General features: G+C 44.8%; 4 protein-coding genes and 1 long non-coding RNA gene across 7 annotated transcripts; 2 read left to right on the top strand and 3 right to left on the bottom strand.

Moving 5' to 3' along the window:
• Positions 1-9480: 9480 nt before the first annotated feature.
• Positions 9481-17304, top strand: PRR36 (proline rich 36). Its single transcript, XM_044454091.1, has 5 exons — positions 9481-9874; positions 10510-10564; positions 11173-11327; positions 12474-15047; positions 16895-17304. Exons 1-5 carry the CDS (start codon positions 9481-9483, stop codon positions 17302-17304), a joined length of 3588 nt encoding a protein of 1195 aa, XP_044310026.1.
• A 6917-nt stretch (positions 17305-24221) lies between these two features.
• Positions 24222-31570, bottom strand: SAMD1 (sterile alpha motif domain containing 1). Its single transcript, XM_044454090.1, has 6 exons — positions 31193-31570; positions 30738-31021; positions 28843-29221; positions 28256-28346; positions 27736-27844; positions 24222-26243 (listed from the first exon to the last, which is right to left on the bottom strand). Exons 1-6 carry the CDS (start codon positions 31458-31460, stop codon positions 26085-26087), a joined length of 1290 nt encoding a protein of 429 aa, XP_044310025.1. The 5' UTR covers positions 31461-31570; the 3' UTR covers positions 24222-26084.
• A 5249-nt stretch (positions 31571-36819) lies between these two features.
• Positions 36820-103310, bottom strand: PRKACA (protein kinase cAMP-activated catalytic subunit alpha). 3 transcript variants are annotated; one of them, XM_044453587.1, is made up of 10 exons: positions 103158-103310; positions 50908-50969; positions 47605-47733; positions 47410-47508; positions 44986-45068; positions 44101-44227; positions 43462-43557; positions 43164-43286; positions 40277-40441; positions 36820-39004 (listed from the first exon to the last, which is right to left on the bottom strand). In XM_044453587.1, exons 1-10 carry the CDS (start codon positions 103201-103203, stop codon positions 38879-38881), a joined length of 1056 nt encoding a protein of 351 aa, XP_044309522.1. In that variant the 5' UTR covers positions 103204-103310; the 3' UTR covers positions 36820-38878. The 3 variants fall into 3 exon arrangements, with proteins under 3 accessions (XP_044309522.1, XP_044309521.1, XP_044309523.1); XM_044453586.1 differs by lacking the exon at positions 103158-103310 and adding an exon at positions 83393-83780; XM_044453588.1 differs by lacking the exon at positions 103158-103310 and adding an exon at positions 65978-65999.
• LOC123035428 lies at positions 66135-98893 on the top strand. Its single transcript, XR_006416940.1, has 4 exons — positions 66135-66527; positions 74338-74475; positions 94612-94681; positions 98835-98893. It is a non-coding gene; the product is annotated as an uncharacterized LOC123035428 (long non-coding RNA).
• An 18585-nt stretch (positions 103311-121895) lies between the features above and the next one.
• ASF1B (anti-silencing function 1B histone chaperone) lies at positions 121896-132556 on the bottom strand. The gene is made up of 4 exons (XM_044454032.1): positions 132416-132556; positions 127746-127861; positions 124635-124811; positions 121896-123199 (listed from the first exon to the last, which is right to left on the bottom strand). Exons 1-4 carry the CDS (start codon positions 132522-132524, stop codon positions 123002-123004), a joined length of 600 nt encoding a protein of 199 aa, XP_044309967.1. The 5' UTR covers positions 132525-132556; the 3' UTR covers positions 121896-123001.
• Between the last annotated feature and the right edge of the window lie 11111 nt (positions 132557-143667).

The following is a 143667-nucleotide window of genomic DNA, read 5'->3' as shown; positions in this document are numbered from 1 at the left end:
AACTGTACTCTATCTTCCCCAGCCTGGTGCCTTCTAGATACTTTGGACTGTAACTTCCAGTATGCCTGAACACTGGCCCTACTGGCTGTGGCTGTTAGGCACTGAGGCCCAAACCATATGGAGGGCATCTGGTTGGTGAAGGCAATTGCCACTCAACCCATCTGGACAGCATCTGATTGAAGACGCCTAGATAATGAATGATCCACTGGCCTGGCCTAGGTGATAAAAAGTGATGCCTGTCACTTTTCTTCCAGGCCTGTTCTGCGTAACAGTTTGGCCATGTCAACCCATTTCTTCACCTCACTCAACAGATACAGTTTTAAGCATACCTGATGTAGCACCTTGAATGGTGAATCCCTGAGAAGCAGAGGCAAATGCAGTCATTAGCATCATTAGCAGCCATGAGCACATGGCTTGGCAACAGAAGAGTGGATTCAGCGGCAGGCTATGACTAGCAGCTGGAAGTGTCCTTGTCTGTGGCTTGCTGGCTGAAGGCCTCTGTCACGCAGTTGGACCTCCTCAGCCAAGGACAGATACAATTCACTTTCCTCCCACCTCAGAACGTGTTCATGCAGCGCGTGCTACCAGGTGACTGGCCTGCACCTTTTGCACGTCCCAGTTCTGCTGCCACCACTGGTTGCAAGAGCCGCTTGGCTGGTGCTCCGTTGGCATGGCAAAGCTGTGTGCTGCTGTCGCTGCCCGACCCATCCACCACTGCCTGGTAAGCCCTTTGGGAGGGCGCAACCCAGCCCACCGGGCCTCACTGAGGATACTTTGCCAGGCCTCTCCCCGCTCCCCTTCTAAATTCAGAGCCAGCCCCTCTCAAGCATCATTCCTTACGGAGGAGCCCACCGACACCTTCCGGCTCAGATCGTCGAGCGATGCCTGCGCATGGGTGAACCAGCCATGTGCTGTCTTTTGTGTGTGACGCGAAGAGAGCGGCTTTCAACGCTCCGGTGCGGGAAGAGTTAACAGCTCCCTCTGCACTCCCCCTTTTCCCCGCTGAATTGATCTATTAACCAGCTGCTACTTTCGCTGGGGAGGGGGTCGCTTTGGTACAGTATCTGCCGCCGCCGCCGCCGCCGCCGCCGCCGCGGGCAGTCCGAGACAGTCGACCCGCCCAGCCCGTCGCTTCGCGGGAGTGACATCATCCCTTCCAAATCCCAACCGGCGCCGCCATTGGCTGGCCAGGTAATTGAGATGGGCATTTCTGCTTCCCCCCGCCCCATCCCCTTTCCCCAATGCCGACTTTGTGTCTGTGGCGCTGCGCTTGCTCCACGCACACACACCCAGTGCAAACGCCGGCAGTGGCAGCGCCCCGCAGGCCTCTGGCACCGACGAAGCTCGCTCGCCGCTCGCTCGCTCGCAGGAGGAGAGGCGGCGCGGCGGCGGAAGAACGGTTGGCTCAGCGTGGCGGGAGCGAGGTAACAGCCGCCGCCGGTCTAGGGGGCGCCCGGAGTTCCTGTGGCAGCCGGGCAGGCGGCCCCTGGCCGGAGCCCTTGGAGCTGCACGCGGAGCTGGGCGAGGTGGCCGCGTTTCTCCGCGGTTCTTCCCTCGGCGAGGGTCGCGACGGCAGCGGGGAGATGCGTCGTCGCTCTGCTGCAAAAGGCGCCGGCCCGCCCGGCAGGTGCAGAGGGCGGGGAGAGAGACTCAGCAGAGCCTGCGATGTGTCTGGTCGGGGTGGGGTGCTGGCTTTGTTAGGCTGGGCAGCCTCCGAGGGGATCCTCCCGGCCGAAGGGAAGATGAGGAGCCGGATCTGGAGCCTGCCCGGCCGGGGATGAAAGCCCCCCGTGTTTCTCCCCACACTTGCACCCTCCGGCTCGCGTTCTTTCCGACTTGCCTGACGTCCCCCTCTGGCTGCAGAAGATTCCTGTCCCTTCGCAAGCGCCGTTGGTGACTATTTGCCTCGCTGCGCGGCTGGCGGCTGGGCGCGGGATGGGCGGGTCAGCTGTGGGGCGATTTTTCCAAGGGCTGCGCAGGTTTCCTCGCTCGCCTAATGGAGCGGGAGAAGCCCTCGGGCGCATTCAGAGGCCGGCATTGGGCGAGGGGAGCGGAGGGCCGGCAGGGTGAACGCCGCACTCCTTCAAGACGGGGGGCGAGTGGAGCGGCTCCCGTCGCTCTGCGGACTCGGCCGGGAGCTTGCAAGAGCGGAGCGTTCCTCACGCGCGACGCAGGCCCTTTGTTGAGAGGGGGCTGCAGCGGTGACGGCCGACCGGCTCGTGTGAACACAGAGCCCCACCCAGGGCGGCTTTGTGAGGAGCAGTAGCCTTCGCTCTCACCCTCGCTCTGGGGTTGCTGCGTGGACCCTCTTAAAATAAAAATGAGGCAAAGTCAAAGCAAGCAGAACTAAACCTTTAACCAGTTGTTCAAGAGAAAACATTTTTTAAGTTTTGCTGTGCGTAGGGACCTATATTGGTGTCAATGGACAGACAAAGGGGTTGCTTTTCTCTCTCCCCCTCCCCTGCAAGGTACATGCAAAGGGATGTAGAGGTCTAGTCTTAAAAGTCGGGGGGGGGGGGGAACCCAAGGCAGGTGTGCCTGGGGAGGTGGCCCATGTGAACGCTTGCAACTCAGCAGAAATGGCCCCCCTGCTTTTGATTTACCTGCCTCAGAACAAGAGGCAGCCTCTAGTTGAAAAAAAAATCCATGCAGGCAGAATGTAACTAACATGTTGGAACCAGGAACATCTCAGCAGTGGTCTATTCCATTGGGAAGATGATGCTTCTGAAGGGTAGGGTGGGGTTGGGTTAAGTAGAGGGATGGAAAGATAAAAATAACTAAATGCCATGAAGAACCTGTGCTGCGGAAGTGCATGAAGGCATAGAGTGAGTACTGAAGGATGTTGAAAGCTGCCACTGAGATCAAGTGACCAAGAATCTTTCAGTTGCTTCCAGATAATGTCAAAAGAACTTTGGGTGCTACTGATCATGTAAGGTGAGCTTTTCAAATGGGAGAGGACAATATTAAACTTAGTGACTTCCTAAATTTTAAGCATAATTAATACATTTATGAAAGGCAGAAGGCAGAGGGTTGCATCTAGTCTTAAGCCTATTTAAAGTGGACTCATTGGAACGACTGAGGTGTGATTTAGACCAGCATTTGATAGAGCCTCTACCACTGCAGTGCCTTTTCCTTGAATCAAGTGAGATGGTTGAAATCCCAGTAAGGAGGAGATTGTGTCCCTCTTTGCAGTGGAATAGAAATCAGTCAATCACAGACCTGTTAGCAAACAAAATTCTTCTTCCTGGAATGAAGACTTCGCGCAGTGGGAAGGCAAAACAGAATTGAAAAGATCTTTTTTGCTCCATTGACTTCCATTTCATGGATGGACTGAAGGCAGAGAAAGTTACAAGTAATTTTAGCTCAATTTCACTTGGTGGCATCAAATAAAGAAGAGAAGAAATAGAGAAAAGGAGACTGTTGTGAGGAGATATAATGAGTTGCATCCAGTGTACATGGAATAGACACTCTTGAGATGAACAGAACTTAAGTGAAAACTAACGTTAGATGAATAGATGGCTTAAGAGGCTTGTAATGTTCAGTATCAAACAGCTAGAAAAGCAACAGGTGTTCCCATGGGTCTCCCTTGTGCTCAGGTGTGGACTGCACAGTATTCTTTGTAGCTTCAGATGATGCAGAATTGTAAACATGCCAGAATGTTTTGCTTGCTTTTAAAGAAGGAAACAAATTATCTGAGACAAGTGCAACCTATTTATATGGGAGAATTGTGCATGGGGTGTGCATATAGGAAGAAGATTTTTCTATTGAAATTGCAGAGTAGTGCTCAATAAAAGAAATATATAGAAAATATTGACTGCATATTATTGGAAGTAGGTTAGCTTTTGTGATGATAGTTGAAGGATTTATATGCCTGCATATTGCAAGGGTTTGGAAGAGAAAGGAAGAATTTAAAACACATGAACAAAAGTCTAGAGAACAGACAACTTTAAGAAAGAAGAAAGTTACACTGAAACTTTATAGCAGCTCTCTAATTCCTAAAGAGGGGCCCACAGAGGAGAAACAAAGTGTTCAGAACCTTATCTTAAGATAATGGTGGGAAGGGGAAATGTCATTCCACTGAACTGTATGATTGTAGTAATTGAAATTGCATAAGAAAGCTGCAAAAGGCGGTGGTTGTGTTTTGGTTTTTATTTTGTTGGTTACAAAGGAATGGAAGGGGTTCTTTTTGCAGGGTAAGGAGTGTCTTCTCACCTTAGGAATCAGGGTGTTCTGAGAGGTGATCCCCTCAAGTTCCTTCTGATTGCATTGCGAATAAGGGTTCAGTCTGCAGCTGCCTAGCCCTCCTCAAACAATGGGCTAAAGCTCAGCCTTCCTTTATTGTACTGCTCTGTTGGTTTCTGTCAGCCAAGTGTGGTGGGTTAAATCTCTGGCTGGCTGAACAGTGCTCTTTTCAGTTCGCATCCGTGGAGGCTGTGGGCCTGGCTTGTTTTAAATGAGAGACCTGTGACAGCTTTCAGATTAAAATGGGGCTTCTGCATGGTGGCTTTAAACCTGTAGGGCGGTTTGGAGGTCTGAAGCCCGTGTTGTGCAGGATGAATGAGCAGCTTCTGTGAATTTCTTGAAGTATGTGTCTCTCACCGTTTCATACCTTTCATCTGATCTCCCCCTACGAAATGAATGTGCAAAATAAAATCACAGCTGGCCTATGATAGCTAAGATTAGGTGGATGGGCTTCTAGGTCAGTGGAGACTTAGAAGGACATCAGACCTGACAGTTCCTAGAAATTCTGCACGGAAGTGCCTTGTAACTCTTCCCCAAGCTGGATGCTGCAGACTTTCCGGGGCCTGCGAAGGTGTTCGCTTCCTCCTGGGCCACCAAAGGAGAACAGGTGCAGTCAGCATTGGGCAGATGGTCTGGTGAATCCCCTTTCCCCAAAGAGCAGCGCTGTCATGACGGTATCGCCGCCCTTCTGCCCAGGTGCAGCACTGCCACTGAGAACATGTGGCCTCACAGCTGCTGAGCCACAGTCTGCAGCAGGCACACTCAGGCTCTTCTTCGTGATCGCTCTGCATCTCACACAAGGGCTCCATGCCTGCACAGAGCCCATTGCTGGGAAGCTTCTGCCGCTGAGCGTTCATTTAGGTGGAGCCCCTTTGTGTTCCCAGGAAGCATGAGGAGGGACTCCCACCCATCTGCTCAGTTCCTTTTCAGCCACCATTGCACTTAGATCCACTTAAGTACTCTGCATTCTTCTCTATCTCTTTTCTTCCCCAGAAAAACCTCTCCTTTCCTCCCTCTTCAACAAACCCATTTTTTCACTCCTTAGTTGGAAAGAAATCTCTAGAAAAATGTATTTTCCACCTGCTTTCCTATCCACCACTCCTCATGTCCTCTCCTGAGTTGCCATGCCCTTTTCTATTTCCTCTCTTCCCACCTTTCCCTTCTCTTGCAATGGCATCCTTGGCAGTGTTTAGGAACTGTGCTGCCTGTGATGGCAGGCAGGCAGGCAGCCACCATCCAGTGACTATTCCCTCTGCCTCCTTTGCTTGGGCAAGGGACACCCTGTGGAGGTCTGTGCTCAATGCCAGACCTTGACAAAGCAGAAACACAAGACCCATCAGATCAAGGCCAAACTTTGGAAGAAGGCCCTGCAAGTTGTGGACGCTTCCAGGAATGGACAAAACTGTCCTTCTATTTCTGCACTAAGAGACCCTCCCAGCTGAGCCACAACAACTACAGCGGGGTAATTCACCAGGTGATCGTGCAGCCAGGAAGCCTACAAAATGTGCCAAAAAGATGGCTGCCTCTGCTGTGTCAGAAAAAAAGAAAAGGAGCTCCGTGAACCTCAGTTGACCAGCAACCCTGGCTGTTGGGTCCCATCAACTGCTGACCTCCTGCAGTCCCTGGGGCTGAGAGAGCTGCTGCTGCCATGCCAGGAGGCAAACCAGGAGCCCAGTCTGCTGCGCAGTGGCCCACCCATAACCTGGACCGCCATGCCCAGCAGATCATGCTCCTGGGAGCTGACCCTGATGCCACTTGCCTCTGCGACGCTCCCCAGGTGCTCCCCTGGGGCTGATGATCCCATCGCCGGAGAGCAGTTTGGCGCCAGGGCGTCCCAGCCCACCAGCTGCAGTGCTGTGCTCAGAGGCCGGGGATGCCAGGACGGATTCCGCCCTCCCCTTACCAATTGGGACTGGGCCTTCAAGTGGTCCCCAGCATCCTCCTCCTCTGGGGACTGGTCCGATCCTCCAGCAACAGAGGCCACAAGCCACAGTACTGGACCGATGCCACATCCTGGCACTGAGACGACAGGTGCTGTGACACGGATGCCAAGCGCCGCCAACATCGACCCTCAGTGCTGGACCAACACGGAAGCCGGCCGCCTACCAGTCCCCACCCTCAAAGTCCAGCCAGTGCCACCCTTTGGCAGCTGCTCAACACCAGCCCTGGCTCTCGGCCAACACCAGGATTCCTTCCCACACCGCCTTTGATTGGTGTCTCGCCTGATTTCTTGCTTGCTTGGGAAGTGATAGCATCAGACTCATGGGTCTTGTCCATCATGGAAGCTGGCTGCAGGATTTAATTCAACACCCTCCTGCCTCTCAGTGCAGTTAGAGGCAGCAGCACTGCCATGGGAGGTCAGTGCGTTACTCTCCAAGGGGCCTATTGTGAGAGTGCTCCAACTGCCGCAGGGGTTGTTGCTCTCGATGGTTTACGGTGCTCACATGGGGCAGGGGACTCAGGCTGATCCTAGACCTCAGAGGTGTCAACTGCTTCCTCACACCCAGGAAGTTCAGAATAGTCTCCCAGCAGAGCAGCCCCCCACCCTTATTGCAGCAGGTACCCTAGTTCGCCTCCACTGACCTCAAAGAGGCCTATTTCTCTGTCAGCATCGACTGTGATTACAGACATTTCCTATGCTTCCTAATTGGGGAGGAGGCATTCCCATTTTCATTTCTCCCATTCTGCCTCTCCATTGTCCCCAGGGGCGTCACAAAATGCATGGTGGTGATCTGGCACACCTCCGACCCCAGGGATTGCAGGTCCTGCCCTACCTGGATGACGCACTCTTGGTGGCCCCATCTAGGACAGAATGTCGATGCTCGGTCTGCAGCACCTGCTCGCTCCTGCAGTGCTTAGATCAGGATAAATCCCTTCCTGCTCCTTCCCAGCCCATTCTCTTCACAGGGGCCGCCTTGCCTTGATCTCGGTGCAAGCTCTCCTCCCAGAGCCCAGAGCAGCAGCCCCGTGCAACTGGGCAGCTGACCTCAGTACCAGAGGCTGCCATGACTCGCGAGAGGCAGGCGCCCCTGGGCCTCATGGCCACCACAGTGGTGGTGGTCCGCTTTGCCAGACTGCAGGTGAGACCTCTGCAGTTGTGGTTCGCCCCCACCTGCCATGTAGAGGATGACCCTCGCAGCACCTTTCGGAATGGCTGTTTGGAACCACCTGCCGTGGTGGAGCACCTTATGCAGTCTAGCAGCAGGCATCAGCTTCCTTTGCCCAGAGCCTACAGTCACCCTCGCCACAGACCAGGGGCGCGTCTGGGTTACTATGCTCTGGCACCTGCTTGACCGTCACCCACACTGCCCATGTGATGCGCAAGAGCCTCCGCCTGGCTGCAACAGACCTGCACCTCCTGCCCTGGAAGGTGGCCTTCCCAGAGGCCATCCCATCCGCTCACCGTGCCAGCAGGCTTTGGGCCCTCTGGGTAGACCCTCCCCATGCTGCCTGGGAACAGGAAGTGGGAGGGCCCCTGCCAAATGAGCATTTCGTTATAGAAGCTTCCTGACAGCAGGCACAAAGCCCATATGTGTGAATGCATAGGTGGCCACTCAAAGGCCAACAGCTACAGGGAAGCAACCCGTCTTTCTCTAACTGGCATTAGGGATAACTGCCATCATTTAATCCATAGCCTTATAGAAGATCTTCAGCCCCTCTTGATTCTGAATCCTTCAACTTGGATATCAGACCTTCTGAGTACATCAAATAGATGCCAAGTAGTTGTGTTTAAGAGGATGCATTTAGCTGAATTGTTTCCCTCTTCTCATCACGCACCACAGACCTCCCTGTACATTTTTGAGTCTCTCTTCACGTTTCAGCGAAGGTGTTGAGCAAACTTCAGCCAATCAAAAACAAAACCCAAAGCTAAGAAGACAGATCCCACACTTTGCTTGTGCCAAGCAGGTTTTAAATGGAAGACCTTGTCCATCTTGGTTCCAATACCAAAGGGTATGGTAATATGAATGACTTCAGGTTTGCGGTACAGCATTTTCTCCGGGATCAAATGGGAACCTTGCATGTTTCTGTACTGTGACCTCTTAAATGCCTCTTAGTAGTTCATAGGAATTGGCACCTCGGAGACCCTTGCCTCAACCTGTCATTGGCCATGCAGGCTGAGGCGATGGAAGTTGCCGTCGAGAACGTCTGGATTGGTGAAGGCTGCCCTGTCCTTATTTAGGAGTCCTATCAAGGTATGCTTGATAGGAGCTTGACCAGCTCCTGCCACCTTACCTTCCTCAAAGAAGCCAGGTGAGAAGCGAGACCAGAGCGTGCTGGTGGAGCATTTCTTCTCTGATGGTGCATGTGGCTTCACTCTTCCCACTTCCCCATCTGGAGTGTTCCATGGTGAGTGGAAAGGGCGGTCTGCAGCTACCTTTGCAAGCCAAAGAAGCTTTATTTACAGAATTGGTAAACAAATTCTGTAAATAAAGTATCTTTATATTGCAAAGCTGTTTATAGAGCAGCCTTTCCCAGCCCGGTGCTCCCTAGAGGTTTTGGACTGTAACTCCCATCCACCTCAGCCAGCATGGCCAACAGTCAGTAATGGGAGTTGTAGTCCAAAGCCTCTGGAAGGTGCCAGGGCAAGGACGGTTTATGTAGAGTTGCATTTAGGCTTGGTGGCATCCTGGTTAGGGTGGAAGGTTTGGGCCCTTAGCCGGAAGAGTGGTATGATCCACAGAGCAGTGTTCATGAGAATGGTGGAACCGAACAAGAAGTTGCTCTTCCGTGTTTTACTGATAGGCTGGTGATGCAATACCACGGGAAGTTGAATCAGGCTCCCAACGAAGCCAGCTGAGCCGTGATCTGGGCTTTCTTAGGAGATGAGCTTTGTAATACATTGATTTTCAAGGAGTTTTGCTGCTACATATACTATGATACAAGATATAATTGGTAATTCCCCCTTTAAACACACATGACAAGCTGAAGGTAGTCTGATGCAATGGCTGGATGTGCTTGTTTCGTTGTGCGTATCTTCCACGCTGTTTGCATTGTTCTTGCATTGCATTGCATTGCATCTAGGTTTAGTGAAGATGATAGTGTGTGTGGGGGGGGGGGGGGGGGCGTTGCTAAGGGCTGATCAGTCTCTGCAGCGTCTGACTGGGGGATCCCTGCAAAGGGTGGGTTGCATCATGGCAGTGTTCCTCTCTTGCAGGTCAGAGTGAACACGGAGCACTGTAACTTGCCAAGCCGCTGAAGGGGAGGCGGCTGGTTTATGCAGCCTCTGTGGGTGTGAAGATGGCGGACAAAGCCGCTGCTAGTGGAGACCCAGCATCCCAGGCAAACGGCGTGGCAATGGCCAGCGCAGCACCAGCGGCTGCAAAGCAGAAACCCAGCAAGAACCCTCAGCCGGGTGCCCCCAGCCGGAAGCAGCCAGCAGCCTCCCGCCCTCTGTCGGGTCCTTGCAGCACTCCCAAAATGCTCAGCAACGGAACAGCCCGGAAGGCCGGTGCGTTGCAGCTGAGGCAGCAAGTGCCCAAGGCTGGCGGGGCCACCAACACATCTGCTGGCGTGAGCACAAAAAAGGTGGCCGGGGACAGGGCCGGTGGGCAGAAGACTTCAGAAAAGATTGGCCTGGACAAGGTGGGGCAGCAAAACCCCACGAAGGGGCTGTCAGTGCAGTCAGCTTCAGGTACGCCTGCTCCATGTCATCATTCAGCACAGACCTAATGGCACGATCCTGGCCCGCTTGCGCGTTCTGTGAGCATTCTGCGTTCCTGGTGCCACTCAGTTAGGGAAGCCTTAGGGATCGAGGCAAATTAATGCAGCAGCTTTACTAACAGTGCCTTTTGCACATCCATGTTGTGCACAGAAAGGAAGATTTTGCACTATGGACTGCATTTGCTCTTTCCACATATTATTTGGAAGCGCACAGGGCAATGAAGATAACTGGCAGATCTGCTTTCCCCAAATCATTAGTCTATTTGGGCGTCTTTCTAGATCTCAGAAGTGTCATTAGGCAGTACTTCTAAGCTTTAACTCCCACAGCAGTAGGGATGGGAATCTCTACTTTCTGCAAAACAAAAGCTCGGTTTCCTGCTGTGATAAATTCTGCCCTTCCCTTCCCATTGTGGACATGCAAATCGTGTGCCCAGGCCTCCCTCTCACTGCCAGGCCAAGCTTGCATCTTCAGAGGCAGATGAGGTTTCAGGAGCCTCTGCTGCAGCTAGATAGCTCTTTTGTTCAGCCTTATCCCTTTTGACAGTTTGTTCAGAGCTCCGTTAATGCTGTTGATTAAGCCAAGTCTCTTGTTTGGTTTTTTCCCAGCACCAAAGACAACTGCCACAAAGCCCAAGAGAGCTGAACAGACAAAACCATCCAGGTATGTTAGTGGCTCTTTTTCTTACTACTTACTGATGCACCAGCCAAGGCTTGGTATTTTATTTCATTTGCAAATCCTGACCTGTTAGCGGTCTTCGTTAGTCTTCTGAGGTGCAGAGTGGTGCCTTGTTAGAGGGTCTAGCTAGGGGGTGACAAAGTACACTGCCTTTTATGTTTTATCACATTTGCATCCTGGTTTCCTCTCAACTAGCATACTTGTTCTCCCCAGTTACACACACACTCAGCCCTTTCACCCAATGAAAGTCTACACTACCCGGCATTGGCTGACCATTGGCTCAGCAACAGGATCAGACTCTGCTTGCTTTGGAGGCTGCCCGTAGCAAAAGCCAAGCGACACTTCAAGACCAAGACACTGGCCATAACTTTTTCCCCCATCGCAGACTGAGCACATGCTGCGCCTAATGAGATACATGGAAACTGGCATCAGATAGAAGGGGAGGGTGCTGCCATTTCAGTGCATTTGCTGAAAAGGGAATGTATTTGGTGGTGCGCGTGTGGTTGTCCGGTGACTGCAGCATTGCATTCATTCTGCTAAATAAGGCAGGCATCTCTCGTCCCACTTGCATAAGTCTTTTTTCTCTGTTTCAGGACTTGGTTACCAGGGTCAAAGAATGCCACTTCCTCAGCACTAAACAGAACACCAGCAAGTGACAAAAGTGTGAGCAAAGCTAAGCAGACAGCACCACCTGCTGGTCAAGCTGTAGCAGTGCAGCATCAGAAAAATGCTCTGGTTACCCAAAGAGGTATTCAGTTATTATATTTGTTTACTTCCCAATAGTTTAAGCTCAGTTTACAATGATTAAAAACATGAAAATGCATTATACATGGTGTAAAAACATTTACTACTAACCATTTACTTCCAGACATCAATCACAGAAGGAAGCATATAACTAAACAATTTAAAACATTTATCTAAACAAACAGCATTCAAGAAGAATCCGGGACCTGATTTGTGCCTCATTCTATACTGCCAAATCCCTGAGCAAAGGGAAAGGTCTTAACCTGGCACCAAAAAGATAACCAAGTTGGTGCCAGGTAGAGTTTGTTGGGGAGATTGTTTGATGTCTGGATGTAACATAACATAGTCATGTGTACCACATGTAGCTTGTGAAAACATTGAACTTTGTAAAGCATTAACGGGAAAATTCAGTTTTCCGAGGAAGCTTAGAAATATATAGTTGGGAGTAAGAATGATTTAATCAGGTATGCATACAAATAAATTGCTTAAGATGCAATCCTATGGCCTCTTAATGTTGTCTGAGGAGATATAGGAATATTCAGGGCCCCAGTCCGAGGTCCTGGAGCCTCAGAGTTGTAGCATAGAAGGCAGAGCCCTTGCCCCACACAGCTTGTGTAGGAAGGACCGCAGTGGAAGTTGGAGAGGTGGAACAGAGGTATGCCCAGAGCCAGGGGCGGAAGGAGGCTGGGGCGAATGGCTTGCACCAGGTGCCCCATCCTGCCCCTCTCCCTCTGGCAATTCAGCCAGCCAGCCAGAAGTGGCCATCTAGATGTAACGGATAGTGCAAGATGTGGCAGCAGAGCTTGCCACTGCTGTGCCTCGCTCCCTTGCAGGATGCAAGCATGCCTCCAGGTTCAGAGCCTTATGTGCATCTCAGGCGTGGGACATTGTGGTGTGCCCTTGAAGAATGATACGGAGAGCTTAGAGAGTGCTTCCCGCACAGGTTTAGGCAGGCACAAGGCGTGCTATCATACCAGTGAGCAGGTCTGATAAGGAGAACATTGTGTCGGAATGTTAGGGAATATGACCAATATTAGGGCCTTGAAGTTGCATTGCAGCTGCTTGAGGATCCCCGTGTGTCAGAGATGCTGCATGAAGCTTGGCTTTTCTAGTCCGTGCACACAACTGAAGATGTTATTTGTCGTTCCAGATGCTTCCAAGGGAGCCACCATCACTAAGGCCAAGACTGCAGGCTCATCCCCCATTGTGAAGGTGCCATCTGTCCCAAAGCAACCCAAAGTCTTAGGCAGCAAATCACAGTCTGACCAAAACCTTGGACAGAGGAATGTTGCTCCCTCTGGGAATACCAAGCTTTCATCCAAGAGGTTTTCAGAGCCCACAAAGCCTCGAATTCCTGCCAAGACAGCAGGTGGGAATGTCCATCCTGCCACTTCACAAAGGCCTTTAGCCCACAAGGTCCCCACTGCAGGGGGCAGCCCAGGCAAAAAACTTCTGAAGAAAGATGCCCTTCCAAGCCAAGAGGTGGCCTCCATTCAGATTAAACTTCAGAAGGAAGCTTCCAAAGATGGGAACACCAAGGTAACCACCAGGGAAGCAGAAAGTATTTCTATAGAGGCTCCAAGGCCTCTGGACAAAATGGAGCTTACAACAAAGTTAGAGACTGACCAGCCACTCTCCAAGGAGGCAGAGTCTGAGACCGCCAGGGGGGCAGCCCTGGAGACTGAGCAAACGGAAGCGAGCCTCTTGGAAGGGGAAGAAGTGGCTGAGCAGATCAGCTTGACAGAACCTGAAGTGCTGTCTCCAGCAAAGCATGAAGCATCCTTGAGCTCTCCAGGCTGCCTAGTTGCAGAGGTCTCCTCTCCTAATTGGATGTCTCCCATTGCTGCCACTCCTCAGGTCCAAGAACCCCCTGGTGGTGGCAGTGGTGGTGCTGATGAAACAGAGCATTTGGAGATGGCTCGCCCTTGTAAAGTGGCCTCCCCAATTTGTCTGGAGCTCTTTCCCCAGGCTCCTGTACCAGAATGCCTGTGGTCTGGTGGGGATGGCACAGGGGCCGATTGCTCGGGAGAACAAGCGCTGCCACACCTTGATGTTCCAGTGGTGGTGGAGCAGCCAGGCCTGCTGCCTGCCGCTGACAGACCGTGCACAGACCTTCACCATCTGCCTGCCTCCCCGTCAGCTGAGCACTCCCCAAGGCCAAATATGGAAAATGGCCTCATGCTAAGCTGTGCAGAGGGGCTTCCCTCTCCCGGCTCCTCGGTCTCAAAGGCTGCATTGCTTGAGGAGGCCCAGGCTATTAAGCTCCCAGCACTGCCTGCAGAGGCACCGCAGGAGCCCCCGCTCCAAGCAGAGCTACCTCCATCAGCCAGGCAGGTAGCACCTCCCCTGGAAGCAGCAGCTGGGCCTCTGGCAGGGGCACATGCTGGCAGGGATAGCATTGAGAATGAAAAGGCAGCAGACCTGTCTTGGAGCTCAAGGGAGGACACGGCATCTCTGGAGACAGAGGATGAAGGACTGAGGAGCCCCCTAGACCTCGCAGCTGAAGGTGGCCAGGTTACACAGGAGGCGGCTGCTCCCGCGGCTGGCAAAGAGCTGGTGGAGGACCTGCAGGAGGCAGAGAGTTCTGCAGTTGAGCAGCTAATTCAGGACCAGGCTTCCCCCTCCATCCCTATAGCTGCAGCCTCGCTCCCTGCAGAGGGGGATGGAGAGCCCTTCGTAGGCCATGTTGAGCACCAGTCCAGCTCTCCTGGTGAACACCCCAGCTCGGAAGGCCCCGATGCTGAGGCACTGACCCCAGAGGTGTGTGGGAGCCACCCAGAGCACCTGGAGGCGGCTCCTGGATGTCATGTTCCAGCTCTCCTGCTCCCTTCCTCAGAGGAGATCACCCCTGGGGACAGTGGTGGCTTTGCTCCAGGGTCTGTATCTAAACCGCAGAGCCTGCCCCTAAGGACCCTGCCGTTGTTACAGGAGCAGCCCCCTCAGCTGGCCGAAGAGCTGGGGCCGGAGCTCAGCAGTGCAGTGCTGCAGAACCGCTCCCCTGAGAGGGGGAGCTCCTCTTCCAGATCCAGCACCCTGAGTGGCCCCGATCTGGCTGGCAAGAGCAGCAGTGAGACCAGCACCCCGGAGGAGCTGCGGGAGTACGACAGCAGCTCAGGCGTGGAGTCCAAGTCAGACGAGAAGCTGGAGGAGCCCTGCCACCAGCCCCTGAGTCCCCTGGAGGACCTTCCTGGTGAGCTGGACCTGGGCATCCACATGGAGAAGGGTGACGATGAGGCAGAGACCCTGCCGGCGGATGAAGTTCTTGGAGACCCACCCACAGAGCCGACCGTGTCCTCAGAGGAGGAGACAGAATTGGACGTAGACCTCCTGAAGGACGCCAACTTCTCTGCGGCGGTGTGCCTGTCGGCATCCCCGCCCAGCCAGCCCCCCTTGCCCCATTCAGTGGAGGGATCGGATGAGCCTGGTTCTGGCGATGCCGGCACCGAGACACCTGCCTCCACCAACTCCGCTGCCTCGTGCGACGTGTTTGGTGCCTTCCACCTCCATTCGACCGACAGCTGTGCCAAGAGCCCCGGCCTCTCTTCCCTGGAGAGTGAGGAGCACTCCACGGAGGGCAGCAAGGACCAGCTCCCCAGAGAGACCAGCAGCAAGATCCCCGTGGATTGGGACCACCCCCTGCAAGTCCCCCCTGCTCCCCAGAAGATTGGAAGGCAGGATGAAGATTCCCCCCAGCCTCTCCTGGCCCCTCATAGCCTGGCTGCAGGTAATGTATAGAGGACCCTGCCTTGTCTCTGTCCAAGTGCCAAACTACAGCCTCTCCCCATGTGCAATAGTGTCCTGCAGGGAAGGGAGAAGGGCCCCTCCCTCCCTCCTTCCCTCCCTCCCTCCCTCCATCTGTATCTGTCCCATCTGTGTCTCTCGCCAAACAGGCCTACTCCTGTCTCTGTGTGTTTGAGATCTTTCCCCTCGACCCTTTACAGACTTCCTCAGGGGGGAGCTGTGTGTATTTTAGCGTGTTTCTGAGAAGGGTAAACTTCCTAGCCTTTCGACATGTCAAATAAAGCATCACTTTTGTCTATCTGATCTGGCCTGTCTTGTTTTTCCAGGAGACCTGGGTAGGTCCCTAATCAATTCTGGCTGTAATGAGCAGCTTCCTGAGATCTCACCGTGCACTGCCCACAGACTTCTCAAGCATTTGGGTGATAGGAACAGAACGTAACTTCCTGTTGTCAGGAAGTGGCTTCTGTGCTGTGTTGCTCAATAACCCAGAAGAATCGTAACATGCACTCTTGACGGGAGGGGTGGTTGAGGCATCTGAAGTGGGCCATTGGCAGAAGCAAAATGGGAAAATATTTGCAGATTTGCGTGACATGTAGAATGTGGATCCCTCCGCAGAATATACACACTCCCCATCCTTGAATCTTGTAGTTGCCTCTCATAGGTTTACAACTTTCCCTTTCCTTGAGATTCCTCCTTTGGCAAAGTTGTCTCTAGGTAGATCCCCGCGTGCCATTATACTTTCACTTCTTCCTTGTGTGTGGGATCCTGTCGTGCCTTCAGGAGAGAGACGTGCTGCTGCTGGTGGTGAAGGTGAAGAAATAGCAGGGTACAATCCACCCAAAAGCTCAGGCTGGCTTTGCAGACGGCTCCCCTAAACTTGCTCACCTCTTAACAAGGACAAGAAGCATTGTGGTCTGAACCAGCCTCTCTCAGTGCAGCTGGTAAACAGGAGGTGGGGGCACAGTTTTGTTCCCAGCTGGTGTAAGGGGCAGGACAAGGCCTTCATCATGGGAGGGGAGATTTTTTTTGTTTGAATATCAGGAGACACACATTAGAAGAGAGAGCCGTCTGACAGGGCCACTAATTTCCTGGACGGATGCTGGCAGCGGCATCTCGCTTGCTGGAGCTCCTCAAGCAGAGGCGGGGCAGCCAGCCGTTGGGCTGCTTTGGGTTCCCTGGACTGAACCAGGGGTTGGACTAGCTGGCCAACAGCTTCCACTTAGCAGAGGCTGATTCGATGAAGCTGACTGTTGCTGATCTGGGCAGACATGCTGCAATGATGTTTCGCCTGTGGAATGTGACACGTGATTGCATTGAATCAGAGACCTGCATGGGGGCAGTGCTTCAGCAGTGGTTGTAGGGCTGTAGGGTCCCCTTTAGTGACCAGTGCAGGCTCAACACAGAGAAGGCGGTAGACCTACTGGGCCGGGGGGAACAGGGTTCACATCCTGCTGCCCCAGCGAGTTTCACATGTGGATCTGGCTCCTGGCGACAGCAAAGGTGGGGTTTTGCATGGACCTGGCTGGGGAAGGTCCGTGCACGCCAGAACCAGCCATCGCTGGGGAAGAAGGCCTGAGGAGAGCTGAACCCACTTCAGAATCCATTATTTGAATGCGCCACATCAGTCAGTCGGGCATGAAAACTTGCTTCTGTGGAGCGACCCCAACACCAGAATGCAGTTCTTTGTAGTCTGAGAAGCATCTTGAAACCTCCTTAACGAACCCGGCCTCTCCCCCCGTTCTTGTCTGTCACTTCCTCTCTCTGTCTGCCCCACCCCCACCCCCTCTGAGGGCTGCTCTTTCCAACCCAAGCTCCTTGCCCTGTTTGTAGGTGTCAATGGGGCCGGCATGCCTTTCCCCTGGGGACCATGCCCAACAGAGATCCTCTCCACTATCTATGAAGTGGAAAGTGGTGCTGAGACGCCTGGCCCAGACGAAGAGGATGGGAGTCACTGTGTGCGTGCCACCTCCCGAGAGCAGGCTCTTCACCTAGGGAACATCCAGGCCACAGTCGTGCAGCAGCTCATCAGCCGGACGCTGCTCTTCTCAGCGGAGGCGCCTGGGGCTGTCGGTGGGAAGGGGGCAGTCAGCAGTGACGCGGAGATCAGCAAATGGACAGAACTGATCTCCCCGTTGGATGAGTCGCGGGCCAGCATCACTTCTGTGACGAGCTTCTCCCCGGAGGACGTGTCATCCCCTCATGGGGACTGGACTGTGGTGGAAGTAGAGACCTTCCACTGAATGCTCCACGAAGTTAATCCTCCTGGTGGCCCTTCTGGATCTTCTCTCTGGCTTGAGCCAGTTGCCTCGTTGATGCCTTAGTCATCAGTCCTTAGCCGACTAGGGATGTCTCCCTCATCCCCTACCTCTCGGGCAGCTAATGACACGACCTGCAGTGATTGGTCTGTTGGTTTTTACGTAGTCTAGTGGTTGAGCACTTGTGAGCTCTATTTTTGCCCCTTGCGAGGAAGGACACGCTCCCTCTTGAGTGCTTGTTGCATTAGTAGAGCTCTTGGCCCTCTACATTTCAGCCACATCGGAATTTCTTTCTAACAGCAGAAGGCCACACATAATCAATCCGGTTGCTTATTCAAGCAAATTCCAAATATTATTGCCTGTTAAACTTGGCAAAAGCCAAAAGCCTTCCATGCTCTTTCTGGTAAACAGAATGTTGCTTTTTCTTTTGTGTACTGGAGGCTTCCCCGCAGCAGTAAGTGAACAATCAATCTGACAGAGCTGCTATCAGCCTCGGAGGGCTGCATGGATTTATTGCTGATTCCTGTTACAGAAGGCCGCCCAGGCTGGCAGAAGCTGCTCAAATTGCCCCTTGCCCATATTCTCGAAGTAAACGGCTTGCTCTTGGGGAAAGTTGTTTCTCTTTCTTTGAAAGGAGAGGGAGTAGCATGTGAAACTACTCTGTCAGTGGCAGAAGGGCCATCTGCAAGCAAAGAGGAAATGCCTATTATCTTTTAAATGCATGTCGCCCTCTCTTTTTCAAGAGCTGGTTGATCCACGTCTCCTGCCCATTGCCAAGACAGTTCGTCTGTTGGGAGACACAGTGTACACTGGCATGACCTGTTCAGGGGCTGGACGAGCCCTTGAGCCCCAAAGCAGGGGGAAATGGACATCCTGCAAAGTGGAAAGGGGAAGGGTAAACAGGCAGCCTGGGGGTTCTCGTGTAGAGAACAGTTTTCTGGGAGGCCAAGCTGCCGAGGCTGCCAAAATACAGCAACCTGGAAAGGAAAGTCCTGCTGCTGATGCAGCCGGCCTCTCTCACACCTGTGTCAGAGCCAGCCACCCTTCGCCCACGTACAGGCATGGCAGCTGCCTTTTGGGCCTTTGCACCAGCTCTTTCAACTGAGGGTACAGGTGTGCCATTCCCTGCTTTTGTTATGGGCAAATGCAGCTTAGCATTTTAGATAGACTTCTATTGGAGCAGCTCTTGAGATACAAAGCTGAATCCTTTTGTTCTCAGAAGGGAGCTGTGGAGTTTGCTCATGTGTGTTGGATGAAGGATTCACATGCCAGCCATGGGATGCTGTGCTCATCAGTGATGTTTCTTTTTTAGGCTGCCCCTTTCCTCTCACCACAGCTGTGTGGAAATTACAATTGCTGTAGCCTTTGCTGCTCCACCTGAAAGCTGAGGCTGGATCCTGGAACGTAGGTTTATCCCCAAAGGGTTTCATCTGTCCTTACCACACCTGCATTGCACAGAGGGGCTGGGAAGTGTCTTCCTTAATTACTGGGAAGATCCATGCCTTGTGCAGTAAAATAATTGGAAACGGAGCTTGTGTAACAAAGTCTCAATCTGGGTGTACGACTGCTTTTGTAATTAGCACATTGTTAGTGATATGGTAGATTTTTCTTAGTTTTTTAAATAAAGATCTTGAGTTCCTTCTCTTGTCCATCTTTTAAAACAAGAAAGCACTGGGTTTGGGGGCTGTTGTAGCAGTATGTTCTCTACGGATTCTGTTGGAAGTTGGGAATAGATTCAGTCTTCATCTTGCTTGTTATGGGTTAGGCTCCCTTGACCTTAACTGAAGTTGGGCAGGATAATCATCTCTGGCAGATTCACTTAAGTATTAAATGCCAAGTTACTGCATTTTCAGACAACATACTGCAGTATGTAGTACTACTGTTGGATGAGAAACCTGTCAGAGAATTGAAACATGCACAGGTTCTACAACAGTGCATGTATCTCTGTGTGTACCTGTTTCTTGCCCACTTTTAGCTAGTCTCTCTCAACTCCAACAAAATAGGAAAAAGCTTATCACTTGAAGACAAAGTTGGAGTATGTGGCACGGGTTTTATTCTTTGCAGGGGCTCCTTCTGTGATCAAGATGAGGAGTTTCAAAGAGCAGCCTTCTCCAACTGGTGCTCTGTGGATATGATGGATTTCAATGCCCATCTAGCATGGCCAATGCTGACCGGGGAAATGGGGGCTGTAATCCGACATGTTTGGAGGCCAGCAGGCTGGAGAAGGCTGCCATTTGCACCTTCAATGAGTGCGAAAGTGTCTTCCTGTGACTCTCTCTACCTCACCCCAGTTGGGGCAAACATGGCTGCCATTTGTGTACTCAAGTGTGGTGGGCAGTGTCAAAGGGTCCTTGCTGCGCAACACACCAGCTCCACCTTTCTTAACTAAATGGTACTGCAGCAATCGCTGTGCCTGTGAACCAAGAGTGGACTGTTGCCTTCTGTGAGAGGGGATGCAGTGAACTCTGCAGAATCCCAAGAACCAAATTTTATTTGTGTAGTAGTGTCTGTATAGGGGTAGGACTGCTGGATAGCTCCTGCTGTACTGCTATCACAGGATGAGGATGTTGCCAGAGCAAACCATTAAATGAGATCTACTGACTTTGAAAGTCATTCAAACGTGAACATTTCGACTGTCTTCAAGCTGGTCCGGTTTTGGTTGAAGTATATTTAAAAGTTTCCAAATTGTGTCTAAAACTTAGCACCAATTATCTTGTGAATCACCTGGAGGCAGGCCCTACAGACTCTGGTTTTTACGCTTGAGAATAAAATCAGGCTCCCACAACAAGCAAGTACTGTGGTATAGCAGCTTATCAAATGAATTACTTCATGGAGGCCAAGAGTTACTCATTATCATCTATACAAAACCCTCAGCCATTCCATGCAGCCCTCCCCAGTATGTTGGAATAGGTTACTAAAGGCAAGTATCATTTGCGCATAAAGAGCAATTGACAATCGCTTCTCAAACCGAAGGGACGAGAGATGGTTTGCACATCACAAGCTGCAATGGGTTAATTGTTCTCTAGGTCGCCCACATTACTCCGGGCAGATGATTGAGTGCTCTGTGGCTTGTTTCCTCCTCAGTTCTCCTCCACTCCCAGAAGGTATCCAATGGGCATTTGTGCCACATCCCCCACTTCCATCCTTCCCCACGGATGGGATCTTGTGACTTCCAGCTCTATTCCAATAACTATTATCTTTGCATTTTTTTTCCTATTTGCAACTTTTAAAATCTATTTTTCAGTGCCTTGGAAGTACGCAAATATATTTTGATTCTGTCATTTGCAAGTGCACAGTTGCACACACGTGTTTGCTGCTACTTACTTTCTTCGGCAGAATCAATCAATATCCCTTCTGTGCTGAAATCTCACTTGTATTTTTTTCTTGGTGTATTAGGTCTTGAGCTGTTGGGCTAAACAGGTGCAATCACGGCAGGAGTTTAAGTGTAATTACACCTGAAAGCCACAAAGGCTTTATCCCATTCATCCAGCAACTTCAGAATTTGGGGAGAGAAGCACCAGAGCTGGAGAGAAAACCAGCAAGGGTCAGCTGAAGATGCGAGTGTCATCCTTCATTACAAGTGGGAATTTACTGCCTTCCCTGACTTCCTGATTATGACCTCTTCTCATTTGAAACCGCCCCCCCCACTTTTTGGGTCCTTCTCAAGTGTGCAAATGAATTTATAATTTTTAATTGGATTCCCTAGTCCTTCACAGGTATGTAGATTCACTTGTCCCCTTTGTACAGTCTGCTTTGTACAGTATTTTTGTCAATTACTCTGCTTCTGGACTTCCTTTCACATAAACTGACAGCTGTTGCAGGAAGTGCCAAAATGAAGTAGGTAATTCATGTGGAAATTGACAAGACTGTACTAATACTGACTATGCATAGGGGACATGCAGATCTGCAGAGGACCATGCAAAATAAGAATTAAACATTATGAAGTGCTTCACATACCTGTGAAGTACCCCATCAAAAATTATGATGGAAGTACAGACATTTCCCAGTGCCAGTTTTTGGTACTGGTGAAAGGGCACAGCACTGAGGAGAGATTAGCAAGATTCCAAGGCAAGGCTGGGCTTTTTGCTGCTCTTGCCAAGCTGCTTTGTTGCCTGATTTGAGAACCTGCGAACAGTCATGCTGCCATGTTCACATGCCGTACTAAGAGGAAGTCACTCTCGGCAACGGTGTAACAAGCCATAGATTTTTGGAGTGGCTTGCGGCTGGTTAACAACCCATACAGGGCTGGGACTGGCACAAACAAGGCACACATCCCACCATGGCATATTGTGGCATGTCAACCTAGCCCAACTGTAAACTTGAAGCTCATCTAGAAATGTCGTATGCGGAATGGATCATCATGACGACATTAATATTACTGATAAGTCAGTTGGAACCAGAACCCATCTCATGCACTATTAAAGACTACAGCACTGCTTCATTTCATTGTAGGTTTTCTTAGAGAAGGAATTAGTCCTCTTACTGTAATTTTTAAAGTCACTGAGAGATGACTGTGAGCGTTCTGCTGACTCAAAGATCAATCCATTTTAGCTTTTTATTTTCCTCAGGGGCAAGTCTGAGGCCTCCAGTTGTTCCCTAGACCTTCCCCATTGCACTTTTCAGCCCCAAGCACCTGGGATTCTGCCTCAAAATCAGAAGGTTCAGTTTAGTTGTTAAGGATTACTAGGATAACCTAGGCTTCATGAAACCTGTGCCTATCACCATATCTTCCATATATCATGAGTTATGTAGTATATGACAAAGTACTTCTCTTTTACACATCCTTAATCTATTGCCAGTCAATATAATTGGCTCACTCTAAGAAGTACTTTGGGATGCTGGGGAAGTAATCTGTCCCCATACCATGTTGTATTCATCCCCCCTCCCCCCCAATTAAAAGCACTTTCCAATTGCTTTAACCTTTCCTCATAGGATATTTAAACCCCTCACCCAACGGGGTTGCCTCTTGTGTGTATGCATATGGCTGCCGAACAACACATCAGTTCTTCCCATCAAGCACAAGTCGTGAACATGAGTACTTGCTCTGATACATAAATGACCTGCTGTCTGCTGGGACAACTGGCCACAGGCATTATCACAGTACCACTGGTGTGCCACTAGCTGAATGAGTTTCCCTGTATCTGTAGTTTCCCTGTCAAATTCCAAGTACTCCACTGTTCATTTCTTTCTAAATTGTACTAGCAATCAAAGTAGTGAAGGTAAGTGCCTCAGCTGAGTAGCCAAAGACAGCACACCTAACAACAGAGGATATTCAGCAGTGCACATAGTTAAGGTCAAGCTACTGATAGGCTGAGCTCTCATGCACACTTGCATGGGAGTAAGCGCTCTTAAACTGAAAGAAAATTAATTCTGAGCTCACATGTGCAAGATGGAACCTTCTGTCCTAAAGGCAAGGCAAGTTCATCCCATGTTGTTCCCTAGCAAGGGAAGTATCTTATTCCACAAGAAATATAAAACAGAGCTGGATGGTTACACTAAGTAAGTTAGAAGGGCACTCCTTTCTAAATATCCCCAATCCCTTCTCTTTTTCATAGGAATATGGGTTTGGGTTGCATCTTTATTTCCAGGGGAAAGCTCATGGAATATCACACATTTCACTGTAATGTCTCATCATACACCCAGGCTATGACTGAACAGTACCTGGAAGAGTACCTTAGCTACAGACTCAACTGGTTGGCTAGCTGTAGATGTCCTCCTACACGGCATCTCACTTCCACCACCTAAGTGTACATTACACTCTGCAGATATCTAATCTTGCTTTAGAAGCAGATCTTCTCCCTAGTCAATATTATGTTTTCAAAATGAGTTCAGTGATTTGCCTCTGATTCAACTGAACCAGGGTAAGTTACTTCCAGCCCAAGTAGAGGGGTGTACGTGCTCACATACCCATGCATATTCATAGGTAAGAGGGTGTCCATGGTCCTACAGCTCCATCCCCAAATCCTAGTTTCAGTATCACATCCAAACTAAGCTTCAAATAGTTTGAATTAAACTCTAGAGTGTGATGCTATCAAGTGGCTTCCAAACAAATTCAATAAATAAATAAATAACCTATGTTGAACTGAGACTCATCCAAAGTGATTGGGTAAAAAGATCAGCTGTAGCATTAAGATGCTGCTATTTCTTCCTCATTAGATGGTCCAGAATAATTCCTATTCACTGATGTTTATTTTGTCTTCGCTAGAGAGCCACATAGAACCAACACTGAAGACTCACTCAGTGTGTCCATGGCAAGTTAAGAATCTTCTGTGGATTTAGTTCATGTTGAATAAGTATTGATTCCACACATGTCCAGCTTAGTAATCCTTTGTCGAGCCCATCTTTCGACACATTCTCAAGACTTTGGTTGTGAACTGGGCAACCAGTTACAAGGCAAGTCTGACATGCACAAATCTTCTGTGTGTTGTCATCATCACAGGATGCACCATGTATATCAGCCATCAGACTATGCTATGCTATGTCTGTGAAAAAAGGATGCATGATCATGACACCATACCAGCCTTTTCACAAACTTTTTCAGTCTTGTGCTGAGGAGTCTTAAATATTTCACTGTAGGGAGGTGCTTAAGTGCACATTCCTATGCATGTCTGGCATGACGGACTGTGTGATCCTGGCAGTGATATGCATTCAAACATGCATAGGACTGTGCCTTAAAACATGCAGCATAATGCTCTCCCATCCAGCAGAACTTCCAGAGCGCTGCACAGGAAGTCTTGTCCATGCTAATCTACCTGTTTACACTGCAGATTAATAACGGTCCTCCTTCTGTCCAGCTGCTTTATGCTCCCCAGAGAGCTGAGTATCACCTGCTCTGGGTTGTACAGTGTATCACTGCTTACCACCATTCTTGGACAGCTGATTACCAACAAAGAGAACAGATGTCAGAACCCCCAAAACTTGGTTTTTATTCCCAGCTCTGAACAAAATAGGGTCTAGTGCAATAGGGGGTGACATGCAACTGGTATGTAAGCCCCTGAGGCACTTTTGTGCTACAACATTGAGAACCTCCACTTTCAAAGTTCAAACAGTAAGTTTCTAGCCCTCATGTTTTCAAAAAAAAAAATTGAGAAAATAAATTCAGTGTGCTCCTGTCCAACTGTGCATGCGTATGAGGATGTGTCTCTAACCATGTACAGTTCTGCTTCTGGGACCCAACCAATAAGGGTAGGTGTACTTGCACTATGGGAATGACCTGTCTACATTCCAAATCTAAATCAAGTTTCAAATCTGATAATGTATCATGGCTCCCAATCAAGGAACTAGGAAATGAAGTTCTATATATGCTCTAAAATCCTACAATAAAGAATTCTCAGCATTGTCAGCAAACCTCCAGTTCCTGAAGTTATTTTTAGGAAATCAAGGAAGAGAAACTAGTTTCTAATTAATTTATGGAACAGGTGTTTTTTATGCAACCAGGTTACTCAGATAATGTGCGGTGTTTCCTCAGAACCTCCAAGAATGCTCAGATTTTGTGTAGTGCGCCCTAGAAAGATGCTCCTTCTACATCAGGTCTTGGACTTGTGCAAAAAACAAATATTACTGTGGTCATTGCACCACCACCACCTCTTGCTCTACAAGCATTCTACTTTTATGGGCTTGGCTTGCTTTAACAAGAGGAGATCCGTTTACATTTATCCACCTGATCGAAGCTATAGCTCTTACTTATGAGCACTAGTTGAGCCACCAATACCAAATATATGCACACAGGTACATGTCCTCTGCTGGTGTATGTTTTCATGTTCGACTTGTGGGTAATTGGGCAATGGTTACTGCACCTTTACCCCAGTTGATTACAATACGGAAAGTTGAGCCAGAACACCTCAGGTCTACTCCCAACTTTGGGCTAGTTAGAATGAATTCTACTCCGACCCACTCCTAGATCTTTCCTCTCCAACATTTGACTAGCAACAGATGACACATTCCCCTAGAGCACAGCACAGAATTCAGGATTTCAGGCTCTCTTACACACACTTTCATCCCTTAAACACACATTCATTTTAGCTCTTCCGTTACTCCTTCTAGAGGGCTAACAGGACTGGGAATACTAAACCAATCGGGTTGTTTTTCAGTTTAAATATTTATATTTTTTAAAAATGGGAAGGAAAAATAATAATAATAATTATAATTATAATAATAAAAAGCAGTTGACTCTGGGCAACAACCATGAAAATTGGAAGAAAAGCCTACCCAAACAGAAAAGAGAGTAAAAAGGTATTTGATTAAAACCTCCTGACACCTCCAGCAGGCTCCTTGTCTTGCCAATCACAGCAATGAGGGAGTCGGGACCATCAAGTGCTACTGTGGGAGCTGGGGTTGGCTGGGGGGGCGGGCACTGAAGCACAAATTATTTCAATTAACTTGAGGCTGGGAAGAGGAACAAAACCACATCTCTCTCCACCCTTTTCCAAAAGAAACAATGCACTATGGCAAGTGAAAAGCTTGGGGTAGGCAACACAGACAGGTCGGAAGAAGAAAGAGTTTGCAGCCCTCCCAGCCTGTTTTTTTTTCTATCTCTGAACCACTGGGGCAAGAGAAATCACAAAGCTGGGATAATAATTTCTGCCTCCCTCCTCTCACATGATCTGGTCACAGCCACTCCCATTCCCACACAGCCGCTGTCTTCTTCCTTTTTTTTTTTTTTTCACGGAGGCAGAGGAAGGCCGAAATATGTGAGACAGTAGCGGTTGGCAGAGTCCCCATTCTCTCTCCCCCCACCCCACTTTCACAAGGCGTGCCCATTCTCCTCAGCCCATGAAGGAGTCGCCCTCATCCTCTTCAAAGTGACACTGCTGTAGCACCTTGATGTGATACTCGTAGATCTTGAGGGCAGGTCCCAGACGGATAGATAGGCCAGTTAGCACGTCAGTGCGCTGCATCAACAGCAGAGACTTCCCATCAATCTCCTGCAGGGGGAGCAAAGGAGACACAACACATCAGGGAGGGTGCCGGGGCATATGGAACCCGCCTGATAATATGGACTACAACTCCCACTAGCTCCAATCAGCATGGCCAATAGTTAGGAATGTTGGGAGGTGTAGTCCAAAACCAGGTTGGGAAAAGCTGGCATATGGGCCTCCTATTAGGGAGAGAGGTTTCTCTTTCTAGAAAGCAGAAGCAGAGCTTCAATCCTGGATGACTTAAACATGGAATTAAGAAAGCATTTTCTCTCCTGAGATGGAGGTGTGGGGCAAGATGCTCTAGAAATAATCTAGATGGCTGCAATTGCCCCTTGCTTTTAGGCACATTTTTATTCTACTCAAAGAGTCAACTGATAATTTTTAAAGTGTCTACAACATAATTAAATACTGAAAACAATTAAGCTAATTCCACTGGTTTAATGCCCAGCAACCAAATAGTATACCAAAAATAAATCCTCTAACAGTCTCCTCAGACTGTTCAGACTTCTAGAGGCCAAGAAATGAAGATAATTTCTCTTTTTTTAATAGCTGCAGAAGATTTTTGAGCTTTTCCTGTCTGAACACGGTACACAGGAAATACCGAGACAAAACACTCTGCGGCACCCATAGGTAGAGTAAGAAATACGGAAGGATGGCACTAAGGCAGAGATAGCCAACTGATGCCCACGGACAGCATCTGGCCCACAAGCTGTACAATTCTAGGGGCAGATCCCTGCAAAGTGCGACTGAAACCTAAGTTCAGCTTCTGCCATAGGTACTCTGAACTGATAGAAGCAGCAGGTTTAATGGGGTCAAGCAGAGTCTTGCATAAGAGAAGGATGAAGGAGCCAAATTCCATATATCAGGCGGGCCCAGGAACCACCTCACTAGGCGGGCAAGGGTGAACAAAAAGAGTGTCCATGCAAGCATACATTAAAACAGCAGTCACTGATCTGTGGTCTGAAAGCACTCTAGCCATGTTTTGGCCACACGAGCACATGCCTCAAGAGGGGCCTTCTACAAGATTGTTGGTGTCCAGTTCTGATTGTGAGAGCACAGCCTCTAGACAAACTGCGTCTTGAGTTTCACCATCTCGTAAACATGGTTCATAGATTTTTAAAATGAAAATAAAGTGCTGACAGTGGTCAATGGAAAGTTCAGTCCTTATTATTTGTTAATGTAGACAGCCTGTCTGAATCATTGGTGGGTCAGGGTGAACAAGGGCAATCCCTGGTAAGCACTACTGTAATTTACAAAATAAAGGTAGAGGGAGGGCATGTGCAAGGAATCCCCACAGCAACTGATGTTTTGATATACCTCTGTGCAAACCCAATCTGGTGTTTTACTTGTGCATAAATAGCCCCCAAGCACACAGAAACAAAGGTGCACACCTTCTGCCAAGCCTTGCTCTATAAAACATAGGGCTGAAACTGTTCATGGGACATTGCTCTTCGCTGAAATTTCAGTTTGGGAACAAATCTCCACGACTTCTTCTCACCTGTTCTTGGAAGGCAGTTGCTTGCTCAGCAAACCCAGCTTCTGTGAAATAATCCACAACGTCACTCACAGTCCATTCCACTGGGTCGGAATGCTTCTCCTTCAGTGAGCTAGGAGGAGAGAGCAAAAGAGGGTTCAGATCTACAGGCATCTCTTGGCCTCTTGCTTCATAGGGAGATAGGTACACCTCACCACACTTGCATATAAAGTGTGTGTGCATGGATCCAAATAGTGAGGGAACAGAACCCACCTTGAGTCAGTCCTACGGATTCATAAGGTTCCTATAAGGCATGGGGCTACTGCCATCAAGAACCAGTTGTGAGTGGTGGCAGCTACATTTCCAGAATCACAACATAAGCTAAAAGAGCAGCGAGTTCTGTTCCTTTTGTTTGTCATCAATCTGCACTCATCCCTAACGGAATTCTGCTTGCTTGTTTTCTAATTTCCCAAAGCAGGAGGTAGTAGTAGAGGATCACAGCTGGTTATTAAGCAAGAGTTCTTGGTGCAGCTTCAAAACTTACGTGCAGCTGAATGGTCTCCCATCTGCCTGGATGCCAGGTCTCCCAGGAGATGAGGGCACAGAGGGCTCAGTACCTGCAACAGCTGGTGACACTGCAGGAAGGTTGGAGAGAGGGAAAGAAAGAGAAATGGGGACAGGTCTAATTCTGTCTTAAGGTAATTGCATGGGTGAAACTGTGGGTGAGGTCTTTCGGCGGCTGGAGTCCTTCTGCGGCAAGGAAGAATACCACACGCCAAGCCAGTGTCAGTCTCCAAGCCACATACAGCATGAGTGCAGCTCTAGCAATGCCACCTACCCATAATCCTGTTCTCTTGCTGCCCAGCAATGATACTACTTTTAACCTAGCCTTGGACTTCTAGACACAATAATCAATGTTATGAGCACCCTAGGACGGAACCCCTATTTCTTATTCAGAAACCCACTCCCACTTGCCCAACTAAATGGGTTATTCTCTTCCCAAATGGTGTCTCCCCCTCCCTCAAAATTGGGATCTTTTGCATTGTTTTTTGTGTTGTTACAGGAAAATCAAACTTGGCCAACAATTCCCTAGCCTGCTGCCCCTTCCTCTTCCTTCCCATCCCATCATACCTGCTCTGTCTGGCTGCTGATAGGTGCTGGCATCTTTCTTGCTGCCCCCAAGATGGTGACAGGCACTTTCTCCAGGCCAAGAGGCCTTTGTATGACATTGCTCATTTCCTTCATGGTGGGGATGCTCTGATCCTTTGCTCAAGGGCTGCTCCTCAAGGGAGCGCAGGTCTCTGGGGAGGGCAGTGCTGGGTGGGACCTCTTTCCCACCATGCTTGCTGTCCTTACAGTCCCCATTCACCTGGCCTAGTCCAGGTCTGCTGTAGTTGCTGGCCTCATAATCTTGTGCCACTTCTGAACCTTCAGACATAGTGGAGACTTCATCCTCTTCTTCTTCCTCTTCTTCCTCCTCTTCTTCACCTTTGACCTCTTCACCTGCCTTCTAGAAACATCAGAAAGAGTAAATGAGGGAAGAAAAAAAATCCAGATTCTCTCTGACAGTTATTGATTCATTGTCCCCCTTGCTAACCTGTCAGCGTTAGGTAGCTCTCTTGTCTCCTACATTAATGCCCTAAGTCCCTCTCTCACACTTTTGACTTAGGCTGCAATCCTGTGCAGTTACCCAGAAATAAGCCCTATTAAAGTTAGTGGGCTTACTACTGAGTAGACATATCTAGCATTGCACGATTAGCCACCTTTGATTACTCCTTTTCCAGCTCAATTAACTTTCAAGTTACATGTAATCTTAGGAACAGCAGCCGTTCCTGCCTGGTTTTCCCTTACATTTGATCAAACTAATTTTGGGACAGGCAATGCTGTGTGTCTGGGTGTGTTGGACTCAGGGGCTTTGCTGGTCACAGTAAAGCCTTCCGTATAGTGCCATATTATAGGCAATGGCTCTTTGAAACAGGAGCAGGAATCATCTAACCCAAGACGAATTAAGAACAATTAAACTTCACCTCCACCCATTCTCTACCTAGCTTGGTTCAACAAATCTGCCTAGGGCAATGAAGTCTAAGCTCTTCCATCCTCTTCACGAAGACTACCCAAATGTGAACCCTCACAAAAGTTCCTTTTACTACATGCGCTGTAATTGTACTCTACCCTTGATCATTAAGGGGATCCTGACTGGGTTGAGTTACACTCCCGAAGTGGTCACCCACTCGATCCGCACATCATTTTTCCTTTTGGCGCCCCCGTTACATTCCCATTCGCTCATTACTCCCACCACCTCTCAACCTTATTGGAGGTTATAGAACCCTTTAGGTCAAACACAAACTGACTCTTTGTTCTGTGTTTATATGGAGGCTGGTACGACGTGGGGGGAGCCGGGGAGGAGGAGGGGGCGCTGTTCTGGGCCCAACGTGCACCGGCGGCCGGCGCGCCTCCTCCGCGGAGGGCCACGCGCAGGTGTGCGGAGCGCCCGCAGAGCCCCCCGGCATGCCAGAGCGCCTCCTTCCGCTCCCCGCGCGTGGGCCCTCGAGTTCCCCGGGCCCCGGCAGGAGTTTGGCCACCCAACGGCAGCCTTCCCCTCTCACCTTCCCAGCGTACTTCGGAACCGCACGGGAGAATATTGCCCCGTTTAAACGCAGGCACCAATCCTAGCGCCCCCTCCTGTGCCAGAGCGATTTGATTGGGTGCTGCCCATAACTCTTCCTCCCAGACACACGCACACCTGCACGAGCGCCCGCTGACAACATTTTGGGGGCTGGGCGCCGTCTACCCTCCTCAAAAGCCGCTCCTCGCCGGCGCGGGCGCGGGCGCCCGCTCCCGCCCCGCCCCTCCCCCACTAGCGCTCGGGCACCCCCTGCGCGCGCACTCCGGGCGGTCCGTTTCCGTCCGGGGGAGCCTCACCTGTTCTCCTCAGCCGGTGCGTCCCTTTCGCCCGGCACCAGACACCGCCGCCGCCGCCGCCTCCCCCAGCCCATCCCCCAGAGCGCGCCTCGGCGGCCCCTCACCTTGTTCCTGTACGCCCTGGCGTTGGGGGCCCGGGCCTGCGCGCCTCTCTCCGCCCTGGGCAAGGCGACGCTGTTGCCGCCGCCGCCGCCGCCGCCACCCAAGCGGGTCTTCTCCAGCCTTTCCTCCTGAAGCAGCCCCTGTGCTCGGCCTCGAGTCACCCGGCCGCCCCCCGGCGCGGCGCCGTCGCCGCCCAAGTAGCGCACGATCTCTCGCAGACTAACGGGGGAGGATTCCTCCTGGGCTGGGGGAGGCGGCGGTCGCTCCCGTCCGGTCCGACGAGGCCCTGGCGGCGGCGGCGGCAGCGGGGGAGGCGGCGGCGGCGGCGGCGCGGCTGGCTCTGCGCGCGGCGCTGCACGCTGGGAGGACCGGGGCGTCGCGGTGGCGGCGGGAGCGCTGGGCGGGGAAGTGCGGGCCGGCCGCTGCGGGGCCGCTGGACTGGCGGCGGGCGCTCCACCTCGCCGGGGCGGTTGGACGCGCGCAGCGTTGCGGTACGAGATGCTTCCCTTGTAGCTGACGCGAAGCACGGCGCGCTGCTGGATGAGCTTTTCCAGCTCGGCGCGGGTGCGCTCCGGCTCCGGGCCGTGCCGCCGGCGCACCATGCGGCAGATGCGCTCCAGGTCCGGGCGCGCCTTGCGCGAGCGCAGCGAGTCGATGGTGTCCAGAATCCACTCTTGGTAGCGCGGCGCCTCCTGGCCCGGGGGCGGCGGCGGGGGCCCGGCCATGGTGTTGCCGCCTCCCCCGGGGCTTCACTGCCCCCGTGCGTCGCTCCGCTTTGGCCTCAGCCTTTGCCCGCACGGCGCGAAGTGGACCTTCCGCCCGGCAGGCGCTGCTACTGCTGGAAGCGGCGGCGGCGGCGGCGGTGGCGGCGCGCGGGCTGGTCCGGGCAGCGCGAGCTCCTCCCTCCCCTTCCCCCAGCCGCACGCGCCGCCGCCTCCACCACCGCCCGAGCGGGACCCGCAGCCGCTTAAGGAGGCGCTGTTGCCTCCCGTAGCCTCCCTACACTTGGCGGCTTAAGGTGGAGCAGGAAAATTCTCGCTGTCCCCTCAGCAGCCGCGCCGAACAGAAAGGGCGCTCTCTGGCCGGATCCGTCAGAAGTCGGCAGCGGCGGGGCGGGGGGGTGGGTGGTCCAAGTCTGTTTCATTTATAGGAGGAGTTTGCACCGGAGTCATTGGTGGAAAAGTGAAATTGAAGTTTTGCTTCCAGTGTTTTTCTGCAATGGTTCGTTTTCTCTTCCCACGCCCGTATTCATTTGCCCCACCCCCACCCCAGTCCGCACACGAGCCGATTCGGCAAACCCGTCATCCCGCTCGGAACCGGAGAAGTGCTTATCCACACTCTTCCGTAGTGGTCCCAGTGGCTGGCCGTTGTTCTGCTTGTCCTTGTGCGCTGGTCGCTGTTGTCTGGGCAGATGAATGCGAGCGCTGAAATACGAACGGGCTTCTGTGTTCGTATACAGAATATAGCGTACCGTAAAGAGAAAGAATAATGTGCCTCCTCCCAGACGCAAGCACTCCTCCTCTTCCTATGCCATTTTCCTTTGCAGCCCTGATCTAACACCATTCATGTTTCCATTCTTTGCTGTTCTACAGATATAAGCAAGCGCTACTGAAGGTAAGTAGAACTTGCTACCCTGTCAATAGACGAGGGTGAAGCTGCATGGCTTTTAGTTGACACCCTGAACAGGAGAAGTCTGCCTTAAAAGTCATACTGTCCAATGTACCCTCCTGTAGAGCTGGCCCTCACTTTCTAGAAATGTTAGAAGGGAGGCCCTCACTTTGCTGAATATGTTGCACTTTGATTACTCGTTTTGGCAGAGGACCAGATGTATGATTCGATAGGTAACAACAGAAGCTGCTGCTCCCTTTGTATGATCAAAGGAAGGATGTTCCTACCTGTTTCAATCTGGGTAAGGAATTAATGGTAGTTCTTGGATTTTATCTCCTGCGCATGTATGCATGCATGCGCATGTGTGCACACAGAATAAGGTTCATTGGACCTGAAAAGTGAAATCATAGCTGCCCATAATAAAGTCATTGCTTCTGTTTCCTGCATCAAATATCTATCCCACCAGCTAGCAAAGGAGAGGGCTGAGGTGTTGTTGATGTAATTACTTTGCAGTCACCTGAAGCCTTGTGTGGCTAAGTTTCAGATATGTCCCTTCTCCCTTTCCAAAGCTGTGTTCCACAGAATATTATTCCGGGCTGGCTCATTTCTGGCCTTTTGCTTCCTGAGTCACAACAGCAATTCCGCTCTGGTCAATCAAGGATAGAATCAAGGATAGGCCGGTTGTTTTGCTTCTGAAACAGAAGAGAAGGCACCCAAAATGTAAAAACTCCCTGGAAGTGAAAGTAATGGTTATTTCACTTATTAACAATGTGGTCAGCCTTTTCAGGACACCCAAGAACAGTCGCTGGAGGCAACTTTACCCAAGACAGGACTTGCCCAAGACTAGTCAATACAGTGTACCAGCAACTGGCCATGTGTGGAAATCACCAGCAAAGATAATCATCATTAACCAGTTTAAATAAATAGATAGATAGATAGATAGATAGATAAAATGTCTTGATGGTCTCAAATGACCTTATTTATCCTCTTAACTCTTAAATGTTGATAGTTGATTTCTCCACAAGTAAATTGCTGTACCGTACCCTGTACAGTGATGAAGTTTTAGAGGTACACATTGTTTCATCACTCTAGTAGAGCTTCCTCCATGTGTTCCCCCCCCCCCGCCATGGCCTTGCCGGTTGGGGATGATAGGAGCTGCAGTCCAATACATCTGGAGGTCATCAGGTTGGGGGAGGCTGCTCTAGCTTGACCAACTATTCTAGCACAGCTACCTAACAGGAGTCAACTTAGTTCTCAAAGAGGGATTCACAGTGCAGAAATCCACTGAACTACAGCAGAGTTCATTGCAGTAAACAAAGAAACCACCACCATTGTAATTAATTGCATTTTGCCAGTATTAGCAGTAAGATCAAGGTGAAGGAAAGGCAGTTATTTGAACTTGGTAACACTTGAAGAAGCCTACAGTATGTCCTCCTACTTGATTTTGGTAAATTAGGCACAACAATAACATAGCACTCTTGGCAATTGTTACTATGAATTAGGGTGGTTAGAAATACAACATTATGACCAAGTGAGTAAATTGGTTCCAATATAATAATATCAGATTATGACAACATGATTGTGTGCCATCTTAGGACAAATCCTAATTCAGAAAATGTTCGCCAACACCATACAACCCAATGCCTGAATTTGCAGTCAACTCTGAGTTGAGCTTTTGTAACTTTAGTGGGTATAGGGTTTGTGTACAATGGTGGCTCTGATCCACCCCCGCTATTAATAATGGAACCATAGGAAAGGGAAGTAATATTACCATGTTTAGAAGCTGAGTCAGTGACAGGAAGTGGTCTGGAGTGATCTGCTGTCCAACCATTTTCCCCTGCACCCTTCTCCTTTCAAAGATGGAAATAAACTACATACTTTGGATACTTGCCTTGTTTTTGAAATCCACCAACACATCTTTTACTATAAAATTTTTGATAGATTGAACTACATACCCCTTCCAAACCAAAACGTGTACTCTATGAGAGATCAAAGGCAATTGCTTTTAAAAAGTAGCAAAAATGCTCCTGCAATCTAAGTTTCTCATTTGGAGACTTTAAAATGCTTTGTTCAAGGACCCCAGTACTGGTTAGCAAGCAAATAAAATATTTCCAAACATCTTAAATGGAAGGATGAGCAGAATGCAGCATTCCATGGAATTCTTAAATCTATATGCCTGTGCACATAAAACTTTATGGACTGGATCTAGATTCAGACATAACTCCTCACAGTTACTCTGCTACCTCCTGAAAATGCTTCACTGCGGGTCAGGGAAACCTTCTGAATGGGGTGGGGTTTCAGAAAGAATCCTCATAAATTGGACAGTGGTATCTTCCATAAGCAGAGTTCTTCCACAGCAGTTAGTAGCAGTGGGTAGGCCTATGAGATACTGATTACTGTGGTCAAATTCTTTGCTCTGTAACTTCAGCATATCTGCTTTAGTTTGTCTGCCCTTCAAAAAATCATAATTCTGAGAATTGTTCCCTTCTAGCAATCTTCTTGAAATCATTTCTATTCTAAGTAAAGAATCTAAGAATGTCAACCTCAAGTCTTACCCAGCCTTCTCTGAGAAGCCTTATTTTAATGTGAACTGAGTAAGTAGCCAACGTGCTTCAGAATTCACAGTTGCATTTCTTAGCCCCTTAGTCCTTGATTTGTGTAGAATTTCCACTCTCAAAAGAGGTAGTTCATCTCAGCTTTCCAGTGCACCTCATTCCACTTTGTTTGAACAGAGCTGACATGAAAGCTAGTTGCAGTAAAATTAGAAGTGCCTGAGTTGTAAGGAAGAAGTCTGTAGCAGCATGACAAAACACTCTAGAACCTGAGCTAGTCAAGCCAATTAATTCTTTGTAATATTAAAACAAACTTTTTCAAGGCAACCAAAATTTAGACTAAGAAAAATGCACTGATATCTATGTTAATTGTAGTTGGCATATGCATTGCTGGAAATAAGGGTCTGTCAGCTACAACCAGAGATGAAAATCCCAAAGGCCACATGCAATACAACAGTATCTTTGGTGAATAAGGGTTCAATCCTAATAATCTTTAGACAGAACCCCCCCCCCCGCCACTCTCACTTTTTTAGCCAGGATCAAGCCCTTCTTCAATAACCAGCTTATGCTACCAATGGTTGACTTATTAAAGGATACCTGAACATCTCTTTTGCCTTGGAAGTGGTTTCTACTCAGTTTGCCCAGCCCTTGATGGCCTTGCATGGGACTCAATTTGCAATAGGAGACATTGTACCATACCATAAGTACATTATATTACTTGATCAGGACACTACCTTTATTTCCTGTATAGACAAAAAGTGTGTTCTTTTGTCATGAATTGGGAAGGATCTTTCTTTACTATGCTGCATGAAAAAAACAACATACAAGCCTAGGGAATCTGGCAAATCTGGACTGTTAATGCAAACTTGGAGCAAATGACAAATGACCCTACTTCCACAACCATTTTATAATCTTACTTTTCCATCCTCCAAATGCTCCCAGGATCCCAACACCATAAAAAAGGAAAATCTGTGTGTTCACATACACAGAAAAATACCCACAATACTTTCATCGGCATTGAAAATCTGGCTAGTTGTTTTAAAAGAGCTAGCATGTTACATTGACAGTTTCCAATGATTTAAATGATGAAGGGATTGGTGCAACTCTCATATGAAGAAGGGTGACAGCAGTTGCAATTGTTTAGTTTAGAAAAATGGGGAGACATGATAGAAGCACTTAAAATTATGTATGGAGAAAATGGAGAGACAGACAGTTTTCTTCCTCTGCTATAATACTGGAACTTGGGGTCATCCCATGAAGCTGACTGGCAGGAGATTCAGGACTGATAAAGGATGTGCTTCGTAGCACAGTACATATTTAAAGGATGGAATTCACTGCCACGGGAAGTAGTGATGGCCACCAATCTGGGTGGCTTGAAAGGGGGATTGGACAAATTCATGAAGACTATCAGTGGCTACTAGCCTTGCTGGCTATGTGTTACCTCCACTATGAGAGCACACCAACATACAGCAGTTGCAGGGGAGCCTGTGTAGGAGGGACTCTGGTACCCATTCTGCTTAAGGGATCCTGTGAGCAGCTGGTTTGCCACCATTTGAACTTGGGCAGAGTGCTAGACCAGATGGACCAATTGTCTGATTCAAGAAGGCTTTTCTTATGTAGAACATTTTGCATCCAAATCCATATGCCTCCAAGGCATGTCAGCCAGTTGACAAACTGTGTGCAGAAAATACCCACTTTGGGCTGGTTGTTTCTATGGACAATGCCATTGTACAATGTAAGTGCAGATACTACCTCCTAAGGAAATTATATTCTGTAACTTGTTGCTATCCAGTGTCATTCTTTACACCTGCCATTTTGAAAGCCCAACTATTTAATTACTCAAGCATCCTTTTCATTTTATCCCTCCCTTTTCTTCTCCTCCCCACCATCCTTACCCATCACATGCCATATTTCAGGAAGTGAATTTCAATTTTTTTTAAACAAAACTTTATTGGTAATAGTTTCAAATATGTTTACAACAAAGCACACTGTTAAAGAGGAAGTAGGGTTGTTTTCTCAGTGAAACAAGTCTTGTTGGATTACATAGAAGTGTTCCCCCTGCCCCAAGGCAGGGAGTGGGTGGGTACTTAACTCCCCCTCTCCCCAACCCAACACAGAGGGGGCTGATGAGCTTCTTGGTGGGAAGAGAATGATGAGGAGTTGGAGCAACAAGCAAAGCTTGTCTGCTCCTGACAGCGCTTCTGAATGTGTTATATAATTCGTCTATCAGTCTAAAGAAGCCTGCTCTGCTCCCCAGTCATGGAAAGAGAACAGAAGAAACTAAACTGGCGCATATAGAAAGTGTGTGTTTGGAGTGGGGTAGGTGAAGACAGAACACAAAGAGGCATTGCACTGGAAAGGAGAGGGGAAGAGCCAGAACAATTTCAGGGAGGAAAACAAGCTGCCCTCCCCTCCACACCCTTTTGAGCCACAGCTCCCTCTGCATCCATGTCTCAGAAAAAAAGACAAGTGCCACCTCTCATTTCCCACTGGAACTGCAGATTAAAATGGTTTTCTCCGTTGTCAGCACTGCACCACCTTGCCCAAGTCTGTCCAGAACTTCTGTTTTCAAACTTCAACTCCTTTACATCAGGGTTAGATAGCTACCCACCTCTTGTCATTTTCACACATATACAGAGCAGGTGGGTGGAGCCCTTCAGGATTGGAGAAATGGAGTTTTCACCCATGGACTGAAAACACCCTTGGATCAGCAAAGCAGAAGTTGGAAGTTTGGGCTGGGGCTGGTGGCATCCGATGCAGTCAGTGGACCTCACCAGCAGCTCTCAATTCTATACATACTTTGCCCCTTCCCGACAGTTATTACCAAGAGGAATGAACCCCTCTGAACAGTGGCAACTGTCTAGATTCTGATGTTTCACAGGGTGGACTAGAACCTGCTTGCTTCTCCTCCACTCAGGTTGTCTGAAGCAGTGAAGCTGAGCTTAAGAGGCATTCTGAATGCCTGGGAGTGGGGTGGGGTATGGCGGGTCTGGGGAAGGTGAGGCGCAAGAGAAAGGGTGTGTGCACATTTAAGACAGACAAATTCAGACAGGATTCTTTCTCTTACTACTCTTGCTCCAGCTGGCAACCAGTCACTGCCCCCCTCCTGCAGGTGTAAGAATTATTGCCTCCCACTTTCCCAAAAACAGGGGACAAAGATTGGAAATAAAGTGTCTTTCTATCCACCCAAAAAAAAAAAAAGACCAAAAACAAATTATTCATGCTAAAACTCAGCTGTTTGTACAGAGTTAAAATTCCGCTGAATTTAACTGTGCTGGAAACAGAGCATATAAAAGCACTGTCCCACCTAGACTGTTAAAAACCTTTTTTTTTTTAAAGCCAGTCAACTATTTCTTTAAACGTTTTCTTTAAAGTTAATAAAAGGAGCCAGGGGAAATATTGATAAAAGTACAGGGGTTGTCCCACAGGGGAGGTGAGAAAGTTGGGCCATTAACCCATTCAGTGCTGGTCTAAACACCAAAGTGCTGTGTGGATGTGTTTAATTCATACCCTCCCCACTTCCAGAATCTTTTGCAATGCCCCATAAACCAAACTTTTATAGGTGGTGATGAATTGCAAAATATCCCCTTTCCCCTAAAAAAAAAAAAAGACGAAAAAGACAAAAAGGAAAAAGAAAAAGCCACCAATAAACCAGGAGAAGACTGTCCGATTAGGATTTGTGTATGGGTTGGAGTCAGTGTGAGGAGGAAGGGAATTTGTTTAAAACCTGCCTGAGAGTGGCTGGGAGCCACCTTGTAGCTTGCGGTGGGAGCTGGATAGATGGCACTCAGAATACTGCCTTTTCCACAGCTTCAAAATGAACTCCCCCTTCTCTCTTCTGCCCAAACTGATCCAGGTGAACCCCAACACTCTCCCACCTCCCAAAATTAACCTATAGGCAAGGAACTCTGGCCCTTGGGACTGATCAAATCCAGCCCTTCCTTTCATGGGCACACAAAGCGGGGGGGGGGGGGGGGCTGGCCCTAAAATTCTGAAAACTCCTTGGCGCACTTTTCAGTGATGGACACCCGGATCTCCTCTTCTTCGTAGTCATCAAAGTTGCTTGTGTCGCCGGGGCCTTTGCACTTTGGTATAAAGGGAGCTTCCACCTGAAGAGGGGAGGGTAAAAGAGAGGGGTTAGTATGGGTCATGCCTCCATGCGTTTATAGGAGAAAGTCAGTTACACTGTTAACTGTGAAACTGCCCTTCCTGCCCGGTTATCTATCTAGGCCCCTTTGCAACTGAAAGTTTTTTAAAAAGTGGGTAGGTGATGCAGGGATCATCATGAAAGCAAACAACTCAGTCCATCCCCTTAGCAATCAGAGCAACATAAGCTCTGTGCCAGCCTGTCTCAGTAGCTCCCACGTTCAAAGGGCTAAACTCAGCTTGCGCATGTTTATTAAATATGTGCTTGCTCTTTTACCTATAAAGAAGCACATGCATGTCTAGTTTGGCCCTGAATTGGGCCTAATCCCAATGGGAACAGGGCCCAACTTCTTCTCTCCCTGTGGCTTGGCCACCTTCCCACTAAGCACAAGTGGATTCAACCAGAAATATCACTTGCTGCTTCTGGTTCAGGAGCCCAAATCTCAACCTCCTTCATCTCCAGAATGTTTGCAACTCAGCCAAACTATTTGTAGTAGGTGTGGGGAAGAACTAAGACTGACTACTAGAATGATCATGTTTGGTATATTACACATTCCTGTCCTGTTCCATGCAAAAGACATTCCTGATCTCAGCCCTCTTGGGATGCAACATGGGATGCAACATACTAGCTGAGGAGATTTTAGCATCCTGATGCTATTAATAAATGCTGCAGCATATCTGAAATGTTCCAGTTCATAAAGGACTGGTCTGATGTATTTAATTGCTACTAATTATCAGCCCAGATGCAGCAGTGGAATTGGTCCTATAACTGAGCACCACAAGATTGGCTCCAACATTATATATTGCTAATTATTGCAATTTTCCCCAATCTTATTCCCTTCAGATGTTTTGGACTTCAATTCCCAGCAGCCCCAGTTAGCAAGTCAAGAATGTTGGAAGTTGTAGTCTAAAACCTCTGGAGGGCAGCAGGTTGAGGAAGGCTGCCTATAGCATTTACTAATGTTTACTTTATGTATGTTTTTTCTCTAACAGACATAATTTGTGTGTGGGGAACGGACTGTTTATGCCCCCTTTGTGACATGCAGTGAAGCCACATTTGTTGCTGAGGACTTCATGGATCAATAAACAAATACATGTGCGTAAGTAACAGTACGAGGTTCCTATGCAGGCATTTGGCAATAATTGTCTGGCAAGAAAATGTATAAAACTTGCTTTGGAGGAGAGTGCAAGAACCTGCTGCGATCAGCCAGGTACCCTGCAGCACTGCTACTTGCCTTCCGTTGGTAGATAGCAATCCAATCAGTGGTAGCAAACCACTTGTGGTTCTTGATGTCATTGACTCCATTTTTGAGGTTGCCAAAGCGTTTGGTGAGGTCTACCTGGAGCAAGTTACGCAAGAGATCCTTCAGGTCTGAGCTGAAGTGAGATGGGAAACGAACCTGGATGTGAAAGTCAACAGCAGGTTAATCTTTCTGGCCTTAGCAGAAATATAAGAGCCGCAGGAAGAGGTCAAGTAGTGAGATTCATTACGCTCTATAGCCAAAATTACCAATTCACTGCATGTCTACAACTGCAATATTTGCTTCAAAATTGGGATCCCAGGTTGGCGATCAAACACATCTTGTAGTCCCCCCAAATTCTAGATGTTATTCTTTTAAGAACTACTGGCTCTTAAGGGTTCAAGAGAGAAAGATACAAAAGGCTTTCACTGAACACTCTCGACACAACAGGAGCACAAGAAAGGCCTTTAGTGATGAACAGAAGACATAGTTTTCTTTTTTTCAAAACCACCATCTCAAGTACTTACAACCCACCAATATATCTTAAGGATACTAATCCTCCATTTCCAGCTACCATTCAGGGACAGTGAGAAAGTAGATTGCAATCTGCAGGTAAATTACTCGGACTGTAGATCAGCAAGACTTTCTGACTCTACATCACTTAACAAAAGCAATAAAGTGATACCCCCCAATATTTTCCTGCTGCAAAGAAGACAGCTGGGGGACAGTCAGGAGGTGACTTTTATGTGGAAGGAATGTGAGCTGCATTCAGTTCTGACAGTCAAACGCAGCCATGCCTGGATTGAGAATTCTTTAATTGTAATGGTTATTTTTTGCACTTGGGGAAGCTTGGGTTCTTCTAAAACAAGAACCACCACAACAGAAAAGACCCCACAAACCTGCTCTATTTTAATTAGGACAGAATTCCCAACATTGTCAACAAATGGCAATGTGCTGATTTCTGTATTAGGCTGAAAAAGTGTCTTAAATTAAATTTAACTGATTTTGCAGATCAAATAACTATTTGCATAATGCCTGTGAGCAACATAGTTTATTCAACATATTGTGAACTTGCAGAGGTTGGCGTCCCTCTTCAGTGCAGGTTTTGTCTTGAAGTCAGCTAAGGTGTAAAGCAGGCATAACGTATGCCGTATGGGTGAGTTAGCTTCTTGTAAGTGAGCAACTTCCTACACTGAAATTCCAAACTGATCAGGGAGGGGATGGCATCGAAGCTGTTAAAAGGGGGAAACAAACACACATTCTCTTGTGTGTGTGCACCTGAAGTTGCCCCCACATCCCACTGTTTAAGTACCAAGAGGAATTTTAGAAGCAATTTGGCAAGAATCACAAACTAGGTTAGAAATGTGACAGTGGGCTGTGTCCCTGGCTAATCTACAGCTTTTAAAAGAAGTTTAACTGCCATGGTTGTCACCCAAGTAATGTTAGGCATTGCAGTTCTGTGAGGCAATGAGGATCTCCCAGGGAGAGCCCATATGTTTACTTGGAGGGGCGGTGGAAAATAATATATCAATTTTAAGACATCTTTAAGTTTGCAGTGTAGACGTGCCCTGTATTTGTGTACACTTGTGAATCAGGGTTAACTTAAAACTGGAAATTGTACATAGCATAATTAATCCATCAAGAACAAATATGATGTTTGGCATCACTGAGTCTATGGAGGATTATGTATGTCATAACAGCTGGAAAAAAAGTGGGATTTAATCAATGGATGAACAAAGCAAAAACAAACCAACAAAACAAATTCCATTTCTTTTTTTTAAGCAGGACATGTAATATTGCCTTACAGAAAGATCCAACCCTTTCCTTTGGCTAATCAGCACCCATTCCACTGGAAGAGGGTGTTGTACTGACATCCTGACTGTCAATTTTTAATCCTCAAGCATAACTTTACAGTTTGCTTCGCTAAGCTGGGAACCAAAGCCCTCCTTACAAAGGTCTGAAACCAGATCAGTTTCTTTCTGAGAAGCAAAACTGACCAAAATCCTAAGCTTTTCACTATGATGCTTTAGTAATTATTTACAATGGGCTGCTGGAGAGTTACTGAAAGGTAGCTTAGCCCTACAACAAGCCATGCTGCCCCAGTTCAGAAAGCACAGCTGGCAGCGATTATGCAGACTGTGCCCAGCACACACTGTGGCTCACAGCAAGCCATGGTGGTTCGTCTGGATAGGCCCAACCAGCCCTTAGGCTTAACAGCTGATGAAAAAAGGAAGGATCAGTGCAGCTCAGTAACTAATCTCTTGACTCAAATAGCACCTAGTGTGAGAAATCAAAGTCTTCAAGTATGGTTCTCTGGAAATTCTTTGGGGAAGTAGCTGGAGTGGGGGAAGAGGAGAAAGAGCTCTAGATGCAATGTGGCCACAAAACTGGCAGTTGAGATTTGGTAAGTCACAGCTTTACAGTTACAGCAATCATTAGTTGCACACCTGCCCCTTCCCTGGTTTTACCCTACTTAGCTTTCCATCCTCAGCAGGCCATCTCTACCTTGCCCTTGTCTGATCATGCAAAGACTCAACTTTCTGGCCTAAGACTATTCTGTTTTTTCCAGGAACCACTTATGCATAGAGGATCACAGATACAGGCTTGGCATTCCATTTGGATCCATGCTGGAATTCTACTTCCAGAAAGCCTGTATTCCACTTGGCCTGTAGAATTTATTTCAAGTCATTTATTCTCCTGGTGGGTAAAGGGCATGCCCATGCTTCACTGAACATTAGGAGTGGATGCATTCTACAACAAAATTGTATGAAATACAGAGATTGGCAGCTTCTCCCATGCCCCTCAAATCAAGGGCTGAGTGTTTCTCCTATGGGTACAACATCCTATACCTCACATGCAAGCCTCTCTGTTGAAGCATTACCTTCCCGGAGACAATTTTCTCATAGATTTGAATGGGCTGGTCTGCGAAGAATGGGGGATAGCCAGCTGCCATTTCATAGATGAGGACACCCAGGGCCCACCAGTCCACAGCTTTGTTATATCCCTGCAACAGGAAGACAGGCTCGGTTTACAAACAGCAAGCACAAGTGGCACTTAAGTATGAAGCAAAAAGGAGTTGAAGAAATAGCTGAGGATTGTGCAAGTCGGAGAAATGGAGATGGGCCTCCTCCATGGCCGATCAAAGTGCAGAACCTTGTTTCTGGGTACAGGCAACTCACCTTGCTCAGAATTATTTCAGGAGCCAGATATTCTGGAGTCCCACAGAGGGTCCATGTTCGGCCTTTCACTCGCTTGGCAAAGCCAAAATCTGTCACCTGGAGATAAGGGGGGGAAAAGGATGTGGCTTGTCAGCAGTACAAAGGCAGTGGTGGCGAAGCATCCTAGCCAAAAGCTCGGCATGGGCAGAGATGCTATTTAGGCATAGAAGTGGAAGGAAAAGTCTAGATTTGCTCTTCAAAGGAAAATGTCTTTTTCTAAAAGCAAGTACCAATAACTGCAATATTTTCTGAACATGCGTATTTTCCAGGGGCAGGAAAAGTGTAACATCTGGTTCTTTGGAATGCACTCAGTTAACCAGGCACACGAATGGTTTTTGTTTTGTTTTAGTTCTTTTGTTGGCACATTTCCTGTTAGCTGAACACAAATGACAGAAAGAAATGCCCCCTCAATTGCTTTTGGCAGTTCCATCATTTTCATACGAAGTTAATTATGCTTGGCAAAATTTAGTCATTCCTAAACATGCTAATCGTTTCAGATGTTTAGGGAAAGACACTGTATGCCTGCGCATACTGACAAGGGCCGGAGCTCTGACAGTGCTGGACAGCAGGACCTCATGGCCTGCATGGAAACAGCAATACCTCAATGTAGCCCTGCTGGTCAATGAGGAGATTCTCAGGCTTCAAGTCGCGGTAGATGAGATCTAGTGAGTGCAGGTACTCAAAAGTCAGTACAATCTGAGCGGCGTAGAACCGGGCATGAGGTTCACTGGAGAAGAGAAGGGCATTTCCATACACAATTGTCAAACAGCATCAGTTAGGCTTCCCCTTCACTTTTTCCCATGATGCCAATGATTCTGGCATCCCTGTGTGTCCAATAGGACCTTCAGTCTTCCACTAGAACTTAGCCCATCACTTCCTCTGTTTCCCATGGAGGGCAACTCTGGGCTAAAAAGATGCAGAAGCTCTTGCTCTGACACTCTCCCTCTATACCCAAGGCGCCGTACAATAGACCCTTGGTGAAAAGTGTGCAGCCCCTATGGTCTCGTGAAGCTGGCCTGCCTGCCTATCCGTAAGTGTTACTGAGAAACGTCAGGAACTTACGGCCTTGTCACTGAACTCTGAAAGCACGAAGCTGTTCCTGTAAGTTCAGGAGCACGAGTATAAATGTTAAAGCAAATGCGACCGCCAGGAGTATAGTATGCTGAAACTGCAAGGTTACCCCCCCGTGACCTTAAGCAAGGGGTAGGTGACTTGAGGCCTTCCACATGTTTTGGCCTACATCTCCCCTCAAAGCACTAGCCAGCACACCCAAGGGTAGGGGTCACGGCCGAACATCTAGAGGGCCACAAGCTGTTACCCAGCCCTGTCTGAAGCACAGGATAAGAGAAACCAGAAATCCCCTTCCCAACTCTAACCCAGCTGGCACACAAAGACAGGAAACCCCACACACAGTTTCTGAGTCCCCACAACTCAGAGCAAACAGAGCATCAACCCATCCACCCAGTGATGGAAGAGCACACTCACCTGAACCTGCCAATCCGTCGTAGGTGGGAGAACATCTCACCACCTGGGATGTATTCCATCACCATGTACAGATTCGAGTTATCCTGTAAGCAAGTGCAGAAACAACTAAGAGCCACGGCAACCCCTGCATTGCTCCCACCTCCACCCTGTCATGTTCTAAGCTGCAGCTCCCCTATTTCTTTACAAAAGGATTACACCACCTCATTCTGCTCAAGCCTGTGCAAGTACATTCTACAGATCCACAGGTTTACTCTAGAAAAAGAATATGGGTGCCAGTAAAAGTTTCCATATCTTGCACAGAATTCACTATCCTTCAAATTTCATTTAACAAAAAATAGGTATTTAATTTGAAAACATTACAGTGTTCCTTGGACCAGAGGTGGCTAAGGATCCACTGTTTCAGATGTAAAGATGCTGCTCCTTTCCAAAGGCTAGCATCCCACCTTGCCTCAATCCTCTTATTGCTTCCTTTGCCCATGGCTCATCTACACTATTGACCTGTCCTGAATGATTCTGAGTTCTTTAAAATATGAATGTACATGTGGATGAACATTACCTTCTTGTCTTGTCCCTATTCATCTGCACAGTATATTTTGCACATTAGATGTCAAGGTCCTCATCGAAAATGATGGACGGACATCATATTTTGCACAAAGTTCAAGCTGCTTGCTTGACACAAAAGTGCTCTTAACAGCAGAAAGGGTTTTGGGCTTTGTTTTATGTTCCATAAAAGGGCCCTTCCTGCCATGACAAGGGCATTGCTTTAAAATGTCACCAAAGAAGCCAATTCTTAAGTTACTAACACAGGTTGCATCTTCTAGCAGCAGCTCCATGCATTACACCTACCACCAATGGGATTAACTACATGCATTGTCAGGTACCTAACACTAAAATTATAATCCTAACAAGACATACTCTGAAGCAAGTTCCATTAACATCAGGGTGACTTACTGCTGAGTAAATATCTATTTAGAGTTAGGACACAGTTTCTCATTCCCAGGTTCTATAATTGAAATAAACTATGTAAGATAGGTAGCATGGATTTATTTGTTCAGATTTTATTGCGATTGCAAATTTATAATCTGTTGACATTTTATTTTCAAAGACTGCAATAATGCAGAAAAACTATGAAGGGGATATTGCTGGAAAGCTGGGCAAGGCCTCAAACAGAGATGGTCTCAAGTTACAGTCACAAAACAGAGAAGGTTTCAGGTTACAGTCACAAAGGCTGCAAAAACATGCCTACTTCCTCAAAAGCAGGGGTGTGTGCGTGGGTGTTTAATGGTTTTAACCTTCCTGACAATAGGCAAGGCCTAATGGCTTTTGATATTCTTTCCCTGTAACTGTGGTTAACTAAAGCTTCCAGAAACACTGATCTAGAGCTTATCTAAATGGCCAAGTCTTGGGAACAGCACAATTGTCTTCTTAGCCCATACTTACATGCTCACTATGGCAGCTCCTTTCTTAGGATTTCCCTGTTCTCATACTGCCCACTCACATACTTGCAAGAAGTTGTACTACTGCCAGAAAGTACTTTTCTAACACATTTCATTGCAATGTGGATTCTTCTCATGAAACACAGCAGATGCCAGGTCAAGTGGAAAGGGCTTCTCCCCAAGGCTGGCCCTTTTTCAAGGAGAGTTCTTCCCCATGCTCCACAGAAACATTTTAGTTAACTCTCAAGTCTGTGTCAACCCAGAGAGAAACAGCGGCATCCCTTGGCATGCATGCTGGAAAAGAGGTGGGCCCAAAACCCCAGGGGTTCAAGGGCCTGTTGCAGGGGAGAGAGACACAGGCGACGTTGTTCTGGCCCAGGCGATTCCTCCTCACCCACCCAGGCTACTCCCAAAGGCAAGTACACTCTGCCCACAGAGGCAGCAGCTAGTTAGCAGAAAGCATCCCACCAGCTGGCACGTCTGCCATGTGGGATACTCAGCTAGCCAGAAACCCTGACAGACACCAGGAAATACTGAAGGCAGGGAATGCCTACGCAGCAGCTCATGGCTGCCCAGAGCAGTGTCTCTGCCCCTGACCCTTGCCACCACCTCCTTGCTGCTGCGATGGAATCTCCTCTCCCTGACAAGTAACAGCTTGCAAGAGAAGGTTCAATGCTACAGCAGGCACAGCCAGCACCTGGGACGGATCTGTCCGATTTGCACCTTTTCTGTCATGTGTGGGAATGCATGCAGGGTAGGCAACACAAACTGGGAAGTCTTGTCCTCTGTGGAGGCTGAAGCTTTAGAAAAGCAACACATCTGAAGACACACTATAAAGGAACTTGGTTTCTCCGAGTATAGAGGACCTCCGATGGCATGCTGTGTCCACATGCACAGTTTCAATCACTTCAGAGTGACAGGCATTCAGAGGATCAGACTCCTTTGAGGGAGGATGCGGGGAAGAAAGGTAACGCTTGACTCCACCTACCTTGAAAGAATACTCTAGCCTGACAAGGAATGGGAAATTCACAGCCTGGAGTATGCGCTTCTCATTGAGGGTATGCTCAATCTGCTTCAGCTTAACAACCTGCAAGACAGGAAGCCAGCCTGCCAGTCAGGCACACTTTTCCCCACAGCCCCTGGCATAGATGCACACACCGTTCACTGGCATGGCTAGACTCACTTTCTGCTTGTCAAGGATTTTCATGGCAAAGTAATTCCCAGTCTCCTTGTGCTTCACGAGCATCACCCGCCCAAACGAGCCTGTACCTAGGGTCTTGAGCCGGTCGAACTGATCCAGGCTGGCCGTGTTCTGCAGAGAAGAAAGGAAGCAGAGGAAGAAACCAGTCTCACACATGAGTCTAAGCCCTTCATGTTTCGGGATCTGATGGTAGCTCAAGACGCCAGGCTAGCAGTTTCCTCTAGGAGACCAGCCTTCGCAGGCAGCATCATGTCCTTCCCTGCCATGTTAAAGCAGCAACTGTCCTCAAAGAGGAACGTCCCTGTGGAGTGGCAGCCCTTCATCCTGAAAGTTGCAGTTGCCATCAACAGGCTTCTTAGCGGCGAGACACAGTTTCATTTTCACCACCAGAGGGTGCAAAAGGCAAGAGTTTTTACAGAGAAAGGCATTCAATGCTCCAGCCTCTTGGCAGCAAGAGAAAGTAATTCAATGGACGAAAAGGGACATTTGTCAATGGATTTGGCTCATGAGCCAGAGCTTCTCCATCCACGCCATATGACAGCAATAACAGCAACACTCATAACTCTGGGTTTGTGCAGCATGAATATCCATTGTGGGCAACTAGTCACAGAGTGGCTTATTCTTTGGTAATATGCACCTCACCCCTACAACCCATGGCTCGTGCTAGGGGTTGTTCGATCCACAATGGGTTTTGTGTTGTCTGAATCCAGCAGTTCAATTTCATCATGGGTTGAGAGGGATCAGCTAGAGAGCCACTCTTTGCAATCTTGCATTTGCTACCACCAGTGACAACCCCTCTGCCCAGGTGACACTCTGAAGTGACTGTTGCTGGTTTGCCACCTTATTTAAAAAAGTACTTTTTCAGTCCCCAAAATGCACAGATGTGTTTGCATTATTGCTGCTGCTGCTGCTGCGGCTGTTGTTGCTGTCAGTCTTTCACAGTACAAACATTCACTCTTAAAGCTGTCCAATATATGTAATCTTTCCTGGTCAATTTCCTTGTATGTTTCAGCTGTCAAAGGGAGCACCTGGGATGATTAGGCAACATACAAGGAAGCTGACAAGCTAGGCCTGTATTTGACTAATTTGCTCACAGTTGCCAGGGGCCAATTGCCTAGCTGTCAATTGAAAAATGCCAGTGAAGGAGAAAAATGCAGGGAAAGAACACACCTCAGACAGCAGACACTTAATCTGCTCAGTGTTAAGTACTGAACTGCCATGTTGCTGTATCTTCCACGTTTCAACCCTTCTGAGTCTCCAGCTAGCCTAGAAGTGGGAGATATTTTGTGGCTTCCTTTTCTTGCACTTGCTGCTATGGCTACTGCAGCTGTTTGACCGTTCTAAAAACCTCGAGAAGGTGGCTGTACGGGAGGGAGTGAATAGGGGCCTGTGGAAGGAGACGTAGGCATTGTTGGTGCTGCTGTCCCGCTGGCTCTGTTCTGACCCCTGTAAGGGGGTTTGGGGTTTGTTTGTTTTAACTGTTGGGAATATTTGCACATTTTTTGGACTGGGAAACCTATACAAATTTAATGGCTGGGAAATGGAGAAAGAATCTGCACCAGCTTAAGAGCAGGGTAGTAAATACAGAGGAGTAAACAGAGACAAGAAGAGGGGGAGTTTTCTGGAGAATCAGCGAAGAGTTGGAAAGGTGGTGGAGAAGGCTCAGCCCAAATACTTAGAAGCCAGAGTATCACACTGCCAAGGAGGAGCTATTGTCCTGCTCCCCTGCCCCCATGCACCTATTTTCACTACTTTTTTCTCCTTTAACTGTGCACTTGTAAAAGACCGACAATAAAATGACAAACCACACACACACAATTTTCAGAAGCTCTTTTTTGCTTAATGGCCATGATTGCATCTTGAGTCTCTGAACTCCCACAACCACCAAAAAACAGCAGTGAATGAGAAGTGGAAGTGATCAGAGCAGGGAAAAGACTAGATGGGTTCTGTCCTGAAGGGTGCTGGGATACTGGCTGGAGGATCAAGGGCAAAGGAGGAAGACAAAAAGCTGCAACGGGTACAATCATCAGTCAGGCACACCATGGGTTGTTTCGCCAACAACCTGCACCACGAGACTTATCTGTAGGGTGGCTTAGCACGTTGTATAACTGCAGCCATAACAAACTGGAACCTAGTAACTATGGCTCAAGCTTGAGAGCCTGGCGGAAAGAGTACCAGCTCCAAAATTGCATTAGTGCACAACATTATGACATGTAACATCACCTTTGGGCATGACATTATAGATAAGGGACAAAAGAAGGGGTAGCTCAAGCAACTGCAGCATCCAAATTTGAGAGCCAATTTCATTAGCCTTTTTATGGTTCTGGAGCAGCTATTTTGGCAAGTACCTCATGGGAGTGATTTACTGAAAAGGTAAAGCATTGGATCTGTGAGTGGAGCAGCCAGGCACGCACCAATACTGCAGGAAAGAAAATAGTGCTTACCTCAGTCAGCTATTTGTGTGTATGTAACAGGGGGAAGATACACTGCATTTGGCTGCTTATAACATGACCTGCTAAGGCCTAGGAGGGTAAGTGATGGTTTGAGGGCTTGGAATCTTCCCTGTAAAATGGGGCACAGTTTACAGGTTTGAATAACTGGGACAGTTCTTTCCTATATGCTCCTAGTTAAAGTAGCTTCTAGCCTGGCATACCTTGATGGTTCTTCCTGTCAAATACATCTTACAAACAATCCTAGAACTGCACAAGTAAAAGAGGGCCTAGCCCAGAGCTAACTATCCTTCACTCAAGCTGTTCCATGTTTCCAGCCTGGTCACCTCATTGCCTCTTGCACCCCTTGGTACAATCAATCTTCAAATCACTTCCACAAGAGGGGCAGCCATAAGAATAAAAAGGGACTGAGACATCTGTCCTATTTCCTCAACAGGGCGATTTAGCATCAAGACTTTTGTCTTTGGTGTCACTGGCCTTGAGAGGAAAGGTTTAACCAGGCCCTCTGAGGCCTCATTTAAAATGATACTGGTTATGTTTAAAATGTAGAAACAAAGCACATAACTACACAGCATTCCACACATCTGTATAAACCAAGGCACTGGTTTCTATGGTATGCAGCACTACACACATTGCCAGGGTTCTCTGACAAGTTGATTTATATGCAAGACTGGTGCATGGAGTCCCACATAATGGCTGCTTGCATTTGCACACCCAGTGCTGCTATCACATTGGATCTAAGGGCTTCAAACAAGAGCATCAGGACACAGGACACCATGCAGAATCAACAGGTGGAGGGGAAAAAAATCCCACGAGTGTGAAAATGTCAACGTACCTGAGCTGGGTTCTCCCATTTCTTGAGGAACTCTTCTTTGGCTTTGGCAAGAAACTCCTTCACTGTAAGCAAGCAGAGGCAGCAAGAAACTATGTTAATAAGAGAAAATTATGCCTGCGCATCCAACCTGCCACACACTTTTTTGGACTCAAAAGCTTTGCTGGGAAGCAAGAGTCCCTCTCAACCCTGCCACCTTGCATTCATTTGAATGACGTATTTGATGAATGGCCAGGAATGGGGGGACTCTGCCCAACACAAAGGCCAGAAGGGGCAATCAACACTTTGCAGCAAGCATTTCCTGGAGGGTAGAAAGCAGACGCAGCAGGTCTTGCCCTGGGCTCAGCCATGAGGCTCTCGATCAGCAATGACCAACTGCCAGCCGGAGGCCACATGTATAACAGACAGCTACCTGGGGAGTCTGGGCTACCACTGGTGCCCCTCAGCCAGAACGGAGGCTGCAGCAGCTAATCAGCCTTTCTGTAGATCATGGCAACTCAGCTTTGGGCATGTCAGAGGGCTGCTTGCTTTGGGGGCCAACATGCGCAACATCTGCATGCTGCATGTAGCCTCAGGCCATACTGGAACCACTGCCACTCAACTAGAGCAGGTGCTGGGTAAATGCTTGGGAAAGGAAGCCAGGAACCCACTCCTCTCCCTTGCCATGCTCCTCATTACAAGGCCATGTAAGGTGCCCCACAGATAGGGAGGGACTGAGGACAAGATGCATAAATAAAATGAACAACTTGGCACCGAGTTTCAGGGGAGAGTACATATCCTGTTTGCAAAAAGTAGGTTTCCTCTCCAATTTTCCTTCTCAGAAGGGGCTGCACAGAGTTCAAACCAGAGGCTATCCAATCCCTGAAAAGATTGGACAATGCACATTTGGGCAGCATTTCCCTTTTAAGAAGGTTCTTCATGCCAGATCCCCAAACTTATTTTTGGAACTTATGAGTTGTGGGGCACCTTCCAAGAATTAAGTTCTAAGAAAAATCTGGGCATGCACTGACCCTTCTGGATCTCAGCCAACACTTGTCGTCACTAGATGCTGGGAAGAGCGGAATCATTCGAGACTCAGAGGCTCTTTTAAGCACTCTGCTGCCATGCCTGAACTGCTCATGGAAAAGCAGCTGGGGCAATGTTTAAAGGTCTCCCAAGGTCACCCTGAATGCAAAATCAACCCAGTGGTGATCAGTATGTTGAAAGGAGCGGCCAGTGGGTTGGTCTCTGCATACCACACCCAGAGTACTATGATGTGCACAAGACTGGATGGAACCAAGCCAGGTCTCCAGTGCAAGAGGCAACAACATGTGGGCTCTGGGATGCCTGCAGGCCTTGCAGCCTCTTTTCTGTTTTCTCCGGCCCAGTCACTGCTGCTGAGGCTTTGGCGATGGCAACAAAAAAGTTGCTTTTTCATATTAAAATGGGGGTGCACAATTTTTGGACACAAAGATGATTTGACCCACAGCTCACACCTTCTCGTACCATTAGCTATGCTAGCTAGAGCGGATGGGAGCCATAAGCCAAAACATCTGAAGCATCACAAACTGCCCACCCCTGCAGTAAAAAGGATCACAAGGAGTAAGCACCATTTTTAATGCAGTTTTGCACTTCCATGGAACTTAGGAGTGTGCTTACTGTTTACAAATTTCAAATGTACTTTGGCAGCCACAGCGATTTCGGGAGGGGGGGGGTATGTGTTGCCTGTGGTGGGTTCTGGGGGTGGCAAACTGGCCCTCAGACCTGCTGAACTTGCTCACCCCTACAGGGATTGAGGCTTATGCATATCTAGGAGCAATCTCTTCCTGCTCTGGCATATTCAAGGGACAGAAGGCAGACAAATACTTCCACCTGTGTGTGATGCAAGTTGCAAAAACCGACCTGCAAAAGCCACAAGATGGGACCAAGCAGTATTACAAAGTAGATTCTAGAAGGTACGCCAAAAAAAGTGGCTATTGAACCCAAGAGCCTACCGAATTTCAGCCTGAAAACTCAAATGCAGCTACACATACGAACACCCACCCAGGCATGACTGCCTTAGATAAGACAATTTCTAGCTATGACTATCATGAGGGAAAATACAACTTTGACGGGGGAGACAAAGTCTGCTACAGCACATTGATACTTCCACAGGGAAAAAAGAACGACGAAATGCAAGAGAGAAGCCCCTCTACTTCTGCAATATTCTGCAATGTTCAGTACTTCATGAATCTCACTCCTCTGCCCGAACTGCCCAACACTGCAATGGGGGAAGCACATGCCATTACTTGCAGATTGTGAACAGAACTCCTGCTTTGCAGGGGGTTGCCTGGCTTCTGCTCAATAACCCTAAAAAGAAAGGCCTCAAGGGCCTTCTGTCAATCCCTCTTCCATTAGGGCCATATGTAGCATATGCTTGTTTAAAGCAAGCAGGCTACACAGCCACTTCTCAGCTAAAGCTGTAGGGGTGGGAGGGGGAATTCACTACCAGCCACAGAAACACGGCTTGAAAGGAGTTCAAGGGACCCCGGCTGCCACCCCCCTTGCCATTCTCCTCAGCTAGCAAGGAACCTGGAGCTCAGACAGCCTCTGAGACCATGCAGAAAGGCTCTTTCAGCTCTTCCCCACAATCACAGAGCAGCAGCTTCTTCCAGCATGATATCTAAAAGGAAGGACAACCAGGAGCCCCTTAAACAAGTTACTTCGCAGAAATCAAGCTCCAAGACACCCGGCTCCTCCTTCCCACAGGACAGGTGCCTCTGAGAGGGAGAACTGCCAGGCCTGGCAGAGGGATGCTCTTGCAACAGTCCTCCCGCCCAGTACCTTCCCACTGCAGCACAGAGCCACTGGATTTCCCTGAGACATGCACGCAAGCAGACGCCGAGCTGCAGCTCAGCCTGTCTGACCTACTTTTCCTTTGTCTCTGGCTTCATCCATATTACTTACAGAGCACCACCAGCTTACACCTTCCTGCGCAAAGCCTAGCCTCTTTCCAACCCTGGAGGGAGAGCTCTGATGCTGCATAAGGGAAACCCGGCATGCGGTGCTCCCTGCTGAGGCCATGTCAGCACGATGCTGGGCCTGCATGCGGCCTCCAAGAAGATCTGCAGTCTCTCCCCACCACCCATCTCCAGCATACCAACCTCTTGCCTAGGCCATGAGGAACTTCAGACGAGGATGAAGCATCACTGGCCTTAATGGCAGAGTGAGCACAGGGGTCTAATTGGACACCCAACTCTAGTAGCCAGCCATTATGCCAAGAGCCTCAAATTGAATTTTCACCATCTACTCTCTCTCTATCTAGACCCAAGAGGGACTAATATGGTATCTTCAGCAGCTATTTTGTTCCTAGACTCAGGCATTTAGGGGCCTGGAAGTTCATTCTGGGGCAAAAATGAGCCTCTCACATTTCTTCTGGCTCCATACTGATCCATATGCTACCTCACTGCAATGCCTTCCAAGTTATGGAGCATAAAAATCTCAGCTATAGCTCTGCATACAAAAGGATGCATTTGCATGCAAAAACAGAGACATGTGGATGCAATGCTGAAGTGCTGAAGTTTATTTTTCTTACAAGGGAAACAGTAAGGAAAACTTTGTAAAATTTACATGGGCTACCACAGGTAGAATAAGATTGCCCTACAGCTCAGGTTCATCAGTGACTAGCTGTTCATTTCTAAACTAGACTTTCCCACCCAGTTTACAAGGGAAACTCACTTGAAGACACTGCCTTAAAACTGTGTTAAGAGACATTCCTTCACAGGCTGAAAGCCCATTTAGTAGTTGAGAGGACTTTCTGCACAATTCGTATGCTAAATAAAGTTTGTTACTCACTGGACTCCCATCTCTCCTCAAGGCTGTCCTTTTGTGGTACAACTACCATGTTTCCTAGTTTTCAGACTGCAGCAGGAAAATTAATGTGGCATAGTGGGGAGTGTTGAACTTGGACCAGGAAGACTTACATCTGAAAGATACCAAGTTTCCTACCCTTGTAGTAAACCTGATGCACTCTTCTCCAACCCAGTGAGAAAGCATGGATACACTTGTACCTGGGAAAGCAAGTTTCTCCCTCCAGATGACACATGCATGGACTCCAGAAATGTGTGGCACTGCCTGTACCTTTCTCCCACTGGGCATCGTTTGCAACATAACTGTGTCAAGACTGCCTTGCAACATTGAACTACAGGTCCATCTAATCCAGTATTCTGCCTCCAACAGAGTTTGGCCAGATACCCCTGGAAAATTCACAACGGAGAGGAACACAGCCTCCATCCCCTGGCATTTCACCTCTACTTTCTCCTGAGCAGAGATATACTGTCCCTGCACATCATGGCTTCCTGCAGTCATTGACAGTTTGATCTTCCATGGATGGTCTAATTCCATTTTAAAGTCATTGTGTCAGTGACTATCCAAACTCCCTGCAGCACCAGATTCTTTAGGTTGATTGTGTATGACATGAAGCAGTGCTTACTTTCATTTGTCCTATACTTACAGCCTGTCAAATTACTGGATGGCCTCAAGTCTTGATGTTGTGGAAGAGAAATTGGCTCTCTCCTCTGTCTTTGAATCATAATAATGTTATAAACTATCTAAGTAAGAGTAAACTCTATGCCTTTCTTCAAAGCAGGTTCCATCGTCCCAAACATTTCAGCCACCCATTTCTGTACTTTCTCCCTTTGCATGCTATCCTTTTCAAAATCAGGCCACTAGAATTGCATATGGTACATTAACTGTAGGCACACCAGAAGTTTATAATGGTATCCTCAGAGTTTCATTTTCAGGCACTTTCATAGTAATTCCCAGTATCAGATTTGCCTTTTTCCACTGCGGCAGCACACTGAGCTGACGTCAGTGTGCTTTCTACTATGACCCTAAGTCCCCACTCTCAGTAGTGACAGCTAATTTAGATCCCATCAATGTATGCACAGAGTTAGGCATTTTTTGTCCTAATGTGGAACACTATGCACTTGCTCACTTTGAATCTCATCTGCCATTCTGCAGTGTTTCCAAATCATCCAGCCTGAAGAGTGCCTTTGAAGAAACACTCACACTATTTTGTGAATTTTTTAAAAGGATGTTTTAGAACCAGTGCACTCCCCCACACTATATCTCCAATGCAAGAATATTCAGGCAGCCTTTTCCCCTCAAATCTAACAAGCTCTGTCCCTATTCCCTTCATCCTCCCCACCAAAGCCTCAACATTTTATGAACTTTTGTACCATGGTTTGTTTCAAACAATTATTTGGATGCTGGGCAATTACAGACTTCCATGCTGGTACACGCATCTTACACGTTTTCTAACTAGTGAAACCAGGGAACCTGCTTTATATCATTCCAGGGAGACCTTCTAGCTCAGTACCATCCACACAGACTTGCAGTGGTTCTCCAGGGAGAAAATGTCATAACTTGAACCTGGAGCTTCTTGCATTCTAAAACTTTACTAAGCTACGGCCTTTTCTCTGCTCCCCTCTATTACAGCCCTATATAAAGCACCATTGTGGTCACATTATCCACAGCCTGGAATGATTTTCTCCAGGCTTTACAAACGCAGGTCTCCCTTCTGAAAGACTCTCACTGACCCGAACAAGCTGGTCCCATTCTGCAAGAGCATGTTGTGGGGCAGGAGGAGACAAATAATGGGTTTGACCTTAACTTCAGCCCTCTGCCACATCCCTTACCTCCTGCCACACTTACTAGTTTTCACTTCATTCAGTTGTTTTAGCATATAGAGAAAATCATTCTAAGTCTAAAAGTGTCCAAAGATCTTGGTTCCAAGCATTAGGATTCAGTCCTGCTCTGGCACAGATTCTTGGGATTGTCACTTATCCCTTTGGGCACCAGATAAAGCATCCATGAAGGCACTGCAATCATCCTCTGGGCTTTGTCAAGCCTAACAGCAACTTAGAGATCATCAGCAAAGCCTGAGCATGAATTCATTCTTTCATTTATATTCATCTCCTGTCCCTCACTTTGCTCCCATTCCTCCATCATAATCAAGATGTAGATTGCAAGCTCCTTGAACTAGGGATCCATGTTTGGTGCTTATGTTATGCTGGTGTCACGGACAGTGATAACATTATGAAGAATAAGCCACAAAATGTTTCAGTGTGTTTCCTGCTTCTACCAGGAGAACTCCTGTTGAGGGTTCCAGCCAGCCTGTAACAGGAGGCTTGGAGGACTGTTTGGACCTCACATTGTTTTCCAGCCTGCCTGAAACATTCTCCCCTTACACTACAGAACACTAAATGGCTGAGGATAGAAACATAGAAACAAAGCAAGTCAGAAAGGGCCTTAAGGGCCATCTAGTCTGCCCCCTGGCTCCAGCCAGCTCCGCTCATGACATTCCTACCATGTGCATGTCCAGCCTATTCTTGCACACCTTCACTGATGGGGCCTCAACCACCTCTCTTGGAAGCTCATTCTACGGGTCCTAACCATCAGGAAGTACTTCCTAACATCCAACCTGAAACCTGGTTCCTTGAACTTTGTCCCATAGGTAGGTCTTCAAATTGTTAAAAAGGTTAAATATTTGGGAATTTTCCTTACAGCTAAATGCACTACATTGAAAGAAGATAATTATGATAAACTATTTAAGGAAATTAAGAGTGACCTGGAAAAATGGGCTAATTTGCAATTATCCTTGTTGGGAAGAATAGCACTGGTTAAAATGAATATATTACCAAAACTTTTGTTTTTTATTCCAAATGATTCCCATAAAAATTGACAAAAAATTCTTTGACAATTTAAAACCGAATCTCAAGATTTATATGGAAAAAGAAGAAACCAAGGATTAAATTAAAAATCCTCCAGGAGGTTTAAGGGAATGGGGGTTTGGTCTTCCTGACTGGATGTTGTATTATCAAGCTTCTGTTTTAACGTGGCTAAAAGAATGGGTAACTAAGAAATAATAGAATTTTGTATCTTGATTTGCAAATGAGTTGGCACACTTATATGTGGTATGATAAGTGTAAAGTACATGGTTGTTTCTTAAATAATTATATTAGGAAATCATTAATGTCGGTGTGGGAAAAGTTAAAGATAAAACTGTATACTAAATTACCAAGATGGCTTTTGCCTATGGAAGCTCTTGTATATCCAAATGCACTGAATTTTGATACGATTGTGAGATATGATGATATTTTGGATAATGATGGAGGATTGAAATTGAATCGAGAAATACAAGAACAAGGAATTAATATTTCTTGGTGGCACAAGGTTCAAATGGAATCGAGATATGCTAAAGACTATAGAATGTCGGGCCTTTATAAGGAGTTAACAGCATTTGACCACGTGATTCTTAAATCAGATGAGAAAATGATTAAAAGACTGTATAACTTTCTCCTGGATAGGAGAATGGAAGATGAACAGGTTAAGGAAACTATGATAATGTGGGCACAAAATTTTGGATATAATATTGAGTTAGAACAGTGGCAAAAGCTGTGGGAAAGAAATATTAAAGTAACATTAGCAACATTAGTGATAAGGCAAGAAAGTATTGGATTAAAATACACAAATGGCTTGAGGAAATGTTACAAAAACCTCTAACATTTAAACCTGAAGTTTTCTTATTAGGCATTGTACCTGATGATGTTGGTAAACAAGCAATGTATTTGATTCTACATGTAACTACTGCGGCGAGGATTGCATTTGCCCAACATTGGAAGAGTGAAGAGCCACCTACTGACAAACTGATTCTAAAAAAGATCGTGGACTGTGCCGAAATGGACAGATTGACTTTGTCTCTGAAGGAGAAAGAAGATACAGACTTCTATCAAGCCTGGGACTCTTTTTATTATTGGCTAGAGAAACGGGACTACGCATAGATTTAAACATGTTTATAGTTTAACATAAAAAGAAAAAATGTGAGGGGCTGACCCAGTAGGTCTGATGTTTTCGATGATTGATGACTAAATTTTTAGTTCCTTTTTTGTAAGGTCTATTAAGAATAAAACTTATTCAAAAAATAAATCAAAAACCTTTGTCCCATAGGGATGCATCCTGTACTCCACTGCAGCGAAGAACAGGTCACGATCCTCCTCCACATGACATCTCCTCACACACCTATACGTTGCTAGAAGATCCCCTTGCAGTCTCCTCTTCGCCAGGCTGAAAAGTCCCAGTTCCCTCAATCTCTCATATGTCATCTTGATCCGTTCCCCTGATCTCAAAGCATAGGATGGAGTGGTCACTCTCATCCAGAACTCCCCTAATCTGCACATCATCCACCAGATCCTCCCTGTTGGTCAGAACCAAGTCTAGGATGTGTCGTGTCCCCCCCTCCATTGCCTTTTGAACCCTCTGGGTGAAAAACCCTCCCCCATATTCTAGGAAGCATCAGGACTTAGCTGCTGCCACCAAGTGCATCTCCCAACTAATATCAGGAAAGTTGAAGTCCCTCCCCTGGGATGAGGGCTTGGCCACCAGTTTTGAACCCAAACTCTTCATTACCACACACCTTGGGCAGGGGTTCTTTTATGCTCATGGCACGTCTCTCTCTCTGCTCAATATTCATCAATATTCCATGGCTCAACAGCCTTCAACCATATGCAAAATCGCTGGACACATACAGCCTGCCTGACTCCTAGTACATTTAGGTCCCCTTTCTCCTTCAGTGGAATGGAACGAAGAGGTGCTCCCAGGAAATATGATGACATCCAGGACTGCAGTATTGCTGTGATCAAGCAGCCATCCTCACCCCCACTCCTTCACACACAAGAACAAAAGCTAGCAGCAAAGATGCCAGACTTTATTCAGCTGCTCAATGTCAACCAGACAATGAGATGGGTTACTTTCATATTTTTTTTCTCTATACCCTCAACAATCTGTGGATCCTGGAGGTTCACAAGGCCATTTTGCTGTACAGGAAGTTGAGGTTGTTGTTTTTTAAATCACAAACGTAGGCTCTTCTGCATATCTAAGAAGACCCCTAAACATGTGAAAACCACTCCGTTGCTTGGATGGCCCCCTTCTGCACCCAAACTGACTGGAATTCAACCACCCAACTTCCATTTTAGAGGAGATGAGAAGAAGGTCTCACTGCATGGGGAGGGGCTGGTGGATAGATGGCCCTCCTTTGCAGCACTGGCCTGGCTCAGCCAGCCAATCAGTGCCTTCCACTCTGAAATGCTATGAATGTTGAGGATCGCTTAATCCAGACTGGGCAGAAGGTTGGTTGGGATTTACTGGTAGATCTTTGAATTATCTGCAGAAGATCAGTAAGGTTTCAAAGTTCCAATTGCCAAACAATAGCAACAATTAAAAAGTTCCTTTTCACATCACCTTAAATCCAGTCGCTGAAAAGGTGTACTATGGTGGAGTCTAAGGGTGGGTCTGCATGTAAAAGGATTTGTGAGCTTGATTAAGGTATTGAGCACAAATTCTTGGGGCAAACACTTGCTCAGCAGCACCCTGCTACTTCTTTCTAAATGGATACCTGCCACCTCAGCTATAATAAATCAATAAATACATGGAGGGGCTCAGAGTTCTAATAAAAAATAAAGCCATGGCAAGAAGTTAGGCCAACCTGACTTAAAGCACCAGTCTTCAGTTGCTGAGTTGGGATCCCAAACTGGGTCAGATCCACCTGAGGTACAGGTCCTGTTTTCTCCTCTGGTGTTTAACTTTCGAGCAAAGGGTGATGCGAGAGGGAAAGTGGAAAGATCGTGGGGATCAAGAATGAAGAGGACAGTAGGCAGGAGCATGAATCGAAAAATATAAGTAGAAAAAAGAAAAGAAAAGTGGGTCCCCTGTAAAAAGCTGGGATTAACAGTAGGTTCTGGTATAAAAAGCTGAAGCACACTGTGTTTTATATTTGACTTTCTAAGTAGCTCAGTGCTATTTTAAGAACAGTACCTAGAACAAAACAACACACCTTTAACTTCAAGAGGCAGTGTACAAATGCTCTGCAAGATAAAGCATACGGCCCTGGTGCTGTTTGCAGTAACATGTTAAGGCTTCAACAGATTTCGTCTACAGATTTTTACACATGAAAAAATCCTGGAAAAAATCTGACCACTAGAGGGCACTTGCTCCATTCCTGGAGCAAGTTTCTTTAAGCTGACTGATGTTAGAAACCCTATAGAGATATGGGTGGGCAGGTTCCACCAGCCATTTCAGTGACTACAGATGCTCCTCACGCACATTTTCAGCTGCTGCCACAGCAAGAATTGCAGACTACAACTGAACAAGAGTACAACCAATGCTGTTAAGTTGTCAGCTGAATTGAGGTAACATCGAAAAGAGCACAAACATGCAACGTGCCTCATTTTGAAAAAGCACCAAGTGCTAAAAGCAGCTCTTTTCACAAAAATAGGTCTCCATTGCACCAGTCGAGTTGAAAGCACCCCTTAAAAAAGAAACCTATGAAGGCATTTTCTATTCATGTCTGTTTGGTCAGACGCTATGAATCCAGCTTATGGAACTGATCGACCGTGTCCAATTGCACAAGAGCCTAACACACTGACCTATGCCAAGATAAACACCAGAGGATAGGGGCTAATAGAGATGCAGTCATAGTAATCTTTCAAAGCCTCTGGTATCTCCTTCCTCTCCCACTGTATCCAAACACAACTAGCCCATGTTGCTGGCAGATAAACTAAGCCGAGGATCGTCAAGCAAGAAAGCAGACAATCGTTTTTAGGGCACCAAGCTCCATGCAACCTTTTGACTTTCAGAATTTTCCCCATCAGACTTATAAGCTCATTCATCACGCAGAAGCTGCTCTGATCATACACACCATCTCGCCTCTCTTCTCTCTTCCCCTCAGAGAGGAACAAAGAAACAGCTTTTCACCAAGAGAGAGCATCTTGTTCAACACTGAGGAGCACCCTGAGAAACTGCAGCAGCTGAAAGGTCACCAATAATTCACTTGCAACGTAATTTGCATACGGTTTTCGTGATCATGGCAAACATGAAGCATCATTTGACAGACAAGCTGCATCTTCTTACACCTCATTTTGTTAGAGTATACTTGTGGTGGGGGAAGGGGGGGAATCCAACCTCCAAATTCAATTTATTTCCTTTTGTGCTTAAACTTCCTCTGTAGCTTAAGAAAAGCCATAGTCCTTGATAAAATACGCAGTGGAAAAGGGAGCTCAAAAATAAGTCTATGCTAGTGGTGAAAGTCAAAGAATTCTTTACAGCAAACACTTTAGTGCTGCTGGGACACCATTTGTGTATCACTGTACCTGGCATCTTTGGTATAAACTAAAAAGAAAGATTAGGTTACTCATATGTGAAGGAAAGGTGAGCAATTCATAGGTCACTAGTCATTCTGTCCAGAGGAAAATACTCGTTTTTCCCTCTTCCCACAGAAAAGTGATGGGCTGGAACTCTGGCAGGAGAATACACACTCTGCATGCAAACCATTGCCAGTCAAATCCCTGGCCTCTTTAGGTGGGGCTGGCAAAGATCTCCTACATGAAAGCCGTGCAGCCGTTCAACAGCCAGCACTGAGCTTGTAGACCAAGGGTCCGAATAGGGCCTGTTCCTCTCATGCAGGGCCCCTGCCCCCATTAGGATCACTTAGTCAGACTTAGCTCAAAATCCTCATCATCCAAGAGGTTTAAACTACCACTGAAGGAGCAAGGCATGTCCAGCATCAGTACAGAAGTTTTGGGATGATGTGCCTTACGTTTAAAAAATTCAAGGCATTTAAAGAAGCGGGGTGTTTTGAAGCTGCCTTTATTGAACAATTATTTGTGCCAATCTGCTCCCCTTCCCCTCCTTCCTTTTTTGAGATTGTAATGTTTCTTGTTTTGCATTTTAGTGGTTATTTTGTTTTGGTACTTTAATTAACATATATTATGCCAGAATTCTCCAAGCTGGTGCCTTCCAGATGTGTCAGACTAGAACTGCCATCAATCCCAGCGTGGGGAAGACTTTGCTCTCTTTAATACAGAATTGGTACCTTTCCCCTCTGCTACAGCCTGCCAGTAAGAAGCAAATCAACTGCCAACAGCACATTCTTCCTAGGGCTCCATTCCCACTTCCATCTCCCCTGCCACTATTGTCCAAGGTTTTCCTTCACATTCAGCCTTTCTTCCAGTCCAGTCCAAGTACCCAGGATGCAAGATAAATGCCCACCTCAGCCCCACCCTTTGAAAAGTGTCTGCTACATGAAAACAGCTGGATCATCTCTCACTGCAATATATCAAGAGCGGTCTCAACATTTTGGGGCCAGTGGCACATTTGGAATTTTGAAAGTTGTGGGTGCTCTTGCATAATGGCTCCTCTCTGTGAGGAGAGGCTTGCCCATTCTTAAAATGGCTGCTATGGTATGCAGTCACAAACACTTATTCCCCAGAAGGGAAACCAGCAGGATGAAAAGTAGCTTGCCCTAAACATGAAGTACAAGGCAAATGGGGCTGAGCACTAAAACAACATCACTGCTTGGAACCCAAATAGAGATGGACCTGGAGAGCAGTGCTTCACTTTATAGCATGCCAGCCTCCCAGTTAAAAAATAAAATAAAAATCGGTGCAGGAAGCCTGATGAGCACTGAGGGAGCTGTTTGTGGGCACTGTGGTACCCAATAGCATCAAACCAGAGTCCCCAAATTAGTCCATGTTCATAACTTCATAGAGAGAGAATAGGACCATTACTCAGAAAAACTGCTCTGGGAAAGGACTGAGGCCAATCCTAACGACTGGGTTTACATGGGTTAGGCCAGGCGTCCTCAAACTTTTTAACCAGGGGGCCGGTTGAAAGGTGCCGGTGCTGGGCACGGGCCGGAAAGGTGGTGCTGGCGGTGCACGTGGGCCAGCACGGGGGCGGGGAGGGGAGGCAAGACGAGGCGAGGCAGGTGCACAAGGCAGCAGCTTGCTCACTTGGAGATTGTTTTCTCCGAGCGAGCAAACCGCTGCCTCCCCATGCGTGGGGCGAGGTGGGCACGTGCGTGGGCACGGCAGGTCCAAATGGGCATAGTGGGCTGGATCCGGCCCCTGGACCGTAGTTTGAGGACCCATGGGTTAGGCATTTCTCTGGTTATGAAGTTAGAACTGAACCTCACTCCTCGTCAGCAACTGCAGGGTTAAATGAAGATATTCTCCAACCCAGGGGACTTTCCTTCGCATAAGATTTCCAAAACAACAACAAAAAGTCATCATTAATTTGGCTAACAAGTCTCTTGAGAGGCAAATCATGGCTTTGGCACATAACTACTGCATGATCTCAGAGGGATCTTTAAACATCTGAAAAATCCTGATCCAAAGCAGCAAAGGCAGCCTTAGTTCTCTCAGTCTTTAGGTAGTGCACTGGACAGCATTTTCCTACCTCTTCTGAAGACTGTGCAGTGGCTGTCATATCAGAAGCCACTGCAGTATCTCTAGCACAGGCAACCAGTCAGCAAAAGATCTGGACACAGACTGGGAAATTTAAATTCTAAGCCAAGTGCAAAGTCTATCTATAATATCTCTCTGAAAAATTTGCAGTGAGTTGGAAGTCAACATCTGCAGTTAGAACAGAATTATGAAAGGCTAGGATCCTTTACTTCATGTACAGACTTGATTTTGGTTGCAAACTATTTTTAAGGGTGTGAAGGATTTGGGTTTGATTCCCCCACCCCCTGATATTTTAGTCACATCTACATTGTGTGTTGGGCTAGGCTGAGATACTGCACCTTGGCTAACCCCATTCAGTGATTGTGGCTGAGTGCGGATTTAAACCTCATTCCTAGTCCAACACTAACCACCACACTACACTAGATCTTTACATAACTGGAGGCTGAAATAGGAAAGCTGGGATACATGAAAAAGATCATGAAAGACATGGCTTATCTTGAGTCAGAAGTCAGTCATAGGGAAGACAATGCTTCTAACGACACACACTGCATTTTCTTCACCACTGGATAGATACATGCAGGCTACACCAACATTACTGGGATTAAGTTACTGGGCCAGAAGGTACAACTTCCATGCAGGTATGAGCAACCAAAAAGGGCCTAGGCATTCACCTCTGAGTGCCAAACTGTAAAGTGCCAGTCAATATTAATAGCGGGATTAGAGAGGGAAAGTTTAACCCCCGCCTCCTGCAGTCCTCATGAAAATCCAGCCCAACCACTCTCAGTACTCTTTTTAATCCTAAGGGGAAAACACTTGTGAGATTTCTGAATACTAACAAAGTATTGGAGGAATGTCAAAAAATAACAGTTTGCCTCATTACAGCAAATAACCATTCAGAATCTTTAAGCAAGCGGGAGGGCTAGCTATCTAGGGCAGGTGCATAACCAGAGGCAGAGCTCCTGCTGTGCATGCAGAAGGTCCTGTGCTTGATCCATTGCATCTCCAGGTATAGCTGGAAAAGCTCCTATCTGAAGCTCTGGAGTGCCTGTGAGTCAGTGCTGAAAATACTGGACTAGATGGGCCAGTGGCCTGGCAGCCTCCTATTTCCAATTTTATGTAAATGCAATTGGCTCTAGTGGATTGTGTGAAAGCCATCAGAATTAGCTGCAGAAGGCTTACCAGAAAGGTATATGCTTACACTCGCATAAGTTCTCAGATCTGCCCTAGCTGAACCTTCCCTCACTTACGAGACCAACATTCTTGGGTTTTGAGGGTCTGGGCATAGTATTTGCTATGAACTGGCAGGTTCTTCATTCCTATTAGCATTCAAACAATTAGCATTATAGGAACAAGAGAAAAAGGCAATACCCAGAACTACACTGCTTTAATGTAGTATAAGCAGCTACAGTAGTCTCAGAAAGAAAGCAACTGCTCTGAGCATCTTTTGTTCAGCACTGAAGGTACTCTGATTGGAAAGAAAAGGGGATAAATTCATAAGTTAGCAGAAACATAATTCAGCATGGATGTCTCCCCCAAGGCTAACTTTTTAAATTGGAGCATATAGTTAGTTGGAACAGTCAATTTGCTGCAAGGCTTCATATGAAAAGTATAGACCTTGTTGCTCCAAGAATTTATTGGGCTAGATTCAGCATCATAGGTATGATCTTTAAATCCCTATGTGCCTTCCCACTCTGAACCCCTCTCTCAGCATACAATCCTTGCAAGAAACAGGACTGTCTAACATTGCAGATGGAAAAAGGAAAAGAATCAAGCCAGTAGCCTCTCACCCCATTTACTATCCAATAGTTCCTTACCATCCATTCGGTGGCCCTCAACCCCAGGGATCCACCAGGTGACCTTGTTATTTCCGTGGGTACAAGTGTACAGTTAAGAGGTCATAACGGGTGGTGGGGAAGGACAGAACCGACAGCTCATGGGGGACTTTGCCCCGGGTGGTGAAAGCAAACACGGCCCCCGCCTGGAGCTCAACTTGTCCTGGAAACCAAAGAGAGTCCCCAGCCAGTGCAGGGCTGAGCGCAGCTCCAAGGCACGCCTGTTTCGCCTTCTTTCCCTTTCCCTCGACTGCATCAGTATGGACCACGTTATACCCAATGGAAGGGATCCACCATAGTGCTAGAAAAGCCCCTCTGGAAACACCAGCCAGTGCCTTAAACACAGCAGCAGAGTCTGCCTTGAAGATCCACCACCTCCCAAATTCCTGAGATTCCAAGTTGGAGGGCTGAGTTGTACCAAGGCAATGTGGATTTCTGTCCGGAGATTACACAGAGAGATCCAGTCCAGATGCTGTGCAAGCCACCTCCCCTCAGCAGCGACTCATTGCTCTGGAGTCCAGAGAACTGTTCTGTAAGTGGGGCAGCTGGTTACAAAACAATGATTGCCATCAGCATGCTGGGGGGAGGGGTGGTGGGGCAAGGAAGCACATGATAGCAGAGCAAAGAGAAATGAGGGGGATGGGGAGGAAGATACTGCCAGTCACAAAGGTGGCTCATTCACAGGCCTATCACAAAAGGCTGTCCGGGATCTTCCCCTAGTCTCTGCAAACGCTTGTCCAAGGCAGGCCAGCCTCCATGATTAGGCAATCTGTGTTTGCTTGTTTCCAAGCAGTGTGCATCTCCTGTTGCTCAGAAGCAAGAGAGGAAGAGAAAGACCGCACAAAAAGCGAAAAACAAGCCTCAAGCTGGTGCAGTGCAAAACTGTTTGTCCCGTCAGAATGAAAAAGCCTGCATGGGCTCCTTGTTATGCTTTGACAGCCCCAATTTACAGGGCGCAGTCCTCTATTTGAACAATGGTCTAGTCCAAGTTTGGTTTAAAGATAAAGAATCTTAGGAAGGGAAACCAGGGAAGGGCACTGAAGTTGTCTATCAATGGTTAGCACCCAGACAGAAAAAAGAGCAGGCGTGCTATATTTCCAATTTTAGTCATTATTTCTATATTATGCACATGTGTGGCATCTTTTGTCCTCTTTTCTGGTGATATGTATATCACACTATTACGGCTGGGTAGTAGATGCATATGCAGTAAATATATGTAGGTAGATGATGAAAACTGACTTGAAATTACTTAGATAAAAGGAAGCATCCAAAGAGGAGGAGTCAGCTCTTTAAAAGCAGAGCAAGTCCCCAGCAAAAGTCAAGCCAGTTCAAGAAGTGTGATGGTGTAAACTGGTGTCCTGCAACAGCAGGGGGTTGGATCTGATGGCCTTCATGGCCCCTTCCAACTCTTAATATTCTATAATTCTATGCTTCTACAAGAAGCACACACTTACCAAGGATGGATATCTTTCTGTCCTATGGTATTAAAAGAATTGATTAATGCAGATTTAAGGTAATGTATTCAGGTTTAGTTCCCAGTCCCAAAGGACATGCCCACTGATGGAAAAAGCTGCTTGTTTTCACCTCCTGTGCATGGAGGCCAACAAGATAACAAGGCGTGACAGACACACCATGACAGACACAGGTAACTGCCAATTTGGTACAGGCTTCAGCACGTGCAGCTTCACAGCACTCTCAGTGGGCACCAACAGACTGTGCTGGAACCCACATGTTTGTGCATAAGGATGAAGAAATTGACCATACCTTTCAGGGGATAAGAAGACTCCACTCCAAGTTCAGCAAAACCTGAACTTGGGATGACATAGAAGCAAGCAAGTACTCTAACCCATTAAATTCTCCATTAAATTGGGACAGATGTGATGAAAGATCCAATTGTATTTGGGTATGATGAACTATCAGAGGAAGCATAAGGCTTCACATTGCCAGACTAATTTCTCAAGAAAACCATAATCTTAGGAGGAATTACTGCTATACCCAGTAGAGGAGATAAAGATAATTTCCCTTCAAAGGATGCTCAGGCATCAGTCTACTATCTCAAATCCTCAAGAGCAGAAAGGGATCAAAAGCATTCTTTTATATGCTACTTTCTGAGCATCAGCTAGCAAGTCTGGATCAAAATTATGTGACTGTCCCTGACAGAAGAGCATCTACTATTTGTGTTGGCTCAGTCCTCAATTCAAATTGAGACTGCAGCCAAGAAATTTGAAGACTGAGGTTTGGAAGGGCAGCAATGAAGGAACTAGAAAAGATGATCAAGTGTAAGGAAGTTTAACTGGAGACCAAAGCAAGGATTGGGGATGTTGAAGAAATCCATTTTGTGTGGAAAAGCCATTGGATGTTCCGGTTTTGACTTCCCAGACTCGAGTCGGCTTTGCAGCGGCCCAGCATTCCTGGGGTGTGCCCAGTGTTCGTCCAGGCATTGAGCCCTAGGCTCTGCTCAAGCAGCACCATTCTTCTGTGCATGCTGCTGTGGGCAGCAGTGAGCGGAGAAGAAGGCTGATCAGTGGAAACGGTGGCTGGTGTGCCTGCTCACAACTCCCTAGCATCCTGCAACCACTCCTGATGGAGAAGGTTGCCAGTTGCGCAGTTGGAGGTCTGCCAGCATTGTGGACTTCCTCTTGGCTCAGCCTGCTTTGCAGAACTGGGCCAAGAACAAGAGGAAGTCCGCAGACTCTGGAAGGATAGATTCCAGAAAGGTTCATCCCAGCCCTGGCCTGTTGTATTCCTGATCACTATGCATGGGAGTGAAAGCTGGATAATGAAGAATGTGGACAGGGAGAAAATTGATCATTCAAGCATGGTGCTGAAGAGGGAGGTATTGTCTGGAGCCACAACTTCTTTGAAGGTGTATGAGCCAATAGCCCAAGTGAATATGAAGGCAGACAAGCCCGAAGAAATGATGGTTCATATGCTCAACAGGAGATTACTTCGGGGTAAGCAACCTGGTGTCCTCAGATACTTTGAACTACAACTCCCAGAATCCCTAACCATTGGGTATAGTAGCTGGGGCTTATGGGAAATACAGTCTAAGGTATCTAGAGGGTACCAGGTTGCCAACCTTGGATTATCTGATCATTTCAGATTGCTCTTTGATTGTTTAGCATCTGCAGCAGTACTGTTCACCAAATTCATTCAACGGGGAGTCATTACCCCCTTTCAAACAAGGTGAGAGATGTGAAGATCCTCCCCAAAAAGGGACAATTCAAGAATTTTTTTCCTAAAGTTTTCCACTTTTTCCCTCGCATTCACAACTACAGACATGGCAAACATCTTTCTAGCATCAACATGAGCACTCAGGCCTAGTGTTAGAGGTTGGTGGCATCAGGCAATTGCCAATGGACAAAGTCCTCAAGAGGTTGCATCACCTGTCCTGCTGCTGCCCTAACATAGCAACCTGCTTCAGGGACTCAAACAGCATGAAGATCTATATTTCTGCTTGTTAACCTACAGGAAACCAGTGTTGCTCCAGCTTTAGGCTGTACAGATTAAATGTGTTCTATCAGTGTTTTGTGGATTGTTAAGTCTCTTTCACACTGTCATCTGCTCACGGACAGTATCAGATTGTTTCTACTAGAATTTTCCTCTGTTTGTGCTAATCTGCATTAGTGCTAATGCACATTTGCACTAATGTGCACTCCTCTGCAAAAAAAGAAAAACTGCCCTACAGAACACAGAACCCACAGATTCCATGGTACTTACAGCAGGTCTACTGAGGAATTTGCGAAGTGGATTCATGCAAATCTGATGTCCCTTTTCTAGTTACAATTGAGCCCACAACCAGTGTGTGGAAAATAAAATGATGGCACCAGGAGTGCTACTAGCTGGCTCGATCAGCATTTCTTTGCTGCTGCTAAGGCTGTACTGTCACCATCACCAAGGTAAGGCAAGGGTGCTGCTGCAGCTGAGATGCTGCCGAGAGCCCTGCAACTGGATAAGATTTGTGCAAAGCAGGGTGGGGCATTTCTTGAGGGAATAAGGACAGTCTCCAAGACCAATAATGATAGCATTGCAAGGTCAGGACTGACTTCCTACGCCTTTGCAAAAAGAAATATAGATTGTTTATATATTTGGGCTTCATACAGTATAAGCCCTCCATGCCACCCTACCTACATCATAGAGGAGAGATTCAGGGATGGTTCTGCCAAGCAACAAGGTGAAACATCCCGCTTCAGGCAGCCCTGGGTGAGTGGGCAGATTAGGAGTGAGATGAATGCAGGAGGTGTTTGAATGTTGTAGCAAACAATTTTAGAGCATAGGTCAGGCCAGGGCAAGTCGCGGGGGGGGGGTGCGCGCACACGCACGCGTTTAGGCTCCTCTGCATGCAGTGTAATGTCCTTGGCTGGCACCAGAGAGATTCCCAGCTGACCACAGCATGTTTTCCTGCCGCCTAAGCATGATGGTTCACGCAGGACACACAGGTGTTCCAGCCAGCTGCGCTTTCCATGATGGAATTTCCTTTTTCTCAGGGTTTGCCAGTTTTATGATGCAGGCAAATTTTCAAAAGCCAGGCAGGATGTCCCCATTTGCACTATTAAGGAGGCCAATTTTAAGATAGCCTAATTTTCTTTCAACCTTGTTTTGGAGGTCCTATTTCCTGCTTTAATCCTTTCAAGAAAGAACACCAGTCTTTAATGGATTCTCTCTCTTTTTTTTAAATCCCTGTTCCAGTCATTGCAACCTAAATCTCAAGTTTTGTGAAGTTTTCAGCTATTAACATACCCTGCTATTTTGCTGCCTTTCCTCTTCCTATTTTAGAATCATGGACTTCCAACAGTTCATGGTTACTTTCTCTTATATGGCCAACTGTTTTCACAGTCTCAAACATTTCCTTCCTGTTAGTCAGATTCTGATCTAAAAATAGCTAGTCCCTCATTGTTTCCTCAACTTTCTAAAGCAGACATTTGTCCAGTACAAGTAGGAGCCATGTTTATGTATCTTATTGAATATGGTTAGTGCTTTTGTACTGCCAGATGCAATTTCTGTGCTAGTGTAGCCTATACCTGGTGGCAGCCAGAGTGTCGAAAAACTTCACACTAGAAGTGGCCAGATGCTACATGTTACAGCAGGCTTCCCTATCTAGATGTCCTCCAGATGTGTTAAGACTACAATTCCCAACATCTCAAAGCAGCATGGCTACGTAGGAAGTGTTGGGAGTTGTAGTCCAATACAACTAGAGAACACTAGGTTGAGAAAGCTGTGTTACAGTGTCAGCAAGAACCTGTCACAAAGAGACTATTCCTTGCTTCCCACACACAATGAAGGCAATACAGATTGGCCCAGCACCAATACAATCACAACAGTTCATTTCTGCGCCACTTCCATGAATGATCTCTAATGTTATTCAACTCAGAAGAATGCTGGACCATCTCATTTCTAGAATATGGTTCATTTTCTTATATTCAGAGTTCTATTTCATTATGCATGTTACAGCTTCATAAGGTTCCCTCTTACTTTACTTGCAGTGCGCCAACAGTCGTCCCAATTTCTTTAGAAAAGCTCCATGACAAAGAGTTACAAATTCCCTTATATAGGCCCTGACATTTTTCCTCATCTCATTAAGTTTTATCTGAAGTATAAAGGCAATTGCATAGACCATCACATTTCTAAGTGCACTTCCACATCAGCTGTCACCAGGAAAGGAATGTATTAACCAGAAGTCCCCTTTTCAAACATCAGTCCATGGTCAAAGCACCCAGTGCTTCTGAACAAGACTCGGGGCTTCTCAGATTCTTCCAAGAGCCTCCCATGTCTTTGAGGAGTCATCCAATAGAGTTAATGTTCAAGTGAATACCATAGTATTGAGAAGCACTCCAAGGGCATGATGGGCTTCAGCTGTTTCTCTAAGGCATTATCTTTTAGCTTCAAGCACTTACGTTGCCAAGTGCTAGGATGTCTTACCATGCTTGCAGAGGTTTATACTGAGAGCCAGTGTGATGCAGTGGGTTAAAGGTGTGGGACTGGGACTCAGGAGATCTGGGTTCTAGTCCCCACTCAGCCATGGAGCCAGCTGGATGATTCTGGTTAAGTCACAGACTCTCACCCTGACAGGGTGTTTGTTGTAAGGATTGAGAGGAGGAGGAGAATTGTGTAAACTGACTTGAGTTCCTTGACAAGAAAAAGGTGGGATATAAATAAAATAAAATAAATCAATAATATTGCCTTTTCACAGAAAACACAGCTACTGAACCCCTTCTTTCCAAATAATATTTCCCTTTTTGTCCCTTAGGATTGCATATTGTTCCTTCCTTCCCAGAAACATCTTCTACCTTTTCAGAATCTATGACTCTTGAGCAGGCGTATCAATACATAAAATTCTGCACTGGTATTCAAGTCACCACTTCTTGGTCCATCAGGCAGCATTTCATACATACAGATTGCATTCTTGTGCTGGAAGGACCATACAGTACATTCACTTCAGTTCAGCACCACTTTTTTAGCCGTGGCCATAGCCAGCTACGTGTAGCAGTTCTTTTTTTTAAGAGTAGTACACAAACCCCTATTGGGTCCTTTCCAAATAACAGAGTTTTGACAGAACATATATGCAGGTTATCACATGGTCCATATGCAGCTCTGCTTCTGATAAAGGGATACTGGGTTTTGCAGACACTCTCAGTTATTCTTTTCACCCCAAAAAATGCAATTATTCTCCTGTATAGGACATTATCTGGTATCACAAATACAGCTTTCATGGGCTTTGCACAAGCACTACCAATGTGATATAAACCAATGTGATATAAACCGAAGCAGCATGCAGAAGCAAACTGGCTCCCTTGACACTACTTTTACCAGCTGGGCCCCTCGTCCCTGCCCACGGAGGCTGCAGGAGCCAACTGCTCAGTGAAGAAGGCCTGCAGGATCATTTGATCGGGGTATTAGTATGTGGCTGAAGTGACAAGAACCTGGCAGTTTCCAACTGGGCCCCAGAAGGCCAAGGCCCCACCCTGTAAGGCCAACAACTTCCAGCTGCAGCCATTTTAAGGAATGTCAGGTCACCATACTTAGGCCTACCAAGGCCTGTTTTGCTTTGTTTGTTTGTCTGTTTTAAAATCTGTGCAGCCTATCTACATTGCAACTGTTCATGATAAGACAAGTATAATGTTAAAGAACTGCTGCCTTGAGTTTTCATGTCTTTCTCCTCCCACTCACCCCCAACTCCTTGTTCTATGGCATGCCTTTCTCGTTTGTAAGCCTGAGGGCAGGGTTGTCCTGCTTTTATTGATCTGTAAGATCATTTGGGAGCCTCCCTAACTGAAGAGTAAAGATACTGTAAACAAAAGTTACAATACCTCTTCCCTCACTAAAGCACTCCTGATTATTTTGCAACCAAGGATTTCTACCTTCCTGCTTATGTTTTTAGAGTTGTGTTTCTTTACAGCCCACCTTTCCTCCTGGGAGCTCAAAGTGACACATATGGTGTCTCACTCTTCCTATTCAGTTTTAGTCTAACACTTCAACCACTACATTGTACTGGTTCTGAATTAGAGATTTACTAATCTGCTGTTCAACCACTCCTGCACAGAAGGCCTCTGTGCATAGTTATGGAGGTACAGTAACTCCCATCAGGCCAAAGAATCCTGTTGAAGCTCTGTGAAATAGAGTTTGACACATTCACATGCAATCCCCTTGAGCAGAGCCTGGTCAGGCCCCTGGTATACAATTGATCTGATGGCAATGAAGCAAGGGAGGAGATGGCTAGAGCTCAAGTGGAGGAAAACTTGGAATGATTCTGACAAACACTAAGGGCTCCTTATCGAGCCTATTCTGTGGTGGAGAAGGTGGCAAAGCGACATTTCTTTGTTACCAGCTTTGTGTCTTCACAGTGTCATCCAGCTGGAGAGGTTATGGAACTCTCAGTAGCTGGTGTGATGAATTTGCTCGACATTTTGAAGATAAAGTCATTTGGGATTCGTTGTGAGTTGGACTCCACAATTAATACAGTTCCAATAACAGAGGTATCCAGAACATCATCTGGTTCAGTTTTGCTGGATAAGTTTCAGCTATTGAAGCCTGAGGATGTGGACAAGGTGCTTGGTTGGATCTGACCCACCATGTGTATGTGTGACTCTTCTCTTCCTGGCATATTGGGAGAACTAAGAAGGGAATGAGCACTTGGGTCCAGGAGGCTGTCAATGCCTCATTGAGAAAGTGAGTAGTTCCAGCCTCCTTAAAGGAGGTGGTGATAAAACCACTCCTAAAAAAGCCAAACCTGGACCCAGGGGACCAGGGTGGTGGTATATAAATATAATTAATAAAAAATAAAATAAAGAATCAAACACTTCCTAAGGTATTTTCCTTAAATGAGTCTGTCTCAATCTACCTAGGTGCAACATTGGCTCAGGTCCACTGGTCAGGAAGACAACGTTTCTGTATATAGGATGTTACCTCCCTTGCCAGTTTTCCTGTCTGAATGACTGACTGCACTTGTGATCCCCCTTCTTTGAAGCAAGCTGCTTGAGCAGGTGATCCATGCCCAGCTTCAGATATTTCTTATTAAAATCAATCTTCTGGCTTCTGGCTGAGTTTTGCTACTGATGCTGCCCTGGTTGCCGTAATAGATAAACCTTCACTAAGAGACAGCATGAATGAGACAGAGGTGCATGCGCACACACACACACACAGAGAACCCAGAACCTCATTGATTCCCCTGGCCTATTAGCATGGGATACCATTAATCTTGATATCCTTTTAGGACATTTACTGGATATGGGAATCAGAGGCACCATCCTCTACTGTTTCCATTTCTATCTTGTAAACCTATTCCAGAAGATAGACCTGGGGAATTTCTATTCTGCCCCATGGGATTATGTTTTGGGAAGTCATAGGATCCATTCAATCTTCCAAGTATTGTAACCTGTACAGTGGTGGTAATCATGTAAAGATTCGGAGTGAAGTGCCAATAAAATGTTGAAGACTCCCAGCTCTATTTCACCTTTTCATCCATTTTAGGTGAAACAGTGCATGTTCTGTGGTATCAGCTGCCTGAAGAGGTGGTGGGCTCTCTCACACCAGAGACATTCAAAAAGAAAATGGACAGCCATCTGAGTAGGATGGTGTAAATTGGTGTCCTGCCACAGCAGAGGGTTGGACTCAATGGCCTTCATGGCCCCTTCCAACTCTACTATTCTATTCTATGATTCTAAAGAGGTGTATAGGCACAGAGATGAGACCAACGGGAGCCAATAAACCAAAGCCCAATTCAGGGAATACAGAGTTTCTATTAGCAGGTTGATCAGGGAGTTATTATCCAGCTGATTTGCAGCTTCACCTCTTCCCCTGAAAAGGCCAGGTCCACAGTGTGGAGATACTACTGTATTCACCAGATACCCAAGTGGCATTTGTACCTCAACTGACTTTGACAGAGCTAAGATCATAAGCTAGCTACAACCCTGTTATGAAAACCTAACCTAGCATGGATTTCAAAGCTTGGGTACTGTCCAAAGCCTTACTTGGGGGGTTGCCTAAAAACAACATTCAGAAATGTCAGCTGGTTCAGCACACACAGGCAGAATAACAACGGGGTTCACTAGAGCTATTTTGCTAGTGAGTAAAGAACAAAGTGATTACCAGTTTGCTTCCCAGTACAATTCCAAGTCCCAGTTTCAACTTTTAAAGTTGTGTACGACCACTTACTCCCATATGAACTGGCCCATGCCTTAGGTCTTCTGCTGAGGGCCTGCTCTGGATGCCCCCACAACCAAGAGGTGAAGGGTCAATATCTTTTCTGTGGTGGAAACCAAGCTTTAGAATACTGTCTTTGGGCATAGGCTCTTACATAGTTATCTCTTTGGCAACAACTTTTGATTCAAGTCAAGCTTTCCAAGGCAGTCTATTTTCCAATAGCTCTTACATAGAATCAACTCCTTAGCAGCTCTTGCTTCTTGCCTTTTGTGTTTACTGTAAATGATTTTTTAAAAAAAATTCTTGTTGTAGGCCAGCTTGAATGACTATATCGACAGAAATAAATAACTTTTTTAAAAAGATAGCATAGCCAAACTTCATCATAAATTCATTCTGTGAGCTGGAATGTTGTATGAGAAGAAAAGGCTATGCCTTAGATTGAGGCAAAAAGCTTGGTAAGGAAGTCAGAGAGACTCCTACAAAGCATTAGGTTCAAACAAACCTAGAAAATAAAAAGAAAGTAGCAAACTACTCCCCATCTAATACTTTATTTTGAGTCACTGTCAGTTCCAGTGCCACCTTAATACCAATAAAGATACTTCATGACACATACATATATAAAGTAGCTGTACACCAGAAAAGGAATGTGAAGTGAACAACAGTACCATGAACTGTAGAAGAAATACTCAACACCAACAGGAGGAAAACCAGAGGATAAGTACACAAAAATCTTGAACTCATAGACTTAAAATCAACTGCTCAGCTAAATAAATGGGTTGGCATGCTACATTCACTCATATTGCCAGAAAAGTCACCAGAGAGTCATAAAGAAGCCACAGCAGAGAGAATGAATATTATTCTGTCTTATGGAGGCTATTTGTAGGTATCAGATTCTCTGATCTCCAAACCAAGGTTTAAGGAACCACGGAGTGGCCATGTACAGACACCATTCCCTTCAGGATGAATGGTACCACATCTAGCAGGGCAAGGTGGCCACCTAGGGTGGCAGATATGGAGAGGTGACATTAAGGTGTAGAGGGCAAGCACTGTGTGCTACGTGACCTGCCCATGGCCCCATAAGCAAGCCTGTTATCTTCAGGTGCCACCCTATTACCAGTACTGAGCAGGAATTTAACTACCAGTCCAGTCAGTTCGTTTGTCATCTCAGCTCTTTTCAACAGGCTATCTCCCACTTTGTCAAACCACAGTTTGCTACAATGTCCAGACCAGTAAATGCAGCTTGAAAAACTTACTATGGTCATAGTTTGTAAGTTCAGATGCTATGGCAAACAGGTTTGAGAAAGCAGGAAGTGTCCTCTTGATCAGAACATACAAGAAAGAGAAGGGAGCATGGAGGATTGGAGGATGGCCATGATAAACTTCATGAGAATTAAACACTAAACCCAAGAAATATGCAAAGTAGGGCATGATTTACAGGAAAAGTACATCACAGTTACAACTGGGTTGGGAGGAGCAAAGCCTTTCCCATAATATCCTCAATAGTAGCCTATAGAATGTCAGTTCCCCCATCCCATGCCCACAGCCTGCCCCCAAAATGAAAGTTTGTTGAAGTTTCTTTGAAATAAAAATAAACACAGCCCAACTTTTCTCACAGACTGAAAAAGAACAAGATAGATGACAATGGCATTCTACTTGGTGCTGTTCCCTTGGTGCTGTTCTCCCCCATCCCCTTCTCTCCTGTGCTTGCTGGTCTTCAGAGCTACTTCCTTTTTTTCAGTTGATGCAAGTTAAATTGTGGCAAAACAGTAGGATAATATTCAAAAGGCTATGTAATTTGAACCAAAGTACCCCAAGTTCCCAACTAGATAGGCAAACATTGCAAGAGCGCGCACTTTCTCTCGTCCCCCCACCCCCATATCAGACTTAGGATGGTTGCCATTAATAAGCAAGTGAAATGTCCCTCCACTACTGTATTGATAAGGCTCTGAAGCATGGCACCAAAATTAAGAAATAAGTGGCAGGGGAGAAGAGACACACATCAAGCCTGAAGTGCCTGATCCTGCTTAATCTTGGCAGCTAAGCAGGGTTGGGCCTGGTGGAAATCTGGGTGGGTGACTTGAATGCTGCACTGAGCAGTGGTTGGACTCCCTTACAACTGCATGATTCTATGATTCTATGAGAACATCCTCCTCTAAGTTATGAACACAACAGAATGAAGACATTTTCATTTTGGGTGGAAGTAATTTACAGCATATTATAAGAATAAAAACAAACAAAATTAAATGGTATCAAGGCAGGAATGAACTAGAGCATCTTCTGCTGAAGTCTTTAGTGTCCTCAAAACAAAACTCTCAAGCAGTTATGGATAGTGCAGGCTGAATGAATTAACATGTGACTCAGAGAAACAGCTTGAGCACTGGTCTTTCTTGAGTCTTGAAGAGTGACGGCTTGCTTTAACACCAGCTAGTTGTTTTCTGCAGGAGGCTCACCCTCAGTGTCCAACTGATAGGCCCAGCAGTTGCATACTGGTTTTGAAGCCCTTCGGCCATGATGCAACAGCGGCGTAGAAGATGAAGGGCAAAGCAGCTTTGCCAGAGGCCCAGGACACAATGACCTGAATCAATTTCCCTGGGAATAGATTTAACAGTCATATCCCTACACTGATGTGCTCAATAGGAACTTGAAGCTGATTCAGGCCAAGAACCAAATTTAGCTGGTGAGCAGAGAGTCAAATAGCACCTCCCTCTTTGGCTATTGATTCATATGAGTACTTGCCCATCAGCTATTGAGAAGTCAAGAGTGCCAGCCCCACCTATGTTTCAAACCAGAAGTAGTTTTCTGCCACTTAGTACTGCAAACTCTATAGCACAGAAAGATGGAAAAAGACAGGGCAGAAGCAGGAGGAACCTGCCAGCCTTCTTGCTTCCTCCAAGACTTACCCAAATAACTATGCAGTGTATTTACCAACCTCATTTGTCTATAGGACAAGATTCACAAGCATTGCCAACTGCCAATATGCAGGCCTCATTATCAATGGACAAAGAGAAAAAGAGGAATGGGGCTTCAGTGTTTCATGCCTTGCTTTTAAAAAAGAAAGAAGTGAGACTGGGTGCTAAGGTGTACTAATGCAGGACCACTGAGGTGAAAGGATCTGCTGATCTCCAGCAAGGGACCTCAGTAGCAGAGTAGTACAACAGGGCTTGTTTCAAACTATTTCTTATATATCAGGGCAGCACCCATTCAGTAGAGAATGTTGCTGTTCTCTAAATGATCAAATTCAGAAAGTGGTACAGGTTTGTGTATGAGAGTGCAATTACCAGACAGGTCATGACTAGGTTTTATTGAGCAGAATGCATTTGATTGTGTAATAGATGCTGAGTAAATTTAAAGCCTTTCTTCTTCTACTACTACTATTTGAGTTAATTCCTTAAATTTAATCCTTTTTCTTGGAGCTTTGTAATTGCCAATTGCTAAACTACGACAGCAACAGCAGCAGCAATAATAAATTAAATTCTGCCTATGACTTTTCCTGTTTTCTTGGACAATTAGATTTTGCCCCTAACAAAATAGAACTATCAGTTAATTCTACATGTATGGTGCACACACAAAGGTAGTTTAGAATGAGCCTTACTGATTTGGAAGGAACTTGCAGGTCCAAGTTACCAGCTATCACCTTTAAAGTGTTTATGATATTTTTGTGTTAATGTCTGGGCATCCCAGGTTCAATGTCATGGTCCTTCCCATCCCAATAATGCCTTGATCTAGGGCAGGAAAACATAAACATACTTGCATCCAATTGGTTGCTTATACACTCTGCAGAAGCTTGGGAAAAAACAAAGTATTGCTCAGACTGGTAGATAATATACAGTCAGAACCATTTTTTCTTGTTTGGTTGCACTGGCTCTTGTGATGAGTTTGCCTTTATTGCTGCAGATAGGTTATTTCAGAGGATGTTTACTTGGGGGTTTTTCTCTTGAATCAGAAGCGCCTGTCTACAAAGTAAGGAATCTGAGCCTGAATTTAGCCACACTTCCATGCTGGGATCGCCACTGGGAAGAACTGTATGTTTAGTCTTCTCAGGCTGCAGGCATCTGCTATCACCTTCTCAAAGATGCCCCATTAACTGCATTGAGAACAACATGAGCTAGTCTTTGTAGCTGATTAATCATCCAGAGAGACCCTGCTATAAGTTCTGGCTGCAGCATCAGAGGAGCCTTTCTGGTGACTGCACCTCAATTTTAGAAATGCCCCCACCCAAGAATTAAGCCTTTGACCTATGAGAGTAAAGATGTGTTTTCACTGGTTTATCTGTCTCTCTAGCACCTTGATCAGTTTTTATCTGTTCTTTTATGCATGTATTTTTATGTACTAATTTCAGAACCATGTTTAAGTGAGGCTGGCAGAAAGGCGGCATATACAATTAAATTAATAAAGTAGAGAATAAGTATTGTATTTCTGGGAGGCTTGCAACATTGCCAAGCACAGGAGATTTAACTGAACATTAAAAATAAAACAGTGTCAATGTACTAATATATAATAAGGCTTTAGAAGAAGAAGAAAAACTGCTCCTCTAAGTGGGGTCCTGGAATATACTAACACACTGAAGAGAAAATCAATATTCTTAAGTCAACCTGTGGCTCAGGTATAGTAATAATAGGAATAAAGGTCCCCCCCCCCCCCGCAAAAAAATTACTTGCACATGTTTGCACTTTGGAATAAAAATCACATTGTTTACTATATAAATGGATTACAAATCATGCACAAATTTTCCATGCACAGCTCTACTAACTGTTGCATATGCCATCTGAGCAGGTTTTAGATGCACAACTGAGTCTTGCTGTGAAGGAAATGTTAAAAGCCTTCATCCAAAAATCCTTGGTAAGAGGCATGTGAATCTTAGATTATCAGTCAGGTTCCTGGACTATTAGGCCAGTGACATATACTCTGTGTAACAGACATGGGGAGGTTTTGGCAGGATTTAGGAGGCCCGAACAAGCAGTTGGTCCAGTTAGTACTAGGCTGCAGGTGTGGTCAGCTTAGGCAAACCGTTATGTTTAGGCCAACAGCATGAATAATTCAAGTGTTGATTCTTGCTTGAATAAACCTTATGAGCCAATTTGGCCCTAAGGGGCAGATGCTTAAGGCATGGAAATCCACAAATGCAGATATGCTTTTCCCTCTTTCACAGTGGGTGGGGTCAGGTGGTTGTTTATTGTTACTTGGACCAATATAAGTTCAATGAAAGGCAACCAATGACACCTGGGTTTGGATGGAGCAATGTTTTTACGCCCCAAAATTAGAGTGATGCAGGGAATCTGGAGAACCTCTTATCTGAGAGAACATCTGAGGTACCAACATCGTATTTCTGTAGTGATTAAACATCATGATTTAGCACACTTTCTTCAAGAAAATTTAAGAGACATGAAACCTGAGGACAGATGAATTGGAAGACCCAGACAAACCCAATTCTTTACTGGTTAGTGCTGATGAAACTATGCATAAAGCTAACCAGTTACCTATCATTTGCATTAAATTAGTCTCAAATATTAATCTCAACTTTGATATTCGAGGAAAGTATCAGACTCCTTTTATAAATGAGAAATTGAGGGGAGAAACCTTAGAGTGCTATGCCTGGAAGTTGCTTCGTTTGATCTAATCATCCAGAGCCACTGGCAAGCGCCGCTGGCTCTGAATGCAGATCTCGCCTCCTAGCTCCCCTGGCGACTAGACCCTACTCCCTTTCCACACAGTGCCGTTGCTGGCACTGAACATTTCCCTTCATGTGTAACAGTCTCAAATGTAGCATAGAAGAGACTCCAATGCCAAAAGATTAAAGGGGCCAAAGAAGAATCTGGCATCAGATGTTCTACAAGCTTCTATTTTAGACCATGCTGCAGTGCCAAAACATTGTTGTGACAGCTTTGTTTAAACATACTTGAGGATCCAAGAAGAGATTGCAATCACTCTCTCCTGCTTAAAGGAGGCAGTAATGTATAGTCCAGACAATGAAAGGCCTACTTTCTATTTCTATCCCATCACCTGAGATAGTTTACTCTGGGAATCAAAGCTCTGTCAATCAGTGGAACAGATAGAATATGACCTCATATTGAGTCAAGAATCAAAGCCAAAGCTTGTCTGGTGGTATAGAAAAAAGCAAAAGCCACAGGAGCCAGTTCTTGCCCCTTACTCACAGGCCCAGTTCACACAATTGCTGCAGGCCACTACAGCTTAAGCCACATGGTGGGTTGTAGAACCTGCAAGTGCCAGGCTGCCAGTTCAAGCATCCTACCACAGCTTCTTGTGTTGGCTGAATCTGGCAAGGGTGGCTTGTTGAAATGGTTAACAAACCACCCCCAACCCTACAACAGGCCATGGGTTCCGGGTGGTTTGCTAACCATTGCAAAAAGCAACCTTCATTGAGTCTGGATGAGATAAGAAGCCATACCCAGCAAGGGTGATTAAGTACATCAGAATGGCATGTGACTGGAATTTACAGAATGCTTGACAAGCCACCATGTTTAATTGACCGCATTTGTGTTGCGTAAATTGGCCCACAATGTTTCATCAACCTAGAACTGAAATTCCCTACATCAAAAAGTCTACTCAAACATTTAAAGTGAAACAGGATACCAAATGAGAAGCCAGAGGAAATCTCTCACAATTAGAACAAATGTTTGAAATGCACAAATGAAAAGGCATAAGTGCAAAGACAGTTTGCTCATCCACCAACACTTAAAAATCTCTCCAAAATGTGGGAGAACATCCACAACTGCTTCAACTTTGCTCACTCTGGGTAATCAAAAATATTTTTTTTTCTTTCCATAGCCCAGAGCATGCAGCATACTGAAAATGCATATAGACATAATTCAACAGCTGTTTTAGAGCAAGTAGAGCCATTCTGAGTGGGAAGCAGTTGGGAGTAGAATAGGGAGGGGGAAAACTTTTCTATTTAACATCTCCTTGTTTCAAATTTTATTTTATTCTTCAAGACTTCTCATCTGGGAGAGACAAAACTTGGAGTGGGGAAATCATGGTCTGGAAAATGTCTCCGCCGCCCACTTTTATACTCTCAACTGCTTCCACTCAAAATGTCTTTGCCTATTATAGTGACTGCTTGATTACCATTGCATGTAATATGCATTTTGGACTTGTCTCCCATTTTATTTTGGACAAGTCATCCTTTCTATCTGGACTGTACCCTCTCCTTCAGTGTACTAGCCCAATGATAGGCACTCTGGTGCCTTGCAGATGTTTGGATCACAACTTTTCACATTCCTGACCACAGGTCATATGGATTAGGGATTATGATAGTCATAATGCAAAACATCTGAAGGGCATCAGATTATTACCCTCACAGGGTTAGAACCTGTAAAGGTGATTCAGCAAGTGTCAGGTTTCAGTCACTGGGGGCTAGCAGTGAAGATCAGCTGATTCTGTGGGCTTGCTGGATTGGTACAGCTCGAGAGCCAAAATCACAATCACATATATGGAAGTCAGTGCGCCACTGAAAGTTACCTGCCTGAACTTCAGAACCAGGCTATTTAGCAAAGGGAATGGGATGGGCAGCAATCACAGCCAAAATGGCTGTCAAAACTGTGCTGTCTCTATTTGTGAGCTGCTTTGGAAGAGAGCAGAAGATGGCTTCAGAGTCTTGTGCCACTCTCAGCCACAAATACACACATGCACCACTAGGGGAAAACAGCAGCAGCATCTTGCTACAAGGTTACTGTGGAAGCAGAGCCTCAGAGGACCCCATGTTCCTGTACCCCTGGGAGCCGTACTCAGTTGCCAACTCACTCTGTTCATTCCAGACTGCAGTGTGCTCCGATTCATGGGCAGCCTCTCCGCAATCGGGTGCCCCTGCATCACTTCGCGGCCCCCAGTAAAAGATCCGTCCTGCCAGACTCTCCAGTTTCTGCAGCGCCGACATCTTATACCCTTTGTTCTTGCTGGAGTTTCGAGAATTCACCTCAGCTCCATGGTTCATGTTACCCTTTAATTTTAATCCCCAGTTTTTCATCCACCCCAGCTCTGTTCTTGTAGCAAACACAATCCGGAGCTCAGTCAGGATCTAGTAAAGCACTCTCTTCAGGCATTGCTTTTTGCCAACAGGTAGGGGCAGGCACAACGCTTTTCCTGTCCCGTAACAGGATAAGAAGGGTAAAGGCAGCAAGTGGTGAGCAGACACAGTTCCAATCTCAGCAGAGCTCTTTACATTCCCCTCCAGCTGATTGAGACAGGCATTTGGCTTGAGCGATTGCTCTCGACTTCTAACCAGGAGAGAATTTCCATCAAACCCACCTCCCTGGACCAAAGCGCTCATGTCAGCTCAAAGCAAGCGGCATGTAGCTCTCCAGGGCAGCTCTCCATGTGCATGCCAGGATTTTCCAACCCCCACTATGTCCATGAAGACTCCAAGATAGTCCATTCCATGTTCTCTCACTGTGTTCAGAAACAAATACAGGGAGCCTAGTCACTTACACAGCTGGTCAGAGGGTGAACAGCGGGCAGATTTGATTAATACAGTGGGAGGGAGGCCTGCCAAATCAACAGTAGTGAGGGCCACGCAATCTGGCTTAAAATAGCTCAGAGATTCTCCGAATCTCTTTCACCCTTAGGGCTAAAGATAGGGCAAACAAGGATCTCAGCAGGTAGGGAAGCCCTCCTATTTTCCAGGACAGAATAATCCTTCAACAAGTAGGAGCAGTAATTCCAGACACAGTCTATCCTGATGAAGTCATAGCACCCCAAACCAAAAAAACTCACGCTGCAGATGGGGTGAGCCATGGCATGAAGCGTAAGATACAAATGCAAAGTAAGAGTTTGTTCAAGCCCATATTCCCTTGGATGCTCCTATGTTCTGGAGATGGAACTCTCCTTTCCAAGTACCCACACAGCATTTAAATTTAAATATTCATTATCACACTGATAGTCACCTTAAGCATGACCTGTGGAATCTGTTTCTATGAAGTTTCAAAGTGCTTATATCCTGTAAATGAAGCAAAAAAGATGCATGGGCAGTTGCACAGTCCAAACAGAGCAGATGACTAGCACAAAAGAAAAGCAGTCTCTTGTATTGTCCTTATCTCAAGGTTAAGAAGCTATTCATATATGAAGCCACCAGCAACAGAGAATGGAGGTGGTGGGGCAAAGAAGGGAAGAGGGATTAGGCAGATGTCTTCCTCAGCAGATGGCTTGTTAGAGAGATCTTAGGTCCAGGACAAGAAATGGATGTTGCAGTAGCTATCTGGAGAACCAAACAAGCTACACGGATCAGGAAGGAGTTATTGCTTTATCCTTCCAAAGTTATGTGAAATGTAACTGACCAGTCGGCCAAACAAGTACATCCACAGAAAAAGCTGGGTCCAAAACTGGAAGCTGAACTCAGGGTTGCCTTCCCACATACTTTGAAGACTGCTGGGTTCATTATCCATATCAATGTTTCCAAATGACAGCAATGAAGTTCTCTGCAGATCCAGACTCAGGGTGCATTGCCACTTCTAACTTTGCAACTTGCTGTCATCCCTCGAAGCAGAGCTGTTTGGTCATTCAAAAGAAGCCTGCAGGGTAAGGCTGCACTTCTGGAGAAGGAGAGCAAGCACAGTGGCAGGGTAGCTTACAGTATTGTTTCAGAGAGAGCCCCAAAGGAACAGCCTTGAAGTGGGAAGAAGAGACATGGCTGGGCATGATGCCAGGTTTGTACAAAGCACTTAAAGGAACAGGTTCCCAACTCTGCATCTGCACAAACAGTTAGCAGAATTGTCCATGAAGAAGCCGTATTCCCCACAGCCATTTCAGAATGGATAGGCTGTGGGTTGTCCATGGAGATGCACCAGCTTTATGACCTGAACTCTGAACTCTTGAGATGTAAAGAGGAAACTGTTGCTTCTCAGCATTTCACTTCTGCAGTATCCATGTCTCCTCAGCCACAGTCCAAAACAGTATCTCCGTTCAGACTGTAGGACTATAATATGCTCACTCCTGATAGCACTCAGACCAGACTGCCACAATAACTGATCCACTAAGACTTGGAATTGCATAGCTAGAAAATATTTCAAATTCCTATGTGTTAGCAGGCAAATTTTAGATATCAAAGTGAGTTTTTAAGCTGTAATGGAAAGACAAAGCTTCCTAATTATCAGCTTAGACCAATCATCCTTTGGGTGTTTTACTCAGATGATTCCCCAGTAAAATATTACCATGACTATTTCTGGTAGCCAAACATAGGCCACGTGAAGACTTGTGCTTCTTCTTTACTGCAAGTCAAGCAAATCAATCCAGGTCAACACAGACAAGATGATATGTAGAGAACCCATGGAGAAACCAGTTCTGTTCCCTTGCAGGTACAAATGCAATCAAGCGCTCAGACGGGTCGAAAAAATTGACAGGATTTTTAGTTCACAAGGAGCCTTAATGTGTGGCATTACAATGCGCACACTTTCACCCCAAGTCACACAAATGGTTAAAAATATGAAGGTGAAGCTTAACACGACCGGCTGATTTTTTTTCTTTTTTGGTCATCTCTGTGGATTCAGCACAAAAGCTTAAAATATTTTTAATGAGCATGCCGGAATAAATACAACCAGCCACAGCAGCAGAAAGCAATGATTGTATAAGAGGAGGAATGGAACACAGATAGGGCAGATCACCCTTGAAGCACTCAGCCTCCTCAGCAAGTTCCTTTACTTCTCATGCCTTTTCATACCCTCTTGTGGCAACAATTAACATGCAGATTTAAATGGAAGGTCTCTCTGTTTGGGAAAGAAAAGATTTAAATGGAAGGGATAGCTGAGTAGTTAATTTGGACAGAGAGCCTGTGTGGTATACATGTAAATTCAAAGACAACACACAGTACAGATATCCATCACACCCTTATTCAATATTGCTACATTCAAACGCTGATCAAAGTCCCTACCATATACCATTTTCTGATGGAAAGAAAAGAGCAAAACATTATCTAGTGAGGCCATCTTCCCCAAACTGGCAAAACTATTGCTGAAAACCATCAGCTACTAACTGAAAATGAATGCTTTCTTAATTGCACATAACTTAGTAAAGATAAATATACTGATTATGGAAGGTAAAGATTACACACAGTTGCTGACAAGGATAGATGTACAATTAAATAATTAAAATTATGACCAAATTAGGTTGGATGCCATTCATGCAATTACTAACTGCATGAATGGTTTCTAAAAAGTAATTAGAAGTTGTGGGGGAGACCACCATTCGGATTGGGACCCTGGCAGGGGAGCTATTACGTCTTACTACTGCTGCAGTCCCAGCTCCACAGAGGCTATTTCCACTGGAAGGAAAGTTTCCAGATTACACATGGGCAAACCCAATAACTAAGTGTTGGGCACAAAGCATCTATTGCTAGGGTAAGCCCAAGACATTAACAATGTAGCTCTACTTAATGTGTCCTGAATGTGGGAGTTAACTCGCCCTGGGGTAAGGCACGCAGAGGAGCAGGTCAAATCAACTTGTGTAGCCAACAGGTTCATTACTTTAAAATGGAAAAGTCTTAAGCAGTTTAAAGCTTGTATATACTTTCCAAGTTCATCTCATAATCTCAACTGTACAAATTTTATAGGTAATAGTACCCATTTGCTCATTATGTAAGCCAGACAGTAGAATGCACTTTATTTTAATCATCTGTAGAATGCACCTATCGGGCAGTCACAACACTCTTTCTCCAGAAATAAATCTCAGAACTCAAAAACCAGACATAGAACTACTTTGCTATTCCCATTTCTGATGGGAAAGTAAATATCCAGCAATTGAAGCCTTTTTCAACATTTTGATGCAACACTCTGCCAGCTGATTCTTCTGACAAGAGTTCACTAACTTATTATGAATCCAATTTAATTTCTCAAATAGTGGGAGCATGTATTGGTTAAGCTCACTTTTTGGAAATTTGGGTCATCCCAAATGGCTTAGGGAATCATTCAGGTGACTATGCTGCAACTTGCTGCAGTTCTGAGCCACCTAAAATACTTCCCCAAGAATCAAAGTGGTTAGAAGCAGGGCATTCCTATCGAAAAAAATACAAATGTGAGTGCTGAAGAAGGCCTCCCAATTATTTACACTATTTTATCCATCACTTAACCAAAAAATATTCACAAGGCAACTCACAATATTTAAACTGCTATCATCCATTAACTCCAGAATAAACAGAGCAACATCAAATACAATTCAGATAAACAGCAGCATCACACTTGAAATAAAACATACAGAAAATGGCATCTTTAAGGTTTCTAGAAGACATCAAAGAAACAGCCCAACTACTAGACTATTCTTTTCTTCTATTCACTTATGGCATTAATCAAAAATTATGTAAACACATGTAAACAGTGAAATATTCTACTAAGAATGCAGTTCTATGTATCTTTAGACAGAAAAAAGCCCTACACCTCTCAGTGTATCCCAGGCTGCAATATTTTTTCTGTTCAAATATACATGTTGTTTCTAGAGTTTTATCACTTGTAAGATAGATCAGAGTGCCCCAATGTGGTACTTGCAAGCACCCAAAATTTAAAAAACACAGAATTTTGATCCCCCCCTTTACCTAGATTATGAAATGCATGCAACTTCAACACAAGCAGACCGAATATCCAAATAAGTATCCATCTGAAGTTGCCATCCATTCATATATTGAAAGTGTTGCAAAGTCCTTAAGCCATTACATTACAGAAGATGAGTGCTTATCCTTCCAATTTTATGATTGATCTTTTAGTTGTAAGAAGGAATAAAGAATCCATCTCCCCTTCCATTTGTTGATTTCCATGAATACATGTAATTTAAAATGAATATTAACGACTGTTCCAATACAAAATTGATCTGTGTGCTAACCTCCCCCAACAAGCAACTACTGCATATTTGCCAAAACATGTGTTTAGGAGAATTATTCATTCAACTGCACCACCAGCAATTAGCCGGGTTAGACAATTCCTTATTACAGACATGTTGAAGTATACAACAGAAATGAAACAAATGTTTTTTGCTGATTAAGACACAGCCTAAGATCTATGAACACAACAGATAGACACCAAGTCAGCATTAGGCATTTTGTGGTGGCAGCCACAGCAGTTTCTCAAATATGTTCCAGTCCAAAAGGGCTGGGACTGTTGAGATAAATATACCATGCAAAGCTGATATCGTACATTAGCCTCTCTTTGGTTCTCATCATATTCGTCATTATGCTTGAGGATAACAGTATTATAAATTAGAACATGCTGCACTTAGCTTGTAACCTTACCATGATAGTATGGTCTTTTATGCAGGCCTGCAACTCAGCCAGTAAAAAGTGTCAAATATTCAGGCAAGCTGCGCCTTCACCTGGGCTAAATCTCGGAATGGTCTCAAAAACTTTCAGAATGATTGTCTTTGCTACTTCCAATCAAGTAGCATTTTATGCAAAATGGAATTTCCATCAGATACAAGTATATAACACTCTGAAATAACACCTGTATTGATAGTAGGTCACAAAGTAGTGATCCCATTGCATGATTTTTCCCCATGGCAACATCACTTTATTCCTTCTACAATCCAAAACTCCCAAAATGAGGTTTTCACATCTTCCCACACACATCCACAATCAGGCTGGAGAACCTAGTTTTAGACTCTGATGCAGCAGGCATGCAAAGCATTAAGAATATTTAAAACTAGCTTTTGACAAAGAATAGGGTTAACAGCACAGTTAGCAATATTAAGCTTATCTACAAAAGGCACAAGTTATAAGATGCATCTTAAACATGTTATGTGTGTATACAAATATATTTTACAGTATATTTGTATATGCAGTTGTGTCTTTTGCTTTTCTTGTGATGTTTAAGAAGAGCAGGACACTGCCATTATTTTTGCTGAGCAATCATTTGAGAATTGATTGCCCTTCTTGAAATGAAGTCCATATCAACTGCTCTGTGAGCAGAACTGTTAAGAAGCATCTGATGACATCAACATGGCACTTGCAACAGAATCAGTTGGAACTGAGATTGATCCTTCTTAGCAGACCCCACCTATACAACTTTGTTAAGTTTATCTACACATTAACCCACTATCCCTACTTTAAAAATAAATGACATTGTACCTATTCGGACTTACTTCTAAGCATATATGGCTAGAATCAGACTGCTTGACAGATTTAAGCATCTGGCTGCACGTAATGCATTACTAACAGGTGTTCCACTAAAGTTGTTGCCTTGTGAGACTTGCACACTTGCCATATATCTATAAAGCCACAGGTTTACTTGTAAAGATACATCCACTACAATAATCTTGTAGGAGGAGATTTTTTCCAACAAGAATATTATTTGCTTTGGTAGCACTTATTACAACTGCAAAATTAGCTCTTCCACATATTTTCACTCACTACCGCAATTATCTGAGTTTGTTCAAAGCTTTTATGATTACGGCAGAAAGACAAAATACATGTTTAATTGCAAGAAATGTCATTACTAATTTTTCTTCCCACCCAAAACTAAGTAAAAATTGAGCAAAGAGTAGGAGTGGTTCACTTGGCAAGTATTAACAAGTGACAAAAAATATGAATGCATTAAAATTGGTTTCAAGAGAAGGCCAGGTCAGGCATTCTGAAATTGGTCAACTAATCTTCAGTAGCTGAGTATTTCTACAAACTATATGTAACATCTCCCTCTGGTGGATGGACCACACAGAATGGTGCTACATGATGGCTTCAGAGTGACATTTCCCTCCCACAATCTGTTCTTAGCAGCCAAGCGTCTTCCGGTCTTTTCCCTTCATCTATAATACTTCACAGATGCTAGATCATGACCTGGGAGGGCACAGTTGGGTTTAAATAATACTTCCCAACCTGTCACCTCTCAGTTTATATTAAAGGATAAGAGTAAGCTATAGAGAGTAGAAAGGAGCATAAAACTTCCAGTTAGTAGTCTATTCATACATTGCTATTGGAAGCTGAATGGACCCTGACCCAAGTTAGACTGTTGTATCAAAACCTACTTATTCATTTGAAATGGAGCCCAGGGAGTCTGCCCTTGGAAGCAAGTGCATCATATGGACAGTCACATGGGAGGGACACGTATAGGCTACTACAAATCTTCTGTGGTTTGCAAGTATCCAAGTCAAGTTATCTGAACTCCACGAAAGCTTGCCCATTCTTTTAAGTCTAACAGTTTTTAAGTTAATGTTCAAATTTTAAATACTGTATATTTAAAAGGAGTATTTTTCATAAGCATGTATTTATTTAGCTATACTCCCACAATAATAGAGAAATACTCAAGCGCATAACATCACAATTTGAGCATTTAAAAAGTTCTGGGCAAAAATGCCTATCAGATGCATGTGTATAAGGGAAAAAAACCAAAATTAGATGGTGGATTCTGTTAGAGAAAATATTTTCAGTACTGCCCTACTACTGAACAAGATGGACAAACTTCTCTGTGCAATCTTTTAGTTTCTAACAAATTGAATTCTAGCAAATAGTTCATAGTGCACTAGTAAAGAAAAATATGCTGACAAATTAAGATGTGTAGCAATGATTCAATTCTCACAGAAATCACAGATTTTCTGTAAGCATGCTACATTCATAGTTTTTCTATGCTTTCTGTGTTTTTTCTAGTTATGCAAATCCATGTAAGAACTGGGATGAAAGAATTATCAATGTACTGCACAACCTATGCATATCTATTTAAAAGTAAGCTTCAGGGCATACTAGATTTGGGAATTCATTCTAAAATAACATTCGCTAGGTGAGAGTGCTGAAGCTCAAGCCCAAGAGTAAATCCAGCCTGCCTACAGACCCAATTCAACCCTCTGGTGTTACTTAGTTGTCCATGATCCCTGTCCTTGGCTCCACCTCTTTTCCCCAACCATCAATCCTTTGGGGGTCTCTGAGCCTTTGCGCATTCTTCCCTCACTCTAAAAGGTTGAAATGCCTCTGAAATGTAGTTATGTTACAGTTCTATCCAGCCTTTACTAGTTACTAGCAGCTAAAACATTATGGTCTTTTTGGTACTTAGGTTCTATCCACTATTTAACTGTATCTCAAGAGCTTCTCCAAAACTGAATTCTGCCTTTGGGCTTAGATAGGCTTGATTCCCCTGCTCCTACAATAAGATAAAAAAGATACTCCCCTCAAGATTAGGGGCAGTTTCCCTCTTGATGCTCTCCTCCTACTCTGCATAACTTCAATGTCCTCCCCAGGTTCCCATTTCAGTCTGCTAATACGCATTCTGCCTTCTAGTAAAGCCTCATTTAAAACAACATACTTCTTCTGGATAAAGTTCAGACTCTAAACCTACCTCTTCATAGCAACAAGACACTGCTTTTGCTACACAGAAAACTGTCACAGCGTTCTATGTTCAAACAAGGGAAGCCAGACTATTCTAGTTCCTAATTCCAACTCCTAGAAAGCACATCCCATCAATAGTATTCAAATTCCAACACATCTCCCACTTTGCAACAACTCAAAATAACAAAGTTTAAGTTTCAACAACCATATTTTTGTGCAATCACTATTAAAAGGATTTAAAACAGCAGCCTCTGGGATCATCACCTACCCCATCTCTAGTCTAAAGGAACCTAAACCTGAATCCCTGCTGGTCCTCATTTGCCACAAGTGCAAACCTGCAGAAGCAAACAAGATAGGGAAGAATAACCGTATGGAATACGTTAAGCTGGACTGAACAGCATTTTATAAATCAATTTGCCTACCTTTTCTTAAATCATCAGCCCACAGAAACCAGAGGGCAGCAATAACCTCAAAACCATTCTTCACCTTCCTAAGTTCCTTGGCTTGGGCCCAAACTAGAGCCATGTCACCTTACTGCAGAATGGATCTTTAATTCTCAGTTCCACTGAACCGGTAGGATTTCCCTCCTTTCCCCAGTATTATGATCAGAGCTACCAATCACACAATAAAAACACAATTTACCCTTACTTTGACCTCAGGGTGCTTGCATCAGAGATTTCGAGCCTGTATTCCCTCCCCTCCATCTACCCTACCAAGACCACCATGCCTGTTACTCCCCCTCACCTCCAGCCTCCATCTTGCTAGTCTGGAATGTGGCTCCTCTGTACTTGGCCTACGGCTCCCCAGAAGGCTCAATCCAAGCAACTGCTTGTCAATACTCTAGGAGACCCATTCCAAGGGGCAAAGGGAAAAGAGCACCCCACTGAGGACCTCTAAATAAGTGCTCTCAGAAACGGGACAAAGACCCAAACCATGCTGGGATCAGGTTTATCTGTCTCTGCCACATATTTTTAAGAAATCTAAGCGGACACTTCACAGGCTGATTGGCTTGCAGTGGTATCCTGCAGATGGGAAGGGTGTGGTCTCATTACATATGTGTATATTTCATGCAGCTAACAGGCTTTTCTGTTTGAATGAGGAAAAGAGGATGCATTTCTTACTTGATGGTAAATTGGCACTAATCATTAGGAGTGTCGTTTTCCAACTGTGACTGGTTCATCAGGTATATCACTTTCTGTAAATCAAGGTTTGGCCACCCAAACTCCACTGCAATGAGCTGAGTCTCCCATTATAGAGAACTTTGAAATGTCAAGAGGCCTGAGAACCAGTGTGGTATAATGGTCAGATTGCAGGGTGAGAAAAATCCAGGTTCAAATCCCCATACTGTCATGAAGTGCACTGACTAACCTTGGACCTCTCCCCCCCCTCCCTCCCTCCCTCTCTCTCTCTCACACACACACACACACACACACACAACCTTCCTCAGGAGCTGAGAAGATTGTAAGGGGGGGGCATGTTGTTCATTGTACCGAGCTCCTCAGAAAAGGCATTATATAAATATGATAAAGATAATATATTATCTCTTTGCTGAAGTATTTGTACTGCTTATGTTTGCTACTGAGCCCAAATCATTTTTAATCTGTAAAGTCCTAATCATGTTCCCAAATTAACTGAAGTCCTCTATGTTCCCCCAGGTACTTTGGCTTCATCTGGGGAGACATGCTTAAAATCCCTGTGTTGCCATATTAGGATTAGAGGAACCAGATCAGAGTCTCCTGAGATAAGCGAGTCTCTCCTTCAAATGTGTTCCTAAAGGAAACACATTTGGTGGCTTCTTTCTTGAGATTTTGAAAGCAGTATGTTTAAAGTTTTCATTTTTAGGAGAAAGTTTGGTTAACTAGCATGTTCAATGGTTATATTCCCTGTTTATATATTTTGTGAAGATTTTTTGCTAGACAAATACAAGCAAAATACCTAAACAAAAAAAAAAAAAAGCACATTGCATTTCTAGCAAAAGCACACCTCTTTCCCAACCCTCCATGTTCAAGAAGTTCATTAAGAAAGAATAAAAATCAAATTTATGTCATGTCACAATAAGGCCCTAGCCCATACACTTCATGTAATGATCAATGAAATTATTCCAACAACTTGTCATTTCCATTGTTTTAACAGCTGTACAATATTTTTTTTAAAAAATCCCAGCACAATTAGTAGCGGTGTGGTTCACACACAGTTCTGTACTCAATTAGCAGTTGGGCCAATGGAAGGTAAAAGTCCTAGCTTTGTTCTCCTGAACAGAACTGCCAGAAAACCGTCCGCAGCTAAGGCTGTAGGTGCATAATGGCTGAAGGGAATGCTTGGCCAAGTCTGCACACGCCCTGGCCAGTTCTACAGCACATTCATTGCCTTCCTGCTCTGCCTACTGGTACAGAACACACTACCAGTGAAAAAGAGGGGGTGGTCACTCTACGGGCCCTGTCCAAAATGGATCTTCATTCAAACAGCTTGTGTCTTATTTAAACATAAGGGTAGGGAATGAGATGCCTCTTGTTGCTCCGGACACTATTCTGCCAAACTTGTTTGTGATTTAGTGGTGCCCCCTACAGTCTCAAATCTAAAGCAAGCTCCTGGTCAACCTATCCCGCAAAGTAAGCAGGGTAGCTTGTGCCAGAAATGAGTATCAAAATCAGAGGTGTCATACTAATAAGTGGGAGGGCTAAATTAGCTCAAAGCAGTCACTCGGGATCTACCCCCGCAACATTTCAAATCAATTCCTCCTCAGATTGTCAATTCTACGTAGACCACACACTAAAAGGGGGACTGGAAAAATAGAAATTGTCCCTGCAGCTTGGGTAAGTTTTCCACTTTCATGAATTTGTAAGTATTCCTAGACAGTATCACCTATTTTCCTTGTGGTTTGTGGCTTCTGTAGGTTGCAAGCATTGCTTGCTTCGCAAACCACCTCATCCATCAGCCACTTATCAAAAAAGTTGGAAGTTCATTCATGGCTGCTATAAGGAATATAGCAGCAGTGGCAGCTATTGGTTGCTTTAGTCCTGTGAAGGTAGGAAGTAAACAAACTTCAAATCTGATCTGATAATTTGAGTAAAATATGGTAGAGGTGATGAAAGCTGTTTTGTGAAACCCTCGCAGAATGTTGGGTATGGCCCTCATGCCTTGTGCTTACTCTATCTTGCCAGATGAAGAGAGATCTCAAATGCTCACACCTTTTAATGATCTTTCACTTGCCTTGATAAAGGTATTACACTACATGGATTTCTGAATTCTCCTTGCTTAAACTGGTATTGAGTGTTAAACTTAGGCAGAAGTTGCCAGGGTCTATTTACCAGAAACATACTGACAGAGGCACGAAGAGAATGCTCACTGGACATAAGCGCTGCAAAAACTCTTGATAAAGTAGACAAGCCAGAAATGTAACCTCATAGCCTTTATCTTGCTGAAAGTTGGGTTTTTAAATGTTCACAGCTCCAAAATCAGCAAAGGGAAGGGGGTGAAAGCAACCCAGAAGGCAATTCCAGGAATGTCCATGTTTCTTTTTCAGAAGAATGTAAGCAAACTTTCAAAAATGATTCACAATACCTGCAGCAACCATCAGGGACAATTCAGATGAGAGCTAGTTGTTATTCCTATAAACACATGCTTTAGAAATTATGGAGCTTTGGTAGGAATTCCCATTGCACCAAGGTGAGACAGCAAAATGGATCCATACATGGGTAAGGGAGAAAAGAGCCATCTTGGGAGCTGATGGGAAGCCCAAGCATGGAAGACTCCAGTATATAAATGCTAAGTTTTAATAGTAGCGAGTATTCACACACTGAAAGGAGGGAAAATATAGTGTAACTACAGCCCTGGATTCTAGAAAGAACTACACTTAGGGTTGCTAAATAGTCATACCCAAATGTATTAATGCTGCACGTTGCTTTGATACACTTTAGTCATCTTCAGCAAATACAACAGGGGGTGTTTTTTACACTGATCAATTATTTCTTACAGGTTGGTCAAGGATATAATTTGAATGCAGATAGAAGGACTGTGGTTATTTGGCTAGTCGAAAACAAAATGATGGTATAAAGCAACACCCTGTAATTCTAAACCCAAGGACATTACTGATAATGGACTGAAAGGCATACATGAAGTAGACATGCTTGAAAGCTACATTCACATACACTGTGTGTGTGCCAGGCAGGGAACTGCATTAGCTGTGACTCCCATCTGGTTTCTTTCACTTGCTTGTCTACATTTTCTGAAAGAACACTGTACTCAAAAGCTCATCCTACTCTCAATATCTTCTCCAATTCCAGGGAATCCCTTTCGCTGCTTGCTAAAATTACTTCCTGCTGTGGATTTGTTTTGTTGATTTATTCTCACAGTGTGCTTTATTGTCAGTTTAGCAGTTGTTAACTGCCTTGGGTGGACCTTTATATAGTCTTTTTTGGCCTTCAATTTTATTGGCAAGTGCCACAAAAATGGCATATTCTAAAACTTCACCTTTTCACAGGACTCAGTAGGTTCTCCTTCTTCACCCAGATGGAAACATCGCTAGAAGCAAAAGGTACATTCATAATTATAGTAGCATTGACAGGGTTGCCACTGGTACTTCTGTGCTTTCTAGTCAAGTTGTGAGTTTGTCAGCAAGTTGTACCACTTCCTCAAAAATCAGATTCACAGCAAAGTCAGATAACCCAACTCCATTGTCAACCCAGCAAGATTCTAAAATTAGAGCTGTCATCCAGGAGTTACGTCCTTCTGTATATTTAAATGGCTTTAAAAATTGGGCTTCTCAAACATAAAGGAACCTTGTTGTAAATATAATTATCGCAGGGTACATGGCATTGGATAGAGTGAAACATAAAAAAAGACCCAGCTCAAGGAACTTATTCAGACCTGTCTGGAAGGCAGATATAACAGAAAAGATGGAGGAATTTAGAATCCTTACCTTTAAACTTTCACATACAGCACGGCTACTTGCAAAGTCAATTTGGGTGGCAGTAAAATGTGACTTGACCACTTGGAAATGAAGGATAACAGTGGCTACTAGGCCTGATTGGCATATGCTACCTCCAAGTACCTGAGTCATATGCTCAGGTACTGCCTATGGGACCCTATGAGCAGCTGTTTGGCCACTGTGTGAACAGAATGCTGGATTAGATGGATCCTTGGTCTGATCCAGCATTGCTCTTTTTATGTTCTATATCTGGTTCATTTAGTGGCTCTTAGAGCTGGGAGAAACCTAGACAAATTGATTACTAAATACAGAGTCTGGTACAATAAGAAACATCAGCTTTTATTTTTAAAAACAGATTACTAGCCCCCAAGATCACAAAGACAACTCTGATACCTTTGGCAGCAATGCCAAAGTCCCAGTCTCAGAAGGCTGATAGATGCAGTATATGGAGAAAGGAGTGAGGATTCAGAACCATGCATAGATTTTCATAGAAGAGTCATAGAAGAACCAAGTACATCAAATAAACAAAAATTAAATTTGTACAATCTATAAAAGCTGCAGCATTCAACTGTTTTTTGACAGAGAAGGTGAGTTATTGTTGTGCAAGATCTGAAAAAAAGATATCCCATACCTTACCCTGCTCCTCCTCCAATCAAAAGCTCAGCAACAATATTTGCTTAACACATTTACTATTACCTGTATTATTGAATCCAAAATATATGCCCTTGCATTTAAATGGATTAAAATGCATTTGAAAGAGTTCGGTTTTCTCTGTGCAGCCCATATCACTACTGTGTGACAGTCACAACTTTATCAGCTACAGTATATTTTCATTGACAAAAATGGTTAATGGCAAGCAGTAGTTGAGAACCAGAGTAGCTTAAGGAACACCTGCTACTGCAATTATCTTGCGTGCTGCTCTCTACATGTAAAGCCATTCTCTAGGCAACTTCCCCCATCCCACCTATCTAATTAAAGTTAAGTGGGGAGTGGGACCTTTTCAATCACGGTACCAACAATATGGAATGCCAACTTTAGGGCGATCTGCCAGGACTTCAGATACCACATTAAAACCTGGCTGTTCAAGATGATCTTTGGGATCAGTTGATTTGCTTGCTCCTGATCTCTGAATCCGAGCTCCTGCTATCATGTAATACATTATAGTTGGCTATCAACTACTCTTTCATTTTATCATTCTGATTTGTTTTTTATATTTTAAAAGCAGGGTATGTTTTTAAAATAATGAAAGTAAGTCTCAAGCCAAAAACATGTCCCTACATTACCTCAGTAAAAATCACATTTTACTGCTATTTCCATTTTGCATGTTTCCTGAACCTTTTCTAGACTATAACGTCCAGCATTCCTGACCATTGGCCATGCTGGCTGGGACTGATAGGAGCTGGAAATCCAGCACACCTGTACAGTCTGATCTAAACTATTAAAATCAAACCTTTGCAAAATTAGTTTGTATTGTATTATTCATTTTAAGTAAGCAAATACAGAGCTGTAATGGACCTCTGGGCAAGGTATAGGGCCCACAAGAACAGAGGGAAGCAACCTGGTGGCCTCAAGATGTTGCCAGCACCACACCCATAATACCTGACAACTCAAAATCCTGGGTGGGGTTGCTGTGAGCTGTAGTTCAAAACGTCTGAAGAGCATCAGGAAACTTATCCTTGTATTAGGTCATATTAATTTTATTTGGCCAGGGCGGCTTGTTTTATAGTGTATGTTTTATATTATATATTTGTATTTTATTGTATATATTTTAAAATGTTATTTTAATTTTTTTGTTGTAAGCCGCCCCGAGGCTTCGGCGAATGGGGCGGCATAAAAATGTTTTAATAAATAAATAAATAAAAATATTAATGATGTCAGCAAATATCTATCCAGTTTCTAATGAAAGAGATTAACAATAATTTTATCAGATTAATTTAGCTGAATTGATAAAAAGTCTATGTACGTAACAAGATGTATATGTACATAACCTTCTGAGTTCATCACAAATGCACAATTTTCCTGACTAATTTATTTTGCAGGAGTCCACGATTGACATTTTACGCAGAACAATCTAACATCTGAACCACATCTACCAGTGACCCATTTAATAAAAGTAATTCTGAAGTAAGTTTCGTTTATGTGCTTAAAAACATACTGTACCTATTGCCTTAAAGCTGTGCTCAATTTAAATGACACAATGTTTTGTGTTCCTTCAAATTCTGCCAAAAATCATGGGGGAGAAAAGTAATGGGAAGAAAAAGGATCAGCATGGATCATTTGTGGATCAGATGGCATATCTCTAAGGAAGTTCTGTGTAACAGCAACAGAAACACAGGTCTAATTAACATTACTTCCTCTACTCATCACGCTTAGATTTGCTGACAACAACAAAAGGGATCAGACTGGACATACAATCTGTAAAGCAGCCTAATTTCTTTTGCTGTACACATAGCAGGAAAGCTACAGAGGCACAGATGCAAGCATTACCTTACAGATCCAGAATGGAGGCCCTTCAAACAGAATTTAATTCTCTTGGGTACTTATTCAATCTATACTATTTGCTCCCATTTACTGTAGAAAATACATTTCCTTAGATACCATTGGCTGTGCTTGCTAAGGAAGAATTATAATCCAATACATCTAGAGAGCACCATGTCGGGAACAGCTGGGATGGGGCAACCAAGCCCTGTACAATTGGCTCCTGAATCTCTGTATTTTCATACCACATTTCCCTGTTATCTCTCACATACCAGTGCCTCCCCTCACCAGAAAGTACCACACTGCACAAAAATTAATCAGATTCAGGATCGAACATAAGCACAACCATGCTTATGCAAGACAAGCACAACTGCAAAGTTTTGATTTAAACAATTTATTTTAAATACAGAATTTGAGTTACCTCATCTTGGAAATAGCTGTCTTGTTTTGAGGTTAATGAAAGCAGCATGGATCAGGCACATGATATTCAATGTAATTAATGAAGTACTGAGTAGAAGAATACATGCATTAAATATGTGGGCATTACAATACTGGTGTAGTAGGTAACACAAGTCACTAAAGAAGCAGCGATAGAAGGAGAGCAACTAGTACACTTAGTTCACGCCATGTCTACTTCTCTTTATACAGGGAGCATAACCATCAACTATTGGCTAATTCTGCCATATAGCAGAGGTGTTAAACATCTTTTATTCTCAATTTCAGAGAAGCTAGGGGTACACATTTTGGAGGAAGGAAGGGAAAAGGGGGAGGAGCCAGCATATTTTAGCTTAAAGGTATCCAACCCTTTTGAACCCATGGACACATTTGGGAATCTGAGAAACAACTGTAGACAACACTACAAAATGCTTAATTTGGTTTTTCTTTTATATCTACTTATTACATCTATGGATCTTAGGATGAGTCTTACTCAGAGAAAACTTTTGTTTCATGTCTCCTGAGCACCACAATGTCTCTTTAATAAGGGATTGTCAGGTAGGTACTGGCTGTGCAATAAAGTAAGTACATCTTTTAAACATACATTTGGGCAATATTCAAGAACTGTTTCTTTTTGTGAGGAGGTACAGATATATGCTTTGTACTGGAACAGCATTTAATATCCATTCATATACATTCTCTTGTGAATTATTTATCTGCTTCATGGGAATGGAAAGTTATTTTCTGCACCCTTTATACAGTTAAAGACAAATGTGGATTCACTTCCTATTATGTATTGGATTGAGGACCTTATAACAATTCGATTTAAGAGTAGCTAGCATATAGACACAGCTTCAAATGGATACTTATCTGGATATTTGTTCTGCTTTTGTTGAAGCCTACGTATAATTGCTAGAAAGCTGCATGCTTTTATACAAATCCATGTACTTACATTAAAAAGGGACATAAATGTAGGGGACTATTGGAACCACAGGGAACCCCTTCAAGGATACCACTGGTTGACCCCATTGGCATTGCTTTGAGGACCCCTGGCTTATAGCTCTTACAGCCAGTAATTAAGCCCTTAGGAGACACATTTCAACCTTTCAGAACAGGGGAACACTGCACAAAACCTGGAAACCATCAAACAATCAGTGACTAAGGGGAACAGGGCGACTCCAGCGGAGGGGGTTCTTTGGGAAACCATGGGGGTGCAGGCCTGAGAATCTCAAAACCCCCACTGTATAAACATTTATTTGGAAAAATGATTGCCTCTGCCAGAGTGGCACCCATAGGATACTATTCTCAGAGTAAAACATGCTAGGGAAAAATATTTAATCATCATCAAAAAATATGTTAAGGATTTTGGGAAGACATGCTGAAGCAAAGACCAAGACAATGTACACCAGAAGCAGAGGGCACAGACATCACTCATGTTGTTTCCCTTATCTAGGAGATGAGATCCTGCAGTTTCTATATACATTCAAACAAGGGGCTATGCACCACCCACTGGCCCAATTGTCTTGCTCTGGGGAACCATTAAGTTGTAATAAGCAATTCTATGTTTAAAGTGTAATGCTAACACTTAGGAGATTTGGTTTGAACTTTCTGTTATACTGTAGGCTTTTTGATCCAATATGTATTAATTATTTCTCATTACTGCTGTGTATCTTTATTTCTTTCTCTCTTTAAAATGGGTATCCTAGCCCAAGTCCAGTTTCAAAGATGTAGAAGGGTATCAGTTGCACTAGTACCAAAGAATCATCTAGGGTGCTTCCAGAAAGATGGCTCCCACTCCTATCAAAAGAATTATGTGGGGGAGACAATTTTTTCTCCTAAATGTTTCCCCTGCTTCCCTGGTAAGAAAAAAGACTGCTAGATCAGTGGGAAAATGCAGGTAGATTACAAACAGATCACAATGTCATATGGACCGCACAAAAAAAATCTATCATTGAGGCTGTTGACTGTACAATAAACCTCATCTGGAAGCATCTCTACTGCAGAAAGAAAGCCATGGTTTGCATGCCCACTGCTTGGATGCTGGACAAAAAGCAAAGCTCAGGCTAACTAAAACCCTACCTTCCACAAGTTCCCAGGAAGACAGATTAAAAAACCAAAATGGAGACAAACAAGAAAGTAGGTAGGTTTTAAATAGTTCTCCAGAAGTCTCATTCCAGCATCAGTCATTTGTCTGTCCTGCAAGGCTGCTGACGGCTACACGATCCCACCTTCCACTTCCAGCAAGGCATTCCAAGCAGAAGTCTCTGCCTTCCATCTAGGTAAGCTACATATAGACACTCTCCTTTCTTGCTAGTATATCCATCTGAGGCCACACTCCTGCCTGCCTGACCGTTCGCAGTTTCAGTCTGCAGCTTCACTGGGGAGTGGGGTGTGGGAGATACATCCATCTTTCTCTCCTGAATTAAGCAGCCTTCATTTGTGTTTTAACAGGGTCAGATGTCTACCTGTCATGCCTGCCTAAAAGCAATAGCAAAAAGTATTAGCATCAGTGCATATACTCTTTAGCAGACACAGTAAGCTATACAAACTCAGATAAGAGAAACTATGCTACTTTTTATATTTACATCTGTTTGGCATATTATTGCAAGACTGTTAGCATACCATATATAGACAAAATAAAAACTGCTGGCAAGCTTTAAATGCACTGGCATGACTACAGCAAATAGACAGGCTGTACCAGAGGCAAAAAACCAAAAAATATTAAGGACTATACAGAGAATCACACATAGGTTCTCTCATGTCACCACTCCCCTCACCCATGAATAAAGACACACGTGGACCCATCAGACAAAGCGTTAAAGGAAATGCTCTAGATAAGGGAAGGAAATGCTGACAGGAGAATGACTTGTGTTCAGAAGCTTAGGAGAGCGACTCCATGTGGAAAGCTGTGCCTGCGGGTTCCCAGACGACTGGGGGGGGGGGAGCATATAAAAACACAAGAGGCCTGCCAGATCTACCAAAAGATCCACTATTATTCTAATAGCCAACCAGATGCCTCTCCGTTGCCCACTAGGCGGGCGCGAAGGTAAAGGCCGCTCCCCTGGAAAGCCCAAGTTTATGGGATAGCGTGCTCGGGTAAAGGGTCTGGCTAAGAGTGCCAGAAGCAGCCGGCGCAGACACACGGCGGCAAGGCTAAGGCCACACACATTTCAGTGCCCTGCCTGCGGCTCGCCAAGCAGACCTTGTGCAGGCAAGGCTCCCGCAGTGCTCCACGCTGCCGCCCCACTCCCGGGACCGGCTCGCCCGGGACCCTGGCGGTTGCGCAGCCCCTGCGCCCCGGGCCCGAGTCCCGCCACCCCACTTCCTGCTTCGCGGGCGTCCCGGAGGCCGGCTTTTCCCCGACAGCGAAGGCACTCTGGCCCGCGCTTCCCCAGCCGCTCCCACCGCTTCCCACAGCCGGCTTTCGCCTCTCCCTGGCCGGCACTCACCACTCTCAATCTCGCCGCCCTTCTTGGCCGTGGCCGCGTTGCCCATGGCCAGGCGGGGCCGGGCTTGGGCTTGGGCTGGGCCCGCGGGGAGGGGGCGCTCTCCCCGCTCGGTCGGTCCAGGCGGCAGGAGGCTCCGGCTGGGCCCAGCCAGGCCCAATCCCCCCCTCCCCTGCCAGACCCGGTGTCGCCTCCGCCCCCTTTCCCCTGGCGGCAGTAGCTGCAGTGGCACCGCCCCAACCTCGCATGCTATTGGATACCAAGGCGGCTCTCGCTCGTTCACTGGTCTCAGCAGCGCAGCATGGGTCATTATTGGCCCCCGGGTCGTGACGAGTCCTTGGTAGGCGCCCGCCTACTTCTTGCGCAAAAGTGTTGAGTAGAAGCCGTACGTCTCTACCGGCTTCTGCGATTGGCTAACAAGAGATTGAGCGCTCTACCCACTTTGGGGCGGAGCCGCTTGACGGCTGGGCCTGGAGTTGAGGGCTCGGAGGGCTATATTTAGACTGCCGAGATTGTCCGTATTCCAAAGAATGCCCATTGTAAGGGTGGAGCTCGGGGTGGGGCGAAATGTATCTCCGGCAGAAGCGGACGGGGCGGAGCGTACAAGCAAAACCAAACCAACCCTAATCTCGAACCTTGGCGGTCTCCAGACAATCAAATCGTGAGGGTTGCGGTGATTTCAGTAGGGATTTGGATTAGCTGCAAACCATGGATTCCATTGTGTTGCAGACGCAGGCTTTCGTTGTTGCGCAGAGCTGCTGTAGTGTCCTCGGTTGACCAATCTGGAATATTGACGGCTTCTTGCACTGGCTTTACAACCAGTGCAGGATCGGTGTACTGGCTTGAGTTTGGGCAGTCTGAGTTAATGCCTAACACGCTTCGACTGTTCCTTTGTTCGTGCAATTCGGTTGAAAAGGACGTTCCCACCCTTTGACTGCATGAAGCCGTTTCCTGGTTTACGTCCATCAGTGTTCGTTATTCATTAACCCGCAGGGTTCTTTGATATAGAACAGTTACCCTGCCCATAAACGTGTTGTAAAAGCAAAACGTGTATATTCTAGAGTTTTGCACCTCTTTTGGGATGCAGACCATGTGAAACCAATGCTGTACAAAGTTTATTCAGATGTTTCTATTTCAACCTAAACTTCCGCAGGATTTGCCAAGACTTGCTAAAGTTGGGGGCGGGGAGAGGGAATAGCCCAAAGCTTATGTAACGAGCTGAACTTATGTAATAAGACTGAAACCTGATGTGTTGTGGTTTGTTGCATTTCGTGACATACAGCCTGCGGATTTTGTAAGGGTTTTTGTTGAGCATCTTACATAACAAACATAAACATTATGAATAGTCTAGACTTGTTCTGTTGCTAATGCTTTAAGAGACAAGACTATACCATCACCAGCATCACCTCTGCTACTAAAGCAAGACAAAAACAACCGTCTTGTGTTGAGACAGCTTGAATACTAATTTTATTATCATTTCAGTAAACTTGTTACTCTGTAAGGTAAAGAGGGCAACAAGGATGATCTTGGGGTTTGGAAACAAAGCCCTATGAGGAGAGATTGAAAGAACTGGGCATGTTCAGCCTCAAGAAAAGAAGACTGAGGGGGGATATGATAGCATTCTGCAAGTGACCTGAAAGGCTGTCACAGAGAGGAAGGGCAAGATCTCTTCTCCATTCCAGAGTACAGGACATGGAATAATGGACTTAAGTTAAAAGAAACTAGATTTAGATTTAGACTAGATTCCTGGAAGAACTTCCTCACTGTCAGAGCAGTAGGACAATGGAACCTATTACCTGGGGAAGCTGTGAGCTCTTCCTCACTGGAGACATTCAGAAAGCTTCTGAGTAGTATGGTGTACCTTAGTGTCCTGCACTCAGCAGGGGCCTGGACCCAATAGCCTTCTGCCCCCTTCCAACACTACTATTATATGATTCTGTGAACTGTTGCTTTTGCATGAACCACGCTACTTTTCAGTAACAACATGAGGGTACAAGGCGCAATGCGAAACATACAAAGGATGCACAGCCAGAGAATGGCTCTAACCTCAATCCACAATTGAAAAACACAGTTGGAGATTCAAGAAACTGACATATATGCTCCTTGGGCCTTGTTCAAGTTTAGATGCTGTAAGAACAGGCTAAATAATGTGAACTTCAGTAATGTTCTGTTCTTTCTGAAGGCCTCTCACAGTAAATGATAAAGATACATTGAGCACCATGGCTAATAATTGTTTTTGCCCTTGAGAATGTGTCCAGCCTTGAGACTTTGCTTAAATTCTTCTCGACATCTTTACCTATGTTTGGTTTTGCTTTGTTTCCTTGCTTTTTCCTCATATGCTTTTCCTGCCTCCCCACGGCTATTATGTTTCAATGTCTGGGGCAGAATTAGACCTTTTTCCTGTTTGCCTATCTCATACACCAATGTTGGAAAGAACTATTGCAGAATTGCAATTCTGACAATAGAATGACATCACTGGATTCAATCCAAAGAATGAAAATGCTGCCATTCTAGTATGCGCTATCAAGTTTTGTTCAACTTATATCCCACATACAAGTTTCCATATAGAGTACCCAAGGAGACTATCAACTCCAATAATAAAGATGCAACAAAACGGTTTTTCAAAACAAAAACAACCTGTAACAAGATGATTTAAAGTAAAGGAGAGCAGATAAATCAGTGATAAAAGATGGCTACATTAAAATTGTTAAGATGAACTGTAGTTTTTAAAAAGTCAGATTAAACCATTGTGAATTCCTGTCTAAACAATTTTAAAAATCTTGACACTGGAAGGACATAAAAGAGGAAATTAGTTCCAGAGTTTCTGTAGATAAGATCCTTCTAAGTACACACAGCCCCCTTATGGTTTTGTGTCTACTTAACTGAAGCAGGAATCAATAACTCATCATGAGAAAGATGGTAGGAGATAGCCCTTACACTATCCCCACAGCCTTGCTCAGTGGCCTTCCAGCTTCTCTCTGTCCCAGACTCCCTGCTTCATGTGCCTCTCACGGCTTCCACCGGGATATACAAAGTTCATGAGTCTGTCTGACAATTATACGGAACTCCCTGATACAGTTAGAACTCCTACCCTCACTCCCATCCTGATTTGAGGTTCAACAAGAACAATAATGGTTAGCCTGCCATGTGTCATGACACACAGCATCACTCTTTTATTGCTATGGGGTAGAAGTTTGCATTGCCATCCCCCATGTTTTTTTTTCTCATTCTGACTCCTTGATTGGCATATCAATGCACTTATATGGTTCCAATCTAGTCATTAATAATTTACTTAGGTCCACCATATATGCTGGAAATTGGCATCGTGTATCCAAGAAGTTTACCATTGTTTTATAGGCTTTTTCCCATGTGGATTCGCCTGTTACACTGCAATCCTAAACTGAATTTCTGCCAGCTGCCAAGAGTTCAGCCAGCAGATCTCTCCTGTGCTGGGTGTGAGAAAACAGAGAGCTTGAAAGGGTCATGCTGTGGTCAGGGCATGTGGGTAACATACAGCCCATCCAACACTCCCCCTCCAATCTGTGTCCATACCCTCTTTGAAACATCAGAGTGATACCAGGTCAAGGTCTGCTTAGAATCAATCCTTTGCCCCTGCAATTGAGGCCGTGGATCCTGGGAGTTTCCCATTTCTTCCTGGTGTGCCTGTCAAACTCTTCCCTCCAGCTGTGTAATTCCCATGACAAGACATACCACAGGTAAAAAGGCAAATGCTGCTCTACCACAAAGGTACTTTCCTTCTGCTTGGAATCCTAGGAGCTGCCATATACTGAGTCAGGCTGTTGGTCCATTTAGCCCAGTACTGCCGAACCTGACTGGCTGAGGCTCTCCACAGGGTCAGGAAGGATTCCTTCCTGGTGCCACCTGGAGATGCCAGCAACTGACCCTAGAACGTTCCGCATGTAAGGTAGGTGCCCTACCACTGAGCCATGGAGCCCAGCTGCAGGAAAGGCGAGACAACTGCCCATTGTCTTTCCCTCATTTCCTTCCCTCCTAATGTTACTCAACAAAGACCACTGACATTTGAGTCACCATCACGAAATGGTATGATTTCCACCATGCACAGACCTACCACTATCTGTTTATATACACACAAGCTATGTAACAGCAAAGGACCAAGTCCTCTGATGCCCAGGTGGTATCTCTTGGATGATGCGGCCTCATTGGCTGCTTGTGTTGGTGGATATGTTGAGGATGGTGGCTTTTGATTACTTACTGGCTGTTTAATTTTCATAGACATGGCAGATTTGACTGTCTCTCTTCCCATCCAACAGCATCCTGCTTCTCCTCTCCAGGGCCTGAGGGGGCCTGGGTACAGCCAATTTTAATCTGGGATTACTTAAACAGATCTGTTTCCTAGCTGATCTTTGCATTAAGATTGCTCTGCCCACCTTTGCTTGCCCACTGAAAGAGGATATCTGTTTGCCTTACTTGTTTAGAACAGTAACAGCCATGATTTAAATAGAAACAAAATAACTTCTCATAGTGGAGATGACTGACAAGGTGGCCGGTACACCTGCTCAGTCTTCTCTAAGTGTGGATGGGCAACTCAAAGCTCTCCTTTGTTATGTTTGTTTCATGTTAAAGCAAACATGAAGCCTGGATATCATTCCAAACAGAGGGCTGTCCTCTGTTAAACAGGACACCTGGCTCCTCTAAGATGTAAATGAGATACAAGTAATGGACTTCAACAGTGCACCTTTCCCAGGAAAAGCAACACCTGGGTGGACCTACTGGATGATAAAGGGAAAGCAGGCATGAGAAGCTGAAGTTTGTTAGGGACTAGTAACAGAGAAGCGGAATGCCACCATGGAGCAGGATTTCACACAGACGCCACAACTCCCTGCTTGGCCTTGGGCCTACCTCTCTTCCTATTTTCAATAGCTAAATCTCTGTGAAGATCCACCTCAGTTTCTAGACCTTTAATAAAACCTACATGCACATCACGCCTTATTTGCAACCAACTGGGCTAGGGAAAGAAAAAGCGAATTTACAGATGTTCTCAGTTGTGAGCCACAATGTTTTCAATGAACATGACTTCATAGTGCCAGAACGAGGAAGCCATTTTGGGAGGCAATGGCCAACTGCCTTCAGCCAGCCCCTTCACGAACTGATGTTTCAGTGAGGCGCGACCACACCTAGTGATGACATTATCTTGACCCCACCTGTTTTGTCATGCTGCATCGGTGTGCTATATGAACAGGTTTGGCTGGAGTTAGGAGGAGCAGAGGTCAAGCCCTGCTCTTTGGAGCATGACATAGGTTGGATTAGGTCCATGGGTTAGAGGTCCCCATCCCATATCCTAGTAAATGTGTTTAAAATTACGCCTGGAGCTCATTCCTTACAAATCTCAGTTACTGTACCTATGCTAAGTGCAATTCAGCAGCAATCATGCGATACTTTGCCGGCATGTGGCTATGAGGGTGCCCTTCGCATCTTCCAGTGGGACAGCACTCTTCCATCTTCCTGGTATTTAAACTGGGTACCAGGGCTGAACTCTGCCATTAACTGAGTCCCAACAGCCAGGCCTGTTATACAGCATTTATACAATGAAGGGCATAGTCCAGTGGGATGCCTGTAAACCTCTGAACTCAGAGGATTATGGGCAACCTCCACAGGGCAGAGGTGACCTTTGCCTCCATGCTTCTCTTGTGCTGTGAAGCAACTAGACCAGGGGTCTCAAACTCAACTTACCTGGGGGCAGTCTGGGTGAGGCTGGGCCGCATCAAGTATTCCACCCCCGCGGTGGTGGTGGGCCGCTCATCCCGCGTGGCTCCCGGAGGCCGGCCCGGGCGCCGCCGGCACTTTGAAGGCCGCAGGGCTCCTCCCCTGTGCCCTGCTGTCCCGGCAAGTGGCCTGCGGGCCGCGAGTTTGAGGCCCCTGAGCTAGACAGCTGATTTCACTCTATTATCTGTGAAACTTGGCAGAGAGAGGAAAGGAGGCTGGAGCCCCTCATGTCCTGGTGGACCTAATCCCTCCCCACATTTCTTTTCTGATGTTGCTCTTGTGACCTCAGAGAAGCAGCCATTGCACTTCTTTGCTTACAGGCTTGGAGAATAGGGCACAGGAGGAGGCAATCTGACCAGAGATTCCGATCTCTAATGTTGGAGCTGTTTTCCGACCACAGATCAGGGAATTTGAATGATCCTATAGCCCTCTAGACACTGTCTAGGGGGTGCAGGATCACTTTGCGCTTTGCAAAGCAAGGCCCGTTATTTCATCAGACGCACAGTGCCACTCTGGATACCCAAAATAGCACTTTCTACTATTGCACTGAAAGTGATAAAACTTGACATTTAATTTTAGCTATCTTGGCTGAATAAGCATGCTCCTTATTATCTGATTTTGAGCACAAGACAGAGTTCAAATTAGGTCAATAATCAACATGCCTGAAATCTGAGCACTGAAAACCATTCATGTTTTTACCAAATTAATACATTTCAAGCAGTTATGAATGCACAACACTCTCAAATGGCACGCTAATTTCAGATTTGATGCTACAAGTGCAAATTAATGAAATTAATCAAACATTACAATTAAAAATGTGAGTAGATTTATTTAGATTTATTTCAACTTTATTAGAGTATATTTCAGTCTCTCCTTCACTGTGTAGTGTCAGGACTATTTCTAACATTATTTTCCTTGGCTACTATTTTGAAAAATTATCTAGGGAAGCGCTAAAAAAACTACCCAGGTGCAGCAACTTAGTGGACATTTAAATTTAAACCACCACAAATTGAAATTGGTTCCACTGCAGCTTTTGGTGCAATATGAACTGAAAGATCAGCTTAGGGGGTTAGGATGATATGGAGTCTCCTTACTCGCATAAAATGCTCCATGTGCAAATTACAGACACAGCAGATCTGCTTCCTAGAGGATCTCCATGCTTAGGATTGCAGTCAGTAGTTGCTGATTCCTAACGAGGAGCCCAAGCGATTCTAGTTTATAAGGGCTGAGGATCTCTAAGAAGGGATCTCCAGCAGCCTCAAGTGATTTGCCAAGATACATGTCAGGGAACCATGGTGATTACATTGGATTTGAATGAAGTTCGTTTTGCAGTAGGTAGATGCACCAAGTAGGTTCAGACAACATGACAAACCATGACTTTTTTATCATTGGTAGTCTGAACCCCATTGTGCTATTTAATTTGGACTGTAGAGATCACAAACAGAACAATTGTCTATTCTATGGTTTCTTGGTACCACTATGGCTTGCTGTGCTGTCTGAAAACCTGGAAAACATAACTTATTGTGGTACCAAGGCCAGCACCTGCTCCACCTGTCTCCAGCCCTAAAGATCATCTGTGGGGCAAGAACAGGTAGTCAGCTGCTCTGCACTGGGAAAAACATGCCACCCCTCTCATGTGAAGAGTAGGGGCCAGGACTGGCTGGGAGCCAGCGTGGTGGCTGCACCACACCACCTCCCTCCATGTGTACCGGAGGGAAGCCCCTGGTGCACATGAGCTGGAGGGGCAAGAATCAACTGGGTGACAGTGTCCGGTTGGGGGCTGCGCTCCTCAGCTAGTTCCCTCTCTGCCACCCAAGTTGCACGTGAGTAAGAGGGGTGAGAATCAGCTGGGTGGTAGGGCCTGGGTGGGGACTGTGCTTTCTGCTCTTCGCTCCCACTTGTGAGGCAGGCATCTTCAACCCGGCAGCCCCCTGAGCGCCTTTCTGCCAAGTGCCAGCACTGAGGGAGAGGCATCACTCACCCCACCCCCTTGCCCCTCACTCTGGCTTGCTGGAGATGCAGCACTAACCTGGCATCCTGGTTGGGGAATGCCTCTCTGGCAAGGGATCAGCAGGGGGATCCATTGAGGCTCACAGCCCCCAGATAGGCACCACTGTAAAGCTGATTGTGGCCCTTCCCACTTGCGCGTGGGAAGGGTATTCCTTTGACATGTGCGCCTTTCTGCAGTGATGACCACCTGATTCCTTCCCTTTTGCCTGCGTGTCAGTAGCCAAGGTTCCTCCTTCAAGCACCAGCCACAGTCTGTTTTCCTTGCGACCAGTCTTTATTGCCTCCAGCACAAGTCACCCAGACTGAATCTCTGAGCACCCGCAGAGCAGTTTGTTGAACTCAGTCTAGTGATTGCTTCTAAGAACTCTCCCTATGAATGTGCATGAGCCCCAACCCTTCGGGAGGGGCTCTCTGAAGGCAGGCTCACCTCCTTTCTGCATGCTCAGCTCAGGGGGAGGGGCTGATCTGCATCTGGGAGCAACTTGCCTCTGGCAGCCCCTCCCACTGGCTGTATGTCCATCCCATTCCCAAGATGTGCCTGGTGTGGTGAGGTGTCTGCCCTTGTGCTAATCAGTTCTGTCTTCTTCCTCTGTTGCATCTCAGGGCCTGAGTCAGTGCCTCGGATTTGGCTGGTACCCCATGGGAATGCTTGCCCCAACCCACCATCCCTCTTGCCCCCAACACTGAGCTTGGATCAAGCAGCCCACTCCTTTTCCAGCAGTCACCTCTGGAGCAGAAGGTGAGGGTGCCTGATCAGCTCCAGCTTCTTTGCTGTGCTGCAAGGCTTGAGCCCTGTTTGTGCAACAGAGATTGCCTGACAGCCATGGTGAACCAAACTCAACTCATAACTGTGGCTATGAAAGAGACAAGCCCCAGTCCTCCCTAAAGTGAGATACTGCCTGGAGAATGGAAAGGGAAGGAGAAAGCAGAAAGGAGGAGTTGTTTAGCATGTCGAGACAGAAAAATGTCCCACAACTCCCAGTCTTCCTCAGTGTGCATTGCTGGCTGGGCTAGAAGTTGAAGGGCATTTTTCTGTCAAAAATGCATGGGATTGCATTCTCGGTTGACCTTTGCTTCATCCTGCTGGTCTCCTGTTGGATCTGTCTATGTCAAACAATTTGTTATAGAATCTCAAGACCAAAGGATTTCTAGTGAGCAATGGAAGCCGAATGGAATAAACAGACTAGGTTGCAGTTTCTCCAAGGTGGATTTCTTTTGAGGAATTCAAGGTGGCTTCCATAATTCTCCCCCTCTTCTCAGACTTATCCTCACAACAACCATGTGAGGTAAGTCAGGCCGATGGGCCCAAAGTCACCCAATTAGCTTCATGGCTGAGTGGGGACTAAAACTCAGACCTCCTGAGTCCCAGTCCTGCACTCTTAACCACTGCACCGCACTGTCTCTCAACTTTTCAAGGCAAAGCTCATGCCATTTACAAGGCAGATTTTATCTGGGAAGAAATGTCCTCGGCATGGCAGTGCCCACTCCAGGAGTCACAAAACAAACTGTAGTAATCAGTCTGTACATCAATGTAGTAAATAAACATCTGATTAAAGGGAGAAGTATGTACTTCCTGCCCACAGCAGACTATGAAAATTGGATTGGTGCCATCTTTCTTCTTTCCCTGTGGAGATGAGATTAAACAAAACACAAAAGACAGCTTTTGTGTGGCTGTTAGGTTTCCTTCTGTCGAGGTAAAATATCCGAATTTTGAAACAGTGCGTTACATAAACAGTGGGCTCTAAGAAGTGAGAGTCTTTGAGTCTGGAGTACTTCTGAGGCCAGAGGGAATCTTCCAGTCTCAAAGTGGGACAATACAGCTGAAGAGTAATTCTGATTAATGCCTGGTGTTTACCTCCAAAATGACATTCTGATGCTCCTTAAGGCATCTAGAAGCATAAGGATGGGCTAATTCCAACCGGCTTCCATTTTACTGTCAAAAGCAGCCAAAGCTGAAATGAGTTAAGTGCTATACATGTACCCTCCTGCAGGTTCCTCCTCTGCTGACTGTCTCACATGTGAATGGGAGGCTGAGAATCAGCTGGGCTGCAGTTTTTGATTAAAGAAATTAGAAGCCTCAGCAAAGATCAGGGCTGTATGAATGACCTGGCATCCCTGCCCTGTAAAAGGTCCTAGTCTAAATGAATGTGACAAAACCAGCATATTCAAGAGCAATGGTGGGCAGTATCCTATCAACTCCACAACCCTTTTGTTTTCTCAAGACAGAGAGATCTGCCAGGGAAGCATGGGGCACTGATGACAAAGATTCTGAAGTGGCATTGATACCAAGACTTGCGAGATCAAGAAGAGAAGAGTATTGGTTGTAGGAGACTCCCTGTGTGATGGAAAAACATACATAAGATGACCTGTGGACTCGTCAGTTCTGCTTTCTCCCTGGAGGACAGATTATTGATATATCTGAAAAATTGGCAAGACTCATAAAGCCCACTGGCACATATCCCTTTCTTCTTATATACGAGAGAACAAATGACAGCAGAGCTTTGAAGAAATCATGTCAGATGGTGAAGATTTAGGAAGGAGGTTCAAGAACTCTGGGGCTGAGATAGTCTTCTCTCAGTTCTTGGAAGGGGAATAGACAGGGAAAGAAAAATAGTCCAAGTGACTGCCTGGCTACAAAGGTGGTGCCAACGTGACAGATTTGTATTCTGGGACCACGAGCTACACTTCCTGGAGGATGGACTGCTGGCAAGGGATGGGTTGCACCTTACAAGGACAGGAAAGGGTGTGTTTGGCCACAACATGAAGAAGTTTATCAGGTGGGCTTTAAGCTAAATTATTATTATTATTATTATTATTATTATTATTATTATTATTATTAACATTTCTATGCCGCCCCTTGCCGAAACCTCGGGGCGGCTTACAACATGATAAAATACATTGAAATACAATAGTACACAATAAATTACCATTAAATATAAAAATACAAAAAATACATTGATTTACAAATGCAAAATTAAAATTATCAGTATAAAATAAAAATATAGGAGGAGAAAGAGAAGGAAGAAGAAGTTGCCCAGGCCAGATCATATGTTTTAACAATTGAAATGATGTTTAAATAAAAAGGTCTTTACCTGGCGCCGAAAAACCAGTAACGACGGTGCCAGGCGGACCTCTTTGGGGAGTGAATTCCATAGGTTGGGCGCCACCGCAGAGAAAGCCCTCCTCCGGGTACTTACTCTCCTAATTTCTTTCATGGAGGGTTCCCGGAGAAGGGACTCTCCCGCAGATCTCAAAGGGCGGTCGGGCATATACGGACGTAAGCGCTCGTTCAGGTAGCCAGGACCCAAGCCGTTTAGGGCTTTGTAGGTCATAATCAACACCTTGAATTGGGCCCGGGCTTCAATGGGAAGCCAGTGAAGCTGATGGAGGACTGGAGTCATGTGAGCATAACGCCCCGTCCCCGTCAGCAACCTGGCAGCTCTATTTTGCACCAATTGAAGTGTTCGGACTGTCTTCAGGGGAAGCCCCACATAAAGCGCGTTACAGAAGTCTAGGCGGGAAGTCACCAGCGCGTGTGTCACCGTCGCCAGGCAGTCGTACTCCAGGTAGGGGCGCAGCTGATTAATCAGCCGAAGCTGAAGGAAGGCGCTCCTCGCCACTGCTGTCACCTGAGCTTCCAAAGAAAGCTCCGGGTCGAGGAGTACTCCTAAGCTGCGGACCTTATCCCTAAGAGGGAGTGTTGCACCATTCAGGACCAGGTCAAATCCACCCTCTCCGAAACCCGATCCGCCAACCAACAGGACCTCCGTCTTGTCTGGGTTGAGTTTCAGTTTATTGGCCCTCATCCATTCCCTTACCTCGGCCAAGCACCGGTTCAGCACAGCCACTGCCTCACCTGGATTAGTGGAGAATGAGAGGTAAAGCTGGGTATCATCAGCGTATTGATGATTCCGCAGCCCACACCTCCTGATGACCTCTCCCAGCGGTTTCATATAGATGTTAAATAGCAGAGGGGATAGAATGGAGCCCTGTGGTACCCCATGGCATAGCTGCCATGACGTAGAGACATGGTCCCCCAGCACTACCTTCTGGAATCGACCGTCGAGATAGGAGCGGAACCACTGCAAAGCAGTGCCTCCAACCCCCAATCCCGCAAGTCTATCCAGAAGGATACCATGGTCGATGGTATCGAAAGCCGCTGAGAGGTCCAGAAGAACCAACAGGGATGTACTCCCCCTGTCCTTCTCCCTGCACAGGTCGTCGTACAGGGCGACTAAGGCAGATTCAGTACTGTACCCGGGTCTGAAGCCGGACTGAAAAGGATCCAGATAATCAGTTTCATCCAAGAGTGCTTGGAGTTGTCCCGCCACCACTCGCTCCAACACCTTGCCCAGAAACGGGATGTTGGCCACAGGTCTATAGTTAGTGGCCATCTCTGGATCCAGTGACGCTTTCTTCAGTACCGGTCGTATTACCGCCTCCTTTAAAGGGGCAGGCACTCGACCCTCCCTCAGAGAAGCGTTAACCACTTCCAAAATCCAGGTCCCAATCCCGTGCTTGGAGTTATTTATTAACCAAGACGGGCAAGGATCCAATAGGCAAGTGGTGGGACGTACTCTTCCAAGCATCTTGTCCACATCATTGGGCCGCAATAATTGAAATTCCTCCAATAATTTTGGACCAGACGGTGGCATTGGCGACTCCTCAGAGACCTCTGATTCATTAGTGGAGTCCAGCCCGTGACGAATCTGAGCGATTTTCTCCCTGAAATGCCTGGCAAAGTCGTCACAGCGGGCCTTTGAGGGTGGCATCGGATCTTCCTTAGGACCCAGGCGAACCAGGCCTTGCACCACTCGAAAAAGCTCCGCTGGATGGCATTGTGAGGAGGCAATGGAAGCGGAAAAAAACTTCTTTTTCGCCGCCTTCACCGCCACAGCATAGGCCCGATAGTGGGCTCTCAAGTGTGTTCGGTCAGATTCATCCCGTGATTTCCTCCACCTACGCTCTAGCCGTCTCCCAGCTCGCTTCATCGCCCGTAATTCAGGTGTATACCAAGGGGAAGAGCGGACTCTGCCCGGTGGGAGAGGACGCTTAGGAGCGATCGTGTCCACAGCCCTGGTCATCTCTCCGTTCCACAGTTCGACCAGAGCCTCGACAGGAGCACCAGTCTTGTCAGCCGGAAACTCCCCCAGGGCCCCCAGGAATCCATCCGGATCCATCCGGCTCCGGGGGCGGGCCCATACAATCAGGTCCGCACTCTTATAGAGGGAGAGGCCGCTCTCGAGCACAAACCTCACCAGGAGGTGATCTGACCATGACAGGGGAGTCAAACATAAGTTCTTCACCCTCAGGTCATCCTCTACCTGCCCCGTCGTGAATACCAGGTCCAGAGTGTGTCCATGTTCATGGGTAGGGCCAGTGACGTGTTGAGACAGGCCCATGGCCGTCATAGAGGCCATGAAGTCCTGAGCCGCCCCGGTCAGTCCAGACTTGGCATGGAGATTGAAGTCCCCCAGGACCAACATCTTGGGGGTCCTCAACACCAGATCCGAGACGGTCTCTGTCATGCTAGAGGGGAGAGAGAAGAACACCTGGGCAAAACAACAGACAAAGGCTTATGCATCACACAGAGAGAACAGCTCTTAGAAAGCCCAATACTAGTCTTCCAAAAATGTAGGAGAAAAGGTAGAGTATAAAGCATGTGGTCTTCAATGTCTATATGCTAATACCCAGAGTATGGGAAACAAACAACATGAACTTGAACTCTTAATACAGGAGGGTGAGTATAACCTGATAGGTATAACTGAAACTTGGAGGGATGACTCCCATGGCTGGAATTCAACAATTTAAGGATATAATCTGTTCAAGAAGAGCGGAAAGAACAGAAAGGGAGGTGCAGTTGCACTACATGTTAAAGATACACCTCTTTGCACAGAAATGCAGGAGGATGAGCTTAGTAGCCCCATTCAAAGCATCTGGATCGATATAAATGGATCAAGGAATAAAAGGAACAACAGTGGTTGGACTCTATTACCAACCAACCAATTAAAGTAGAAGACAAGGATAAAACTTTTGAAAAGAAAATTGCCAGTGCTTCAAGGAGGCATGATGTTGTCATTATGAGGAACTTCAATTTCTCCAATATTTGTTGGGAGACAAATTCTGGCAAACACAGCCCCCCTCCCCCCCCGAGGAATTCCTAATACGTGTTGCTGATAACTTCCTCCATCAGAAAGTGGAGGAAGAAACAATAGGAACAGCTATCCTTGGCTTGATACAAACCAACAGGGAAGACCTGGGGGACATAGTGGAAGCTATGAGAACTCTGGGGGAAAGAAACCATGCCATGTTTGAATTCTTGCTTCTAAAGGAAGCAAAAGCCAAATGTAGATGAATTTGTATCTGAACTTTTGGAAAGCCAATTTTAATAAACTCAGAACAATGATAAATAAAGTCCCATGGCAAGCATGGGGCTAACATAGGACTAATGAGAAAAGGAGTCCAAGAAGGGTTGGAATTAAAAAAAAGGAAATTCTAAATGCACAATCAAACAATTCCAGCAAGGAAAAAGGGTAGAAGACAACAGAAGATGCCCATGAACAGAATGAAACTCAATGGGGACAAATTGAGCCAACCTCTGCACCTAGAAAAAAAGAAACCAAATGTATTGTTACAAGATGGGGAATACTTGGCACCACAATACAGCAAGTGAGTCTTGGAATTGTTGTAGTTCCCAAGTTGAATATAAGTCAGTAATGTGATGTGGCTGTAAAGGGGGCAAATGCTATTTTAGGCTGCATTAATAGGAGTATCACTTCCAAATCCAGTGAAGTACTAGCTCCCTTTTACTCAGCATGGGTTACTCCTCGCTGGTCATCTGGAGTACTGTGTCCAGTTCTGGGCACCATAGTTTAAGAAAGATGCAGACAAACTAGAAAGGGTTCCAAGGATGCAACAAGGATGATCCAGGGACTGGAAACAAGCACTATGTGGAGAGACTGAAAGAACTGGGTATGTTTAGCCTCAAGAAGAGAAAACTGAGGGGAGGTATGATAGAACTCTGCAAGTACCTGAAAGTTTGTCACAAAGATCACAAAAAGACAGAATCTCTTCTTGATCATTCCAGAATGCAGGATACAAGAGTAACAGGCTCAAGTTACAAGAATCCAGGTTCCTGCTGAACATCAGGAAGAACGTCCTGACTGTTAGAGCAGTATGACAATGGAACCAATTACCTAGGGAGGTTGTGATTTCTTCCACACTAGGGGCATTCAAGACGCAGCTGGAAAGCCATCTGGGAGGCATGGTTCAGCATGGAGTCCTGCACTAAGCAGGGGGTTGGACCCGACAGTCCTCTGGCTCCTTCCAACTCTAATATTCTATGGTTCTATTAGGACAGACTGCAGCACCAAACTAGCCTAATGCTTCAGTCAGTGGTATCACACCTCTTCTGCACAAATCAGAAAGTGGGTTGCAACTGAAACAAAATTTAATTCATGTGGGAAACAAGGCTGCCATATTGATTTTAGCAACTGTGTACACATATCCACTCAGCTGTTGCCTGTGGCAAGAATCACCAGCATTTGAACAAACAAAGAGGTTCTGCAGTAGTTGATTTGTTTTAGGCCACAAATCACTAAGATGTGGATTATTGTGCAGGCTAGCAAAAGTTGGTGGGAGAAAATTACTTTTGTGGTCTTACATTGCAATGTCATTGACACTGGACTGTTACCCATTTTTACAAAGCGGCATTAAAACATTATGTTCAGTTTGACATTAACAGACTGAGAATAAGTATGCTAAAATAAGTTTTTTTCCATAAGCACTCCGTGCTTCCCTCCATCTCTCTCCCATCCACATCATGACTGGACTGGTAATTTTTTTTTTTTTCATTTATAGTTTCTAAATCCTCTCTTGCCAAGAGAAGAGTTACATTTGGACACAGCTTAAAGGAAGGTGACCTTGAAAAGGATTTAAAAGATACTTTTCTCTTCTTCTCTGACAAGGAAAGAAGGTTTGATAAGAGTCTTTCTTGCTAGGCTTCTTATCTGTCAGAAGAACACAAATATAGGGAAAGTCCACGCAGTTTGCATTGTCAAGACTATTAGAAGGCCATGCTCACTCTGCCACCCTCATTCCAGTACTAAGCACAGCATCTGAATTGGGTTGGCAAAGAATATTAAAGCTGTAAGTCATGCAAATCAGAGATGACTGTTGTGTAGAAGGCAGACTACATAAATATGTTGCACCATTTCCTACAGAAAAATAGATAAAAAATGAGATAGGTAAGAGATTAGTCTTCATCTGGCCCAATTCACTCTTCAAGGATGAACTGTGGTGCTTAGATGGAGACTACAGCCCCTAACTTTGAGATAGGAACAGCCCAAATATAAAATGTGGTACAAATTTAACTTTTTAGAGGATGGTCCAGCTTCTTAATGATTTTATTTGTGGGTTTTTAGAAGAAAATGTGTTATCCAGGTTTTTTTGCCACCTGCATTGGGCAGAATTTTAACTGGTATTATTACGAAGAAATACATGGATATCCATTTCTAAAGATGGAGGGAAAGATCAATGTCCAAGTTCCCTTATTTCCCTTCAGCTTTTGTTTCATGAAGGATTCCATGGCTCAAAGGGAACCTTAAGGGATTACACTAGTTCATCATTAGAGCCACAACCACTGAGTGGACACATCTGGGCTAGAAGGACCAGGAATTGAAGGCAACTTCATATAGCAAGTGTCCAGGTCAACCAAATCCATCAATAAAATATCAGTTTTGGCCATAATTATACATGAGGAGATTGAGCCAGTTTTGTCCTTGGTAGAGGAAGCTTTGCTGTTTAAGGTTAGAAATACCAGCTCTAAAATGATGATGTTCTAGATTTACAGAGCTTCATATATTGCATTCAACACTTTGAACTGCACCTAAAAGCACATGGAAGTCACTAGGTGCAAATATAGTGGGCTCTCTGTAGCTAGTAACTGAGTGATCTTTCAGTAACTGAGAAGCTTGCCTTCTGGGTTAGCTGAAGCTTTAAAATGAGCTAATAGCAGCTCTGATTTTGAGGTTATAAAGTCCTGAACAATTGTGGCAAATGTGAAATACCTAAATATGTGAAATCGGTCCCTTTCTTAATACATTTGACCCACAGATATCAGATATGACAATTTCACATGCACTGACTTCGGAAGAGGACACTCTGGTGGATAACTAAGAAATGATAATGTGGCTTTCAGGAAATGACAAAGTGGCACAATACTGACAAAGTGGCATGAAAGTGGAGGGCCCATTTTAAGAAGTTTTATATGCTGCCAGCTTCTGAGGGATAATCTCTTCAGGCAAGTAAAGGCTATTCCTGAGAGAAAATCCCAGAATCCCTATAAGATTCCAAAGGGAGAGATCCTTCTAGGTTTGGTCTCATGCCTGCATAGGCACATCAGTTCACACATTTGTTTCCTAAGTTTTCTCTACAACTCCATGCTAAGACAGCTTTCTATGTACACGATCAAGTAGAAAAGATTCAGCTGTGAAAAACATGGACCAGCCATAAGACTTCTGAGTTTAATACTTTACTTCCATTATCCTGAGTGGAACTCATTATGAGTGTTTGTTACTTTGGTGTTTTGTCTTCTAGTCATGGAAATTAAAACTATGTTATATTTGACATACACAATTATCTCTTGAGTGTAATGGATATTAGTATTTCAAGTGATCTTGAAGGAAGTGCTTCAAGGTACTTTCTTATGGAGAAGATAAGATCTAGTAGTGCACAGGACATGGCTCTCAATAATGAAACCTCTATGTCTGTCTTTAAGTGTGCAATTAAAACATCAATTTGGGAATGATGTTTTGTCTTGTGGTATAGCTTTTTCATCTTTGCATTGCTACTATGTAATTCATTCTATTTTCATCACATTTCTCTTCTTGCAAGGAACCCAAGACAGCTTATATAATCCTCTTTCTTTCTACTTTAAATTCATAACAATGCTGTAAGGTAGGTTAGGCTGAGACAGTGACTTGACCCAAAGTCACTCAGGGAGCTTCATGGCCCAGTGGGAGCTAGAATCTGGTTTTCTCAAGTCCCACTCAAATATTCTAACCATGATTCAAAAAACTGTCTTTAAAAATTGTACTATTTTAATGCTTTTATTATACATTGCTTTGAAGTACAACACCAAAATATGGTTTAGCATTTATTGTGTCTGAGCTGAGCCAAAGACAATACTTTTTATTTTTCTTTGTTAAAGCATTAACTTGTTATTGATGTTGTTATCCACTGTCAAGTCATTTTTGACTTATGGTGACCCTGTGGAAAAAAAAACCCTTCCAAAATGTCCTGTCCTGCCCAGCTGTTCTAAATAAAAGGCTGTGGCTTCCCTTTTGGAGCCACTCCATCTCGCATTTGGTCTTCCTTTCCTTCTTCTGCCTTCAACTTTCCCTAGCATGATTGTCTTCTCCAGGGAGTCTTGCCTTCTCATAATGTGCCCAAAGTATGACAGCTCCAGTTTTGTCATGTTTTCTTTAGGGAAAAGTTCTGGCTTGATTCGATCAAGGAGCCACTTGCCTGCCTTTCTGTTGGTCCAGGATATTTGCAAAGCCCTCTTCCAGTACCATGATTTGAATGCATCAATTTTCTTCCTGTCAGCTTTTTTTCACTGTCCAGCTTTCACATATCATACTAACTGGTGGTGGAAAACAATATTTTGGTCATCACCAACACTTAGAAACAGCTTAGATCAGGCTGCCATGGAATGGTGCATGCTGAAAACTTGCCCTGTTTATGGGTCTTAAATCACTGCTATTTTATGTCAGTTTAAATCCCACAGATCTGCTATGGTAACACTGCACATACAGACTGAAATCATTAATCATTCTTGCTTTAAGGAAGCAAGTTCTACCCACACTACTCCTTTAACCTTGCTAAATGTTAACTTGTGAGAATGAGCAACCACTCGCAATAAAATTTAGGCAGAAGCTGCTTCATGTATTGCGCTAAAGCTATCACTCAGAATCTACAGAACAGTTTCTTCCAAAAGTTTTATTGGTTGAACATCCATTCTACAATGTGAACATGTTTAAAAGGCCTGAATGCAGCATACCACTGTATAATACCAGGGAGAAAAACAGAAAGACCAAATACCAAGGCATATACTCTCTGAAATAAGGAAGCAGAACTGAAAACAAAACAACCACGCACATGCAAATTTTGCCTTATTGGAAAGACATCCTAGTGGGAACAAAGAGTTTCTGGACGTTCTCACTATGGGTGGAAAGAGAATATGTAATAAACTTGACTATGATCAAGTGCAGACCTTATGAGAAAGGCATATTCAATACTCCCACAGGCAAGGGCATCTGCAGAGGCATTTGCAAACAGTCACTGGCTAAAGGGACTGATACTATACTTGCTGACTCTGGTCATGGACTGTCAGCAGGAACAGTAGCTTTTGGGAATAGTGCTAGAGAGAAGGGCAGGTAGCACACACTAGATGAGCAACTTTCCAAAGCAGTGTGAAGACTCTCACATGAGCAGCCTGTGCTGCTTTTAACATCTCTTCCAGCACTTTTCATGCTAAGCACATCAATAGAACTATAGTGGTAAAACTGGGAGAAGTTCATCACTCCTAAGATGACAGAAATCAAGACTGGCTGTAATACCTAGCCAGTTTGTCAGCCGCAACTCTACAAGGCTTAGCTCTCTGTTGGAATGGAAAGAAGAGAGAGAGAGGGGCTGAGACTGTCCTGGAATGAAGGTGGCCAGTACATTACTCAGAAAATGGATGCTTCTAATGACAAGGCAGCCTTTATTGGCCTCAGATATCTGAAGATAAGGTAGAGGATTCTTGTTTACTCTGTCATCTAGATAAGATGTCTGTCAAGTGCAGTGTGAGAAGAGTCTAGGTCCCAACCAAGAAATACTATGGCAGAACTCAGCCTATAGTCAGGAAAGCAAATCTGTCACAAAAAAAACAATAGGAAATAAGTCTGAAATATCAGTCTATATAGACATAGCATTCAGGACTTCAGTTGCCTCACTGGCCACAGGAATCCAAGTCCCTCCAAAATTTTCCACAGAAGTGTGTCAGTTGCCCATCTCTGTGCAGGGTTCCTTGGATTTTTGTACTTGGATCACAAACAGTCCATGGAATTCTCAGGCTGCAGACCCATAGAAGGGACCAACCCTTTGATGTAGGAACAGCTAGGAGAAAGGAGACCATCAGGCTCTGGGTCTACATTTTCAATATTGTCCATCTCGTCTCTAGGACCATCCCAATTGATGTGGAAACGAGTGACTCGAGGGTTGGAGGCCAGGATATTCCTTTGGAGCTGGGAGTAATAAGAGCAGACAAAGTTACATGGGTTTATACTGCCGTCAGTTCCTAGACTGTTAGTCACACAATTCCTACAGCATCTCCATAAACTGAGTTAATGGATTTTTTAAAGCACTACTTTACGTATGATAAAGAAATCAATCCTATTCAATTACATCTTGGTAATCCCTGTGCAAGGCACTTGCTTACCTAGCACGTTAGGTACCATTTTGATCCTCAGTCCCTATCTTTGAGTGCACAGGCAGATGACTCTTTAAAAACTCTACTGCTATAACCCATCTACTGCAATTTGTTTTAAACCATTAGAAGTTCCTTTTGTCAGAGCATGACACACCTCAGAAGGAAACCATCAAAGCTGTCTCAACATGGAGTTGAGCAGATACTCACTACACATGCTAATGTACCCTTTGAGATTTAAAGCTCTTTCACAACCATTCTGTAGCAGCTGAATCAATCATTTAATCACATCAAGTAGTAACTGTAAACAAGACTTTGTATGCAGTTGTAACCAGTCATAATCACCACTGTATTCTACAGAAGCGTATTTAAATTGTTCCTTAGCTCCTGGAAAATCAAAGTTCCATCCAGTATCAGAAGAACTGTGCACTCCAGTGCTCCTACCCTTATTCCTAAATGGTGACTGGTTTCAAGGGCTACTACTTTACATTAATTGAAGACCCAAACAGCACACAATATACCCCTCAAAAGGTACTATATTTTAATTGGGACAAAGGCTTATTATATTTCTACAATGAAATATAGCCATATATAGCAATATTTCAATAAATGCAAATATCAGGTAAGCCACATCTTTCTTACACTGGTAAACTGTACTGTATTCCTTCTCTAAAAGATGACAGTTATATTATTTATGGAAATGTCCCTTAAACTTTTTGAATTCACACACCTTTTATTGATCTTTCCTGCCCTTAGCCTAAAGACCTGTTGAATATAATCCTGCAATTGAAATGGCTGTGCTGATTCTTCCCTGCTTGACTCTCCTTCTGAGCATTTACACTTCCCTCTCCCCTCAGTTCTTATACAACTTGTTAAAATCATAATATAAGGAATAGGGACTGCAATCTTGCTATTATCTTTCAGAAATCTTCTGTACATTGTCGGCTGTTCATTAGGTCTGAGTTTCAAACTGTTTATTAAGCTATTAACATTAAGATTTTTAAAAATCCTCCTTTCAACCTCACCCTGTTTTTCAGAAACACTGCCTAAGGGCATTTTCTCCTTATTCTGACTCTAGGGAACAGCCACTGCACATATAAACCAAATGGTTTTTGCCTTCAGCAACAGCCTAAAGGCACAGCTCACAGCACTCTAAGGGTCCCCAGTCCAAATTCCCAAGGCAAGGACATGGTTCTTCTGAAGGCCAAGAGGAATGATAGGCCCAGCCTGTTCTTATCATTGCAGTGTCTCACCTGGGAAAAGTCTGGCTTGAGGGGTGGGTTCTCTCTTAGCTCAGGATCCAGATATTCATTGTTGACATAATAGCCAATGCGGATGAATTCCTGGCCCAGGTAGGTGCAGGTGATAAGTATCACTGTAACTCCTACAGCATCACTCTCCGGGATGAGATCAGGGTTGGGGGCATTGGCCTGCGGAGGAAAGGGAGAAGAGAACAAGATTAATTATATTTGCATACTGTTCTTCTTTCAAAAAACTCAAGGCAGCATAAACTTTTCCCCTTTGGATCCTTACAGCAATTCTGTGATGCATATATATTTTATATATTTATATGTGTGATTTATTTATTTATTGATTGTATATTTTCAATGTTGGAAGCTGTCCCGAGGCTTATGCGACTGGGACGGCATATAAAAACAATAAATAAATAAATAAAGTTACATCCTTTTAGGCTGAGTCAGGACTTTAGCCTGGATCTACATGGCCCAAGCCCAACACACTATCTGGTACACATCAATAGATTTTACAACACTACCAAGCTAAACCACTGGTCTACCGAGCTCAGTACTATCAACATTGTCTGACAGCAGCTCTCCTCGATTTCAAACAGTGATTTTTCCAAGCCCTAGCTGGAGACACTGGGGATTGAGCTTGGCACCTTCTGCATGAAAACATACACTCTGTCATTGAGCTTTGGCCCTTTGTTTGCTGATTCTTATCTATTATCTGCTGTATTAGGCCAATATTTCATATTTCTGTCAACAGTGCTTCAGCTCTACCATGGATTCATTCCTGGATTTTGGCTTGTGATGCTGAACTTTTCCTTATGCCACTTTTTTCCTCCAACTGTTAGAAACTTTGCCTCCTGCTGCCAGTTCCCACCCTAACACACAAATACAGCATCATCATGGTTGTTCTTGGGTTATCTAAGGTTTGTTTAACCCTCAAATAACCCATGATGATCAGGTTCAGTCACCATAGCTTGTATAGTCCAAGTGGCAACTGGCACACATCTTAGTCCTTTGGGTGACTTGACCATGCAGTAGCTTATTACGGGTGAAAAAGTTCTTTCTACAATATTTGTGGATAACGGAGCATAGTTCATAAATATGGTTGGGCTCATGCACCATGGTAACTCAGAATTCAACCACCTATGGATTAAGTAAACCATGGCTTAGTGTTATGTATGAACCAGATGTCTGTGTCTTTGGTCTATGATACACTAGAGAGGCCTTCTGTTATTTGACTCAGATAGGGTTTGTTAGAAATTGGAACTAAACATACAACCATTAAAATACCTCATTGGAACTGTATTAACAGTGCCACTGTATGCAAAATATGGGAGTCAGAATATGAGACAAATGAAACTAGCTGATTCTCTGCTGGAATACTGTGTGTAGCTTTATACATAATATTGTATATAGCAGAAGGGTTGGAGGAAAGCAATATAAAATCTTGCTCTCCAAAATATTTTAACCAAAAATATTATCAAAATATTTAACATATCCCTAAAATTAGGCCTTGTATCAGAGGACTGGAGAATGGCTAGTGTTACACCACTTTTTAAAAAGGGATCCAGGGAGATCCAGGAAATTACATGCCAGTTAGCTTAGCATCTGTCCTGGATAAACTGCTTGAAAACATTATTAAAGATAGAATCAGTAAGCACATAGAAGGACAAGCCCTGCTGAAAATAATCAGCACTGCTTCTGTAAGGGGAAGTCATGTCTCACTAACCTTTTGGAGTTTAGAGGGTGTCACTATAGGGGTGATCCAGTAGACACTGTATACTTGGACTTCCTAAATGCTTTTGACAAAGCCCCTCACCAAACTTCCTGAACAATCTAAACAATGATGGAATAAAAATGTGTGTGGTGGGGCTCTTATGGCTCACTCTCGGGTTAAAGAACAGAAGACAGAGGGTGGGAATAAATGGTGACTTCTCCCAATGGAGATATGTTACCACTGGGGGTCCCACAGGGTTCTGTATGAGGACCAACCTATTCATAAGTGATCTAGAACTAGTAGTAGTAAAGTGGCCTCATTTGCTGATGGCACTTCACTTTTTAGGGTAGTTAAAAACAAGAGGGCTTGAGCAGCATCAAAAGGATCTCTCCAAGCTGGGGGAAGGGGCATCAAAATGATAAATGCAGTTCGATACAAGCAAGTGTAGAGTAATGCATGTTGGGCAAAAAATCCCAACTTCAAGTATACACTGATGGGATCTGAACCAGCAGTGACTGAGCAAGAACAGGATCTTGGGCTAGTGCTGGACAACTCGATGGAAGTGTCAGTCCAGGGTGCAGCTACTGTGAAGAAGGCAAATGCCAGGCTAGTCATAATTAGGAATGGAACAGAAAGTGGAACTGCCAGAATCAGATTTCCCTTATACACATCTTTGGTGTGACCACACTTGGAATACTGTGTTCAACTCTAGTTCACTTACCAGAAAAAGGAAATTATTGAGTTGGAAAAAAGTGCAGAGAAGGGCACCAAAAATGATCAGGGGGCTGGAGCTGCTACAACAACTGGGACTGTTGAGCTTAGAAAAAAGGCAAGTAAGGGGAGATATGATAGAGGTGTTCAAAATAATGCATGATGTGAAGAAGATACAGAAGGGTCACTTTTCTTCCTCTCCCATAACACTTGAACCTGAGGTCACCCCATAAAACTGGTGGGAGATTTAGGAGAAAAGGAAATACTTCTTCACACAGTGTACACTTAAACTATGGAATTCACTGGCATGGGAGTTGGCAATGGCCACCAATCTGGATGGCTTTAAAAAGGGACTGGACAGATTTATGAGAGAGGAAGTTACTATCTTTGCTGGCTATGTGCTTCCTCCTTTACCAGAGGTGACATGCTAAGAAGCTTGGGCAGGATGAGGTCTTGCACCCAGCTGGTTTGCCACCATGTATATGGACTGCTGGACTAGATGGACCTTGGGTCTGATCCGGCATAGCTTTTCTTATATTCTTAATAAACAGGACATAATAAATAAAATAAAAGAGGACATATGTGAAAAGAGTAAAGATTGACTATGCTACAACATAAGAAGAATGCGAGAGGGACAATTTTCAGATACTGAAAAGCTTGCTACAAAGGAGAGGTACTTAGGAGCTTACTTCAAACACAAACATATGTCTCCCAGCTGGAACAGGTCCCACTAACACTGAGTCAAGAATTTGGTCATATTCTTCACTCTCTGCAGAGCCCACATAGATGATCTTCCACTCTAAGTCTGAAAAATAAAGACAGAAGTGCACGGGGAAAGTGTAGACAACAGTCCTAGACCTATGTGGGAAAGATTTTCCTATACATTGGAAAGCCAGTACTTTTGACCCAATTTCCACATAACAGGCCACTATGGATTAATTTTACCAGAAGGCTTTTGGTCATGGCATCAGCTGCCATTTTTAAAATGCAAGTTGTGGCAGGCCCATACCATAGTTTGCTTTACATGCTTACTTTGCCAGGGGGTTATTATTATGGTTAACAAACTACCCCAAAACCACAACCTCTTTTAGGGTTATGGATGGTTTGTTAACTGTTCTAGCAAACTTACCTTAGCTGGATTAGCATGTAACAACAAGCTACAACTTCCATTTAAAAATACTGGGTAGTACATTATTAGAAATCCTGGGTTAGAGAATTTAGCCCTTAGTGGCTTGCTATTATGTGTTAGTCAAACTATTGTATGCCTTATGAATTAAGCAAAGCAAGACAACTCAACCATCTTTCTCCAATATATCCCCAATCCCTTTTCAGAACAGCTTCTCTTCAGTTCAACTGTTAAGTGTCTCTAAACAATGACAGGGAAACCATGGATAAATATGGGCTTAACATATATAGAGCAGTGGTGTCAAGCTGAAAGTACTTGCACCATATTTAGTCCAGATGTTGTATTCAGAGTTTGAACTGAAGTAATTGGCTTTCAGCAAAAGATGGTTGCACACAGATGTAATTGGACAGCAGTCATCACTTCTCTGACAGCTTTCCCTGTAAGCCTTACTGTAGTTGTGCAACTTTTGGAGAAGTGCTCTCATTTTTTCAATTGCTAAGAAACTCAAAGAAAAAAAAGGTGTGCGTACAGGTACGTGTGTGTTTTAAATAGCCAGGCATCTTGCTTGAATCACGGGGGGAGGAGCAAGAGTAGCAGTAATCCCAGTGTTCACTTATCATGAAAAACGCAAAGCCTAGAAGAAGACAGGCCGTCTTTATAGATGAAGATTATGAGGAAAAATCTGCTGTGGCTTCTCTGAAAATATTATAGCAATTTTCAACCTTTAGGGATACGTTATGAAGTATTTTGTACAACCCACTATGGTAAACCACTGCTGCAGTTATAAAGGTTAAAAGCTGTCTCATGTGATAAGCTAATTATAAGAACTTACACTGAATCATGAGAGGTCATGAAAAAAGTCAAGTGTTCCATGTTTTTGTGCCAAAAACAACAGGAGTCAAAAGGGATGCTTGAAAAAGCAGCCATGATTAGGAGCAACAAGGAATGAAAACACTGCTTCAAATGCTCAAGTATCCGCAGCAGCTCACAAAAAGCCCCTCTTCACTATCCTAACAGTTGTGTGGAAGGGATTTTTTCCCCATTGGGAGTCTGACCCCATGTTACAGCTTATTGTCATGAGTTGTCTTCCAAAAACCTTTTTTACTTTACAGATAATATTTTGTATAGATTGGTGAAAAAAGAGGCTAATACATGTTGCAGCAGCTGCCAAGGTGCAAATGCCGTACAATGAGTAGATCCAGTGCTCTGTCAGAGGGTAAATCATGACATCGCAGCCAATAATAAAGAATGACACTTTGATCCTCTGTATCTCCACTTCTCATTGGTTTCAACTCCGTAACTAAAATCTATCTCAAGAAAGTGTTGGAGATGCCATAAAAAAATTAAAAGAGTTTAAAAGCCAAAACTCTGCACTAATAAAATCTAAATTCTACACTGTATTCTCTAAGTACAATTTATCAACATTCAGAGAAGGAGCCTGGTATATCCCTGAGAGTCAGCCTAATCCAATCCGCTACAGTCCTAAAATATACCCCCGCCCCAAACAATCCTGCTGTGCTCAGCTTTATTCCCTGTTCCTAACTTCTGAGATGTCTCTAGATTTGTTCAAGCACTAACAAGTATATATTTTGTAGCTGTTAGGCTAAAAGGCCAGTTATATTAATGAAAGCTATGATTCCCAGAATGCTGAACTTTACACCCAATACTGTACCTAATAGTTGTATAGCAAAAACAGTTCTATAAGCCTTGGTATGGTGTGAAGCAGGGATGGACCAGAGTCCTCACTTGCATCTGGTGAGTTTCACCTTTCCTGTGCTGTTCTCCAGGCTTGTTCATATGAAGAAAGCTGTCTACATAAGTCATTCTGTTTTGAAAGCCTGTTCACAATTTCTCTCTCTAGAGAGCTATGGTTTAGTAAGTCCTTGATTAGCATTTGTGCTTGCTATTCATAAGAAAATCAGTAACATAAATTTAAAATTGAGGTATTAAGATGCCTTGAAAACCTTCAAAACAGCAAGCACTGAAAAAAAGACCAGCAGCTTTTCTTTAAGACAGCCTTGAACCAAGTCCAACTGCCTTAAACAATAGGATAACAATTCAGTGGAAGGATGACTGGAAAACAAACTTGAGATAAAATTGGCTTTCGATTTCTCGTCCAAGATCCAGAATTAGAAATGAGATAAGTAGAGAAAGGGACAGGCATGACCCTGCATGAGGACTAGCCAGGATGATACCATAGTACAAAAGGACTTTCAGTTTCAAAAGGATAGTGAATTCTGCCTTGAAGAGGGGGAACCACCAGCTCCTGAAAAAGAGTATGTTGCCATATCAGCAACTCACAGGAACCACAACAGTCAAAAGTCCAATGCAAGAACTTCCAGCACAGTTGGCCTTATTTTATGCTTATGGTTCTAGCTTTATTTCTTATTACAGTCTTGTCCACCACACTCAGAACATCCCATTTGACTCCCTTCAACCTCTCAAGGATCTCCTGCTCTTTAGACTCCACCCATTGATTTATGCTGCCTTTTATGACGGCAATTGCCAGAATACCTATGTGATGGCATCTTTCAACCATGTTGTCCATGAAGTCTCTGGTTGCTCCCTCCCAACTAAACCAAATTAATATCTGCATTTGTTTACATTTGTCTTATTATCCTGGTCTCCTTCCTACATTCCCTTTGTTGTGTCCTCACTGATAAAAGCTGAGCCTCATCAGAAATGTTTGTGTGTGAGAGATGCTGGGAATGAAAAAGAAAAATAGTAAGAGAATGCTTTAAAATGGATGGATTCCTTTGAGAAAAAAGTAATCATATTACATACATCCTAGAGTGACAGGCACAGAAATATATTTTTCATAATCCTTAGCTCTATGTTGTTCCTGCTTAGTATGAACTGACTGGTGGGAGATTCTGGACAAAGAAAAAGCAAGGATTTCTTCACACAGTGCATAGTTAAACTATGGAATTCACTGCCACAGGAAGTAGCAATGGCAGTTTGGATTGCCTTAAAACAAAATATGACAAATTCATGGCAAAGGCTATTAGTGCTGTTGTTCTTAATGACCATGTGCCGCCTCTGGTATCAAAGGCTATGTACACTTGTTGCTGTGGAGTTTGGGCTATTATATCCGTCCTGTTTGAGAGATTCTATGGATAGCTGGTTTGTCACAGTGTGAATGGAATCCTAACCCCAACCCTAGGTCTGATTCAGCATAGCTACTTATGTTCTTATAACAGCAGGGTATTACTGCTGCAAACCACAGAGGAAGAATGAAATGAGAATTATGTATCATAATCAGGTGGAAAGAACATTGGTGAGCCCTACAAAATCATCAAGCAGGAAATGGAAGTGTCTTCTTTAGTGTTGCACAAGCACTCACATCTCAAATCCCCGTAGTGACTAGTGGAACACTACACATTATACAAATTTCAAACATTTAAGTGAATTTCAAAAGTACTCAGAGTGTTAGCTCTGGGGTACAGCTCCCCCAAACCACCCAAGCTATGTAGGCCTATAGCTAGAGATGCCACTTGATTTGCTATGCCACTGATTTCCAAAAACAGTCAGAGGAAAGCATAGCTGATACCTGAGCAGGTCCATGCACCAGGCTTACTACTGGTTAATATGACTTCCATCTCCCTGCTCCCCCAAAGCTTTGGCAAATTTTTTCTTACTAAAGGAACACAGAACCCAAGTATTATTTAAGAGAGTGCAGCATCTTTCGGAAGAGACAGGGTGGCCAGGACCAACACAGGCATTCTAGAGTTTCGCCAGCACTATGAGGCAAGAGCACGTTTCTCTCTACAGCTGCTGGCACTGAGGTCAATAAGTGGCCTGTCTTAAGAGTTTTCCAGCAGTATTTCCCTCCCTGTCCCCACAAATAGCTCCAGGTAGAATATAGACTTCTGTCTACCCATTTTAATCCGCGAACCTAGGCGGAATGGAGATTTGAATCATCGTCTTATTGGACACCCGCCCGCCCAGCCCCATATAGATGGCTCTTTAGACCAGACCAGTCCAATATGGTTTGAATTTGGGGAACTAATGGAAGGCCACTTTAAATTGATAACCACGCGCTCATCCGTGTCTCATTCCCCTGTGCACAGGCTCTAGGTTGGCATGATTACAGATTCTTGACGGCTGTGCTGTTAGGGCAGTGAAGTGACTGCTTAGAGCTTTCCTGGGATGTCGGACGGAGGCTACGGTCGCTTCGGCATAGGGAAAGACCTCGCACGTGGGTCAAACTCTGCGCCTTGTCCCCAGACTCACCATGAGGCAACGCCTCTCCACACTCGAACTGCACTTGGAAACGGAGCGGGTGGGCGAAGGGGCTCGGGTTCTCCAGCAGCGAAACTCCCAAGACCGACACCCGCGCCATGACAGACTATAGCCCCACCGCTTACTCGCACTCAAACATCTCCCCAGCCCAATCCGCGCGCCACCGGCTTAACGACAGAACGGAGCCGCAGCCAATCACCACGCGGAAGCCAGCCCGCCACAACCAATCCGCGGGCTTCGCGCCTGAGCCCGTCCACCTATTCCTCGAGAGAAGCCACGCCCGTCCCTTTTTCCACCAATCCGTTTTTACAGTCCAGTCCCTGGCGGGAGCTGAATCTAAACAATCAGCGTACGCCTCCAAACTCCTCCTCCTCCTCCTCCGCCCGCCGCACCGCCCACGCACGGGCGCGCGCTATGCCTGCCTGTTCTGCGCGCCAAAACTCTGGCAGCCAATTGGCGTGTTTAGGCAAGAGACCAACCCAAAGAAGAATCCCCGTTTGCAAGGTTTGTATCCGATGCTAGTCTAACCAAGGTGCTTTTCATTTCAGTAGCTGTATTCCAACTAGGTAAGACTAGCAATGGATGCATTCCTTCGCGATCCCATTTGGCTCGTGGGGCAGTTTAAAATCTTGCTGGTTTCACCAGTGGTACTTCCTGGAGATTTAAAAAACCTCCTCACTGAGCTCCACTTGTTTGGTAGAAAGGTAGGGTATAAATCTAATTATTAAAGCCTCACAACGAAACCATTGCTCAGCAATTCACCTGAGGGCAGATTTTGTACTTGGGCCCGTTACACCCTAGTCTTGGACTGTAGTGGAGGATTTAAATCCCAAGGTGGAAGGATTTAAGTGCTAGGCAGAGGGTTACCAAATGGTGTACGTGGACAACGATGCATCCCCAGAAGTGCCTTCCAAGAAGCCAAAGTCTTTCCACATAAACAATAATAGCAATATATTACCTCCAACTGGAATAGCTGTGAAATTGATCTCTGTTAGCGCTAAAAACGGTGGATTAAAAGGAGATTAGTGTGTTGAGGCTCAGAGTCTACTCTTTTGGGCAGGTTTCTTGGCCTTTGCTTTACTTTTATGATGGTACTCTGGGACAGTTTCCGAAATTACAAAATACCCTTAAATTCTAGCACAGTTTCTATCCCGACTTAACTAATTATCGAGGCTTGGGAGGAGTACTGGCAAAGTCAACGAAAATAATTGCAATGACCCAATGAGAACTAGATTTTGAGTGTGGGTTGTGCAAGTGGTCTACTCCCCAGCAGTGCAAAGTATTGAACAAGGCTGGCCCTAACAAAGAATAAGATGGCTACTTCAGGCAGTGGTTTTGGGTGCCATGAAAGATCAGCAGTTTGTTTTTTTCACTTCTTGGGTCCGGGGGCAGGTGCTTAGGGGATTTTCAGCCTCATTTAGTAAAATAACGTGGATGGCTCTAAGCACTGTGCATCTTACCTGAGCAGCAAAATGTCTTAGGCTGTAACTAGAGTAGAAGGTTGCTAAATGTAGCTACTCTTTTTCATGTAAATCTCCTTGGACTTTCCTCTGAGTGATGAATTCAGTGGCTTAACAAACACATAGCTGCAGAGGAAACAAAGCAAGGAGGAGCAGTATTGTGTAGGTCACAGTAAGCAAAACTAGGACAGGGCAAAGGTCTGTAATAAGGAAACAGCAATACCTTGGTGAAAAAAGATACTTTGGCTCCTTCAGTAGCTATCTGGCTTCAAGTCACTAGGTGGCTATCATGCCAAAATACTGTCTGTGAGGAAAATGCTTTGCAGTGACCACTAAAGTCCTCAATTGTTCTTGTTGCCTTTATGGATGGAATGTAGTCTTGTGGTGTAAAACATGTTTTACATATAGAATGACTTAAGTTTAGTTTTTCTGTAAGAAATTTTGGAAGAGTTGCTGCTAGTCTATGACCAGCCTTCCACCATCAAGTGCTCTCTAGATTTGTTGGAATTCAGGAAATGTTGAAACCATGAAAAAGAACATGGAAATTTGGGGATGGAGGGTGCACGGAGCGAGGCGCCGGCTTACTCGCGAAGAGATTGTTTTCTCTGAGCTAGTCCAAACGACCTCCTTGCGAGCAAGCCGCTCCCACCCGTGCCTGTGCGGGGGCCCAGCGAGTGCAAAACCTGTGAGGCGGGCCAGTTAAATGGACATGGCGGGCCGGATCTGGCCCACGGGCCTTAGTTTGAGGACCCATGTTTTAAATAAATAACACTAATTTTTTGGTGCTGTTCACAGGTCTGAAGTAACTTTAGGCATGGTATGCTTGCCCAAAACCATCTGAACTTGGAAGGTTGTGGGTATCCAGTGGAAGGGATGTGGAGGCTAGGATTGCAACTGTGCTCTCATCACTCTCCAGTATATTTAGATGCCCTATTTTGGATGTCTGAATGTTTTCCACCTCCTCAGGAGGAATGGAAGCTAAAGAACTAGCTTTAGTTAGTCTGGGGTTCTTCAGAGCATGGTGGTACCTAGCTTCTCCTTGCCCCCTGGAACACTGCACCCCTCTCTGAAGATAAAAGAAGTGACTGAAGGGAATTGAAGGGAAACTTTAAGCAATCTCAGTGTATTATTTGAAAAGTGACATTATCTTGTTCTGTAAATATTTCACCTTAAAAATATTTTCTTTCATTTTGAAAAGTTGTCTCTAATCCTGGTGTCTGTTGCATGCCATAGGAACATGGCATAGGAAAATTTAATTCTAGTGGTAGCTGTTAAAGGTTTTAAAGCAGAAGCAGTATAATCTAATGATGCAAACTGGTTGGAAACTTTATTTAAAAACTGTTGCAATTAGTTCTATAGATACAAGTCTCAAAGTTCTTATTTTTTAAAACAAATTTTGGTGAAGTAAGTCACCTGTTCAATTGCATGTGGTGGTGGTAGCAAATAGTTGCATGTGGTTTTTAGAACTACCTTTAATGACTGCTATAATATCTAACCAGAACAAACCCAGAAACAAAGGCTCAAATCCCAGGCTTTGAATCCAAGGCAAACCATTCAAAATCACAGTAGTCCAAGTCTATGCCCCAATCACCAATGCCGAAGAGGGTGAGTCAAAAATTATCTGCACTCTGGTTATATTAAAACTTCTGTTGGCCACACTGTCTTATGGGTGCTTTCCGTTCAAGGCTACTGTCTCCCCAGTCACTACTGTGCAGGTGTGAACATGTTACATCAGTTCATTTGTAACTGAGGTGTGAGCAAAAATGGATGCCCCACTTGTGATTTGCACTAATGAAGAGCAGCATGCAATGATTCTTTTTTTGTGTGGTCAGAGGGTGTACCTGGTGCCATAATTTCTTGAAGACTTTGTGCGCAGTATGGAGAAAGTGTTTTTTTGCAAAGAAGCCTATGAATGGATAGAGAAGTTCATGGACGGTCACACAAGTGTTAGCCATCAAGAAGGGGATGGCTGCATGTTCACAGCTGATGACAACATTAAACATACATGTGAAATGATTCTGTTGAATAGATGAGTGATGTGGATTATGTGGCAAATCATTTGCAAATTACCCATGGCTCTTCCTATGAAATAATCCACAACAGATTTAGGTTTCAAAAAGTTTGTGCAAGATGGGTACCGAAACAACTCACGGAAGAGCATAAACAGAAATGTTTGGATATCTGCAAACGAAATTTGGACCAATACTCTAAGAAAGGTGAAAGTTTCTTAAAGAAAATAATTACTGGGGATGAAAAATAGATCCATCACTATGAGCCTGAGAATAAATGACAGAGTATGGAATGGAAGCATCCTTAACTGCCAACCAAGAAAAAGTTTAAAAGTTAACCATTAACTGGAGAATTGATGCTTACAATTTTCTGGGATTTTCAAGGGCCAGTATTGGAACATTATCAGGAAAAACGTTCAACAATCAACAGTGCTTGTTACAGTGAAATGCTTATTGAAGAGCTTGAAGCCTAAACTTCGGATTAAAAGCAGAGGACTGCTATCCAAGGGCATTGTGACAATGTATATCTGCACACTTCTGCCCACATTGTTGACATTCTGCAAAAAAATTCATTTTGAGGTATTAAGGCATTCTCCCTACGGTTCTGATCTTGCTCCATCAGACTTTCACCTGTTTGAAAGCAACCCTATGAGGACAAAGATTCACTTCTGATGAAGAAGTGAAGACAGTGGTGTATTTGTGGCTCACAGCTCAGCCTAAAACATTTTTAATGAGGGAATATGAAAGCTTGTTGACAGAGTGTATTGAAAAGCAAGGATATTATGTCAAAAACGGTGTATTTGTCTTATCTAGAAGTTAATTAAATTCTACAGCCAGAGTGCAGATAATTTTTGACTTGCCCTCAAAAATTTGGATAATTTTTGACTCACCCTAATATGGTGATTCAAGGCATGTGTTGGGAAACAGACAATAACTTGGGACATCCCTAAATGTTTATCAATAAAAGGTGCTTTAGAGCAATAATTTTAATAAAAAATAAATTAATAGCTATTCTGGGAATCTTACAGAGAGGATTAAAATTAATTTAACTAGACTTCCTATAAAAGGATTCCTATTATGTACTTTATAGAAATCATTCTGGTGTAGTAAAAGCCGAGTAACAATAAATGAGAACTATGCCTTAAACACTTATCTTCATCACACTAAAAGAAAATATTTTATAGAACCTCCCAAGAAGGTTCTTCGAAAAAATGGCAGAGAGGGAAATGTTTTATTTTCTGATTTTTTTCCCCTGTGACTTCACAACTAAAGTAGAACTACATTCATTGCCAGGGAATGGTGGGATTTACAGGTCACCATATCTGGAGAGCTGAAGGTCAGGAAAGACCGTTCTTGGCATAGGCAGTTTTTATGCAGGCTACCTCTCTTGTCCTCACTAGTTGAGTCTTCATTTGGTGACACGCTCTGTCTTCCCACTGCCTATCTTGCACTATTCAGAATATTGGCAGTAGAGAGTAATGCCCCTATTTAAACTTGTTCTATTTCTCCAGGCAAGGGACACTGTATAGACAGCACCATTTGTTCAGTTGCATGCATCTGAACTGCCTTCATTGTTCTATCCCCACCCATTCTGTCCCTCACATCTCTTTTGAGCCTTACCTGTCTAATGTAAATTATGAGGCTTTGAAACACTATTGCATCATGCAAAGCACAGTAGCTTCTAGCTAATGTAAACAACAATGTTGTGCAACATGATTATCATAGATATTGTATATACCTTCATAAAGAAACATAAATAAAAACATTATATGGCCATGTCTGATCTGATAATCAAATTGTGCTTGCTGGATTGTATATTTAAGCTATTGTATAGCACTTAAGGGTTCCATTGTTAAGTTCTTGAAGCCAAGATTGAAATGAGTTGGCAAGGTCACTTAATGTGCCTGTTTCCTTGATTGTAATGATAGTTTAGGTTTCAAACATGTGCCCCAGGCGTTATTGTAGAACTGAAACATGGAGAAAAGCCTGTAAAGAACTGCACATTCCCATAGGTACCAGTAAAGATGCTAGGCTTGTCAACAGGTTTGCGTGATTGAAAGCAAGGCCATTGAATCCAACAACCGTGAACAAGGGAAGGAGAAAATAAATGTGTTTTTGGGCCATTTTACTTCCCCAAAGCCAGTTTTCAATGTTTCCTATGGTGGAAAATGCCCCATGAATGACTATGTGCCTTTGGTGTCAGAAGTAGTATATTTTAAATCAAAATATTAGAGAAATGCTGTATACAGACAAGATGAAACTTTATTATTTTGAATCTTTTTGGTCATGTGGGTCATTTTTCTAACCCGCTAAGGAATCTGGGTGAGCTGAATGATCCTCCAATAAAATCCCAAGGTTTTTGCTAAGCTACAGGCACCCAGATCACCTTCCCTAGATCAGCATCTGCCTTTGGAAAAATTCATGGGACATTTTTATATTTATTTAAATCTTTTATATACTGTCCAACTACTAGTTTCTTGGAATGGTGTATACCAGTTTATACCCCAGTACATTGCTTCTATATTTTCAGGCTTAAATATTGGAAAATCATAAGATTCTTGGATTTTTGAAATGCCCAAAATGTGTTTTTGTTTCCCAAAAGGAATAGGTAAGTGGCAAGAGGCTGAAATTTGGGAACATTGTACAGGTGACAGTAACTGACAATGGCATTGGAGACTTTGTGGTGGGTCTATGTCTGCATAAATTCTGCAGTGTAAAGTGCTCTTGAGTAAGTTTGTCATACACCCTTTATACAGGCACCCTTCTGCCCCAGAAGAGGGTATTCGTGATTTAAATCTCTAAGAAAAAATCTAGTGTTGTGTAAATCTAGTTGTTGTGTAAATTTGGGCCATGTTAAGTATTATTAGAGTGTTACCATATATGTTGGCATATAAAATAACCTTTGATCCCTATTTTTTGCTTTGCTATTTTTGGTTTCATCTTACATGCCCGACATAGGACAAACACTGGAAAAACAGCCCAAAATATTGATCTTATACATGAGTTGCCTTATATGCCACTATATATGGTATTTACATTCTGATTACATATATATGGTGTTTCATTCTTTAGACCAGGCACTACATTCTGTCAATTTGTATATGTTTTTTTCAGGCTTTCTGTTTTTCCCTTATGTGTAGCAAATGTCTTTAAAATATCTACCCTCACTAAAACAAAGTAGCAGGCAAAAATTAAATGCCCATAACTAATAGGTCATAGTACTGTATGATTACAGGGTAGATGAGAACAATTTATTTTCATAGGTCAAAATGAAATCCCAATGTTTTGTGTAGATAAAGTAACTGTAAATACTCATATTTGAGAAACAATTCATGTACATGGAAAAGCTTCCTGTAATTCAGTGCATCTGGTAGAAGCATTGATTCAGTTTAGATTATCTGTCAGGCTAGCATACTGCTGTTCTGTTTTTTAAGCTAATTGCAGATTTTAAATACCTAAGTTATTGCTATTTTTCAGTCACCTGCTCTTACCTGACTAGCTTGCCGACTGTGCTGCACAGAAGCATGGGGATGTCACTATCCTTGTTGCTATTGCTAAAGCCGATGTTGGATAAGACTTGGACTCTTCCACATTTTACATGAAAGTTGGTTACATTTTAACACAGTCTGAAAGAAATTTAAGTCTAATTTAAAAGTGATGTGGGATGATTAAAAAACATGTTGGTGTGGAATTACAGATGGCCAGTATCATTTTAATTGGGTTGTGGGCCCCTGCACATGCAGCAACAACACACCAAGAATCCCTGAGTTGATTACATATACTGATGTACTAACACTGCAAAAGTAGGAACTGGCACCCAGTTTAAAGGTTACAATGCAGCCAACTGCAAATGCAGTTGCTTTTGTATGTCCAAATTCAGAATTAAAATTCATGCCTAAGAAGAAAGCACTTTCATCTCAAAGTTTTTGTACCTCAGCCTGAGATGAAGTATGCTTGTGGAATGAGCTTTTAATACCTGCTTCTTAAATAGCTTGATCAGTATTTAAACAACTATAAATCCTATGAATCTTCTATACCTTCTGTGTTCTAGCAGTTGTGTTTTTGCTCTTAAGCATGCAATATGATATAATGATACAGTTTTTCTAGAACATCTGGAATGCATAAATACAAAGACGAACGGCTTAAGGGCATATGGGGATAAACCTGTTTACTTGTAGATGGGGCCTTTTCTTGCATAATCTTTTGCAGAAATGGGTGCATTCAAGCACACAATGCAATTAATATGCCTATTCATATAGGTTTCAGGCCCACAGTATCAGAAGTACAGTTTTAGATTGAACAACAGCTATATAACCTGCTCAAGAACAGAAAGAAAAGAAAGGGAGATGGAGTTGCACTATATATTAAAGATACATATCTCTGCACAGAAATACAGGAAGATGAAGTTAATAGCCCCATTCATAGCATCTGGATTAATATTAATAGATCAAGGAATAAAAGGAACAATAGTGGTTGGACTCTATTACCAACCACTCAATTAAAGAAGACAAGATAAAACATTTGAAAAGCAAATTGCTGGTCTTTCAAGGTGGCAAGATGTTGTGGTGACTTCAATTTTCCCAATATCTGTTGGGAGACAAATTCTGTCAAACACAGTCCCCCAAGGAATTCCTAACATGTGTTGCTGATAACTTCCTCCAACAGAAAGTGGAGGAAGGAACAAGAGGAACAGCTATCCTTGACTTGATACAAACCAACAGGGAAGACCTGGTAGACATAGTGGAAGCTATGAGAACTCTGGGGGAAAGGGACCATGCCATGTTTGAATTCTTGATTCTAAAGGAAGCAAAAGCCAAATGTAGCTGAACATGTACCCTGGATTTCAAGAAAGAAAATTTTAAATAAACTCGGACCAATAATATGTCCCATGGTGAGCAACTCTAATGAGAAAAGGAGTCCAAGAGAGGGGGGATTATTTTGTTTTTTGAAGTTAATTCTAATGGCACAGTTACAAACAATTCTACCAAGGAAAAAGGGTAGAAGACAACAGAAGCAGCTCATGTAGCTTCATAAAAAGCTTAGAGATGATCTGAAAACAAAAAAGGACATGTATAGGAAGTATAAGGAAGGCCAGGCTACAAAGGAAGAATTCAGGCAGGTAGCATGGAATCAGGAAGCCTAAAGCTAGGAATTAACTTTGGCTATTGAGGGATGCTAAAAGCCTTCTTCAGTTATGTCTAAAGTTGAAGACCAAGGAAAGAACTGGGGGGGTCAACTACTCAATGTGGATTACAAAATGATAACAGACAACAAAAGGCAGAAGTGCTCAGTTCTACTCGGTCTTCTCCCAAACGATCTATGACCTTCCTGATGAAGGAGAAGTACAAGCTGAAGGAGAAGGGCAGAAGCTCAGGATTGATAGGCAAATGGTCAAGGCTCATCTAGTTGGATTGAATGATCTCAAATCTCTGATGAACTCCACTCTAGAGTCATAAAAGAGCTGATGGAAGAACTCTCGGAACCACTGTTCATTATCTTTGAAAAATGATGGAGGACGGGAAATGCCAGATGACTGGAGAAGGGCTAATGTTGTTCCTATTTTCGAAAAAGAAGAAGAACCTGGAAACTACAGACCAGTAAGCCTGACATCAATCCGTGGGAAATTTCTGGAGCAGATTCTAAAGGTGTCAGTCTGCAAACACCTTGAGAACAATGCAGTGATGACTAGAAGCCAGTGTGGATTTCTCAGGAACAAATCCTGTCAGACTAATTTCATTTTTTATTGGGTAACCTCTCTGATGGGTGGTGGGAATGCTGTGGACATAATCTATCTTTAGCATAGCTTTTGAGAGAATGCTGCATGATAACCTGATTAGTAAAAAGTTGGGTGGATGGAACAACCATCAGGTGGCTCCACAGTTGGCTCCAGAATTGAATTCAAAGAGTGTTCATCAATGTCACCTAATGAAACTGGGAAGAGGTAATAAGTGGGGTACCACATAGTTCAGTCCTGGACCCAGTGCTCTTCAACATTTTTATTAAGGATTTTGATGAGGAGCTATAGGGAACAATTATCAAATTTGCAGGTGACACAAAAGTGAGATAGCTAATACCCTGGAAGACAAAAATAAGATTCAAGGTGATCTTGATAGGTTGGAGTACTGGGTTGAAAATAACAGAATGAAACTCAATGGGAACAAATGCCAATCTCTGCACCTAGATAAAAAGAATCTGAATGTATTGTTACAAGATGGGGAGTACTTGGCACCACAATACAGCACGTGAGAAGGATTTTGGAATTGTTGTAGATCACAAGTTGAATATGAGTCAGCAATGTGATGTGGCTGCAAAAAAAGGCAAATGCTATTTTGGGCTGCATTAATAGAAGTATCACTTCCAAATCCCATGAAGCACTAGTGCCCCTTTACTCACCACTGGTTATGCCTCAGCTAGAGTACCGTGTCCAGTTCTGGGCACCACAGTTTAAGAAATGTGCAGACAAGCTGGAAAGGGTTCAGAGGAAGGCAACAAGGATGATCCAGAGACTAGAAACAAAGCCCAGTGAAGAGAGTTTAAAAGAACTGGGTATGTTTAGCCTCTAGAAGAGAAGACTGAGGGGAGATATGATAGCACTCTACAAGTAAGGCTGTCATAAAGAGGAAGGCCAGGATCTCTTCTCAGTCATCCCAGAGTGCAGGACGCTAAGTAACATGCTTAAGTTGCAGGAAGCCAGATTCTGGCTAGATATCAGGAAAAATTTCCTGACTGAGCAGTATGACAATAGAGCCAATTGCCTAGAGAGGCTGTGGGCTCTCCCACACTAGAGGTGTTCAGGATGTAACTGGACAGCCATCTGAGAGGGATGGTTTCATTTGGAGTAATGCACTGAGCAGGCGGTTGGACCTGATGGCTTTTTGGTCACTTCCAACTCTATGATTCTATATGGTCTTGTGTTGAGACATGGTACATTTTAATACCCATCTGTCAATGAGCTGTAACTTCACTAGTTACTTCAGTATAGTGCTCCATCCTCAGACACTGAAATAAACTCATTGTGGGGAGATCAAAACTTGTCTTTGGTTCATTTATGAACTGTGAAGTTTTGGTGGGATGACTTGTCAAGCTACAGGCATGCTTTGGCAGAATGTTATTTGTTGTGTTCCTTCATCTATGTCTCTAGATTCTAGTGCAGTGGCATGAGAGTAAAGGCCTTAGAACAAGGACTTTATATTTCAGCCCAATCCTATCCACTGTTATTCAGAAATAATTTCCATTGTTTTCAGTTAGATTGGCTTTCAGATTAGTACTCTTAGGAATTTTATTCACCATACAGCATTCCTTGGCTCTGAAACAAGTTATTGGTGTACCTCATTTGTCAAACCTGTCAGAGCCAATGGGTATTAGAGCTTTGGCTTCCATCTCCTATCCAGCCAGAATGGCAATATAGTGTCAATGAAATGGTCTCGCCACCAGAGAGCAGGAGAAGTCCTTATATGGCCACAGACCTTGTGGAAGCAGCATCTAGGTTGGGGCAGAACAATGGAATGTCTTGGCAAGGTTCCTGCTTGGCTCAGATCTGTGTCCTATAGGAAATATGCAAGCTCTGATATTCATACATATGTGTATTTGCCTATATGTAGAAAACTATAGCATAGGCAATATGTGGAAGTACCTGCTTTCTGGATCACCCCCCCCCCAATACTGTCATCTTGCATGCACACACTTTTACACAGGGGTACCCACAGGCTCCAACATGCAAATATGTCCCCCCCTTTCTCACACAGAGATATTTGCATCTTCCTGTGGTGTATTT

The sequence above is a fragment of the Varanus komodoensis genome, unplaced genomic scaffold (assembly GCF_004798865.1).
Source record: "Varanus komodoensis strain SLA01 unplaced genomic scaffold, ASM479886v1 scaffold7_1, whole genome shotgun sequence".
Classification (NCBI taxonomy): Eukaryota; Metazoa; Chordata; class Lepidosauria; order Squamata; family Varanidae; genus Varanus; species Varanus komodoensis.
This window is presented reverse-complemented; position numbering and strand designations above follow the sequence as displayed.

Bases quoted from the DNA above. Each gene is read 5' to 3' on its own strand.
- ASF1B (XM_044454032.1), bottom strand. From the start codon at position 132,524: ATGGCGCGGGTGTCGGTCTTGGGAGTTTCGCTGCTGGAGAACCCGAGC. The intron at 127,862-132,415 runs GTGAGTCTGGGG...TTTATTTTTCAG, and splicing joins TGGAGAGGCGTTGCCTCATG to ACTTAGAGTGGAAGATCATC. The intron at 124,812-127,745 runs GTAAGCTCCTAA...TTTCCTCCGCAG, and splicing joins GACATATGTTTGTGTTTGAA to GCCAATGCCCCCAACCCTGA.
- SAMD1 (XM_044454090.1), bottom strand. From the start codon at position 31,460: ATGGCCGGGCCCCCGCCGCCGCCCCCGGGCCAGGAGGCGCCGCGCTAC. The intron at 31,022-31,192 runs GTGGAGCGCCCG...CGCCGCCGCCAG, and splicing joins CGTCCAACCGCCCCGGCGAG to GGCCTCGTCGGACCGGACGG. The intron at 29,222-30,737 runs GTGAGGGGCCGC...TGATGTTTCTAG, and splicing joins CCAGGGCGTACAGGAACAAG to AAGGCAGGTGAAGAGGTCAA.
- PRR36 (XM_044454091.1), top strand. From the start codon at position 9,481: ATGGCGGACAAAGCCGCTGCTAGTGGAGACCCAGCATCCCAGGCAAAC. The intron at 9,875-10,509 runs GTACGCCTGCTC...GTTTTTTCCCAG, and splicing joins GTCAGTGCAGTCAGCTTCAG to CACCAAAGACAACTGCCACA. The intron at 15,048-16,894 runs GTAATGTATAGA...CCCTGTTTGTAG, and splicing joins CCCTCATAGCCTGGCTGCAG to GTGTCAATGGGGCCGGCATG.
- PRKACA (XM_044453586.1), bottom strand. From the start codon at position 83,615: ATGAAAAACTGGGGATTAAAATTAAAGGGTAACATGAACCATGGAGCT. The intron at 44,228-44,985 runs GTGAGTGTGCTC...TCTCTTCTCCAG, and splicing joins CGACGGATTGGCAGGTTCAG to TGAACCTCATGCCCGGTTCT. The intron at 39,005-40,276 runs GCAAGTAGCAGT...TCCCCTCTTCAG, and splicing joins TTGCTATCTACCAACGGAAG to GTGGAAGCTCCCTTTATACC.